This window comes from Moschus berezovskii, chromosome 11 (genome assembly GCF_049115385.1).
Source record: "Moschus berezovskii isolate FMDL1 chromosome 11, NW_MosBer_1.0, whole genome shotgun sequence".
Lineage (NCBI taxonomy): Eukaryota > Metazoa > Chordata > Mammalia > Artiodactyla > Moschidae > Moschus > Moschus berezovskii.
Window position 1 is genome coordinate 61,752,962 of NC_142470.1, and position 144,179 is coordinate 61,897,140.

Sequence of the window (144,179 nt, forward strand, 5' to 3'; positions counted from 1 at the left end):
AGTTATCAGGGTCTCCTAATAAGTCAGGTGAAAATAGGGCTAATATTATTAATATCAGAACTAGTAACAAGGCACCTAAAATAGCTTGAATTGTATAATATGGGTGAAATGGATTCTTGTCTATGCCAGACGAAATTCCTTTTGGATTATTGGATCCTGTTTCATGGAGGGATAGTTAAGTGGATGGCAGCTAGTGCTGCAATAACAAATGGAAAAATAAAGTGAAAGGCAAAGGAAGAATTGTGCGAGAGTTGCTTTCTCTACTGAAAACTCAGATTCCCTCAACAAGATCTGTGCCAATACATGGGATTGCTGAAAGGAGATTAGCAATTACTATTGCTCCTCAGAATGATGTTTTTACTCAAGGTGGTACATAGCTTATAAATGCTGTGGCTATGACTGTGACTAGTATTAATAGAATAGCCCCGATGTTTCACATTTCTAAGAAGGCATAGTATAGGCCATCTTACCTGGATGAACAGGCAGATAAAGAAAATGGGAACCCTGTTTGCATGTATATATCAGATAATTCATCTGTAATTTACGTTTCCATCTATTTCCCATGAAGTGATGGGACCAGATGCCATGATCTTTGTTTTCTGAATGTTGAGCTTCAAGCCAACCTTTTCACTCTCTTCTTTCACTTTCATCAAGAGGCTTTTGAGTTCCTCTTCACTTTCTGCCATAAGGGTAGTGTCATCTGCATATCTGAGGTTATTGATATTTCTCCCAGCAATCTTGATTCCAGCTTGTGCTTCCTCCAGCCCAGCGTTCCTCATGATGTACTCTGCATATAAGTTAAATAAGCAAGGTGACAATATACAACCTTGACGTACACCTTTTCCTATTTGGAACCAGTCTGTTGTTCCATGTCCAGTGGAAACAGTGTCAGACTTTGTTTTTTTGGGCTCCAAAATCACTGCAGATGCTGATTGCAGCCATGAAATTAAAAGACGCTTGCTCCTTGGAAGGAAAGTTATGACCAACCTTGATAGAATATTAAAAAGCAGAGACATTACTTTGCCAACCAAGGTCCGTCTAGTCAAGGCAATGGTTTTTCCCGTGGTCATGTATGGATGTGAGAGTTGGACTGTGAAGAAGGCTGATCGCCGAAGAATCGATGCTTTTGACCTGTGGTGTTGGAGAAGACTCTTGAGAGTCCCTTATACTGCAAGGAGATCCAACCAGTCCATTCTAAAAGAGATCAATCCTGGATGTTCATTGGAGGGACTGATGCTAAAGCTGAAACTGCAATACTTTGGCCACCTCATGCGACGAGTTGACTCACTGGAAAAGACTCTGATGCTGGGAAAGGTTGGGGGCGGGAGGAGAAGGGGACGACGGAGAATGAGATGGCTGGATGGCATCACTGACTCTGTGGACATGAGTTTGAGTGTACTCCGGGAGTTGGTGATGGACAGGGAGGCCTGGCGTGCTGTGATTCATGGGGTCGTGGAGAGTCGGACACGACTGAGCGACTGAACTGAACTGAACTGAATTTACGTTTTGGCAACTGTGTGTGATTGATTAGGTGATTATTTTATTTGATGTGTAACGTATTGCTAGGTATAAGCCTGTTAAGATTTATAAAATTAAACAGATATCTAGCAGAGAATCAAAATATCATCATGATGAGATGTTTGATGGAGCTGGGAGGTCAATAAAAGCACTATTAATAATTTTTAGTAGTGGGTGTGATTTTCTGTTTTTTATGATATTTTATTTCCAATTTGTTTTCAAACTGTTCAAGACATTATTATCATTTTATACAACTGATTATGGTTAGATCAATTCACATATTTGCTGATTTATTTGGTCAACTCTTTTCTTTCTTTTTTTGGTCTTATTTGTTCTGTCTGAGTTGAAATTCCTTCTTTCTGGTGTTTATCCTTTAGTAATTTTTCTAGTGAGGTTTAGTTAGTGCTTTACATTGTCTAAGTATGCTCTTTCTATTGAATTATTGTTTACCTGAGCTTAGAATTTGGGTCAACAATCATTTCCTTCACTATTTTGCTATTATTATGCCATTGTCTTTTGCAAGTAAGTAGTGTTAGTTGCTCAGTCATGTCCGACTCTTTGTGACCCCATGGACTATAGTTCACCAGGCTCCTCTGACCATAGGATCCTCCAGGCAAGAATACTGGAGTGGGTAGCCATTCCCTTCTCCAGGGGATCTTCCTGACTCAGGGATTGAACCTGAATCTCTCTGCTTGGTAAAGCAGATTCTTTACGAAGTGAGCAACCAGGGAAGCCCTTATCTTCTTTTGGGTGTGATCTTTGAATGTTGGTCATTAGTGTTCTTGCAGTTGAATAACAATGATGATTTTTCATGTCATTGGTCATAGTTAGATTAGTAAGCGTAACAGATAGTAAGAAGAATGATAACATACATTGTATTTATTTTAGGTACAATTTTTGTGATTGGTTTTGTGGGTTTCTCTTCAAAACTACCTATTTGTCGTGCGCTTGATTTGGTTGTATGTAGTAGTATTGTATTAAATTTTGGCGGGTCATTTTTACATTTAATAGCACTTTTAATTTATTTAGCAGGTATGTTAGTGGTGAGATTTGGGTCTCCAATAAGACTGTACTGGAGGCATTTCTTTCTGGTTTAATTATAGAATTTTCAATAGTTTTCTATGCCTTAAAGGATGAGGAGGTGGAGATTGTGTATAAATTTAGTGATTTAGAGGACTGAGTAATTTATGATATAGGGAATTCTGGATTTTTTAGTGAGGAAGCTATAGGAATGATTGGTGATTGCCACTGGTTGGTCATTGTTAATTGGTGTTGTGGTTATTATGAAAATTACTCATGGAAATAAATTAGAATCATGCTAAGGAGAAGGGTGATGAAGAATGAAAGGAAATATAATTTATTTAAGCCTTTCTGATCCAAACTAACATGGATATTTTTATTAGAATAAGGGAGGTGGCTTTTGGTAAAATATTTTCTAATCAGATTAAATCTAGAAAGGCGAATGCTGATTTTTGGTTGTTGATAGATTTAGATAGCGTGCAAGGCAGTGAATCATGATGGGAAACTATCCTAAGAGATTGAAGAACTCTAATGTATTTGATGGATAACTGATTTAGGTTTTGTATAATGCTATTACTTTCAAGTGCTGAAGTGAAACCTAGAATGGTTACAGCAATGGCAGTTAATTGCAAGTAGTAAGGTATACTTGGAGAAGGAAATGGCAACCCACTCCAGTGTTCTTGCCTGGAGAATCCCAGGGATGGGGAGCCTGGTGGGCTGCCGTCTATGGGGTCGCACAGAGTCGGACACAACTGAAGCGACTTAGCAGCAGCAGCAGCAGCAGCAAGGTATACTTATTTGGAGAATTGTTGGAGGAATGTTGTTGGAAATAATAAAACCAGTGAAAACACTTCCAATCAGTAGGCATCTAATAGAATTTATTAGGAGGGGGTTGTTTTCATTAATGGTAGCTAAGGTAGAGAATCGAGGTTGCCCTAGAGGTTCAAAGAAGATATGTGGGTATTGTAGACGGCCGTGAGGGAGGTAGTGATTAGAGTTATTAAAAGGGGTCAGGCATTAATATAAAACATGCTGGGGGTTTTGATGATTAGGTCTTTGGAATAAAATCCAGTGAGGAAAGGTACTCCTGTTGGTGCTAGGCTGCCAATAATGAGGGCTATTGGGGTAAAAGTGTTAGTCACTCAGTCATGTCTGACTCTTGAAATCCCACGGACTGTAGCCCACCAGGCTCCTCTTTCCTCTGTCCACGGGATTTCCTAGGCAAGAATACTGGAGTGGGTTACGATGCCCTCCTCCAGGGGATCTTCCCGACCCAGGGATTGAACCCAGATCTCCTGCATCATGGTAAATGGTATTGCCTTAAATAGATGTCCTATTTTTCTGATGTCTTATTCATTATCCATTATTCAGTGAGTACAAATGTGAAGAAATGCTAGGTAAAGTTAGTTAATGCCAATTGTTACTATTATAAGGCCTGAATGACCAGAGGTAGAGAAGGCAATGGATTTTGGGGTATCATTTTGGGTAAGAGTACATATTCCTGTAAATAGTGTGGTAATGGCTCCTAAACGTAATATAATTGTTTGAGTAAAGTTACTTTCTGTCAAAGGATAACAGTGAATGCGTAAAAAAGGTGACCTGCGACCACTAGGGTGCTGGAGTGGGGTGGGGCCGAGACTGAGGTAGTGCCTTCTACTGCTGAAGGGAATGGGTGCGGGCTGAATTGTGTGGATTTTCCAGTTGTGGCTAGCAGAGGTAAACTGGAGTTATTTAAGTCAAGCACAAAAATTTATAAATCCCATGAATTTATGCTGAATAGGCATCATGCTACTGCTCTGATAAATTTAATATCTCCAATACAGTTATATAAGATTGCTTGTAGGGCTGCTGTGTTTGCATCTGCTCGTCTTTTTCATCATCTGATAAGTAGGAAAGATAAAATTCCTACTCCTTCTCATCCCATGAAGAGCTGGAAGAGGTTATTAGCAGTAACAAGAATTAATACTGTAATAAGGAGAATATACTTAAAGAGTTGATTGATACTGGAGTCTGAGTGCATATATCATATTAAGAATTCTATGATTGATGATGTGACAAATAGTGCTACTGGTGTGAATATTATTGAAAAATAATCTATTTTGAAGCTGAGTGATAATTTAAGAGTTTGAATGGATAGTAATTCAGTGTCAGTTTGAAATAATTATTTCTTGGCCGGTATGAATAAATATTATTGTTAAGATTATGCTAATAATTAAAGCACATTAAATAGTGGTTTTTACATTTGATTGGTATATGTTAGTTTTATAGATGTTGCTACTTGTCATTATGATTGGTATCAGTTCAGTTCAGGTCAATCGCTTAGCCATGTCCGATTCTTTGTGACCCAATGAATTGAAGCTTGCCAGGCCTCCCTGTCCATCACCAACTCCCGGAGTTTACCCAAACTCATGTCCATTGAGTCGGTGATGCCATCCAGTCATCTCATCCTCTGTTGTCCCCGTCTCCTCCTGTTCCCAATCCCTCCCATCATCAGGGTCTTTTCCAATGAGTCAACTCTTCGCATGAGGTGGCCAGAGTATTGGCGTTTCAGCTTTAGTATCAGTCCTTCCAATGAATACCCAGGAGTGATCTCCTTTAGGATGGACTGGTTGGATCTCCTTGCAGTCCAAAGGACTCTCAAGAGTCTTCTCCAACATCACAGTTCCAAAGCATCTATTCTTCGGCGATCAGCTTTCTTCACAGTCCAACTCTCACATCCATACATGATCACTGGAAATGGAACAACAGACTGGTTCCAAATAGGAAAAGGAGTACGTCAAGGTTGTCTATTGTCACCCTGCTTATTTAACTTATATGCAGAGTACATCATGAGGAACGCTGGGCTGGAAGAAGCACAAGCTGGAATCAAGATTGCCGGGAGAAATATCAGTAACCTCAAATATGCAGATGACACCACCCTTATGGCAGAAAGTGAAGAGGAACTAAAAAGCCTCTTGATGAAAGTGAAAGAGAAGAGTGAAAAAGTTGGCTTAAAGCTCAACATTCAGAAAACAAAGATCATGGCATCTGGTCCCATCACTTCATGGGAAATAGATGGGGAAACAGTAGAAACAGTGTCAGAGTTTATTTTTTGGGAAGCCAAAATCACTGCAGATGCTGATTGCAGCCATGAAATTAAAAGACGCTTACTCCTTGGAAGGAAAGTTATGACCAACCTAGATAGCATATTAAAAAGCAGAGACATTACTTTGCCAACAAAGGTCCGTCTAGTCAAGGCTATGGTTTTTCCCGTGGTCATGTATGGATGTGAGAGCTGGACTGTGAAGAAAGCTGATCGCCGAAGAACTGATGCTTTTGAACTGTGATGTTGGAGAAGACTCTTGAGAGTCCCTTGGACTGCAAGGAGATCCAACCAGTCCATTCTAAAGGAGATCAGTTCTGGGTGCTCATTGGAAGGACTGATGCTAAAGCTGAAACTCCAATACTTTGGCCACCTCATATGAAGAGTTGACTCACTAGAAAAGACTGATGCTGGGAGGGATTAGGGGCAGGAGAAGAAGGGGGTGACAGAGAATGAGAGGGCTGGATGGCATCACCGACTCGATGGACATGAGTTTGAGTGAACTCCGGGAGTTGGTGATGGACAGGGAGGCCTGGCGTGCTGTGATTCATGGGGTCACAAAGAGTTGGACACGACTGAGCAACTGAACTGAACTGAACTGAAGTGTGAAAGAGGAGAGTAAGTTTATCACTTTTATTTGAAGTTGCACCATTTTTGGTTCCTAAGACCAATGGATAACTACTATCCTTTAAAAGTTTGAAAAAGCCGTGTTATTAGACATGGAGGCATGTGTTAGCAGTTCTTGCAGAATTTTTCGGTAAATAAAAAGGGGATAATCTTGTGTTACTAGACTCACAATCTAGCATTTTTTAAAAACTATGTTTACAGTATAGGGACCTAAAACAATTTTGGGATCTAGTGATAGGAGTAGGAAGGGTAAGATGTGGCGTGATATGAGGTCATTTTCTCGTGTAAAGGATGATGAGATATTGTTGGTATGGTGTGTGTATTTAACTTGCTGTGTTATGATTAATATGTATAGAGAGTATAAGGCAGTAATTACTATATTGACTCATATTAGAACAATTGTAATGTTTGATTATGAGAAAGATACTACTATAATTAATTCTCCAATTAAATTAATGGTAGAAGGGTAGGTTTGCCAGGTTTGGTAATAATCACCAGGTTGCTATTAATGAGAGAAATATTTCTAGGTCTTGGACTAGAATTATTGTTTGGCTGTAAATTTGTTCATAATTTGAATTTGCCAAACAGAATAGTATAGATTATGCAAGGCTGTGGGCAGTTATTAGAGTGGTAACCCCTATATAAGGGCTTTCCTGTGGCTCTGATGGTAAAGAATCTGCCTGCAATGCAGGAGACCCAGGTTTGATTCCTTGGTCGGGAAGATCCTCTGGAGAAGGAAATGGCAACCCACTCCAGTATTCTCACGTGGAAATCCCATGGACAGAGGGGCCTGGCAGGCTACAGTCCATGGGGTAGCAAAGAGTGGGACACGACTGTGATTAATGGTTTCATTTTCACACCGTGTATAGCTTCAAGGTATTTAGATAAGGCTAGCTACAATTGGAGAAGGCAATGGCAAGCCACTCCAGTACTCTTGCCTGGAAGATCCCATGGACAGAGGAGCCTGGGGGTCGCTATGAGTCAGACACGACTGAGCGACTTCACTTTCACTTTTCACTTTCACACATTGGAGAAGGAAATGGCAACCCACTCCAGTGTTCTTGCATGGAGAATCCCAGGGACGGGGGAGCCTGGTGGGCTGCCGTCTATGGGGTCACACAGAGTCGGACACGACTGAAGTGACTTAGCAGCAGCAACAGCAGCAGCTACAATTACTAGTGCTATATGGTTGTCAGAAGAATATGCAATGGGTGATTTTAGGTCTGTTTGATGTAAGCAATTTGAACTAGTTACAATTATACCTCAAGAAGATAATATAATAAAAGGATATCCTATGAAGTCTGTTAGTGAATTTAGTATTATTGTAATTCATAATATGCTGTAGCCTCCAAGTTTTACTAGCACGGCTGCAAGAACAGTGGAACCTGAAATTGGGCTTCTACATGTGCTTAGGTAATCAAAGATGAAGACAGTGTACTGTTATTTTTACCATAAAGGCTATGATGCATGCTCATCATACAAAAACGCTGGATCAAGAGTGGGATACTGTTTGGGTTCAGTATTGAAGTATTAAGAAATTCAGGGACCCTGTGGTATTTTGGATAGGTACCAGTGTTACTACAAGGGGGAGGGATCCTACTAGTGTATAAAATATGAAATAGAGGCCTGAGTTAAGATGTTCTGTTTAATTATCTCATCGAGCAATAATAATAAGTGTTGGGACTAGTGGTGCTTCAAATAAGATGTAGAAGAGAATTAATTCTGTAGCAATAAATTTTGTGCATAGTTATGATTAGAAATAATTGTAGGTATAACTAATATAGTGTTAACTATAATTAATGTAATATGTAATTTGGGGGGTTAATGATTTTTTTAATAGGTGATATTGGCTAGTTATTATTGTCAGAGACAATAATTATGCTGTTAAAATTAGTAGTGGTATAGATAAGGAGTCAGAGAAAAAAACTAATGAAATATTAAGAGTATTATCATTGAATTGCTTAAGAAGTAGGCTTGTAAGACTAATAATAAGCTGTGAGTAGTAGTATTGATCCAGATTATACTGTTGTTTGATAATTAAATCAGGGGTATTAATATAATTAATGTTCCTGTGGGAATAATGATTTTTAGCATTGGAGTAAATTGAGATTTTTGTACATAGTCAGTATTTGATACTATTACTAGTAGGGATAACCCAAGTATTGTAATTAGGATTATTAGGGTTCCTATAATGAAATAGGCAGAGGCACCAGAGATCAAATTGCCAACATCCGCTGGATCATGGAGAAAGCAAGAGAGTTCCAGAAAAACATCTATTTCTGCTTCATTGACTATGCCAAAGCCTTTGACTGTGTGGATCACAATAAACTGTGGAACATTCTGAAAGAAATGGGAATACCAGACCACCTGACCTGCCTCTTGAGAAACCTGTATGCAGGTCAGGAAGCAACAGTCAGAACTGTACATGGAACAACAGACTGGTTCCAAATAGGAAAAGGAGTACGTCAAGGTTGTATATTGTCACCCTGCTTATGTAACTTATATGCAGAGTACATCATGAGGAACGCTGGGCTGGAAGAAGCACGAGCTGGAATCAAGATTGCTGGGAGAAACATCAATAACCTCAGATATGCAGATGACACCACCCTTATGGCAGAAAGTGAAGAGGAACTCAAAAGCCTCTTGATGAAAGTGAAAGAGGAGAGTGAAAAGGTTGGCTTGAAGCTCAGCATTCAGAAAACTAAGATCATGGCATCTGGTCCCATCACTTCATGGGAAATAGATGGGGTAACAGTGGAAACAGTGTCAGACTTTATTTTTGGGGGCTCCAAAATCACTGCGGATGCTGACTGCAGCCATGAAATTAAAAGACGCTTACTCCTTGGAGGGAAAGTTATGACCAACCTAGATAGTATATTAAAAAGCAGAGACATTACTTTGCCAACAAAGGTCCGTCTAGTCAAGGCTATGGTTTTTCCCGTGGTCATGTATGGATGTGAGAGTTGGACTGTGAAGAAAGCTGACCACTGAAGAATTGATGCTTTTGAACTGTGGTACTGGAGAAGACTCTTGAGAGTCCCTTGGACTGCAAGGAGATCCAACCAGTCCATTCTAAAGGAGATCAATCCTGGGTGTTCATTGGAAGGACTGACGCTAAAGCTGAAACTCCAATACTTTGGCCACCTCATGTGATGAATTGACTCACTGGAAAAGAGTCTGATGCTGGGAAGGATTGGGGGTGGGAGGAGAAGTGGACAACAGAGAATGAGATGGCTGGATGGCATCATCGACTCTATGGACATGAGTTTGAGTGAACTCTGGGAGTTGATGATGGACAGGGAGGCCTGGCGTGCTGTGATTCATGGGGTCACAGAGAGTCGGACACGACTGAGCGACTGAACTGAACTGGTAATGAAATAGGGATAATATCGTGCCTTCTAAGCATAATAATTATATTAAACAAAATGGATATATTAATAGTCTTATAAGGGATACTGTACTATAATAATATTTACATATAGTAAAGACACTTGGTAATTATCAATTTAACCATAATCTAATGAGTCAGAATAGTTTATTTTAAACTCGATACTGTATTTGGCTCATTCTAGTCCTTTTTGAGTTCATTGGTAGGCTAGGCTTAATTGCTAAGAATAAAATTAGGAAAAGGGCTATATTGAGTATTGTGTTTAAATTATGTTCATGATGCTCATGGGAGTGCTAAGAGGAGTGCAATTTCTAAACCAAAGAAAAGAGATGTAATGGCTACTAAAAAGAATTTTATAGAGAAAGGAAGATGAGCTGATCCTAGGGTCAAAGCTGAGGCAGCAGCTTCGAAGCCAAAGAAGTGGTTGGATGTAAAATGGTATTTTAATTGACGTAAAAATCAGACAATAAGAGAGGTAGATCCAAGAATTACACGAAGCCCATGAAATCCTGTGGCCACAAAGAAGGTTGAGCCATACAATCCATCTGAAATGGTAAATGATGTTTCATAATATTCTGAGGCTTGTAGGAGTGCGAGGTAGAGGCACAAGGCAATTGTAATAAAAGGGGCTTGGAGTATATGTTTCCAGTTTCTTTCCATAAAGCTATGATGAGCTCAGGTGATAGATACCCTGCAGGTTAATAATACACAAGAATTTCGGAGTAGGACTTCTGAGGGATTAAGAAAAAAGATCCCTGTGGGTGGTCAGCAGCCAATCCACCCAGCTTGGGTGTTGGGGCAAGACTTGAGAGTGATAAAAAGCCCAGTACTCAGTTGAGTCCAACTCCTTATGACGCCAGGGACTGTAGCCCTTCAGACTCCTCCGTCCATGGGACTTTTCAAGCAAGAACACTGGAGTGGGTTGTCGTTTCTTCCTCCAGGGGATTTTCCCAACCCAGGGATCGAGCCTGTGTCTCCTGCACTGCCGGAAGATTCCCCACCGCTGAGCCACTGTTGCTTGGTCACTCAGTCAGCTGCAGCACACCAGGCCCCCCTGTCCCTCACCATCTCCTGAGGCGTGCCCGAGCTCACATCCATTGAGTCGGTGATGCCATCCAGCCATTCATCCTCTGTTGCCCCCTCCTCCTCTTGCCCTCAATCTTTCCCAACCTCAGGGTCTTTTCCAGCGAGTCATTGGGAAGCCCCAAAGGAGCTGGTAAGAAAAAGAGGACTTCTGAAATGATGAATAGAACTATTCCATACCAAAGTCCTTTTTGTTCGGTTGGTGTGTGGTGACCTTGAGAAGTACACTCTCAAATGATGTCTTGTCATCATTGATATATCGCGAGGACATTAGTTGGTAGACTGAGTAGTAATAATACTGTTGAATTAAAATGAAATCATATAACTAGGCCAGATGTTATTAAAAGAGCTGAAAGGACTCCTGTGAGGGGTCAGGGGCTGGGGTTTAATATGTATATGATAGGTGTGGGTTTAGTGGGTCATTATGCATTGTGATGTAAGTCAAGTCTTACTAATAAACACATAGGGTTGAATTATGGCAACAGCAAATTCAAGAGTAGTAAGTAAAATGAGAATAATAAATGTAACGAGGGTCATGAGGGTGCTGATGCTCATTAGTGCCAGAATGAATTAGAAAGTGACCTGCTGTGATATTGGCTGTTAGTCACCTGGCTAAAGCCATTGGTTGAATAAATAAGCTAATAGTTTCGATGATAATTAATATAGGAATCAGAGGAGCTAATGTTCCTTGTGGTAAAAAATGAGCTAAACATGCTTTTGTTTTATTGCAAAAACCAGTAATGACATTCCCTACTCATAAGGGAATTGCTATTCCCAAGTTTATTGATAATTATGTAGTTGGTGTGAATGAGTGAAGTAATAATCCTAGTAAGTTTGTTGATCCAATAAATAAATTGAGTAATATCAGTATTGATGCTCAAGTCTGTCCTTTATAATCATGGATACTTATTATCATGAAGTGAATTTTTGTTCATGTGGAGTTAAGAACATATCCTGAGAAGAGTGGAAATAACTGTATGAAGCCTCTGATAATAGCAAATACAGCTCCTGTTGAGAGTACATAGTGGAAATGGGCAACTACGTAATGCATATCCTGAGTACAATATCTAAAGGTGAGTCAGCCAGGACAGTTCCGGTTAGTCCTCCTACTGTAAAAAGAAAAATGAAACCCAGGGCTCATGTCATGGCCAGAGAATGTTTAATATTATCCCCATGAAACATGGCTAGTCAACTGGACACTTACTTGTATAAGAATGGCAGCAATCATAGTGGCTGATGTAAAATATTCTCATGTGTCAGCATCTATTCCTAATGTGACTATATGGTGGGCCCATAAGATAAATCCTAAGAATCCAGTTGATACCATAGCTCATACCATTCCTATATACCCCAAAGGCTCTCTGTTCCCTGCATAATAGGTTACAATATGTGAAATTATTCCAAACCCAAGTAAAAGTAAAACGTACACTTCAGGGTGTCTGAAAAATCGGAATAAATGTTGGTACAGGATTGGGTTACCTCCTCCTGAAGGATCAAAAAAAGTTGTATTTAGGTTTTGGTCTGTTAATTATGTAGTAAGCAGTCAGTTCAGTTCAGTTCAGTCACTCAGTTGTGACTCTGCGACCCCATGGACTGCAGCACGCCAGGCATACCAGCCACTCATATAGGTAGTGATAATAGTATGGCAGTAATTAGGACTGATCATACAAATAATGGTGCTTGATACCATTATTGGTATATGGCAATATGGGATATGACAGGGGTTTCATATTAATGATTGTAGTAATAAAATTGATAGCACCTAAAATTTAAAGAAATGCCTGCTAGATATAGGTAAAAAGTGATAAGGTCTACTGAAGCGCCAGTTAAAACCAGTAAGTTTCCAGCCAAAGGTGGGTAGACAGTTCACCCTGTACCAGTACATGCTTCAACTATTGATGATGTAAGCAGAAATGAGAAAGAGGGTGAAGTTCTCAGAAACATAAATGTTATTTACACGGGGAAAGGCTATATCAGAAGCTCCAATTATCGGAAGAACTAGCCAGTCTCCTAAAAACCCAGTTATCAGAGGCATTACTATAAAGAAAATGATTACAAATGCATGTGCTTTTACAATCACATTATAGATCCGGCCATCTTCAAGCGTGGTTCCAAGTTGGTTTAACTCGGCACAGATTAATAAACTTAGGGCTGTGTCTACTATTCCGGCTCAAGCTCCAAATAATAAATAGAAAGTACCTACATCTTCATGATTAGTTGAGAATAATCAGTGGTTAATGAACATAAGTAGAATGACTGAGTAACCATTAGACTCTAAATCTAAAGACAGGGATCTATTCCCCTTTATACCAAGTCCTATGGTGAATTTTACATGTTGAATTGCAAATTGAAAGAAGGAGCTTTGAATTTGAATTTCCAGTGGCTGGAGTAAATTGAATCCAGTTGACTACAGTATTTAGCTGCTAACTAAAAATTTGTGGGAAAATTAGCCCACAAATCTAGAGAGGATTTAGCTTAATTAAAGTGTTTGATTTGCATTCAATTGATGTAAGATATAATCTTGCAATCCTTATTAAGCAGAAATTAAGCAAATTATTCTTGCTTAGGGCTTTGAAGGCACTTGGTCTATTTAACCTAAATTCCTATTCCAGTACTGAAAGAACTGGTGTTAGGGGTAGGATTATTGTAGATACTACAATTGTTGGTAGAAGAATTATTTATTTTGTGAGATCAAATCATCATTTTATTTTTATGCTGTTTGTGGAAGGAAACGTGGTTAGTGTTGTGGAGTATGTAAGTCACATATAGAAATACAGGTTGATTAGTGCCGTAAAAAAGTGTAGCTAATATAATGTTATTATTCTTTATTATTTCTTGAATGATTATTCACTTAGGTATGAATCCTGATGGTGCAGGGAGACCTCCTATTGATAGTAAAGTAAGGAGAATGTGAGTTGTAATGATGGATATTTTGTTTCATATACGTGATAATGATAATGTGGTAGCAGTTGAGTTGCATATAAGTATTGTGAATATGCGGATTACCTGGTGGCTCAGATGGTAAAGAATCTGCCTGCAATGTAAGAGACTCAGGTTCGATCCCTGGGTCAAGAAGATCCCCTGGAGAAAGTAATGGCAACACACTCCATATTCTTGCCTGGAGAATTCCTTGGACAGAGGAGCCTGGCAGGCTACACTATAGCCCATTGGGTTGCAAATAGTCAGATATGACTGAGCCACCAACACTTACCCTTCTTCATCATGAATATCGTGAAAGTTAAAATATAAATGACTAGGTTTAGTAGTGTGACAGTGGGATTATGAGATAAGATAGCTGTTATTCATCCTATGTGGGCAATTGATGAATAGGCTATGATTTTTCATAGCTGTGTTTGGTTTAGTCCTCCTCAGCCCCCAGTTAGGATAGATAGTTTGGATACAGTTAGTATTAGGCTTAAATTAATGATGGTGAGATTTGAAATAGTATGGATACAAGTGCAAGTTTCTGTCATGTTGATAAAATTTGGCCCAATGCTAATTGTGCTGTGCTAAGTTCATTGGAAGGACTGATGCTAAAGCTGAAACTCCAATACTTTGGCCACCTCATGCAAAGAGTTGACTCACTGGAAAAGAGTCTGATGCTGGGAAGGATTGGGGGCGGGAGGAGAAGTGGACGACAGAGAATGAGATGGCTGGATGGCATCACCGACTCAATGGACATGAGTTTGAGTGAACTCCGGGAGGTGGTGATGGACAGGGAAGCCTGGCGTGCTGTGATTCATGGGGTCGCAAAGAGTCGGACACGACTGAGCGACTGAACTGAACTGAAGTTGCTTCAGTCGTGTGTCTGACTCTATGTGATCTCCTGGACTGTAGCCTGCCAGGCTCCTCTGTCCATGGGGTTCTCCAGGCAAGAATACTGGATACTTGATAATATAATGGGTAATGGAACATGTCATATGCATAGGACTAGTGTTAGGGGTAGAAAATTTTTTCAGAGTAAATGTATTAGTTGGTCACACCAGAGTTGGGGGTAAGATGCTCAAATTTATAGGAAGGAAAATTGTTAATAATAGTGACAACAACAAAATTGTATACAATGCTGGCATATGTGGGTTGTGGAATGCTCATAAGACTGTTGTGAAAATAATATCTGCATATTCTGCTGTAAATGATAAGGCAAATGGGCCTGTTGCGTATTCTACCTTAAAGCCTGGTACGAGTTCAGATTCCCCTTCTGTTAGATCAAATGGGGCTCGGCTGGTTTCTGCTGAAGTGGAGATGGGTCATGTTATGACCAGGGGTCACGATGGAAAAATTAGTCACTGTTGTTCTTGTGTGATGATGAGGGCGTAAAGGGTCAAGGACCCATTTATTAGAAAAACTGACAGGAGAATGATTGCTAGTGTTACTTCATATGAGGCTGTCTGTGTTACTGCTCATAAGGCTCCAGTTGGTGCATATCTGAGTTGGAGGCCCATCCAGATCATACAGTCGAATACACGCCTAAACTTGATGTGGCTGGTATAAATAGGACTTCTAAGTTTATGTCAGAGAGAGAGGCAGGCATCAGTAGGAAGGGGATTCAGAGATCTGGGCTAACTTAAGACTAGAATTGACGCTAAGATGAATATAGAGACTGAGGACGTGGCTGGTGATAATGGTTCTTTAATGAACTGCTTGATTGCATTGGCAATGGGTTAAAGTAAACCATACGGTCCTATGACATTTGGGCCTTTTCAAAATTGAATATAACCTAAAACTTTCTGTTCGACGAGTGTTAAGAATGCTACGGCTAAAAAGACAGGGACTGTAAGTATTAAAATATTAATTATGAACATTTTGTCAAGGAGAGAATTTGAATCTCGGGTTATAAAGGTTTAAGTTTTACACAGTTACCAGGCTCTGTCACCTTAATTAAACCCTGTTCTTGGGTAAGATTTTATGCTTATTAATTAAGATGAGATCATTGATTATTTTTAAGGTGCTTGCTTGAAGTTGGCCTTACTCCTCTTGTCGTTTCCTACTGGGAGAAATGTATAATAGATAGAAACCAACCTGGATTATACCGGTCTGAATTCAGATCACATAGGACTTTAATCATCAAACAAATGAAACTTTAATAGTGGTCACACCATTGGGGTGCCCTGATCCAACACAGAGGATATAAAGCCTATTGTCAGTATGGACTCTAGAATAGGACTGTGCTGTTATACCTAGGGTAACTTGTTCTGCTGATCCGTTTTTGGATCAATAAGTGATAATGTGATTTGACCGGTAGGTCTAGGCTTTAAAATCAGAGGAATTTTTGTTCTCCAAGGTCACCCCAACCAAAATTATTAAGCTGTATAGTTTTATTCTGATCTGACTGGTGTTATTTCATCTGATCTGGTCGGTGTGAGGTGATACCTCATTGCAGGATCAAATGCACTTCCCTAATATTTAGCATTGTTGACATCTTTTCATGTGATTTTTTAAAAATGTGTGAGTTAAAGGTACTTATTAAAATTGGTTTTGTGATTGTCTACCCAGTTATGAATTCTTTTTCAATGACCACCCCTAGGAAAGTCCAGGAGATCAGTTGTTTACTTAGAACCCCTTGGACCTTGTGAATACCCTGTACCTGTGTTGTGAGTACCCTGTCAACAAGATTTTATAGTTGTAGTTACAAAACATGGCCACAAGGTAGCAGCATTTCTTCATGCCCCACTTTTTTTTTTTTTTTTTTTAACCTTTTCCATTCTTCATTGTCATTTTATATTGGAGCAGGGCTTCCCAGGTGGCAAAGACCCTGACTGCCAATGCAGGAGACACAAGAAATGTGGGTTCGATCCCTGGGTTGGGAAGATGCCCTGGAGGAAGGCATGGCAACCCACTCCAGTATTCTTGCCTGGAGAATTCCATGGACAGAGGAAACTGATGGGCTGCAGTCCATGGGGTTGCAGAGTCTGAACACAACTGAAGCGACTTAGCACAGTGCACATAGTTTTAGTATCCCTTGATGGATTAATTTTGTATTTTGGGGTTAATGAATTATAGTTCCATAGGGTCTTCTCATCTTGTTTATTCTTGCATGTTCATGAAAAGATCAATTTCACAAATTAAAAGTAGGAGACGGTAAAACCTTTGTGTGGCCATTATATAAATGGCCATAATTTTTAGAGTCCTTATTTAGAGAACAAATGGTTTTGTTACCTTTGCACAGTCAGGATACTGTGACCATTGAACGACTGTCACTGGGCAGGCAGTGTCTCTAATACTACTTATGCTATTAATAGAGGTCACGTTTTTCAAATAGGTGGGGTTTATGATTGCAGAGCTCCTTTTACTCTTTTTAACCTTTCCTTGCGGAGAAGGCAATGGCAGCCACTCCAGTACTCTTGCCTAGAAAATCCCATGGATGGAGGAGCCTGGTAGGCTGCAGTCCGTGGGGTCGCTAAGGGTCGGACACGACTGAGCGACTTCACTTTCACTTTTCACTTTCACACATTGGAGAAGGAAGTGGCAACCCACTCCAGTGTTCTTGCCTGGAGAATCCCAGGGACGGGGGAGCCTGGTGGGCTGCCGTCTGTGGGGTCACACAGTCGGACACGACTGAAGTGACTTAGCAGCAGCAGCAGCAACCTTTCCTTGGGTGCATACCTGTGTTGGGATAACAGTATGGTTCATAAATAATTTAATGCTGAAGTAGTGAAAGTGTTAAGTTGCTCAGTCACGTATGAATCTTTGGGACCCTGTGGACTGTAGCCCTGAAGCCTCTGTCCATGGAAGTCTCCTGGCAAGAATACTGGAGTGGGTTGCCATTCCCTTCTCCAAGGGAGCTTCCTGACCCAGGGATCAAATCTGGGTCTTCAGGACTGGCAAGGTGGATTCTTAACCATCTGAGACACCACGGAAGCCCAGTGTAATGCTAAGTTACGTTTGCTGCTGCTAAGTCACTTCAGTCGTGTCTGACTCTGTGTGACCCCATAGACGGAAGCCCACCAGGCTCCCCCATCCCTGGGATTCTCCAGGCAAGAACACTGGAGTGGGTTGCCACTTCCTTCTCCAATGTGTGAAAGTGAAAAGTGAAAGTGAAGTCTCTCAGTCGTGTTGGACCCTTAGCGACCCCACGGACTGCAGCCCACCAGGTTCCTCCATCCATGGGATTTTCCAGGCAAGAGTACTGGAGTGGCTTGCCAGTTTATTTACTGTTAAATAATAATAGTTGATGATATAAACTTAGGCAAGGAGAAATACTTCTTGTTAGTCATTAACATTATTGCTTCTATTATTTAAAAGATTAGTCCAGTAATTGAGCAATAGGTTGATTTATTTACTATTGGTGTTAAGAAAATGTTGAACTTTACCGCTTTCTTAATTGATGGTTGCTTTTAGGCCAGCTGTGGTGGTGGTGATTTTTTACTCTCTAGTGAAGACTGTGTCTGTTTCTAAAAGGCTGTGTCTTTTAAGATTAACTCCTAAAAATACATTAAGATTTATGGGGATTTGGGGCTTTTTAAAAGTTGAACTAAAATTCATTTCCTGGACAATCAGCTATCAGCAGGCTCGTCCCCTGTACCTACAAACTTCTATTTTGCCACATGGATGAGTTGGTTCTGATCAACTGTTTGTAAGTAACTCACCTGGTTTCGGATAAGTCAGCTTCTCTCTGTTCTGCTCGTTGAATCAACGTGCAGAAGGTACAGGGGGTGACCTGTGCTTTTGTTACTTTTTTCTTTCATCATTCCTTTGTGGCGCTTCCTCTATAGCACCAAATATTATTCAAATTTCTATCTCCTATACTTTGAATATTTAAGTAAATGTTTTATTTAATTTGGCTGTGCTAGCATCACGGGGAAAGGAGTGGGATAGATTTGGTTCACGGCATTCACAACTTATGGTGCTTTATTTAAGCTCTGCTGTGATTTACCCAAGCGCACTTTCTGGTATGTGACCTTGTTATGACTTGTTTCCTCTCACACAGTTAGCACTTACAAATAATTTTAGGTATTTTTTTATATTATTTGAGGGAGATGACAGGCGGTGTGTGCGTGCTTCATGGCCTTATGCAATTAAGCACTCCTATCACTAAATCCTCCTTTAGTTCTTAGAGTTCACAAGAATTTTCAAATAGAGACCATATTCTTAAAATAGAAAATGTGGCCCATTTCTTTCCATCCCAGAGGTTACATCTTGACCTAATATTTTTATGGATAATGATTATGCTTACTTTTATTCCTTTTTAGGGTTTGTTGAGGAGAAGGCAATGGCACCCCACTCGTGTTCTTGCCTGGAGAATCCCAGGGATGGGGGAGCCTGGTGGGCTGCAGTCCATGGGGTCGCTAAGAGTCAGACATGACTGAGTGACTTCACTTTCACTTTTCACTTTCATGCACTGGAGAAGGAAATGGCAACCCACTCCAGTTTTCTTGCCTGGAGAATCCCAGGGACGGGGGAGCCTGGTGGGCTGCCGTCCATGGGGTCGCATAGAGTTGGACAACACGACTGAAGTGACTTAGCAGCAGCAGCAGCAGGGTTTGTTGAAGAGGATGTTATATGTATATATATATAGTACTAAACACATTATATATTGTTTAACATATACATTATATGTTTAATATTTTAATATATATTTATGTATATGTATTATATATTAATATATAATAAATAATGTATATTATACATAAATATGGACTTCCTTGGCAGCTCAGATGGTAAAAAATCTGCCTGCAATGCAGGAGACCCAGTTCAATCCCTGGGTTGGGAAGATCCCCTGGAGAAGAGAAGGGAATGGCAACCCACTCTAGTATTCTTGCCTGGATATCCCATGGACAGAGGAGCCTACAGTCCATGGGGTAACAAACAGTGACTAACATCATCATCATATATACATAATATACACGTATATATATTATACATACACATAATCTAAAAAGGCATGGAATGCACTCTTTGTGTGGTGAGCATCTGATGCCAACTCAGGGTTGGATTTTTATTGCTTTTAATGAAACTCTTTCATCCTATTTTCTGATTTCTAGCTCTTTCCCTTTTTGCTGAGAAGCAAATTTTGTGAAACCAAGCCAGGACCTGTGGAAGGGAACACGTGGAGTGTCCATTAGTAAAGCCTAGATGCTGCTGGGAACATCACTGAGCTGTACCCCCACACTGACAGCAGACAGACTCCACCTTCTGCCATTGGATCAAGGGAGCCAGGGGTGAATAATGTGATGAACTGCCCCTCACTGACCCTCCTATTAGTCAGCCAGGTGACTCAGACACGGTTCTGTTCTGGGAATAAAGAAATACCACCCTCACCATTTCCTCCTTACATCACTGCAACCTCATCTGGCTTCCCAGGTGGCGCTAGTGGTAAAGAATCCACCTGCCAATGCAGAAGACACAAGAGGCGTGGATTTGATCCCTGGGTTGGGAAGATCCCTGAAGGAGGAAATGACAACACACTCCAGTGTTCCTGCCTGGGAAATTCCATGGGGAGAGGAGCCTGGCAGGCTATAGCCCATGGGATTGCAGAGTCAGACACGACTGGGTGAGCACAAGCTGTGAGCGTTTGTACTTGTCCAAGAGTTGGTCTATTTCATCTGTTGTCAAATCTATGTAAAATCCTTTTGATGTCTGTGTATTCCTTGTTTCATTCCTAATTTTGATTATTCATGGCTTCTGTCATTTTGTAAGAAGTCTGAATTTCATATTTTCAAAGCCCTGTAGATAGCAAGTTGTGAAAGTGAAGTGAAAATCTGAGTTGTTCAGTGATGCCCAATTCTTTTCGACCCCATGGACTGTAGCCCACCAGGCTCCTGTGTCCATGGAATTCTCCAGGGACTCTTCCCAACCCAGGGATCGAACCTGAGTCTCCTACCATCTGAGCTCACTTTCACATTTTAAAAAATTTTATTTTATATTGGAGTTGATTAACAATATTGTTAGTTTCAGGTATACAGCAAGGTGATTCTGTTGTACATATACATGTTTCTATTCTTTTTCAAACACTTTTGCCATTTAGCTTTTTGCAGATTATTGAGCAAAGTTCCCTGTGCTATGCAGTAGGTTCTTGTTGCCTACTTTAAATATAGCAGTGTGTACATGTCGATCTGTCCCTCCTGCCCACCATTTCCTCTTGGTAAGTTTCTGTTTTGTAAATTCACTTGTATCCTTTTTTTTTTTGATGCCCCATATAACCAATAGTATATAATATTTGTCTTTAACTTGCTTCACTTAGTACGAGAATCCAGGTCCATCCATGTTGCTGCAAATGGCATTGTTTCATTCTTTTAATGGCTGAGTAGTATTCCCATGTATATGTGTACCACATCTTCTTTATCCGTTCCTCTATTGATGAATATTTAGGGTGTTTCCATGTCTTGACTATTGTAAACATTGCTGCAACGAACATAGGGTTGCATGTGTCCTTTTGCATCGTGTTTTTCTCTGGGTATTTGCCCAGGAGTGGGCTTTGCTGGATGATATGGTAGCTCTGTTTTTAGTTTCTTAAGGACTCTCCTTACTGTTCTCCATAGCGGTTGCACCTATTTACATTACTAACAACAGTGTGGGAGGGTTCCCTTTTCTCCACATCCTCTCCAGCATTTACTATTTGTAGACTTTTTCTTTGCTCCAAACTTTAAACTTTTTATTTTGTATTGGGGTATAGCTGATTAAGGCTATGGTTTTTCCAGTGGTCATGTATGGATGTAAGAGTTGGACTCTGAAGAATGCTGATCGCCGAAGAACTGATGCTTTTGAACTGTGGTGCTGGAGAAGACTCTTGAGAGTCCCTTGGACTGCAAGGAGATCCAACCAGTCTATTCTGAAGGAGATCGATCCTGGGTGTTCATTGGAAGGACTGATGCTAAAGCTGAAACTCCAATACTTTGGCCACCTCATGTGATGAGTTGACTCACTGGAAAAGACTCTGATGCTGGGAAGGATTGGGGGCGGGAGGAGAAGGGGACAACAGAGAATGAGATGGCTGGATGGCATCACCGACTCGATGGACATGAGTCTGAGTGAACTCTGGGAGTCGGTGATGGACAGGGAGGCCTGGCGTGCTGTGATTCATGGGGTCGCCAAGAGTTGGACACGACTGAGCGACTGAACTGAACTGATAGCTGATTAACAGTGTTGTGATAGCTTCAGGTGAAGAGCGAAGGGACTCAGTCATGCATATACATGTACCCATTCTCCTGCAAACTTCCCCCCAATCCAGGCTGCCACATAACAGTGAGCTGAGTTCCCTGCACTATACAGTAGATCCTTGTCGGTTATCCATTTTAAATATAGCAATGTGCACATGTCCATCTCAAACTCCCTATCTCTTCCCCCACCCTTCCCCCACAGCCACCGAAAGTTCCAAGTCTGTGAGTCTTTCTGTTTCGTAAATAAGTTCATTTGTATCACCTCTTTTTAGGTTCCAAATATAAGAGATGTCACACAATATTCCGCTTCCTCTTACTTCACTCAGTATGACTCTCTCTAGGTCCATCCATGTTGCAAACAGCATTATTTCATTCTTTTAATGGCTGAGTAATATTCCATTGCATATATGTACCACGTCTTGATCCACTCCTCCGTTGATGGACATTTAGGCTGCTTCCATGTCCTGGCTAATGTAAACAGTGCTGTAATGAACATTGGGGTATGTGTATCCTTTAGGGTCATGTTTTTCTCCGGATATATCCCAGGAGTGGAATTGCAGGGTATGTTAGCTCTATTTTTGGTTTTCTACAGAACCGCCATACTATTCTCCAGTGGCTGCACCAATCTGCATTCTCATCAACAGTGTAGGAAGGTTCCCTTCTCCTCCAGCATTTGTCTGTGGATTTTTTGATGATAGCCATTCTGGCTGGTGTGAGGTGCTGTCTTATTGAAGTTATACTTGCATTTCTCCAGTAACTAGAGAGGTCGGACATCTTTCATGTGCCTCACGGCCATCGGTATGTCCTCTCTGGAGAAACGTCTCTTTAGGTTTTCTGCCCATTTTTGAGTGGGTTGTTTTGATGATGTTAAGCATCGTGAGCTGTTTGTAAATTCTGGAGACTAATTCTTTTCCAGTTACATCATTTACAAATGTTTTCTCCCAATCTGTGGACAATTTATTATTTCATTTGCTGGGCAAAAGCATTTAAGTAGGTCCCATTTATGTATTTTTATTTTTCTAAGAGATGGATCAAAAAAGATGTTGCTGTGATTAATGTCAGAATGTTCTGCCTATATTTTCCTTCTAGAAGTTTTATAGTGTTTGGCTCACATTTAGGTCTTTAATAATTCGGAGCTTATTTTTGTCTATGGAGTTCATATTATTTGCAGACTTTTTCATGACAGCCATTCTGACTGATGTGAGGTGATACATTATAGTTTTTATTCACATTTCTCTAATAATTAGCAGTGTTGGGCATCTTTTCATGTGCCCCTTGGCCCTAAGTATGTCTTCTTGGAAAAATGTCTCCTCAGGTCTTCTGCCTCTTTTTTGATGGGGCTTCTCTGGTGGCTCAGACAGTAAAGAATTCACCTACAGTGTGGGAGACTTGGGTTCGATCCCTGGGTTGGGAAGATCCCCTGGAGAAGGAAATGGCAACCCACTCCAGTATTCTGACCTGGAGAATTCCATGGACAGAGGAGGCCGGTGGCTACAGTCCATGGGGTTACAAAGAGTTGGACATGTCTGAGTGACTTTCAAGTCTTTTGCCTAAATTTTTATTTATTTATTTAGAGCCACATGAACTGTTTGTAAATTTTGGAGATTAATCCTTTGTCAGTTACATCATTTGCAAATAGTTTCTGGCATTCTGCTGGATGTCTTTTCCTTTTATGGTTTCCTTTGCTGTGCAGAGCTTTTGAATTTAATTAGGTTCCATTTATTTAGTTTTGTTCTTATTTCCATTACTCTAGGAGAGGGATCAAAAAAGATACTGTTGCAATTTATGTCAGAGTGTTCTATGCTTTCCTCTAAGAGTTTTATCAATACCCAGTGTCACATTTAGATCTTTAATCCATTTTGAGTTTAGTGTTCAAAGAGCATTCTAATTTCAGTTTTTTACATATAGCTGTCCAGTTTTTCCAGCACGGTTTATTGAAGAGACTCTTCATTGTATATTCTTGCCTCATCTGTCATAGATTAATTGACCATAGGTGCAAGGGTTTATTTCTGGGCTTTTTATCCTGTTCCATTGATTTGTACTTCTGCTTTTGTGCCAGTACCATACTGTTTTGATTACTTTGTAGCTTTGTAGTATAGTGTGAAGTCAGAGTGCCTGGTTCCTCCAACTTCATTTTTCTTTCTCAAGATTGCTCTGGCTATTTGGGGTTTTTTGTGTCTCCATACATTGAAAACCACAAAACTGTTACAATTTTTGCTTCAACCATCAAACTTAACTCAAAAAACTTGAGAAGAAAAAGAAAACCTATTCCATTTACCCAAGTTTTTACTTTCCATGCTCTTCCTTTCTGATGTCTCAAGGTTCCATTTTATTGTTTCCTTGTTTAGAGAGCTTTTCTTTAGTCATACTTCTAGAGTAGGTCTGCTGGTGAAAACTCAGCTTTACTTCTGAGGATGTCTCAATTTCCCCTCCCTTTCTGAAGGATATTTTCACCAGAATTCTGGAATGACAGTTCTTTCAGTCCATGAGAAATGTGCCACTCACTCCCAGGCCCCTTGCTTTCTGAGGAACTTGCTGCCATTCTGTTAAGACATCACCACCTGGAGGAAACGAGTCATTTCTCTCTGGCCCATTTTTAGGTTCTTTTTCTATGGCTCTAGTTTTGAGTCTTACTGTGAGGTCTTGTTGTGGACTCCTTTGGTTTTATCTTATGCTCATCAGCATTTTGAATCTGAGCCTTTACGTGGCTTTGCCAAAGTCAGGAAACTGTCAGCCCTTTTTCTTGGAATATTTTTTTCAGTTCCCCCTTTCTGTCCCTTGTTCTTTGAACATATTCCATGAAAATCATGGGAAGATAGTTGAAGGAATTAATCTCCCAGAAGAATTCTAGATCCCAGGGACGGGGGGAGCCTGGTGGGCTGCCGTCTACGGGGTCACACAGAGTCGGACATGACTGAAGTGACTTAGCAGCAGCAGCAGCAGCAATAAACAAGGTGAGAGAATTCTGGAGCCTGGGGCTTTGGGGTTCTCCCAAACGTACTACACAGCCGAGCGCCATGGAGCTCCATGTCTGCATGCTTTCCTTGGTGACCCCGGGCACTACCAGTAGTTTCCCAAAAATGGCGTGTCACTCAGTTCAGGCCAAAACAATGACAACTGAATATAAGAAGCTGTCCTCAGTCCTCTCCCTCTCACACCATAACACTCCTACTCTGTACAACAAATACAACAAAACCACAGCTTCCTTGGTGTGAGCCCAGAGGATTAAAAATACATCACAGGAGATTCTGGAGGACAGACAAGCCTAGGTCACCCTGGTAAGTATGGAAACAAGCACAGTGCCCCCTGCGTCATGCTTTGATCCCTTTGGTGTCTGTGCGGGACATGTCACCACCACGCAGCACCAACTGACTCAAAAATGTGTCGCTTTAAGTCCCTACATGTTCTTCCATTTGTTATAATAGGAACCTAGAAAAACCTAACACTAAACTTTGAACGAATTCTTAGTGAAAGTGGAAATTCTGTTTCTACAGCACAGGTTGGTAATGGCACTTCCTTTCCTCCATCTGGTCTGTGCTCCCAGAGGAGGATACAAAACGATGCTAACCTTGGGTACACACAGCAGAGAACACTGCATGCATAGTTTCAGCCCACATCCATGCATCAAGTTACATATTATACCAACCTGGATGTTTACAGAACTTTCTTTAAAATAAAATTCACCATTATTTTTTGTAGCCATTCAATCTTTAAAATCAAATTCTGTAATATTTTTCTTAACATTCAGAGATGCACCATGCAAAGTAGAAAGCCAACTGTTAAAACTTAAAGTGAGCTTAAATTTCTCTTTTAGCCTTGCAAGAGTAAGGCCTCAAAAAATTGGGTACACATTCAGAATTGTTCCTCTTAGAAAAATTAGTAAAAGGCAGAAGATTTATATGGTCTGAAGAGAAACCTGAGTATGAGTTTCAATATTTTATTAAAATAGCATATTTAACCACTGTTAACCAAGAATATTAATTTTGTCCCACCCACCCCAACCCCATATGCAGCACGACACAGTAGTGATTTCAAATATCCTTGATCGTGATAACCAACAGAAACATTTCAAAGTCAAGTTTGCAACTAAAAACTAGACCTTGGAAAAATTCTGCATTAGAAGAAACATCACAAAGCTCTTGAGCAGAATTCTTTTCTCTGCCTGAGAATTAATGCAGAATGCCACCCACCTGACATTACTGCCGGTCTGCTTTTTCTCCTCTATGCATAGAATAACGTCTCATTGATAAGTACCCACTTCATAAATAAATCGGCATTTTCACCTCATTTAATGTTCCTTTTCAGCTTCACAAAGAAACCAGTAAATAAAACTGTCGACGACAGTCACGACATAGGCTCTCACAGCAAGATAAAAAACTTGAAAATATGCAGAGATGCATCGACGCTATTTTACATAAAAAGATTTTAAAAAGTGCAAGGCAAAATCTGCAGGTTTTTTAGGGGAGTTTTTAGGCACATCCATTTCTTAAAGCAAGCTTCAGTATGAATTCCAGTTTTTTTCTTCATGACACCTGTTTTAGTTAGTCTTTCTTTAAAAAAAAAAACAAAAAATACATCCTGTCAAGTGTGAAATAGGGCATCTACGATCCCAAAAGGCGAGGTTTTCAGTTATGGCGTGTCCGTCCTTTCTTTATCCTTGCCGGCTTTGGTTTGGGGATGTACTGGTTATTTGCCTGGTACTCGAGTTCTTTCCGGAAGTAGTGGATGGCTTTGTTTAACCCTTCCTCCAGTGGGACCTGTTTAAAGAGAGGGTGAGAATGAGGGGCAGCCTCCGCCTGCATGGTGCACTTTAACACCAGGTGCACCCTTCTCCCTCTCTCAGAAGTCTCCACAGAGCAAGATGCTCAGGAAGGCAGCCAGGTAAGATCCACACACCTGACTCTCCTGGGGACACTCACCCTCTGGACCTTCACCCCTGCGGACCTGACACCCTCTGCTCTGTCACTCCCAGGGAATCAAAACCATCTGCACCTTCAACCCCGGGGACTCTTCACCCTCCGCACGGGGACCCAGGACAACTGGGCAGCCTCATAATGTGGAGGCCACCAGAGCAAACACGGAGCAGAAATCACAGCAGGTGCCCATGCCGTGCAGGCACAACAAAGGACAGGAAAGCAGCAGCCCCAGGGCAGTCCACCTGGAGAGCCTGGAGGACAGTCAGCCTGGGGACGGGGGACCTCGCCCCAGGAGGATGGCAGTTTGCTCAAGGGGCAAGGGACCCATCCCCAGGGAGGGGGGCAACCGACCCGGGGTGGACAGAAGAACCCGCGCTCCAGGTGGGGGCAGTGAGCCTGGGGAGAGCCCAGGCCCCAAGGAGAGGACCAGTTAGCCCAGAGAGGACTCACAACCCAGGAGGAGGGCAGTCAACTGGAAGAACAGGGGATGGGGAGGGGGCCCCAGGCCCAGAAAGGAGAGCAGTGAGCCCTGGTAGAACAGTCAGCCTGGGGGATAGAGGGACCACAGCCCTAAGGGGGCCAGTTGGCTCAGGGGGAGCAGGGGACCCACACGCCAGGTGGACTCAGTGAACCCAGGGAGATGAGGAAGAGAGGGGCAGTCACTGTCGGGGGACACAGGGGCCTTCGCCCGAGGAGGGAGGCAGGCAGCCTGGGGGCATGCACACTGCAGAGCGGGGGCACTGAGTCCCGCGGGGACAACCATGTCCCAGGAAGGGGGCAGTCTACCAGGAGGAGACAAGGAGACCTTTGCCCCGGGGCAGGAAGGAGACATTTGCCCAAGAAGGGGAGCAGCCATCCCCAAGAGGGATGGGAAACCCAGGTCCCAGGAGGGGGGCAGTCAATCTCAGGGCTGGGAGACGGGATTCTCGTCCTAGGAGGGGGCAGTCAGCCCAGGGAGGACCCAGGCTACAGGGTGGCCTGCAGCCTTCATCACAGGAAGGGGCCCTTAGCCCACAGGGTAGACATCAGTCCGGTAGGGCCAGTCAGCCAGGGGATAGGGGACCCATGCCCCAGGAGGTAGGCAGTCAGCCTGGGGGACCCTCACCTCAGGGGGACAGTCAGGTTGAGGGGGCCCCATGCCCTGGGGGGCAGGAGTCAGCCTCTGGAACCTGGGGACACTGGGTCCAGGGGACAGCATTCCTGGCTTGGGGAGCCACACTGGGAGGCCGAAGGCCTTTAAGAGGGCAAGAAAAGCCGGGAGGTCTGCAGTTTGCAGGCTTAGGCTTCTCACTCGCCCACCCTGCTTGTCCTGCATGGGGGCCAGTTTGGATGAGGTCAGACAGGTAATGGACACCAAGGCTGGCCCTCCTTACCCATGACACGCTGGCTGAATGGACGGCCAGACCCTGCAGGGCTACTCAGTTCTAAGCCTGCACCGTCGCCCTCTCAGTGCGGCTTTCCAAGTGAAGCCAGGGAAGTGAGACCCTCGATGGCAGATGCCCCAAGAGTCCAGGTCACAACCCATAATGGAGGAGGAAGGACACAGGCCTGGAGAGGACCCTGCCAGGGCCGCCCCATTCGGCAGCGCCTGTGAGGGATAAACATGGGGAAAGGCCTTCTCCAGGGGGCGGCGATAGTCCCGACCCCCTCTTACCACTGGTTCCCACCCCAGCATCAGCTTTGCTTTCTTGATGTCTGGTTTCCTTTTCTGGGGGTCATCCTGGGCTTCAGAAAGAAACTGAATTTCACTCCCACTGCCTGAATTTAAGGAAAAAAAAAAAACAGAATCAGAAACCACTGAGGTGTGATTTTTATACATGAACATGTCCCACCTGCACAGGAACACAGATGCAGACGGTGTGATGTGTCCAAGTCTCCTCGCTCTGGCTCCACAGGCCCGAGCCACCCTGAGGTGGGTGAGTGGGGAGGCCCCACGCTGATCACCACCCTCAGCCAACATGGCTGTGTGTGCCCACAGCCATTGCCCACACCCCAGATGCCCCAGCGAGCCATCCTCCAGGCATGGACACCCTACCAGAGCCCCTCGCTTGCAGTCATGCCACCTAACGAGCAGCATGCAAGGGAGTGAACATGGCCCAGCCCTGGCCAACATCTTACATGGGCCTGGCCACTGACACCCTACAAGAGCCACCCTGAGCCTACACAAAGATGTCCAGCCACCCTGGACAGACCACACGCAGAAGGACAGAAGCCTGGCCGGTCCAGCTTCCTTGATGGGCCCATACCCTGCCGGCCAGCGGAATGAAGCCATTCCAGTGACCGCTGGCCAGGCCTGCAGAGGGAGTCCCCACCCCAGAATCTGGAGTGAATAAAACAGCTGCTGTCTGAAGCCACTGGTGTTGGGGGCTGTGTGTCACACAGCTGTCCTCCTGGGATTTAGACAAACTTCTCCATTTCAGAGTGAGCATGATCCTGAGGATCTGGTCACATGCAGGCTCTGCTCCGGGACATGTGGGCAGGTTTGTGGGTCTGCATTTCTCACAAGATGGTGATGAAGCTGCTGGTCGAAGGGCCTCACTTGGGGTGCCAGTGCCCAGGGTCCAAGGTAAGCTTCCCCACTGGGGAAGGGTGGACAGACCCCCAGTGGAGACACCGGGGAAGAATGTAAACAGAGGCTGCTGAGATTTCTGTCTTAGGAAGACTATCCCCTGTCCTGTCCGACTGTCCAGGCTGGTAGCTGACAGCTCAGTGCCAGGACAGACCACCCAACACTGTAGCCGGCTAAAGTGGGGGTCTGGACGGGCCCACATCTTGCTCACGCAGTTTAGCCAAACCCATTCCAATCTGGTTGTGTCTGAAACTTTGATTTCCTGATCGACCGTGGGAAGCAGACACTCCTGAGCCAGGCTCCTGGGAGTCCCAGGACACCTGTGACAAAGGGCAGAGGCCATGGACACCAGCAGCCCACAGACAGCTGGAAATACACCAACTGCTCGTGGCTTAAGAGCACACCCTCTCTGGAGCCACTCCCAGTGTCCACACCGCCTGCCCCCTCGGCCAGGGCGGCCAGGACTGCACACGGAACCGAAAGCCACCAGACTCCATCAGAAGCACACAGGCCACCGCTGCCCTCCTGCTCCCCGAAGCTCTGTGCTCGTCATGGCCGGCATGTGGCAACAGAGAATGGTCACCTGTGGAGAACTGCTGACCATGTCACATCTCAGGCACCGGGGACAACTGGACGGTCCCGCTACACAAAGACCCGCTGTCACCACAGGGACCCAAGCCAGCCCCTTCCCCTTCATCCTTCCACTACTTAAAGCATCTCAAAACAGTGGGGCGCTCCTGACCCAGTTCTGCTTCCCATCCAATTCAGTCAGCGAGTGTTAACAATGTACTGTCCAGACAAGGTGTTACTAACCGACAGGCCAGCTTCTCTCAGGGAGGCCCCTGTTCTACTCACCAACGAGGTTTTTGATGAGCTGAGCAAATTCTAGGATAGTGTGTTCTTCCGGGTTCCCCTAGGAGGAGAGGGTCTCTGGTCAGCAGTGTCGATCCAACAGGACACCACCACCCACATCCTCCGGGGTGCTTGCAGGCTCACGAGGTCACCAGACTCCCACCTCCATGAGGGTTCCGCAGGAGGCGCAGCACGGCTGGGGGCTGCACCATGCCTGTCCCTGCCTTGGCCTTGGTCGGGAGCATCTAATGGGGACACGTTCCCTGGCCCAGGTACAGGATGGTGTCCAGGTGCAAAGGTTCTGTAACCGCAGTGCTGCTGGGCAGGAAAGCCTGGTTCTGCCAGCGAGCTCCCCCCAGGACACTCGGCCCCGATGGGGCACCATGCTCACCACCTCGGTAGTGAAGACCCCTGAGCTCAGACACGAAGACCAACAGAAATGAAATGTATTCAGAGATGTGGGCTGTGGGCAGCCAGCAGGAGAGACAGGACGTGGTTGAAGGTGAGCTGACTTCTGAGGGGTTTGAGGAAAACCATTTTCTCCTTTTCTTCCTCCCCTCACACCTTCTAGCCCCTTCCCTTCTCAGTCCTGCTCATCCCATCATGAGAGACCACCATGAAGTCTGGCAACTGAATGTCCTAAGTACTCTTCGTTCTCAATCTCCTAGTTTCCTCTGAAGCAAGAAGATGACAGAGGCAGGCAGGGTTATTTTTGTTTAACTGCTAACTCATGTCCAACTCTTTGAGAATCCTGGACTGCAGCCTGCCAGGCTCCCCTGTCCACGGGATTCTGCAGGCAAGAATACTGGAGTGGGTTGTCATTTCCTTCTCTAGGGGACATTCCCGAATCCGGGACTGAACCAGCATCTCCTGCATTAGCAGGCAGGTTCTTTACCACTGAGCCACTGGGGAAGCCCAAGGTTGTACTATAAATATACGGAGAGTTTTCTGCCAGCAAGAACCAAAAACAATGAGCTGCTCTGCAGAGAAGCATGTCCTCCAGCATAAGGGGCGAAAGGCTGGATGAGACAGCAGGATAAACCACCTCGCAACCCTGCCAGAAGTGTCTGGGGCTACAGGAAGCCAGACACAGAGCTGCCCAAGGTGGGTCTGGGCCACCCGCAGCCCTGGCAAGGGAAGGAAACCATCCTAACACTTCACTTTCTATGTCCCTGGAAAGCGAGCTTTTAAACACTAGCTGCAGGAGAAGAAGGGGATGACAGAGGAGGAGATGGCTGGATGACATCACTGACTCAATGGACAAGAGTTTGAGCAAAGTCTGGGAGACAGTGAACGACAGGGAAGCCTGGCATGCACAGTCCACGGGGTCACAAAGAGACACGACTGAACGACTGGACAACAAAACTACACAATACATGATGGAGAAAAGACATACAAACAACCCCACAACCAGCAGAGGCTTTGCGAGCTCCGAGACCCGGCCTCCAGGTGGACAGAGTCAGGTCAGTGTTTATTATGCGGTTCATCCATCCGTTGCGGACACCTTGCATCTTGGCAGACTCCTGTTTCATTCTGTTCTGTGATTTTTCCTCTAGTGCTGGTTAAGCGGCAAACAGGCGCATGCGCTAAGCTTGCTGACAGCAAGTGAACCGCAGCAGGAACTGGGCAGTGGGCGGCGGGGATGGACTCACCAGGTTGACGGGGCTGCTGACGTTGCTGTTCATGAGTGCCACAAGGCCATTCACCAGGTCACTGGAAAAGAGGGGAGGCCATTCAGGTGCCCGCTGACACCCACAGGTGTGGTGCATCAGACATGAGCCACCTCCCGGGAGGAGAGATGGGACGTCAGAGTAAAATCCTGCACGCTAGAGGGCGTGGAGGATGCTCAAGTATTCTAGGAGACAAGGTGGTGTTGGGGAGCTGCCTTCTGTGGGCAGGTGTAGGCAGACGACTGGACAGGATGGGAGCTGAGTTCCCTACGTTGCGTGTTTCTGAAATTGTTTAACAATTAAAAAGTAAAAGTAGACATACATCCAAAAGAGACGGTGCTTATGCAAGTTTCTGAGGAAGGACGATGTTTAACATGAACCCAGGCAGTTGGCCCATACGGAAAAGCAGATGGTTTTTAAAAAAATAAGTTCCCCTGCAAAAAAAAAGAACTCCAGTATGTGAGTCCTATACTGACAAGTCAGATAAAGCAGACAACCCTGAGCAATAAAACGAGTTCCCTCCTCACCTCCCCCCGGAGCCCCCAGCTCCCAGAGGGGACTGTCGGGGTGTCTAGATGCTGCCAATGGACCGTGAGTGACTGGGCAATGATGTGACGATGAGGAGGCAAACTTCCGCTTACCGAGGTTTGGTTCTTATTTACAGAACCATTAAAGGGTGGTTCTGTCAAAAAAAAAAGTGACTTTGTAAAAATGACACCTCAGTGCTACATGAGCACGGGCTAAGTCACTTCCCCCAGCTGTGTTTCTGACGAGGTTCTGGGGGTTCTGCACATGCAGCCGCCTGGAAGCTCTCCTTCCTCCTCCATCACAACCAGCAAGGACCAGGTTACTGTGCTCACCTCCAAAAAAAGATGTTAGTTTTCCCTCTTCTTTTCATTGAGGGTAAAAAAAAAATCGGGGGGGGGGGTGTAGCTATTTAGCCAACATGATTTTCTAGGATCTTGTTTACAACCAGTGGGTGTTTTGGGAACATGCCTGAAGTCCACTCTGCTCTTGCAGATCAAGCACAGATGCAGATAAACACTCGCTGACCCAGGATGTTTCCTCTCTCCTAGAAACGAACACAGGCCCCTCCATCACTGTGGCGGTAATGACCACATCCCAACTCCCCCTCTGATGACACACGTCTCTGCCTGTTTGGAAAGACATTGAAAGCTGCTGTTCAGTAGCATCCATGAGTTTTTAACACTGAAATGGGGGGGGGGGTCCCCATACTAAGCTGGAAGGTGATAGCATCATGTAATCATGATGGAGAGTCGGGGTGGAGATGGGGCATGCACCTTTTATGCAACAAACTGTCCACTTCTAAGGTCAGAGTTGCACAGATCACACCCATTTAACCTGAAGTTCTTTTAAAGTGGCATTTTGACAAAGCTACTTTTTAAGACAACACTGCATTGCCTCTGTGATGGGGTGAGGATGCAATCTGCCTAGGAGAGTACCAGGTACAGACAGGACAGGACATCAGTGCACAGGCCATCCTGAGACCCCAACAGTCACCCAGAGACTGTGCCATGCTGCTTCAGGGCAACCATGGATTTTGGAAATGGGTAACTTAGTTCAGTAATGCAAGGTCCCGACATTGTGCACTTTGATTAGTAAATGTGAAGTAGAACAGTCTCAGTTTCTATAAACTAGCTTATTTAAAACAGCCTACCCCTGGTGAGCTGACCATCTTGGCCAAGCCTTGAACAAGGTAGAACAGAGGCCAGGAAAGCTCGTTCCCCAAGTTTGGGGAGGTCAAGGGAGCCTCATGTCTCAGGGTCCAGTGACCCCAGAGGCAAGATCAGCAGACAGCGCAGCCCCATGAAGAGACATTCTGCCCAGAGGGTCCCCACAACACTCCAGTGACTGCACCAAGGTCTCTCAGGCTGCACGCTGGTGTCTGGTCGGTGAGGGGCACACGGACTGTGCAGGGCGGGCAGCAAGGCACGTCCTGTCCTGGCTGGGACAGAACGCAAGCCATGTATCACGTGATGCTTAAAAGACTTTAACCGTCAGCAAAAAAAAAAACATCTGAGAGGCTACTTTAAATGATTTCATATCTGATTGATGCCTTTGAAATAAGAATGTGTTTTGACTGATGTCTTGTGTACTGCACAGACTCTGGAATATTCCATGAGGTGGTATGACTGGAGGAGTCTGGGGGCCTTGATGAGGCTGTTGGAGGAGATTCAAAGTGACTAAGATGCCAAGATCCCCGAGAAGTGCACAGACGGGGTTGGGGGCGGGATGGGATGGAGACGTGTCACTAAAGCAGGAGGTACCTGATGCAGACATGCCCCTCCCCCCAGCACAGTCCCACACTGACACTGACCTCGCCCATTCCCTCAGCATGCATGGCTCTGGGGTCAAGTGCCCTGACCTGGAAACGGGCTGCTAGGTCGTGCTCAAATCCCTTCTTAGAATATTTGGGCAACAAAGCAGGCCAGTGACAAGACGGTCTCAGGCACTTTGCCCTCCTGGCCAACATACTAACAGGTGTGAGAAAAAAACACTGCTCATTATACGTTTACTCACAACTTTCCTCTGGACTAAATGTGAAAAATCACAAACACTTGCAGGAAAAAAAAACTCTACAGTGGTTACATGTTTAATTTTTTCTTCCTTTTAAGTCAGGCAAAAGTTAGGGTGACTGCCTGGGCCAGGGTGGGGCTGGGGGCCACCCAGACCTGCCAACACTTCCCCTGACAGCACCCCTGGGGTGGCCACAGAGCACCAGGAATGGCGTTTCCTCATGGACAAGGTACCGAAACACACAACTAGCGTTTGCCCAGTGACTCAGGACACCACAGAACGATGCAGGATTCACCACCTCCCGGCACGTGGGAGAACAGTCTGGTAGATTGCTCACACAATAACTCTTAGAACCTAGACTGCACTGTAAAACTTGTCACCGACCAAAATGACTGACAAAAAAGCTAGATTTAGGAGGATGACCAAGAAAATGTAAATACTACCTGTGAGATAATTCAACAGTTATTAAAAATGCTTGTAACTGTGTGTAGTTTTAATACCACATTCCTTGACAATACGACACTTGGCCTTATCTTTCCCTTAATAAGGACAATCTCGTCCACCCAGGAGGCCATGTCCAAGGGGTCTGATTCCAGCATCTGTGAGTCTGCTGGATGCAGAGGCCAGCGCCTCACTGGGCTGACTTGGAGCCCCGGGGTGACCGTCAGGGCCAGTGGGCTGCCGACCAGACACTAGGTGGCAGCAAGGGACCAGCATGCCTAACCTCTGCTCAGAGAGCTCCAAGGCACCCACGGAGGAGCAGAGCGGTCAGTCCCGCCCGAGGCTGAGCAACTCAGATGGGAGCTGCGGCCAGCCTGGGGTCTTACCTGACATACTGGAAGGCCCTCGTCTGCGATCCGGATCCGTACACCTGTGGGGAGATGGCAGTGAGGGTCCTGAAACCGTAGACGGGGACCTCAACCCTGATGCCCTTGGGATCCAGAGGCTGTGGCTCCAGGCCCTGCCAGGTCACATGGGTGAGGGTCCAGCCCCCATGGATGATATCCCAGGGTCCCGCTGCAGGAGGGCCTCCACCAGACCTGGAGCCTCCCCCAGAGGCACCTTGAGGGGCCCTGAGTACAGAGACACCCCTCCCAGGGGGAGGGGCCCTGAGGAGGGAGACGCCCCAGGGCTAAAAGCATGGAGAGAGGGGTCTCCTGCGCCCAAGGCACCAGGGTCTGTGACTGGTGACAGGGTGACCCAAGCCCGTCCTCAGTCACAGCTCCCGTGAGCTCTCTCACTCCCTCCTTCCCTCCGAGGGCAGCGGGGACATGGGAGTCAGGGTTAGCTCCCCCGGATGGGATGCCCTTACCCCAAGTCCCCCAAACAACATCCCCACGCCCGCCCGCTGGCCACGCACTGTGAGCGGCTCCCCCTGCAGTGCCTGCAGGATGAAGTTGCTGACCACCCGGCCGTCGTTCATGTGCATTCGGGGCCCGAAGGTGTTGAAGATCCTGGCCACACGCACTTCCACGCCCTCCTGCAACAGAGAGAACGTGAGCCCCATGCCCCACAGACGAAGGATTCACCACTGCCGTGCCTCGTGGCTGCTCCTTCTGGATGCAGGGGCCTTGCCCTGCACACACGGGATGTGTGTGCTCTTTAATCAAGCCTGGAGTCTGCAGAGTCACCCCAAACTCACAGGAGCCCCGGATCCCAGTGCCAGGAGGCCCTGGCGTGAACACGCTGCAGAAACCCAAGAGGCAGTTAATCCGGGCAAGAAGAAATGATGGGTGTACATTTTTTGCCCCCGTAAATAAGTATCTATTTTCTCAACAAGCATCATGCTATGCATCTTTCCCAATCTCTTTCACATAGTTTTGTGTAAATTGATCACTCAACAGAGATTTAAATGTCAGTGAATGTTTAATAGCTGATTTGAAGGAAAGTAAGGACAGGGAGGCCTGGCATGCTGTGATTCATGGGGTCGCAGAGAGTCGGACACGACTGAGCGACTGAACTGAAGACAACACTGTGTCCTGGGGAAGGACCACATTGTACCTACATCCCCTTCTGTTCTGCTGAAAAACTCATCTGTTTAGGGAAAAACCAGACCACCTAGCACCTGATACAGGCGATTAGCTCAATGCCTGAGGAGATACACACGTAACACTGATCACAGCAACGGGAGGCCCACGTGGTGAGACTGCAGGCCTCCACTCTCTTCTGCACGTGGTTTCCAACGTTTCCATTTTGATTACAATAAACATCTACTACTTCTGTAATTGGGGAAAACACACTTTCAAACACGTAATCAGGAAAGTATGTATTGTTTAAACCACAAAAGCCTTCTGCAAACTATTAATTTCACAGTCTGCTTTGTCAGTGATAACTGTTCCTATCACCTACTCTGAATCAGTGAACTCTTAGAGCAATCCATCATCCATAGACAACAGATGTGTGTCTCCTGGACCGAATGGCCCCCCACCGGGAGCAGGTGAGGACTGTGGAGAGTGGGGACCCATACATGCCCCCAAGTCCACAGAGCAGGCCTTGCAGGGGGGCATTTCCAGACAGCTGGGACACTGCTCACCTGGGCAGACACAAATCCTGGGGCAGGTGTGCTGACAAGAACCCACAGGTTACTTAGCACTGTTGGCCCAGACCCCAGTGTCACAAAAACTGCTGAGCCTGTGTCCACTGGCAACTCCTAGACCGGACACCATGACAGGGATCAGTCTGTACACTGTCCCCAGGGGGATGACCACTGGCACCCTGACCACCACGCGACTTCTGCACACAGGCAACCTCATCTGCTGGGGTTCCCGGTGGGCAGCCCCGGCAGGTGGCACCTGCAGCAGACGCGTTGGGCAGTGAGTGACACCTCCTGAGGGCCACCACCCAAAGGACTCCCAGTGGGTACATTACTGTACAGATTTTCAGGAGACTGTGACTCTCTCAAGACCTGTGTGTGGGCCACTGGTCCTGGCATACAGTCAGTGCTCAATAAATGCTGGCTATGCTGCTACTAAATACCCGTAGTTATTATGAACTCATACCTTAATATGTACACTTACAACATTAAGTTACGCTACCAATTTTTTAACAAAAACTGAAAGTTCAACAAAAATGTCCTATTTGTGCACCATCTTTATTTAGCTCCGTAAAAGCCAAGAAATACTCCCATAGACTGAACGCAAAAGAAAACAATCTACAGTCTATAAACTTGTCACACAATAAAGTGTAATTATGTCCCCTCACGCGGCTCGAGTTAGTGTTCTTAGACACCAACATACACAGAGGCTGTTCCTGGGAGACCATTTTAACTTTGGCTGTCAAAATATTCTGGGCTCAAAGATGACACAGGTAGCAGTGACCTAACTACACTGCCATGTGTAAACAGATGGCCAGTGGGAAGCTGCTGTACAGCACGGGGAGCTCAGCTTAGTGCTCTGTGATGACCTAGAGGGGTGGGATGGGGTGGTGAGGTGAGAGAGAGGCTCAAGAGGGAGGGGATATATGTATACATATGGCTGATTCACGTTACTGTACAGCAGAAACTAACACAAGATCGTAAAGCAATTATACTCCAATTTAAAAAAAAGATGATATAGGTATGTCTTTTCTAAAACTGATTAAAATAAATGACTAATACAAGTCAATTCAATAATACAAGTCATTTGCCCCCAGAAAAACTTTGAAAGTGATTAGTTCTGCCAAGAAATATGAAATATGCAGAAAAATGTAAATACCTACATCAGCACAAGGTTGTTCTGTGGGTCTTCAACACTTGTAAACGTTAAAAATATAAGGGAGAAAAGTCTCTGGTAACTGCACCCCTCCTCCCAAAAAAAGAAACAAAGTGTTCAGGGCCTCCCAGCCCAGCCCTGAGTTCTTGGCACTGGGTACCCAGGAAGCACCCACCCGACCGTGCACAAAGCCCATGGGCAACTGAGGTCCGACTGGGCCAGGATGATGAACCCTCAATCCAAGGCTGCTCCCAGGATGGATGCCTACTAGTCTCTCAGTCCTCAGAGCTCTCATCTCTCAGTCTAAGAGAGAGAGGCCTCTCTGTCACAGAGTCCTGCCCTGAAAACACCTGGCCACAGTCACCTACCTACATGTCCCTCCAGTAAAGAGTATGTCAGTGAGGACCCCAGAACTGATCAAGCACAACAGATGTCCTGGGCATCTCATTGTTATCTGCACAGCCTTCAGGTGGGCGGGACTGGGCCTGTGAGCAACAGCTCACGGCCCAGGGCAGACAGCGGGAACCCAGACCCCCACCCCTCAGCTGAAAGTGAGCAAATCCTTAACATGGAAAGATCCATGGGCAGGCTGCAGCACAGGGTGACTAAGGAGGCAGGGACTCAGAGGGTGGGTAACAATCCCTGAAGACACCCATGTAAAAGCAAAAATGAAGTATACCCACTAGAAAACAGAAAGAGAAATAAAAAGTTTTAAAAAAAGTGTCCATCGACCCGGAGGCCTTGGGAAAACTGAAGCACTTATTATTAACTGCTGGTGGGCGGTTAGTCATAAAGCTGATCCTGCCACGCTGGGATCTTCAAAACCCAAGGCTTCATCCCCAGAAATCATTTTTTAAAAAAGAGACATGGGAAAGGCTGCCGACAGCACCATTAATTTATGACAGTGGAGAACCGGGGAACCCGTCCCTGGACAGGGTCAACCATGGTCAACTGTACTCGATCCAGCACAGTGACCTGTCTGTACCACCAGCCCCCGATACCTGCTTCATGTAGGCATAGCACATGGTCTCGGCGACTCGCTTCCCTTCGTCATAGCAGGCTCGGGGTCCTATGGGATTCACGTGGCCCCAGTAATCCTCGGTTTGTGGGTGGACTTCAGGGTCTGCGGGAGGGCGGGGGGTAGTGGTGGAAGAGGAAGCGCTTTCAGAACCTCCCTTTGTTCAAGTTCACATGTTTTACAGACAATGGATAATGATGATGCAAAAGGGAGTTTGGGAAAGACCAGGATAAGCATCTCACCTGGAAAGACACCTATCAGAGGGGATTCAGGATTTCTGCTAAGGGCGGGGCAGGCTGGACACCCACAGAGAGGCCCTGAATGCCACAGAGGACCAACAGAAAAGGGTGGGCACAGACACCTGCTCCTCAGCTGGCACCGGTGGGGTAGAAATGCCAGAGATTCATGACTCAGCTTCACCCCCTCACAAAGCCACTTTGCTACTATAACAGTGAGGGTGCAGGGGACATCATCTCAAACCCGTTCACCCTTCAGTACGGGGGGCCGGCAGACCAGATGGGGTTGCCTGCAGGCACCACTGTTGGAGCAGACCCGGGGACCCCCGAGAGTCACCCTAAATCACTGACAAGCTGACGCCAGAGGTGAGATGCTAAGTGAGGGTAGTAGGGGGTCATGGAAAAGGCCCGGGGCAGGATAGGGACTATCAGGGCACTAAGACAGCAACAAGGACACGGCCTCGCTGCTTCCGGGACACATTACAAAGGGCCTCCTGGTACCACGTGGGGACCTGCCAAGCTCTGCAGAGTCCAGAGGCGGGAAGCACAGGGACACAAGGTCCCCACCTCTCAATGCCCCTTCCTGGAGCAGGTGGAAGGAGAGCACTGCCTGGACTTCAGAGTTGTGGGGGTGCTCTGCCTTGCCAGTGGAGGCAAGGAGCAGAGCTGCGTCATTAGAACTACAGCTTCTATGATTTTTTTCACTTGGTTCCCTTATTTAATTTTTTAATTAAATTAAAAAAATCTCTTCTCACATTGCCCTCTCACTCCCCGGCCATGACAGCAACGTCTGGAGAAAATCACACTGCATTAGCATCTGGCTTCTGCGGCATCCACTGAGTGGTTCTCCAGAACCCTGCGCCTGCGGGCAGGCTGGGCAAGAGCCCGAGTGGACAGGCCCCCCAGCCCCCTCTGAATGCGCACATCCTCAAGGTCTGGGTTGGGGAGGGCAAAGCAGGCACCAGGGTTTTCCAGCTCCACCTACTTAAGGCTCTCTCAGAATCTACCCTAAACAGCGGAGGCAACCAGCACACATATGTCTCCCCACCATCTGTCTCCTGACCCCTGAGCTTTCAGGGTTTGGACAGTGGAGGGGCTGGGGGAGCTGCTATTACTAAGGAGCAAACCCTCTGGCTAAATCAGTGAAGCCTCCGTGATCTGACTCCTGAGGTGCCTCTGGAGCAGACACTCCTGTGGATTTTTAAGTGGCCGCTGCTCATTGGCAAGGTGACATAACCCAGTTCTGGTGGGGGGAGGTCCTTCAGCAGAAGAAAAACGCTCATCCCACCCAGAGAAGGGAACCCCTTGGCTGCTGCCCGCTGGAGAGGAACAGCCGGGCGGGCCTTTTGGAAACAAGTCTAGACTCACTGGTCCCTTCTCCCCCAACTGCTGTGACAGGAGTCAGCTGTCCAGGGGGCTGGAGTGATACCCACTCACCTCCGTACACCTCTGAGGTGGAGGCCAGGAGTAGACGGGCCCCAACTCGCTTTGCCAGCCCTGAGGAAACATGACAGGACACTGTCAGCTTCAAGGAACAAGGAAAACACAAGCGTACAGCCAATTTAAGGAATGTTTCAGTATAAACGGTATCTGGTCATCCACGCATTGTAAGTTATCCACTCTTACTGCATCTACTTTGGAATCTAAATTCAAACTGTAAGAAAAGCACAAATGAACTCCCAGAAACACGGCAGTTAGCTGGACATGTGTAACTGTAAACAGGGCCAAACGCACAGTTTGTGGGCTTTATTATAAGGTATGACTTGGGGAATTTTATAAAGATTCCTTCACCTGAACGTAGCCACCAGCACTCCATCAGGTAACTACCCCCACCCCCGTAGGCAGAGGGCAAGGTCCTTTGAACCCTGGCTGCCAGTCTCTCCCTTGATGGTCAGCTTCTAGCCTCTGCTCCCCACGTGCCCCGGACACCTCCAACTATGCCCAAGACTGTCTCCTGTTCAGGCACCTCAGCCCCACTCCTTCTTTCCTTTGAGGTCCAGCTTCCGCAGTATCTTCTCCAAAGCAACTGGCCATGTCTGTGTCCAGCTCTGACCCCTTCTCGCATTCACCCCTCCCAGCAAGAAGGGACTAGAGTATTGTCACCAGCCATGCTCAGGTCAAGCTCGAAGACAGCAGTCCCCAACCTTTTTGGCACCAGGAGACGGTTTAATGGAAGACAATTATTCCGAAGACGCTGCGGGGGTGAGGGGATGGTTTGGGGACAATTCGAGCACATTACTGTGCACTTTATTTCTATTATTATTACACTGTGATATACAGTGAAACAATTACACACTTCGCCAGATGCAGCTTAACTGTCACTTGCCACTCACTGGCAGGGTTCTGACATGAGTCTGCAACTGATTTATTCTGGTCTCTGCAGTCAGACCTCTCTGCCAGTGATACTCTGTAACTGCAGCCGCTCCCCAGCACGAGCATCATCGCCTCAGCTCCAACTGAGATCAACAGGCAGTAGAGTCTTTTAAGGGGCTTTCAACCTAGGTTCCTTGCATGCACAGTTCACAGTGGGGTTTGTGCTCTACGAGACTCTAATGCTGTCCCTGACCTGATAGCAGGCAGAGCTCAGGCAGAAATGTGAGTGATGGGGAGCGACTGTCAATAGAGATGAAGCTTCACTTGCTGCTAACCTCCTACTGTGCGGCCCAGTTCCTAACAGGTCATGGACCGGAACCTAGGGCCCCTGCTCTAAGGGTATTTCAGGGCATCAGCTGTGGGAACCTCTCCATCCCCATGGTCGCCAAGTCCCTGAGTGTAACCTCATCTGACCTACCCCCTGTCAGTGGACAGGAGGGAGCATCCTGTAACAGGTGGGAGGAAGGTCATCTTTCTAAACATCACGAGCATGGTAGCTGTTTCTGCACTGCCTCCAGGTCAACATGGAGGCATGCTGGGGGGCTGGAGAGAGTTGGGGGCAGGTGCGTGCAGTGCTAAGAACAGGGGCGTCTCCACCACATGCTCCTGACAGTCAGGACACCAGTGCCCTCTCTGAGTTAGAGAAAGCGTCCTTCACTTCCTGCACAGCCTGCTGCCTTGAAGATTTTATCTAAGAGACCGCGCTCCCCTCCCCGCTGCCCCTTTCTCAAATTGAAATGCAGGGCTGCTTCCCAAACCCAGTTATAGAATCTGTTTAGATAGTCCACAATTAAACCCACTTTTCACCTGACATTTAAAGAAGTGGTTCCTCTCTTCACTTCATACCTAATCAAAACCCTTGGTTTTTAAGCCCACGGGAACAGAAGCGCCTCTGACCTCAACCACCCGTGTGCATGTGGTCCACGTTCTGGATTTGTCTGCAGGCTCAAACATGGCCGCCCGGGGTGGTGCTCATGCTCACCTTCCACGTCCAGGGTGAGGCCTGCAGTCAGTCTGGTGCTCAGTTTCCTCAACCCCACGAGGAGGCTCTCCCATCCCCAACCTGGTGGGCCCAGGCCATGCCCCACCTCACATCAGAACCTACAGTGCCCCTTCCAGCCCCAAGGGACACATGCCATAAGTAGGGGAAGTGCAGGAGGGGCAGGCGGCCACTTGGAAGGCAGGGGATGTCATTGAGGCAATGCAGACCGATTCCCACAGTGATGGACCCCCATGATGAGTTGTGATGGCAAATCCAGTCACCCTGAGAGCATGCATGGGGAAGGGGGGATGAAGAACAGAACTGTCAGGATCCAACGCCTGGTACTGGCACCCTGACGGCCTGCAGGACGAGGGACTGACTCACCCAGCATGTTCAGTGTCCCGATGGTGTTGGTCTTCAGTGTCTTGATGGGGTTGTACATGTAGTTGGGAGGCGAGGCAGGAGAGGCCAGGTGGTAGATCTGGTCCACTATGAGGAGTGGCGGGAGGCAAAATACACCTGTTACTTACAGGGAAAACACCGAAAAACACGGACCTCCCAGAACTGGACCTTGTGAAAATGGTGCTCATGTATCTTTCACTGAAATTCTACTCACCACCTTTCATTCTTCTTAGAAACTAGTTTACATATGTGACTGGAAGAACTTTAAACAGAAACAAAGTCTGATCATCTGGAACAAGAGCGTGCTGGGGTCCCTCATGTGGCCTGTTCCCCTCTACCTAGAATCGATCTGATCGCCGAGTGGACTGCTCCCTGAGAAGATCTATCTGGATGAAGTGCTCAGATTGGAAGGCAGACTAAGTTCTCAGACATGGAGAGAAGCATGAATATCAAAATGAACAACATTTTAAGTTTATAAAAACAAATCTGACACAAAGGGTAGGAAAGTGTGGGAGATGAGAGAGTTTTTGCTCTGTTTCTACTTATCCTGCATATAAACACCAGATCTGGAGGTGGTTTTAGAGCCACAAACAGCAAAAACCTCTGGATCCCACATGACTCCCCTGGCACAGAGGTAACGCTTTAATATCTGTGCCCTCGACCCCAAAAATGAATGAATAAATAAAAATTGAAAACAACATTCATACGGAAACTCAGTTCAGTTCAGTTCAGTTCAGTTCAGTCGCTCAGTAGTGTCCGACTCTCGGGTGTCCAAATAGCCAAGATAACTTTGAAAAAGTGCAAAGTTGAAGGACTCATATTTTCTGATTTCAAAACACAATACAAAGCTACAGTAACAAAAGGGCGTGTTACTGGTATAAAGACACAGAGACCGAAGGATCAGAGTAGACAGCTCACGAATAAACCCGCTGTGCGTGACCACACGGTCTCTGACAAGGGTGCCGAGCCGCACAGCGGAGAAAGCATAGTCTCTTTGACAAAGGGTGTTGCGAAAACTGCACATCCACGTGCAAAAGAATGAGACTGGACCCTGATCTTACACCACACACAAAAACCAACTCGAAACAGACTAAGAGCCTAAACACAAGACTTAAAGGAATAAAACTCCCAGAAGAAAACACAGGGAAAAACCTGCATGACACTGAATTTAGGAAAGATTTCTTGAATTTGACACCAAAAGTAAACAAAGGAAAAATAAACAAATGAGACTATGTCAAACATTCTGCCAGGATCAAAGGACACCATCAACAAAGTAAAGACAGCCTACAGAACGGGAGAAAATACTTGCAAATTGTATGTGATGAGCTAATATTCAGAATATATAAAGAACTCCTAAAATGAACAACAACACAAAATTAACCAACTTAAAAGATGGCAAACACTGACTATATTGAATATATCATCCAAAGATGATACGCAGGGATGACACAGAGGGAGGATAAGGGGAGGAGGGAGGTGGGAGGGGGGTTCGGGAGGGGGAACTCATGTACACCCGGGGCGGATTCATGTCAATGTATGGCAAAACCAACCAATATAATATTGTAAAATAACTAGCCTCCAATAAAAATAAAAATAAAATAAAATAGCAAGCAAAAAAAAAAAAAAAGTATGAAAAAACGCTCAATGTCACTTATCAGAAACACGCAAATCAAGACCACACTGAGGTACTGCCTCACATGGGATCAGGATGTCCATTAGCAAAAAAACCCCAAAAAAGTAACAAACGCTGTCTTCAAGGGTGTGGAGAAACTGGAGCCCTTGAACACTGCTGGTGGGAATGCAAACACTGCAGCCACCGTGGGAGCAGCGGGGCATTCCCTCAGAATACCAGAAATGGAAGCAACACAGGATAAGACAGTTCACGCCTGGGATTACAGCCAAGGGCATGAAAAAGCAGAGTCTCAAAGAGACGCGCGCGCTCCCACGTGCACAGCAGCATTACTTACAGAAGCCACAAGGTGAGAGCCACGCAGTGTTCCTGGACAGATGAGCCAATGAGCAAATGACCGCCCCCCTCGCCCTGCCCGGCAGGGCCAAGGCACGCCCTGTAACAACAGCCCTCACGCTGCTTTAAGCAGTGTCTCCTTCCTCCGGGGACACGTCTTGCCTGTAACAGTGAGGCCCTAGTGCCCTCGCCAGTCACTCACAGTCTCCCGGAAGGAATTACGGGCAGGACAGCGGGGGAAACTTCAGAACCATCATAAAAAATCAGTCACGAGAGGTGCTAGGAAGATAACACGAAGCATTAATAACCAAGGCGAACTCTCACCACCGAGGAAAATATGCTCAGAGCCTGCCCACTCACTGCATGGCACACTGCACCCAAAACAAGCATGATGTTCAAACCCCTGAGCCGGGGGAGGGTGACCGGCGTGGCGTCCATGCTGGCTGCCAGCCACCAAGCGACTCTCCCACCACCCCAACCCGTGAGCAAGGCTGCATGCAGGAACCACAGCTGGGAAAACAGGAGCCTTGAGAAATGAGCCTGAAAAAGATCAAGTTAAAGAGTGATTAAAACAGTGAGTTCTCAAGTTCTCCTTTCTCACATAATTTCCTTAAATAGGTTCAAAGTAGTGTTCTTGGCAGGCGGTGGGCATGTTATTTTTATGCTGGGAGGAAGACGGGCCCAGGGTGGGGTGGCCACAGAGCACTGGCCCTCCTGTAAATTCTGAAAACCCAGGCAGTCTAACACCAAATGAATGAATTCTGCACATGTGACACACAGAAAAAGCACTCAAAACTAACAGCTCTTGAGGTAATTCAAAATTACTGCTCAGAATCCATACCAAAAAAAAAAAAATCAAGTGCTATCTCCTACCAAAGGGGAAATCCACAGAGACAGACAGAATATTTACATCTTCCTGCAGTATTTTTCTTTATACCATGTTTAATTAACCAAGTTCCCTGCGTGACCTGTGTCAAACCTCTGCTGTGTCATGGCCACTCGTGGCGACATGGCACACACGGCCTGACCACTGCTCCCCGACACCAGCATCCGTGATGGATAACAGGGCTTAAGAAGATACAGAACTTTTCAAACTGTAAAGACCAAATTTCTCTTGGCACAGAAGATTAAGAGTGGGATTGTGCCTTGACTTCGTATCAAATAATACTGACTTAATGCCAAGGGGAGGCTGCCTGCTTGAGGTCTGGCCCAGCCCTGGATCAGCCACCAGCTGGCATGCCCGCCACCCCCCCGCCACAATAACAGGAGGCACCCAACGTGCTGGCTTCCCTGGAGGAATTCCACGTTACATGGAGGGTCTCTGAGTTCCACAGCCTCTGTGTTCAATGCTTACACTTGCACCATCGCTGTAAGTGGGAAAATTTCTAAACTATTGAATATAATTCCACAGAAACATTCCAATCTGAGGGGCACTCTTCAAATGCTCAGAGAAACACAGACCCAAAGCTCTCAGCAAATGCCGTTTTCAGTCCCACCTCTTACCATCACCTGGCAGGGTGGCAGGGGGCAGTCAGGAGTTGTACCCCACCCCCACCCCACCCCCCGCCCAGGTCTCCCCTTGGATTCCTCCGCCTGGTACAAGGCACTAACAGAAAGGGCTCGGCACCCAGGGCTAACAGCACCCCCGACACACACGTTCAGAGAACTCAGTGTCCACCACAGAGAGGTGACAGCAGTGCCCAGGACACAGCAGGGCACATCAGGGCCACTACTGCCACCTGCCCACGGCTCTGGGCTCCTGGATGTCCTCCCAGGGCACCGTCAGGGCCAGGACCCAGCTCCCCAGACACGGGGTCCTCTCTGCCTGATTCCTTCTCTGCAGACACACTGCCCATGAAGTGTGGGGACAAGCTCTCAGGGAAGCTCTGGGGAGTCACACGCTTCACACATCAGGAGCCCAGACACATCCCAGGGTGACGACAGCAGTGACCTCACATCCGTTCTGGGCATTTCGCGAGCCACGTCCACCTCCTGGACAGCCAGTTGCAGCAACAAGCCCCTTCCCCAGCAGCGTGGGGTAACGAAGCTGTGCTGTGCTCACACCGTGGGGGATGTGAACAGCGCAGAGTGGGGGGAGACACGCTATGTTCACGCCGTGGGGGATGCGAACAGCGCAGAGTGGGGGGAGACAAGTCTCTGTAAAAAGACCTGGTGCACAACAGAGCACGACTAAGTGCCGAAGAAGAAAACAAGAATGAAGCAGCACCGCGTCAGCGACACAGAAAGATCCCCAGGACAGAAAAAGCGAGGGGGAAAGGTCAGAGCAACACAAAGAATCTACTTTCTCTACCGCGGGGCCTTGTGTTAACTGGGTCACAGACGGAAACTGCAGAGGAGCGAATGTTAAGAGCGGTCTCCTGGAGGGAGGAGGCAGACAGAGGCAAGAGGAAGACTTTTCAAGGCATTTAAAAAAAAAATGTTTTTTAATTGAACCATATAATTTATATTGCTTATTAACCATACATTTAATCTAAAAAGATCACATTTAAAGAAATTATTAGATGTTAAAAAGAACAGAGAGCGTTTTTGGATAAGAGGATTAATTTTCTATTTTCTTTTTTATACTTTTCCAAATGTTCTGTAGCATCTGTGTATTACTTTTATCACTAGGAAAAAATCATCTTTTGAAAGGAGAGAAAAAATTAAGATTCTCTTCTATGTAACTTTTTAAAATTTTGCTTATTTTTAATTTTTTCTGGCCTTTTAGTTATTTAATTATTTCTGGTCTTTGTGGCTGCTCGGACTTGGCTGCTCTGCAGCATGTGGGAACTCCCCAGATCAGGGATCAAACCTGTGTCCCCTGCATAGAAAGCCAGACTCTTAACCCCTTGACCACAACATTCTCTCTCTCAGCCCCATGACCCTCCCATCTCTGCAGACTCCACTTTACCCATCCTCTGCACATGGATCAGAGGTATTTAAGCAGTCCTTCTGGTAACTCCATGTCCCTGCTCTGTCTGCTCCAGGTCTGATGTTGGCTTTGCCTCTTCAGACCAAGTCTGTACCATGGACGTGCACCACGCACCAGGAACAGTGGGGATAAACAGGCTGGACACAAGCTGCGCCCGCTGCCCTGCAGCCCTTGGGGTCAGAGGCTGACCCCCGGGACCTTGCTGTGGTCTCCCTGGTTGTCCCTGGGTTTCCCTAGAGACTCTTCCTTACCCAGGCCCGGTGCCCTGGGACTCCTCTGGTGCACCTGTTGTCCTCGGGGTCACCACTGGGGGGAGGGGGGTCCCAGGATGGGGTCTCCGCGTTGTGAGCCTGGGCTGGGGGCATCCCTCCATGTTGGTTAGGCTGTGGGGGGAGGTCTCCCCTGAGGAGCCTTCAGGGGAGAACTGGGTGCTCTGGGTGGATTTTTAGGAGGGCTCGTTCCCCCTGCCCCCTCGCCCCTTGCTGGAAACCTGTCACTGAGAATCCCCCTCATGGGGCTCCTGGAGGGGAAACTTAACACAAGGGCCCCCGACCCCCAGAGCTGAGGCTGGGACTTACAGCCCATCCACACTGTCCCGGCCCCTGGGCAGCTCCCACTCACTTCCACCCAGTCTGGGTTCTATGTCCAGCACCATCTCGGGATCCCAGGGGGCAGTGTGCCCTGGGCCCTCCGTCCCCTGAAGGAGCGGAGAAGGCTGCCGGCCATCAGTCTGCTCATCTCCCCGCTGTGAGAACAGGAGGGGCTACTCCAGGCTCCCAATTGGTCAGACCAGAAACCTGAAGTCCACCCGCCCATGAAGATAGCTCCTTCCTCTTCCAGCTCATCTTCCGAAGGGCTCCCCCTCCCTTCAGGAGCATCTGATTAGCTCTGACAGCCTGGTCACCACCCGCTGTCCTGTCCCTAGGGCCCTCTCCTGGGACAGACACCTGCCTGCATCCAAGAAGCCATCCCGGGCCACAGCTCAGTGACCACCATCCCGACGGCCTGGCGTCCACCCCACAAACCACACACACCCTCCACTGGCCCTGGCTTCTCAGAAACTTTCCATGTCCTGAATGGGTTGGGGGGGCGGGAATAATTCACTTTACTGCTTCCAGAGCCAGTCTGCAGGGTAGATTCAACATCAGAAACTTAAACGCTGTGGTGGGTAAAATCCAGAATTGTTTTAAAGCCATAGACAATCTGATTAAGTTATTTCAGTGATTACAATTCCTTCCAAAGCAACAACTTTCTTTCTCAATCCTCTAACCCCGACAATGCAGAGGCCTCTGTTGCAACCCCTGTGACAATAAGGCTTCCTGTCTGACCATTTCATAATTCATCACCACAAGGGGGCCCTGAGGCCACTGCGCCCACCCAGACCCGAGCCACCCCAGTTATAATCTCCTCCTCCACACGGACCACCCCGTCCAGAGTCCAGACAACAGCTACTTTCCCACTGGAAATAGGAAATCAGAATAAACCACAGTGGTCACACTTTGAAAATAACAAGATGTGTGCCAAGAAGAAGCTGGCAGAGCTCTGCTGGGGAGATGAAGATCAAGTGGTACCACTGGGACCCTGTTAAAACCCACACAGCATGCCAGCCCGGGAGACAGACCAACAGAGTCCCACAAAATGCTTGTCAAAGCAGGAGAACATTCCTGCCCTGCTGTAAATATCAGATCGACAGCCATTAACAGTGAATCCAGACCATTCCCCAATTCAGTCTCCTTCACAGAGGCCAGGGTAGAGCCTGAGATGTGGTGAGACTGTTTCCAAAACCAGACAGGGACTCGGCATGACCGAGTCAGCCACCCATCCGGGGCCCCACCCATCCGTCGACCTCACCCACCCACCAGACACCAACCAGCCCAGCAGCCCTCGCTCACCTTCGATGTATAGTGGCTCCACCACGTCGTGGTTGATCAGCTCAAAGTTCTCGTGGCCGATCCAGTGCTCCACGTTCCTCTTCCTGCCGGTGAAGAAGTTGTCCACCACGGTCACTTCGTGACCGTCCATCATGAGTTTGTCTGTGAGGTGGGAACCCACAAAGCCTGCACCCCCAGTTACCTGCGTGGGGACAGCAGGGAAGAGCACGGTGATCATTCTGTACAAGGGATGTGCACCAGTGTAGCCTCTACTGAACAGGGGAGGGTGTGTGTGGGCAGGGAAGGTTGTGTGTGGGCAGGGGGTGTGTGTGCGGGCACGGGTGTATGTGTGTGGGCAGAGGGGTGTGTGCGGGCAGGGGAGGGTGTGTGTGTGGGCAGGGGTGTATGTGCAGGCAGGGGCATGTGTGTGCGGGCAGGGGTGTGTGTGCGGGCAGGGGCGTGTGTGTGCGGGCAGGGGAGGGTGCGTGCAGGCAGGGGAGGGTGTATGAGTGCAAGGGATTGTGTGTGCGGGGAGGGGGTTGTGTGTGCAGGGAGGGGGTTGTGTGTGAGGGGAGGGGGTTGTGTGTGGGCAGGGGAGGGTGTATGAGCGCAAGGGGCTGTGTGTGCGGGGAGGGGGTTGTGTGTGCGGGAATGCGGGAAGGGGGTTGTGTGTGCAGGCAGAGGGGTGTGTGTGGGCAGGGGAGGGTGTATGAGTGCAAGGGGTTGTGTGTGCGGGGAGGGGGTTGTGTGTGAGGGCAAGGGGCTGTGTGTGTGGGCAGGGGAGGGTGTGTGAGGGCAAGGGGGTGTCTGTGTGGGTGGCGGAGGATGTGTGCGGGCAGGGGAGGGTGTGTGAGGGCAGGGGAGGGTGTGTGTGGGGAGAGGGTTGTTTGTGTGGGCAGGGGAGGGTGTGTGCGGGCAGGGGAGGGTGTATGCGGGGAGAGGGTTGTGTGTGTGGGCAGGGGAGGGTGTATGAGTGCAAGGGGTTATGTGTGTGGGCAGGGGAGTATGTGTGCGAGCATAGGGGTGTGTGTGGGTAGGGGAGGATGTGTGTGTGGGCAGGGGTGTATGTGGGCAGGGGTGTGTGTGGGCAGGGGTGTGTGTGTGGATAGAAGGGGCTGTGTGTGGGTAGGGGAGGGTGTATGCGAGGAGGGGGTTGTGTGCGGGCAGAGGGGTGCGTGCGGGCAGGGGAGGGTGTATGAGTGCAAGGGGTTGTGTGTGCGAGCAGGGGAGGGTGTGTGAGGGCAAGGGAGTGTGTGTGTGGGCAGGAGAGGGTGTGTGCAGGCAGGCTGTGGAGGTGCGGGTTCTCTGACTCCAGAGCAGGGAGTTGGACCTGTATATGTCCAGGCAGCCTGGAAATCCAAACTGTCGCCAATAAGTGATATGGAAAGTAGCAGCTATGAGTTCAAAGTGCACTCTTCGACGGGGAACCTGACATTACTAAAAGATCCTGTTCTATATGGTGGGACACTGAATATCACCGATGGGATTCTAATTCTTTCAGAATTGCTTTTGTAAAAAGTGACCAGAACATGCATCTATTTGGTGAACTACCAAAAAGAAGGATGTCATGTTTAAACTGGACTCAGAAACCTCATAAAAAGCTGCGATCTTTCAAGCTGCTCAAGAACAAAATAAGCAGCAGCAGACACTGTGCAGACCAAGGCCCTACGTGAGTAAGTCACACTGTCTGGTTATGCGCTGTCAGAGACCCAGCTGAACAGAAGTGGGCAGCTTTGAATGACCACCAGAGGCCGGAGATCACCAGGAACATGCTTCTAAAACAGACACCCAGCAACTGTGAAAAGGCAATTATGACTGAAAAAAATTTTACCTAATAAAAAGACTTGATCCAGATCATGTGAGCAGAGGGGGCTAGATAAAGTGCATTTTGTTTTTGGAGGGTAGGAGCAAAAATAATATAACAGAAGACAGATGTGTGATGGAAACTACATTCTCTACTCATCCTGGCAACCCATCCCACCTTCGCCTCCTTCAAAATTCACATTCCTGTCACCCTCCTGTTCCAAACTGAAAGAATTAACAGTAGAGAAAACATGCACTCTTTTTAACCTCTAGGTCTATGGTTGTAAAACATTTATTTACTCTGCATGAAGTCCTCTGTTCATAGAAAACCTGATGTGTCTTTCCAGTGTTTATCCCAGGTGTGAGCAAAGTTACCTGGGGAGAAAGGGAGAAGGCTGACTGTGGCAGGGGTGGGGAACGACACATCAGCCCAAGAAGAACCACCTGCCCACCACCGGAGGATGTGCTCAGATGAAAATACAAATATGAAGGTTTAGAACATGCACAACCAAGAAGCCCTGATGCCCCTCAGTCTCCTATCAGCTCCATCTGTTCTCTGTTGGGAACCTTGTATTCTACTCCCCTTTGCTTCAGGGATGAGAACCGACATCTGGGGGCTGGAGTTTTGGGCCAGGATCCCTGGATCCCTGAGAAAGACATATCAGCCTGTCCTGATTCCATAGTCTGTCCGCCACCTGTCCACTTGTCTGGGGTGTGTTTTATCTTCACATTTATCTCCCACATTTTCATCTATACACCTGCACAGTGATTTGCAAGAATAATTTTCAGGAAAAATAACTAACTTCCAATCTGGCTCACCCCTAGTGCTTGACTCAGGTGAGATTTCATTGTGTTTTACCTTTGTTTAATTACATTTTCCCACAGTTTCTACATCAATAAAATTACATCTTTTTAGAAGAAATTTCATGTATGGATGTGAGAACTGGACTGTGAAGAAAGCTGATCGCCGAAGAATTGATGCTTTTGAACTGTGTGGTGCTGGAGAAGACTGTTGAGTCCCTTGGACTACAACCAGTCCATTCTAAAGGAGATCAATCCTGGGTGTTCATTGGAAGGACTGATGCTAAAGCTGAAACTCCAATACTTTGGCCACCTCATGCGACGAGTTGACTCACTGGAAAAGACTCTGATGCTGGGAGGGATTGGGGGTGGGAGGAGAAGGGGACGACAGAGGATGAGATGGCTGGATGGCATCACCAACTCGATGGACATTAGTTTGAGTGAACTTTGGGAGCTGGTGATGGACAGGGAGGCCTGGCGTGCTGTGATTCATGGGGTCGCAAAGAGTCGGACACGACTGAGCGACTGAACTGAACTGAATGTAACTCTATATCGATATGCAAACACTTCCTAAAATAAGATGTCCCATAGCATGCCAACTTTATCTCTGCACCTAAAATAACTGGGTGAGACCTGGGCGCCTGCAGAAAAGCAGTGTATTAAGTCATACAGGATCAGTTCAGTTCAGTCGCTCAGTCGTGTCTGACTCTTTGTGACCCCATGAATCGCAGCACGCCAGGCCTCCCTGTCCATCACCAACTCCCGGAGTTTACCCAAACTTATGTCCATTGAGTTAGTGATGCCATCCAGCCATCTCATCCTCTGTCGTCCCCTTCTCCTCCTGCCCCCAATCCCTCCCAGCATCAGGGTCTTTTCCGATGAGTCAACTCTTCGCATGAGGTGGCCAAAGTACTGCAGTTTCAGCTTTAGCATCAGTCCTTCCAATGAACACCCAGGATTGATCTTTAGAATGGACTGGTTGGATCTCCTTGCAGTCCAAGGGACTCTCAAGAGTCTTCTCCAACACTACAGTTCAAAAACATCAATTCTTCGGCACTTAGCTTTCTTCACAGTCCAACTCTCACATCCATATATGACCACTGGACCTTTGTTGGCAAAGTAATGTCTCTGCTTTTTAATATGTTATCTAAGTTGGTCATAACTTTCCTTCCAAGGAGTAAGCGTCTTTTAATTTCATGGCTGCAATCAGCATCTGCAGTGATTTTGGAGCCCAAAAAATAATGTCTGACACTGTTTCCACTGTTTCCCCATCTATTTCCCATGAAGTGATGGGACCAGATGCCATGATCTTAGTTTTCTGAATGTTGAGCTTTAAGCCAACTTTTTCATTCTACTCTTTCACTTTTATCAAGAGGCTCTTTAGTTCCTCTTCACTTTCTGCCATAAGGGTGGTGTCATTTGCATATATGAGGTTATTGATAGGAGTTCTCCCAGCAATCTTGATTCCAGCTTGTGCTTCTGCCAGCCCAGCATTTCTCATGATGTATTTTGCATATAAGTTAAATAAGCAGGGTGACGATATGCAGCCTTGACGTACTCCTTTTCCTATTTGGAACGAGTCTGTTGTTCCATGACATACAGGATAGCCACCAACATTTCACTAGTCTCAGTGGTGACGAAAAACTGCTTGAAGCACCTTTGTTACTGTTTAGTTGCTACGTCATGTCTGACTCTTTGCAACCACATGGACTGTAGCCCACCGGACTCCTCTGTGCATGGGATTTCCCAGGTAAGAATACAGTTACAGTTGCTCAGTCTTGTCTGACGCTTTGCAACCCCATGGACTGTAGCAAGCCAGCAACCCTGTCCATCACCAACTCCCAGAACCTGCTCAAACTCATGTCCATTGAGTCAGTGATGCCATTCAACCATCTCATCCTCTGTCGTCCCCTTCTCCTCCTGCCTTCAGTCTTTCCCAGCATCAAGGTCTTTTCCAGTGAGTTAGTTCTTCACATCAGGTAGCCAAAGTACTGCAGCTTCAGCTTTAGTCCTTCCAATGAAATCAGGACTGATTTCCTTTAGGATTGACTGGTTTGACCTTCTTGCTGTCCAAGGGATTCTCAAGAGTCTTCTCCAACACCACAGGTCAAAACAATCAATTCTTCGGTGCTCAGCTTTCTTTATGGTCCAGCTCTCACATACATACATGACTACTGGAAAAACCATAGCTTTGACTAGACAGACCTTTGTAGGTAATGTTTCTGCTTTTTAATATGCTGTCTAGGTTGGTCATAGCTTTTCTTCCAAGGAGCAAGCGATTTTAATTTCATGGCTTCAGGAGTGGTAAAGAAAATGCCTGCCAAAGAAGGAGATGTAGGTTCAACCCCTGGATCAGGAAGATCCCCTGGAGAAGGAAGTGCCTTAGCCTTTCTTAATATAGGTTAAAGATTTTTTCTGGAATAATTCCTTTCTATCTAAAGTATTTAGGTTTATGTAACACAGCTACATGTGTGCGTGCTAGGTCGCTTCAGTCCTGTCTGACACTTTGTGATCCCATGGACTGTAGCCTGCCATGCTCCTCTGTCCATGGGATTCTCCAGGCAAGAATACTGTAGTGGGTTGCCATTTCCTTCTCCAGGGGATCTTCCTGACCCAGAGGCTAAACCCACTCTTATATCTCCTGAACTGGCAGGCAGATTCTTCGCCACTAGAGCCACCGTGTAACATAGCGGGGTGGTTATAAAACGTTTCTTCTACTCGGCTTCATCCCCTCAGGCAGGCATTTCAAATGGAAACAGAATGGGCAGAAGCTGAGCACTCGGGAAAGCTTCCTCAGGCCTCACACGTGGAATGGATCAGGCCCTGAACAGCTCCGCTTGCCTCTGTGGCCCGTGATCTCAGTCCCACATGCTCCTGTGGGAGCCAGCAGGGTCCAGCTCAGGTCAGCACCCAAACTCATGCCTCACAGTTCATCAGCAAAAAGAAAAAAAAGTCTGTTGGAGCAAATCTCTTCTTTGTGCTGAGGCTTCAACAATTACTGAGAAGGCTTTAAGTTTCAGCAGCAATATTCAGGCCTTGGACACCAAATAACTCTGAAATGTGGCTTAATCAATGAGGTGGTGAAAAGTGAAAAACACTAAGCCTATTAACTGTAATTGTACGGAAAGTGAAATTAATTCCACAGGGCTCAGCGTTGACAGGAAAACCATCCCCCCTGGCAGAGACAGGAACCCACGAGAGGCTACACAGGGCTCATATATTAGCACAGAGTCTCAGATTTTCTGATCACTCTGACGGCTGGTAGCAGGAAGATTAGGAAAATCAGCTTTTCACTGATGTGTGTGTGGCTAAGTCACTTCTGTTATGTCCAACTCTTTGTGACCCCATGGACTGTAGCCCGCCAGGCTCCTGTCTCCATGGGATTCTCCAGGCAAGAACACTGGAGTGGGTCGCCATGCCTTTCTCCAGGGCATCTTCCCGACCCAGGGACTGGACCTGCTTATTGTCTTAGATTGAGCGTCTCTTATGTCTAACCTGCATTGGCACCACTAGTACCACCTGGGAGGCCCTCTTCACTGATGTCTCTCCCGATCTGTGACTGAAGGCTTGCACATTTTTGATACGATAGAAAATACCCAGAACACAAATGTACAAAGGCTTCAGTCTGCTTGTGGTGAGAGTTATGGAGCCACTCGAACAGGCAGGGACCTTCTGTAACTTCTAAAAGAAAAGGGAGGCTGTGTGGGGGAAGTAGTTTAATTCTGAGTCATTGAAACATGTATATTATCATATGTGAAATGAATCACCAGTCCAGGTTCAACACATGATACAGGATGCTCGGGGCTGGTGCATGGGGATGACCCAGAGGGAGGATATGGGGAGAAGGGAGGTGGGAGGGGGGTTCAAAAAGGGGAACACATGTACACCCGGGGTGGATTCATGTCAATGAATGGCAAAACCAACCAATATAATATTGTAAAGTAATTAGCCTCCAATAAAAAAAAATAACAAAATAAAATAAATAAATAAATAATTCCGAGTCATGAGTGTCAACTCTGGTATCCAGGACACATGGTCCCTCAACAGAGATGTTGGCTATGAACAGATTCCCCTGCATCCTAACCTTTCATACGTCAAGGTCACACGTCAATCAGGTGCTCCACATACCTGGTGAAACTAGACAACCACAACTGGTGAAAACTCACTCCAGAACCCAATATTGAAGTCTTTGGATTTTGTCCTAAGGTAAATGGCAGATGAAGAAACTTTTATCCAAGAAAATCCACTAAAGTTCAGTATGGACACAGGAGTCCCAGCCCACTCACTACCTCACCGTCCACCCCCTCAACCCCCGTCTCCACCAGTTCAGAGCAGGTGAGAAGGTGAGATTCTCAGGGATGGCCAAAAGCAGGGGCTCCCATTGACAAAATTCAGCATCTCACCGGGGCGGGCAAATCCTGCCCCCAGCATTTCTCATTTCTGGTCCCCTCTGGCTTGGACTCTGACCCCTGAGCCTGGTGGTGCCCTTTCCCCACCCAGCTCCCACCTGCGCCCTAGAGCAGAAGCTCCTCCCAACCCCCAGGGAAGGCTGTGACTCTGGGGCCCTGGTCACCCCTGCTCAGCCCCCATGTGGCCTAGGGGCGAGGCAAGAAGATCAGGGGCTACTCCTCCTGCCCCACCCCCTGCCTGTAAGCAGGGTTCATTCCCTCCTCCAGCTCCAGAGGTTTCCCATCAGGTGGCTCAGAGACTGCTCCCTGGGGACAGAAGGAGTCAATAAAAAAGGAGAACAAAGCTATCCCTAAGGAGCTGACTTTACTTGGAATAAAGGGGCAAAAGTTCAAGTGTAAGAGGGACTGGGGAGAGCAGCCAAGAGGGGCCGGCACCCCACAAGGACAGCTGGTTCAGCAGACAGACCCGGGAGAGACCCTGGAGCCCCCGAGTGAGGACAAACCTCCACAGCTTGGCTCAAAGCACCCTCTGCAAAGGGGTGAGAATTTAACTGGGTAGGACCAAGGGACAATTTATTATATAAGGTCCTGATGAAAGAAAGGCCACAGCACAGGCCAGTTATAGGAGCCTAACAGTTGCTGTGACCCCACACAAGGGGAATGGCTCAACAGGGCCATCAGGGAAAGAAACAGTGACAAAGACCATGCTGGGACCACCTTCCAGGGTGACTGTGTCCACGTCCGAGGCTGCAGCCTCTGAGGAGCAGCCACCACTCTCACACTCCCGGGGAAACATGTCAGCAACACAGACCAGCCAGGCTACTGAACAAACACAAACACACCAACAAACAAGATACAACAGGCCTGGTGGGGAGGGGTGAACAGGATCCAGAGCTGCCGCAGGTCCCACCTAAAGTGGCCAGTTTTCACCAAAAATGCCGAGATGCACAAAGGAACAGCTGTGTGGGAGTCACGCATAGCACAGCAACCAGGCGACACACAGTGGGACCCAGACATCAGATTCAGGGGTCGCCAAAGTAGCCACCACAAGTATACGCAAAGAACTGGAGGAAGCCAGCTGAAGAAGTGGAGAGAGACTAAAGAGAAGAAAGTTGTAAGACAGAAATGGATGGAGATTCTGTCATCAAGTGCAGTAACCAAGGAGGAAAATGCACCAGAGAGTCAACAATCTGGATCCAGCAGAAGAACGAACATGCAAATGTGAAGCCAGAACCAGAAGGGGTTTATGCAACATGCAGAACAGAGAGAACTTGAAAGGGGATGTGAGCAGAGCTTCTAACAAACAGGAGGTGCCGATGACCACCCAAACATGCAGGTAAGGGGAAAATACTAAGGAAAGAATAGCTGAAACCCCCCAAAACTATGAAACATGGTAATCCACACATTCAAGAAGTTCCACAAGCTCCAAGCAGGAAAACGTAAACACGGGTAGACACGTCACAGGCAGACACGTCATGCTAAAAATGATGATAACCAGAGACAAAGGTGAAGTCTGAAAGCAGCTGCGCTGGGCTGAATACTGTCCAGCGAACTATATGTCCTGGGAGCCTCAGAACGTGACGTGATTTGGAAAACAGGGTCACTGCAGGTGTGATTAGTTAAAGTGAGGTCACTATGGAGTAGGGTGGACCCCAAGTCCAGCATGGGACACAGGGAGAGCACCATGTGACAGTGGAGGCAGAGACTAGGGTGAAGCCCCACAGAGCAGGGGGCTCAGGGACTCCCAGCCAAAGTACAGTGGAGAGAAAGGCCTGGAATGATCCCCACAGAGCCATCAGAGAGGACAGCCCTGCCAACAACGTGGGTGTAGACATCCAGCTTCCAGAACTGGGAGTATCTGCTGGTATAAGTTACAGAGTCAGTGGAACTGTTACTGCAGCCACAGGAAACTGAACAGGAGGAAAAGAAAATGACCCCTGAAGTGCAGGGAACCCCATGACTCACTGCTGATGTTTCATAACAAATGACAGAGGAAGCAGTAGAGAGAAACTGCAGCCAAGAATTACACACACCAAAGATAACTTCTAGAGATAAAAACAAAAATAAGATAAGAAACGAGTGAATTCATTGCTAGCAGACCTGCCATACAAGAAACACTAAATTCTTCAGCTGAAAGCAAATGATTCCAGAAGGCAGGGGGAGAACAAAGTAATTGAGTAACTAACTATAAAAGGCAATAAAATCACATTTTTTCTGTCTCTTCTGAAATGCTTCCAATTTAAAGACCAAACTACTTAGCACAGCATTGTGGACACACTTAAAGCCAAAGAACTATATACTTACTGGTTAAAATAAAAATTTTAAGTTATATGTTTTAGCACTTACAACAAAAAAGAAAAAGCCAACTGAAAACAATATGTATATAATTGTATTATGTATCCCTATAAAAATGTATTATCCTTCAAAAACTGTGTTATTTATCCTTATAAAATATAGAAACATATCTGACAACAATAAAACAAAGAAGGTAGGTGAGAGCAAAGTTGTTTGCAGTAAAGAAATGACACCAAAGTTAATGCAAATCCACAGGAACAAAAAAAGCAAAGTGGACTTGGTGATAAAAAGATTAACATTCTATAAAGAAATGGCAACCCATGCCAGTATTCTTGCCTGGGAAATCCCATGGACAGAGGAGCCTAGTGGACTACAGTTCATGGGATCACAAAGAGTTGGATACAACTAGCAACTGAGTAGCAGCAGCGGCGGCACACATGGTCTAAAGGGGTCACTGTAGACTCAAAACTATAACACACTGAACGTAAAAATGTAAAATACAGTATCACAGAAATAGCAATAAGAAAGATGGAGCAGCTGTAATGCTACCAGACAAATAAAGTTAAAACAAAAAAATGTTCACAGACAAAGAGGGGGCATTTTGTAAGAATAAAAGAGTCAATCTATCAGGTGAATACAACAGGTATAAACATTCACACACCTAACAGCAGATATACAAAATATGTAAAGCAAAGCTGAAAGAACTGAAGAGAGAAACTGAATTCAACAGGAATAACCGGAAACATCAACATCTCCTTCTCAACACTGCACAGAACTACGCAGCAGAAATAAAGGAAATAAACACTCAAAAAGCACAACAAGCCAGCTGGACCTACCAGATACCTCTGGAACACTCCATTCAACAGCAGTATAATACACAGTTCTTCTCACACATTATTGACCAGGGGATCTTTGTAGAAACCAACACCTGTGTCAGGTAATTTGTTATATAAGTGAATATTGATACATCTCAGGTCAATACCATTTGGGTAACAAAACACATATTAATACATCTCTGGTCAGTAAGTTGTTAAGAGAACAGGAAATATTCTCCAGGACAGACCATATTCTAGGACACTAAACAAACCTCAATAAATTTAAAGGGGTTCAAAGCATACAAAGCATGTTCTCTGAGTATAAGGGAATGAAGTTAGACCTCAGTAACAAATCTGAGAAATCAGCAAGTGTTTAGGCTAATGGATCAAACAGTAAATTATAAAGTAAATTAGAAAATACTTTGACATGAATGACAAAGAAGAAAGAGCACTGCCAAAACTTAGGGTATGCAGCCAAAGCAGTAAATTCCTAGAAAGACAGAAACTACCAAAACTAATTCAAGAAAAAACAGAAAACTGCATAGATTTATAACAAGAGATTGAATTACGCACAAGTGCAGATGGCTTCCCTGGTGAACTTCACCAAACATTTAAAGAATTACAGCTGACCCTCAAACAACTCAACATTCAGGGGTGCCAAACCACCACACACTGGGAAATCCAAGGTAACTTTACAGCGGGCCGTCCACATCTGTGGTTCCACATCTGCAGATTCAACTAACCATGGACCGTGTAGTAAGTATTGTTGTTGTTTAGTCACTAAGTCAAGTCCAACTCTGTGACCCCATAGACAGTAGCCTGTAGGAGGAAATGACAACCCACTCCAGTATTCTTGCTTGGAAAATCCCAAGGACAGAGAGGCCTGGTGGGCTACAGTCTTGTATTTGTTGTTTAGTCACTAAGTTGTGTCCAACTCTTTTGCAACTCCTGGACTATAGCCCACCAAGCTCCTCTGTTCATGGGATTTTCCAGGCAAGAATATTGAAGTAGGTTGCCCATTTCCTTCTCCAAGGGATCTTTCCAACTCAGGAATCAAACCCACATCTCCTGCATTGGCTGGAGGATTCTTTACCCCTGAGCCACCTGGTAAGTCAAGTACTGTAGTGTGTATTTACTGAAAAAAATCCAGCAGTGCAGCTCAAACCCATGTTTTTCAAAGGCCAAATTAACATCAAATCTACACAAAGTCTTCCCGAAAAGTAGAAGAGGAAGAAACACTACTCCACTTATCAAACAAGGCCATTATTCCTCTGACACAAAAACTAGGAAGAGACATCACAAGAAGGGAAAATGACAGACCAATAGCTCTTATAAACGTGGACATAAGAATTCTCAAAATACGAGCAAATCAAAGCCAGCAAGATATGAAAAAGGATTATACATGGTAATCAGCCGGGATTTATCCTGGGTTGCATGAATAAACTAGGAAGAGAAGGGAAATCCCTTAGTCTGATAAAGGCACCTCTGAAAACCCACAGGTAACACCGTATTCAACAGCGAAAGGCTGAAACCTCTCCCCTGAGGTCAGGAAGGAGACAAGGAGGTCTGCTCCACTCACTTCTATTCAGCATTAAGTGTTAGAGATTCCAGCAAGGACAATTAGGCAAGAAAGTGAAATACAATGCACCTATATTGAAAGGGCAGAAGCTAAACCACCTGTATTTACAGGTAACATGACCTGCATGAAAATACCAAGGAATCCATTTAAAACTATTAGAACTCATCAGTGAATTCAGCATGGCCGCAAGACATTAAGAAAATACAAAAATTAATTGTGTTTCTATTTACCAAGAGAATTTCTTTTTTGGTTTCTTTAGTCACTAAGTTGTGTCCAACTCTTTGTAAACCAATGGACTGTAGCCCACCAGGCTCCTCTGTCCATGGGCTTTCCCACTCAAAAGTACTGGAGTGAATTGCCATTTCCTTTTCCAGGGGATCTTTCTGACCCAGGAATGGAATCCACGTCCTCTGCATGACAGGTGAATTTTTCACCACTGAGCCACCAGGAAAGCAACAAGAGAATACACAATATAAAAATGAAACTGACAATTCAATTTATACTAGCATCAAAAAGGATAAGACACTTTAGAATAAATTCAATGAAGGAAGTACAAAACTTGTATTCTGAAAACTACAAAAGAAAAAATTAAAAGAAAGTAATGAAGACCTAAATAAATATAAAGACACCCCATGTTCAAGAACTGGAATACCATTAACCTGGCTATGTGCCCCAAACTGGCCTACAGATGCAATTCATCTCTATCAGAATCTCAGCAGGCTTCTTTGGGGAAAATGACAGGCTGATCTGAGAATTCACAAGGAACCATAAAGGGTCCAGAACAGTCAAACCTATCTTGAAAAAGAAGAACAAAGTTGAAGAACTCACAATTCCCAATTTTAAAACTTACTACAAAGCTACAGTGATGAAGACAGTGTGGTCCTGGCACAAAGACAGACATCAATCAATGGATAGAATTGAGAGTTCAGAAATAAACATTTGGGTTTATGGACAGCTCATTTTTTATAAGGGTGGCAAGACAATTTGACGGGCACTGGACCACTGGGCAATCAGATGCAAAAGGATGGGAGACCCTTATCTAAATCCACATATAATAACGAACACAAAATACCTAAATGTAAGAACTAAACCTATAAAAAACTCTTAGGAAAAAACATAGCAAATTGGTGACCTTGGATTAGACTATGTCTGCTTCAATGTGACACCAAAGCACAAGGAACAAAATAAAAAATAAACTTCATCAATATTTAAATCTTTTGAGCTTCGAAGAATACCAACAAAAGACAATGAACAGAATGGTTAAAAAAAAGATATCTGCATATCGTGTATCTGATAAGAAACTTGTATCTAGGGTAAAGAACTCTTATAACACAAAAATGAAAAGAAAAAGAACCCAATTTTGAAACGGGCTAAGGGTCTGAAAAGACATTTCTCCATGGAAATAAAAGAAATGGCTAACAGGCCCATTAAAAGATGTTCAACATCTTCAGCCACTGAGAAACTCAAATCAAAACCACAATGAGAGGGACGTCCCTGGTAGTGTTGTGGTTAAGACTGTGCTCCCAATGCAGGGGCCCTGGTTTGATTCCTGCATGAGGAACTAAGATCTTGCATGCTGCACAGAGAGCCAATATAAATAAATGAAGAGACATTATCTGAAACAGACACACAATTAGACGCCACGAGGAGGCTACCGACAGAGACATATAGTGACAAACGCTGGCAGGGACAAGGAAAAATCGGACCCCGCACACACTAAAGTTTGTAATGGGATGTGAAACGGTGCAGTCACTTCAGGGAAAGGTCTGGCAGTTCCTCCGAAGGTTAAACAGAGCTGCCATGTGACTCCTAGGATAAATGGATAAAGTGTGGCCTATCCATAAAATATTACTTGAAAGAAAAAATATGAGGTACAGATAAATACTGCAACGTGTGCATATGCTCAGTCGTGTCTGACTCTTTGTGGCCCCGTGGACTGTAGCCCACCAGGCTCCTCTGTCCATGGGATTTCCGAGAAAAGAACAATGGAGTGGGTTGCCGTTTCCTTCTCCAGGGGATCTTTTCAATCAACCCAGGGATTGAACCTGTGTCTCCTGCATTGGCAGGCAGAGTCTTTAAAACTGAGCCACCTCGGAAGCCCACTGCAACATTAATAAATCTTAAAAACACACTAAGTGAAAGAAGCCAGTCACAAAAGGCCAAATCGTGTATTATTCCACCTGTATTAAGCACCCAGAGTTGACAAATGTCCACAGACAGAAAGTAACCCCATGGCTGCCTCGGGGTGGCAGGGCTGGGGGAATGGGGAGTGACTGCTCATGGGCTTGGGGTGTCTTTGGGGACAAGATGTTCTGAAGCCAGCGATGGCTGCACAACTGTGGACATGCTAGAGCTACTGAAATACACACCTCGGAGCATCTCACATCTCCCAGCTGGCACTGGCTCAAAACGCAAAGGGGCCAGTCTCTGGGAACACACTGTCCTACACGACACCCACATTGGGGTTCTTTAACTGATGAATTCGTGTTCATGTTTAACAAGGCAACCACTAGCTGGGAAAGCCCCCACCATATTCATCAAGGTGGTCTGTGAACCAGAAAAGGTTTTTTAAGACCACTGTTCTGGGAACCGTTTCACATTTCTTCAAAAAGTTAAACACAGGGTCACCACATGATCCAGTAAGTCCTCTCCCAGGTGTATATATGCTGAGAGGAACAAGAAAGCTATGTCGACAGAGCCTTATAGCTTATGTTCACAGTAACCTCAAAGCAGAAACAACCCTAAATGCCCATCAAATGATGACTGGATGACCAAAACGTGGCCCAGCCTCACAACGGAATACTATTCAACCAGAAAGAGGAATGGAACCTGGATTGTCTACAGCATGGATGAACCCCAGAAACATTACTCAGCGTAAGAAAAAGACCACATATTACAACATTTGAAATACAGAAAACAGGCAAATCCAGAGAGACAGAAGGTCATTCACATGGTTGCTAGGAGCTTTGGGGACAGGGGGGTAGGTTGGGAGATGACTGCTGATGGGTGTGGGGTTTCTCTGGAATCAAGATATGAACAAACCATAAACCACTGAACTGCATACGCTGTACCTGTGATTTTTATGGGTTGCAAATTACACTGCCATTTAAAAATCAAATTCCTTGACACCACAAATATGAATCAGATGTGTAAACTTACCAAAATTCTTTTACGGTCCTTTTCTGATAAAAATTTTACTGGTGGGTATTTCTGGGTGAAGCTGCAGAGCAGAAAGAGATTATAAAAGAAAAAGTCAAACGTCTATTTGAGTATTTTCTCCATCTGGCCCCAAAACAAATGCGGATATGAGAACTGCTACTGTCGGCTCCCCTCTCATCTCCAAACGAGTGCTGTAGGAACCAAGCCCTCACTGGCTAACTTGAGTTCAACATGAATCTGCTCCTTGTCTAGGATCAAACAGGTGTGACAAGAGATGTTATCCCTGGGAGTGGGGGGAGGGAATTGAAGGATGAACCAGCCACTGGCAGCCAGAGCTAAACACAAACCAGAGATCACGGCACTGAGATGCTGGGCCTGGGCCAGGGAGGACGATGCCAGCTGTGTGGGGTCACAGACCCAGCCCTGAGAGTGAGAGAGGAAGGTGCTGACCACAACGCTGTCTGCCTATCCCGACTGGGCAGCTTCACAATTCCAGCCTCCCCTGCCCAGAGGCCCCGGGACCAAGTGACTGGGAATCAGTCCTTCCTACCCTCCGGGGTCCATCTGATCCTGTCTTGAGTCTCGTCTTGTCTTTCAATGTCTCCCACCCCCGTGAAGGCACCACCGGTCCCCCAACCCACACGGATGTCCCAGGACCTGTACAGCACAAAGAGCAGAGAAAGTATCAAATGCAGATCTGAAATATCCCCTTAAAGTGACTCGGTCAGAAACAAAAGTGCTTTAAAGGAACGTGGAGAGACCAGCTCTGGAGTCACTATTTTAACTGGAGAGATGCTGGGCGGGGGCCCAGTCTCCATCCCCTCCACCTCCCCAGCACACCCAAGAGATGGAACACATCTTCTCTGCTGGTGGAACTGGAGAGCAGGACAGGTCCTCGGACAGACCCCGGGGCTGGGAGCTGGGCATGGTGGGGGGGCGCTGTGACAGGGCACATGACTCCCCCATAAGCACTTCTGGACTCTCGAGACGTCAGTTCCCTTTGCAAACACCAAACACAGGCAGGCAGGTGGGAGATGCCCAGGGGGTGGATGAGAATTCCACACTCACTGTTAGTTCTGTGACCTCCCCCCTCAAGTGCTCCAGGCACATGGGCGCTTCCTGCTCCGTGGAGCCAAGGGCAACCCACAGGCCGCCTAAGCTCTGGCTGCCATGTAAGTGCTTGATGTAGTGGAGTTGGGGAGGACAGCAAAGCCAAGCCCAGCACTGGCCAGGGCACCCTCACACCTGCCCGGCCCCCTTCTCCGAGGATTCCATGCCCCTTGCTCAAGTCACAGTCTGAACTCCCAGAAACTTGAGGCACAGGGGACCCGACTCCGTCCCACCTCCAGGCCTGCGCGCCTTCTCCAGGTCCTCCTGATGCCCCCCTCCCCTCCCCCACTGAGGCTCACCCCTGCAGGGTTCACAGTCAGGGCTGCACTTGGGACAGAAGGGGCAAAAGGAACAGAGGGTAAGGTGGGGGTGGGGCCCAAATGTGGACACTGAAATCGACATTCATCCAAGTGATGAGCTTAGAACAGCACCTGAGTGAGAACTTAACATGAAACTGGATACTCTATCTACACATGGTGCTTCCTTGGTGGCTCAGTGGTAAACAAATTTCAAATCCTGCCAATGCAGGAGACACAGAAGACATGGGTTCGATCCCTGGGCTTGGAAGATCCCCTCAAGAGGAAATATCAACCCACTCCAATATTCTTGCCTGGAGAATCCCATGGACAGATGAGCCTGGTGGGCTACAGTCCACAGGGGTAACAAAGAGTCGGACATGACTGAGCACCAATAATTTACACCAGGCAGAAACAGCAAACATTTTCTTGTAGGAAATACACTTAAAAGAAAACTGCTTCAAAGAGTGTGTGCTAAGCCTCTGGTTTACAAAACCCGAAAACACAACACTAGCTGGGTTTCATGCCTTGTTTCTCTTCCATGTGTAGCGACTGAGTTTCAGACTCCACATGTGTGACTGTGTTACTAACTTTGAAAAAATGATCTCACAGCTCTCATTTCTTGCTTTGATGACCCACGGCACAGAGCTCTAGGAGCTAAGCAATGGCCCGCCCAGACCACAGTGACAGAGCTGGGTGACCAAGGTGGCCAGGCCCGGGGCCCCACACTGGGCGGGCAGGGCAAGGGCAAGGCATGGGCTTCTTTTAAGCCTGCTGGTGCTGCTGCTAAGTCGCTTCAGTCGTCTTACTCTGTGTGACCCCGCAGACGGCAGCCCACCAGGCTCCCATCCCTGGGATTCTCCAGGCAAGAACACTGGAGTGGGTCGCCATTTCCTTCTCCAATGCATGAAAGTGAAAAGTGAAAGTGAAGTTGCTCAGTCGTGTCCGACTCTTTGCGACCCCATGGACTGCAGCCCACCAGGGTCCTCCGCCCATGGGATTTTCCAGGCAAGAGTACTGGAGCCCCTTTAAAACTGCTCAGATGTTGGCTCAGCCACATATCTGTGTATTCAAGCACCTTCTCCTGAGCACCTATTCTAGGTCATGCCCTGTTCTGCGGGCACAGTGGCCACAGGCTGGACATGGGAGCCCACCCACCAGAGCCTACATTTCTGAGTGAGAAACAGCAAGAAGACCGGGGGAGTTGTGAATTCAGTAATAATGGACCTTCCCTCACCTCCAAATCAATCTTGCAGTCATCACTTACCTCATTTCAGACTCAAACCTTCCTGTTCATTAGCACAGCCTCAGTACTTAGAATTTTTTTTTTTTTTAAATCAAAGGTTTTATTTTTTGGCTGTGATGCATAGCATGTGGGACCTTAGTTCTCCAACCAGGAATCAAACCCATGCCTCCTGCAGCAGAAGCTCAGAGTTTTAACCACTGTACCACCAGGCAAGTCCCTGGAATTTTAATTAGCATTGAAACTGAAAGTGTTAAGTCGTTCAGCTGTTCTTTGACTCTTTACAACCCTACAGTCTGTAGCCCACCAGGCTCCTCTGTCCATGGGATTTCCCAGGCAAGAACATTGGAGTGGGTTGCCATTTCCTTCTCCAGGGTATCTTACTGACCCAGGGATTGAACCCAGGTCTTCTGCACTATAGATGGATTCTTTATCGTTTGAGCTACCAGGGAAGCCCTAATTAGCTTTATTTTCTGCTATCTATCCAAAGAATATTTCAAGATGGGGAATGGAATCAAGCACATAATCAAGTTATTAGGGTGTGTGATCAGGAAGACAGAAAGACCGTGGAGTCACAACACTATGGATCGACTATACTTCAGTAAAATTTAAAAAAGAAATCAAACTTGCCTGCATATGAGAATGACTTGGGGAAATCTGCAAACCCCCAAAGCCCAGTCTGCATGCCCAGTTACATCATAATTTCAGGGAGTAGGGCCCAGGGAGTCATCCATAGCATCCACAACCCAGGCTTCTAAGATAGCTCTGATCCCTGAGTCTCCCTGTGCAAACTGGCCCTAACCTCTCAAATGTATCCTTTCTTCTTGTGGGCCCAGTGTCCCCATGTAATGAGTTCATGTTCCCTCCAGGGACGTTCTTATGCTGCCATGGTCAGGATGGCTGTATGGACGTTCCTAACACAAAGTCAGGAAACATGAAACTAGACAGAGTTCCGTCGGTTTCCACCACAAGGTCACATCCACATCTGACTTTCTAACTCCAACAATAACCTGGTCAGTCAGATGCCACCTGCCTGGCTCAACTACCTGGGGGACAGAACCCTTCAGGATGAGTCCCCAGGGAAGCAGCCCCAAGTTACAGGTGACTCATGTTTGACAGGAATGAGTTACCAGAAAATTCTTTAGGATGATGGTCATATGTGTGGTACTGAAAGGAGTCATGCAGTTCTCATATTTCAAGAGATCCCGTGTGTAAAGCCACCGTCTTAGAAGAGTTACCCAAATGATTCATTTTCTTTTCAAAACAGTTAATGTGAAAATGATCACTGGTGAGCAGATTTTTTTCTCTTTCCACCAACGTAAAACTTGTGGTGGGTTTCTTCTTAAACTATTTATTTTAAAGCTTCAATTAAAATTGCTCAAGCTACGGCAGTCCTGTCAAAGGCAGAATTTCTGGACCCCATCCACTGAAATGTTATAGGCAGTATAACTTCAGCACAAAATGGTGGCAAGAAAGATTAAACCACAAATAACAGGTACACATACCTCTTTTCCAAATCTCTGATTTTCTCCCTCAGTGGTTCAATGATCTGAAACAAAAATAACCAGAATCAGTTTTGAAGCAGAAACACAGTCCTCCAGCACTTCCACCCGCTCTGACATTCCAGGAGGATGGGACATGACACAAAACAGATTTTCAATTACTTCTACGACCCACCTCCAGCTTGAAATTAAGTCAGAACCCTGAAATCACAATTTCAGAACCAAGATGATGAACTGCATGCTGGAATCTCTGACTCCAGAGACGCCTGAACTCTGAGGAAATTCACCTTCTTCCTTCCAGACCACTCGGGCATCGTTCGAGGTGGTGCAGGCTCACAAAAGCAGGTGAATCTCCACCCCTGCCTCTCTTCATGTGAGACAGAGAACCGCCAGGAGCTGTGTCACCTGCCATTAGTCCAGCACACACGTCCACCAGGTACTGTGTGTCCACCGCACCCACAGTGGACCGGGGCTGCACGGAACGACCAGCATGTGGCTCCAAATCCCAGTGAGCAACTCCCCACCAAGTCCGTGTTACAAGAGTCTGTCTGCACAGACACTGGACTAAAACAGAAGCAATCGTTCTAAACAGGTGTGGAGCAGGCCAGACTTCCAGACTCTCGTCGAGGCCCCCCGCTCCACCCCTGTGTCCCCGCTGCTCTGTGCGCTCCCAGGGTCCCTGCATCTGAGTCCAGCCGTGTTTCCATTTACACTAGCTCAGGTAAGCAGAGGCGGACCCCTGTCTCCATCCAGGTAAAGATCCTCACTGCCCTTTCTCTTTGGAACCCTGGAAAGGCTCTTCTGAAAAGTCACATAAAACCGTGAACCCATCTTGCCTGTGGGGCAGAATTCAACATGTCGCACCATTATAAATGGGCAAAGCTGACACAGAGGTGCATCCACAGCCTCACAGACAGCAAGTCTCTTCAATAAGGTAGCGGATCACGGTTGGCATGATGTGGCCACAATAAAGGTACCAGCACAGACAAAGGAACAAAGTGGAGAGGCAGCAGACAGAGTGGGACAAAACACAGAGGAGACTCACCTCTTCAAGCCTGCTCTCAATTCTGAGCTCCCCGTTTTCCTGGATGGACCTGTCGAGTACAACACTGCAAGGCTGAGACAGACTGAGAGGCTCTGTGACCGCGGGGTCCACTTCTGAACAAATCACCCCAACATGCAGCACACCAGCGCAGACCATCGCCTCCTCCCAAGCAATCAGCCCAGCCCCACCCCCTGAGGGGAGGCCAGGGGACCAGACAACCGGGGGGTGGGTCTCCAGGGATCACAACCACCTCCGGGGTGTTTCTGCTAAACTAAGATCGCCTCACTTTCCCAGGATGCCCAATGTATGATTTTAACTCAGAGGCAGGAAGTGTGTCTACAGGAGCACAAGTTCCTGCTGGGCTGTCCTGGGATTTAAGGCAAAGTGGAATTTTTCCAACTGAAAAGACTGAGCTCCTTTAACGGGACCTGAGTAGCCCTCCAGCCACACACAGAGGCCTCTGTTGGCAGACACACACCAGCCAAGGGGGAGGAGTCGGTGCCCGCAGCCCCACCCGCCCTGCAAACCCCACTGGGCATGCCGAGCGGATGGGGCAGAGCTACCCTCCCCACAGCCCTGCAGCCCCCGCTGTCATCACAATGTGACTGCTGTTCTTTGACTGTCACACAACAAAATACGAAGTGGAGAGGGCTGTTCTTTAAATATGAAATTGTACTCATGGCGCCAAATCTGGTTTTACAGTGAATGCCTATTACTTTGACTGATCCTTTTTTAAGAAACAACAGTTGACACGGGATTTGACTTGTACAAGGGCCCCTCGTTCTCTGTTGAGCAGCACAAATGATGCCTACCCAGAGTGGAAGGTCCTTGGGCCTCCCCTCCCCTGTGATGGAAAGTGGTCTCAGCATCCACTGGTCTGCTCCTGGGGTGGTGGGCAGTCTCTGTTTCCCTAATGGGCTTAGGAAAGGCACCCCAGTACTCGCTCCAACCACCCTGAAATGCTAATTACATCTCAGGAGCCCGAAAGCCAGGAAGGCAGGTGCGGACAACACCAAGGAGCCACCACTGCTGCCCAGAGACCCCTCTTCTCATCTGGGCTGACCTGGGGCAGCCTGAACACTAGCTGCATCCTCCGGAGCACCCAGAAGAGAGATGCACACGGGTGTGTGCAGCAAGGAGCTCAGTTCCACTTTTACACTATCCTAAAATCGGCCTGTGCCACCGAGGTATGTGTGTAACAGTGACGTGTCATTTCAGCCCAAAAGTAACAGCCAAGTTATTAAAAATCAATTACCTTATGTTAACCAAGTTGCCCCAAACAGCTGTAAGAGAAAGAAAAAGGAAAGGTCAATATTTAAGTTTGCAACATTCAAGGACTCCAACTAATACAACATTAATTTTTAACCTATATCTTAAAGCACACTAAGAAAACTATAGCTCACGAAGACAGTAAAATGCACACTTTTAAAATAATAAGCCTCATTAAACTTAAGTGGGAAGATGATCCTATATATCTCCTAATTTAGAATAACATTTTGGGATCTGGAGTGCAATGGTGCACGTGCCTTTTTTTTTAAGGTTCTTTTGGAGGGGGGACAAGGGGGTATCTGGACCATTTTTAAAGTCTTTATTGAAATGTGAACATTATAATATTGGTTCTATTTTGCTTTTTTGGCCACAAGGCATGTGGGATCCTAGCTCCCTGACCAGGAATCAAACCCACAGCCCCTGCATTAGAAGGCGAAGTCCCAACCACTGGACCACCAGGGAAGTCCCAGGGCAGGCGTTGTGATACACAGTATGTCCAGCCTTTGGGGAGGAGCCAGTCACAGAAATCAAAGAACCACATGAATAAAAGAGATGCCAGGGCTCAGTCCCACCGCTTCCATCAAACATCAATGAGACCCAGAGAAGCTACAGGCGGCCTGACTCTGTGGTCAGCCCTCACTCATCTCTCCTGCATCAGTTTCCCCTGCAGGGCTACCTCCTGGATGACAGACACCTGAGTAACTGTGAACCAGTTATAAATATCTCACCAGGGGTGACCACCGACACAGGAGACCGTGGCACCCACTTGAAGCTCCCAATCAGAGGGTTACGTCACAAGGAAACCTTCACAGAGAGTGGTGTGGCTCCCGCTGTGTCCACATCCCGATGCGGGCCCCAGATGGCCACTCCCCCAATGCTGCTCACCTTCAGGGACCAGGTGCCCCTGGTGCTGCCAGGTGCTGGGAGAGGCCCAGAGCAAACACACACGCCCTGGAGGCCAGGACTGGTGATTCTGTGGGTTTGGGCGGGGGGCGAGGTGAGGGGCAACCCCAGGCACGCTCTCACTGCATCCTCAGGTACACAGCAGGGACAACAAATGTTCACTGGATAGCTCTCAGGGTCCAAAATCACACCCCACATCACAGCCCCCACAAGAAATTCCCATTGCTAACAAAGCAGTGTTGAAAGCATAAAAGCACAGCCCTTGTTCAAACAGAAGAAACTATGATAGTAAAAGATAAGCAATAAATAACTAAAAAGTGGCAAGTAAGCATGAAATGGGAGGATTTTAAAATACAGCTGAACTATATTCACTATTTGGGCTTCCCTGGTGGCTCAGATCTGGTAAAGAATCCACCTGCAGTGTGGGAGACCTGAGTTTGATCCCTGAGTCAGGAAGATCCCCTGGAGGAGGTCACGACAACCTACTCCAGTATATTCTTACTTGGAATATTCAATGGACAGAGAAGCCTACAGCCAATGGTGTCGCAAAGAGTCAGACACGACTAAGCGACAGCACACAGCATGTATTTTTCACTATTCACTAAAAAATATATATATATATATATTTATACTTTTGGACCATGTGACCTTACTTTTGAGTATTACCCTCAGGAAATAAGTATATACACAAGAAAGCTATCTTCACAAATGATGGCCTTATTTATAATTTTAAAAATGGCATAAATCAAAGTATCTTACAATTGGAGAACTATCATATAAAGTATGATATCAGTTCATCTTGGTTCAGTCATTCAGTCGTGTACAACTCTTTGTGACCTCATGACTGCAGCACACCAGGCTTCCCTGTCCACCACCAACTCCCGGAGTTTACTCAAACACATGTCCATTGAGTCGGTGATGCCATCCCACCATCTCATCCTCTGTTGTCCCCTTCTCCTCCCATCTTCAATCTTTCCCAGCATCAGGGTCAGTTCTTCACATCAGGTGGCCAAAGTATTGGAGCTTCAGCTTCAACATCAGTCCTTCCAATGAATATTCAGGACTGATTTCCTTTAGGACAGACTGATGGATCTCCCTGAAGTCCAAGGGACTCTCAAGAGTCTTCTCCAGCACCACAGTTCAAAAGCACCAATTCTTCGGCGCTCAGCTTTCTTTATAGTCCAACTCTCACATTCATACATGACTACTGGAAAAACCACACCTTTGACTAGACAGACCTTTGCTGGCACAGTAATGTCTCTGCTTTTTAATATGTTGTCTAGGTTGGGCATAGCTCGTCCAAGGAGCGTTTTATAATTTCATGGCTGCCTTCACCATCTGCAGTGATTTTGGAGTCCAAAAAAATAAAGTCTGTCACTGTTTCCATTGTTCCCCCATCTATTTCCATGAAGTGATGGGACCAGATGCCATGATCTTAGTTTTCTGAATGTTGAGTTTTAAGCCAACTTTTTCATTCTCTTTTTCACTTTCATCAAGAGGCTCTTTAGTTCTTCGCTTTCTGCCATAAGGGTGATGTCATCTGCATATCTGAGGTAACTGATATTTCTCTCAGCAATCTTGATTCCAGCTTGTGCTTCATCCAGTCCAGGATTTCATATGATGTACTCTGCATAAAAGTTAAATAAGCAGGTGACAATATACAGCCTTGACGCACTCCTTTTCCGATTTGGAACCAGTCTGTTGTTCCACATCCAGTTCTGTTGCTTTTAGACCTGTACACAGGTTTCTCAGGAGGCAGGTCAGGTGGTCTGGTATTCCCATCTCTTTCAGAATTTTCCACAGTGTGTTGTGATCCACACAGTCAAGGCTTTGGCACAGTCAATAAGCAGAAGTACATGTTTTTCTGGAACTCTCTTGATTTTTGATGATCCAAGGGATGTTGGCAATTTGATCTCTGGTTCCTCTGCCTTTTATAAATCCAGCTTGAACATCTGGAATTTCACGGTTCACATACTGTCAAAGCCTGGCTTGGAAGATTTTGAGCATTACTTTGTTAGCGTGTGAGATGAGTACAACTGCGCGGTAGTTTTAACATCCTTTGGCATTGCCTTTCTTTGGGACTGGAATGAAAACTGACCTTTTCCAGTCCTGTGGCCACTGCCAAGTTTTCCAAAGTTGCTGGCATATTGAGTGCAGCACTTTCACAGCATCATCTTTTAGGATTTGAAATAGCTCAACTGGAATTCCATCACCTCCGCTAGCTTTGTTCAGAGTGATGCTTCCTAAGGCCCACTTGACTTTGCATTCCAGGATGTCTGGCTCTAGGTGAGTGATCACACCACTGTGGTTATCTGGGTCATGAAGATCTTTTTTGTATACTTCTGTGTATTCTTGCCACCTCTTCTTAGTATCTTCTGCTTCTGTTAGGTCCATACCATTTCTGTCCTTTATTGAGCCCATCTTTGCAGGAAATGTCCCCTTGGTATTTCAGAATGAAATGAAGAGTACAGAATGAAGCAGGGCAAAGGCTAATAGAGTTTTGCCAAGAGAACGCACTGGTCATAGCAAACACCCTCTTCCAACAACACAAGAGAAGACTCTACACATGGACATCACCAGATGGTCAATACCAAAATAAGATGGGGAAGCTCTATACAGTCAGCAAAACAAGACCAGGAGCTGAGTGTGGCTCAGATCATGAACTCCTTATTGCCAAATTCAGACTGAAATAGAAGAAAGTAGGGAAAATCACTAGACAATTCAGGTATGACCTAAATCAAATTCCTTATGATTATACAGTGGAAGTGACTAACAGATTCAAGGGACTAGATCTGACAGAGTGCCTGAAGAACTATGGACAGAGGTTCATGACACTGTACAGGAGGCAGTGATTAAGACCATCCCCAAGAAAAAGAAACACAAAAAGGCAACATGGTTGTCTGAGGCGACCTTACAAATAGCTGAGAATATGATATAGCCATTCATTCAATGAAATCATAAAGTCATTAAGTATGACTGTAACTATTATCAAAAAGATAAGAGATAACAAGTGTTGGCGAGGATCTAGACAAAAGGGAACCCTAGTTCACTCACCAGGGATGGGAATACAAAGTGGTGTACTATGGAAAATAGTATGGAGGTTCCTCAAAAAATTAAATATAGGACTACCATACAACCCAGGAATTCCAATTCTGGGCATTTATCCAAAGGCAATGAAAACACTAATTCAAAAGGATACATGCACCTCCATGCTCTTAGCAGCATATACAACAGCCAGGACACAGAAGCAACTGAAGTGTTCAAGAGATAAGGCTGGATAAAGAAGCTGTGGAAAATACATGCAATGGAATAGGTTTCAGCTGTAATGAGAAGGAAATCCTAACAACTGCAGTAACCCGGATGGATCTTCAGGACACTGCGCTAAGTGAAGTCAGCCAGGGAAAGACAAACGTTGTGCCATCTCACTTATGTGCGTGTACACTAAGTCGCACAGTCATGTGCAACTCTTTGCAACCCCATGGACTGTGGCCTGCCAGACTCCTCTGTTCCTGGGATTCTCCAGGCAATCATACTGGAGAGGGTTGCCTTGCCCTCCTCACTTATATGTAGAATCTAAAGACAAACAACAAAAACCCAAGCTCACAGATACAGAGAACAGACTACTGGTTGCCAGAGATGGAGGTGGGTGAAATAGGTGCATGCAGTTAAAATAAATCCTAGGAACTGACACACACACTACTGTATACAAAACAGAAAACCACTAAGGACTTAGTGCACAGCACAGGGAAGTCTGCTCAATACTTTGTAACGACCTGTATGGGAAGAGAAGGGCAGGGCCTCTGGAAGTGGACCCTCCAGTCCCGCTGTCTGAGTCCCAGCCATCATCCCAGATGACACCAAAAAGAGAACAGACTCTTCAAACTCCCACCCCCACAGAGCTGTGAGCATGGTGAACCACTGCTGCTCCATGCCACCAGGTCCTGAGGTGGTCACTTACGCAGCACGACCACCAGAACCAGAGCACGGACAGGAACCTGGCCTTTAATCCCGTGTCGACCCTGGATCTGGGCTACACTCCTCCCAGCGCCCAGCACCCATGTCGCATGCCCAGGGTGCCTACCTGGGCAGAACACCTGGCTCCAGACTGAAGCTCTGGGGGACCCTGCACCCCAACCACGCAGGCTGCCTGCCTTGTGTGATCAAAGTATTAAACATGCCCAGGACAGTGGTGCCCTGCTCACCCCATGAACCCCGACAACCTTGGCCCCAGAGAAGCTGACACCTGCCCGCCCTGAATAAACTCCATGGTGGCACAAAGCATCGTTGGTGTAACAGGAGAAGCATCGGAAGAGCTGTTTAAACAGATCAGAAGGTTCAAACAGAAGATACTCTTCTGCTAAAATTCTCCAAATACGAAATGAGGTTATCAGAGGGGGGAGCCTCCCTCTCAGTTATCCTGAAAGAATCAGGTGCTCAGGTTCAGACAGCATCACACACAGAAGAGCAAGGAGTTTTTCTGCTCCCTGACCTGGAGAGAGCTGGCCTCAAACCCCACACCTGTGCCTAGCTGGCCAGGCCTGAGTTCACCCGTGTGGTTACACAGGAGGAAGCTGCACAGGTGAGAAGGTGACCTGGGGAGCCCAGCAGGCTGCCAGCTGGCATCCTTCACAGGCCACACGTGGGGGCACTGTTTGTGGGACCCTGTGCCAGCCCCGCATTATCCCCACCCCCAGGCTGAGCCCCAGAACAGGCTCCCCAATTCTCTGCTCTGTAGCCCCAGCAGTCCCCACTGGCAGGTCTGAGCTCCAGCAATAGAACACCTTTGAGTGACTCACAGACTTTCCTAAGAAAACCACACTAACATTCCTATGGGAAATTTTTTTTGCCCCAAGAAGTGAAGTCGCTCAGTCGTGTCTGACTCACAGTGACCCCATGGACTGCAGCCTACCAGGCTCCTCCATCCATGGGATTTTCCAGGCAAGAGTACTGGAGTGGGTTGCTATTTCCTTCTCCAGGGGATCTTCCCGACCCAGGGATCCAATCCAGGTCTCCTGCATTGCAGACAGTGATGTTCCCTTTTTAAAAAATTTTTAAACAAAATGGTTAAAAATGCAAGAAACCATGGGCTGCGTAGATGACACCTGTTCCTTTAAACAGTCTTCCCGTGTAAAATGCCACTGAGTGAGAAGGGAAGCCTCCCAGAAGCCACTTCTGCCGTCACCCGAGACGCACGTTTAAAATGCCGAGTGGGGACAGCTGCTCAGAGGAGGCGGCGGGGGACACAAGGAAGAACTTTCTGGGCTCCAGCATTACTCCAATTCCCATAGCTCACAGTGACAGAGCTCAAAGCTCAAAGGATGGTCCCTTGAGGTCTGCTGAGGAGCCGAGGGGTTCTGTCCATCCAGGTGGGGGAGTGCCTCGCTTGCAAGGTACAGGGTGACCAATGAAATCCCCAACTGGCCAGTTAGCAAGCCCCAAACCCAATGGTCACTTTGAGGAATCCTGCTGGACACCTGGACGTTTCTTAAGGACCATGTGGGGAAACAGGCAAACTGTGCTAAGGTCTGTTTTCACTCCCAGAACACAGCTGACTCCCAGAGTGTGGGTTTTCCACACTACTGACCAGCCCTCCAGCTCTCTGGACACTAGCGACCTGCCCTGAGCGCAGACCCCACAGGTGAGGGGCCCAGGCCCACAGGACACCCCCATTTCAGATGCCTGCCTCCAGGCCCAGGGCCACCTGTGCTTCTGACTAACCAACCAGCTCTAAGTCAGGGCACCCACAACCACCTTCTTGGGTTTGATCGTTTGCTAGAAAGGACTCAGAGAAACAGCTTCCTTACAACGACCAGTTCATCATGAAGAACAGAAGGTCTCGGGGGGAACCCGAGCCTCATCTACTGGGAAGCTATCAGATCTCATTGTTGAGGAGTTTCTTTTATTTTCCACAAAGCTCCACCTCCAGCTCCAACCCCTTCCTGGAGGTGGGTGGATAAGGCTGACAGTGACCTGCCTCCATCCCAGGCCAACCTAGGGCCCACCCTGAGACACCCTCTGGGCAAAAATTCAGAGTGATCAAAGGGGGCCTCTTAGGAACAACAGAAGATGCCCCTACAGCTTGGGAAACCCTGAGGGTTCTGGGAGATCTGTACCACCAAGGGACCGAGACCACAGACATTTTTCCTCTGTTCCACCCAAGGCGTGAGAAAACAGTTGCGATTCACTTCACAGAGGCCAGCTGACATCCCCACTAGATGAAGAGTTCTTAAAAATGAAGCAAAAGGAGAGCCAAAGTTCAACAGAAAAGTGGGCAAAAACGGAACAGTTTTCAGAAGAAGAGGTATTAACAGTCCTTTAACGCTTGCAAAGATGCTCAACATCACTCCTATGAAGAAAGAGACCCCTTGAAGCAGGAGGTGCCATTTCTGCCTGGTATGCCATCCACAAGCTCTGATGGTGTGTGTGTGGGGGTGGGGCACAGCTGTTCTGGGACATGGCTGGGGGACAGCGGGCACAAGCTTGCTCACTGCGGTGGTCATTTCTAAGAGCAGGGCATCTGAAATAAGGAAAGTGTCCTGCACAGGAGGTGGTCATGGCGAGTTCAGGGCATGGACGTGTGAGTGACAGACAGAGCAAGGGTGCGCTCCTTACACTGACGCCAGAGCTTTCCAGGAAATACAAAGCAGGAAAAAAAGAGAACAAAATGATCCAGGTGGTTTGATACCTTCCGGGAATGATGAATAGCACGTGCTTGTACACACGCAGATGAATGCCTGCATTTGCAGAGAAACCTAAGATGCATAAAAGGACTAGTAACAGTGGGAAAGAGGGTGGGGGCCAGCAATTGCAGCAAGACACGTCTGCACATAACTTTTCATTCAGTTTGACTTTTGAACCATGTAAATGGCTTATACATTTTAACAATTGGAAAGAAGAAAGCAAATCCTAAAATAAACGGAACACAAACAAACAAAAAAAGGGAACATGACTTGTATCAGACACAGAAAAACACATTTCACGGAGCTTTTTCAACACAGTGACAGCACACCCTGAACAAGACAGAGTCTAAGGACAAAAGGAATGACAGAGGAATTCTGAATTTTCTTGGTACTAGTCATGATGCAGTAATTCTGAAACTTTTGCCTGGTGGTACGCATCAAATGAGTTTGGACTGATGTCAGAAACAAGATTTTCACTGTGGGAAGAAGGAACTAGCAAGATGGGAAGGAGGAGGAAGAACCTCATCATGACTTAAATTGGGGGTAGCAGCATAAACTCATGGTGGGAAAAAATCTGTACCTGGCTCCATCCACTAAGGGCACCTCAGCCAGTGCTGAGACCCCCAAGTTCTAGTCCACACTCTCCACTGAAAGGAAGCAGAATGCCTTGGAAGAGTGGCTGCTCCATCCACTAAGGGCACCTCAGCCAACGCTGAGACCCTGAGTTCGAGTCCACACTCTTCACTGAAAGTGAGCAGGGCACCTTGGAGGAGTGGCTGACTGCAGGTTTGGGCACGGAAAACACAGGATGAGCATGGAGCATCTGGAGATCAAGGAAGTGCTCAAAGATTGGGAGAAACTCTGAGTCCTCAGTGATTTTTTAAAAGAAGAAAAGAAAAGAGGAGTGTAAATTGATGGTGTCCTCAAAACATGTCCACAACCTAATTCCTAGAACCTGGGGATCTGATTTGGAAAAAGGGTCTTCAGTCCAGTTCAGTCCAGTCGCTCAGTAGCGTCTGACTCTTTGCGACCCCATGAATCACAGCACGCCAAGCCTCCCGGTCCATCACCAACTCCCGGAGTTCACCCCAACTCATGTCCATCAAGTCAGTGATGCCATCCAGCCATCACGTTCTCTGTCGTCCCCTTCTCCTCCCGCCCCCAATCCCTCCCAGCATCAGAGTCTTTTCCAGTGAGTCAACTCGTCGCATGAGGTGGCCAAAGTATTGGAGTTTCAGCTTTGGCATCAGTCCTTCCAATGAACACCCAGGATTGATCTCCTTTAGAATGGATGGGTTGGATCCCCTTGCAGTCCAAGCGACTTTCAAGAGTCTTCTCCAGCACCACAGTTCAAAAGCATCAATTCTTCGGCGATCAGCTTTCTTCACAGTCCAACTCTCACATCCATACATGACCACTGGAAAAACCCAGGTGTAATTAAGCATCTTGAGACCAAAAGATAATCCTAAATTATCCTGTTGGGTCCTTCATCCCTTGACCAGTGTCCTTAAAAGGGACAGAGGAGACAAGACAGGCAGAAGGGGAGGGGCCCTGGGACCAGCACAGAAGAGTGAAGCACCTATAGCCTGTGGAGGGTGAGGAAGAAGCCTGCCTGGTACCCCGGATATGGGGCACCTGCCAGCTGCAGCCCTGCCCAGTCCCATCTCTGCAGAGGGTAGGACGGAGGCTCTGCAGCAGGCGAGCCCCTGTCAGTTGGGGAGATGACTAGGGTACCACTCAGCCCCACAGCTCTCCCTTGGGGCCCCTGAGATGTCCAGGCAAGCTGGCACTGCCCCTAGGGGATGCTGAGTGATCCACCAACAAGGGAGGCAGCTGAGGGTCTGGAGCAGTGGGCGGTCCTCCACTCACCTAGGATCCACTCAAATGGAGCAGATGGCCCAGGGTCCCTCCAGGAAAAGGGAACCCCCAAAAGGGAAGAGACTCTCCATGGGAAGAAAAGGGAGCAAAGGACCACCAAGCAGAAGACTCTAAAACAAAGACTACATGCTTTAGTTTTTTAAATTAAGAGGGGGGGAAAAAAAAACCAAGTCTCATGAGCAAAAAATAACAGCAAAAACAAATGTTTTACATCACTGGAAGCGTTTGGTTATAAAGACGACAAAGTTCCTGAAAGGTTGAGCAGAAGTCTAAAATGACAGACGTGAAGAAACAAGATGGATGAGATCTGGCAAGCCCACACCTGTGGGAGAATGTTCCGGGGAGGGGGCAGCCAAAGGGCAGTTCAGAAGTTTTCAGAACGGCAAAGCAAGGACCCTGGTGGCCAGGGCTTGGAGGTGCCTGGCACAAGTCACCAGCATCCATGGACTGGCAGGTGCCCCTGGTTTCCGCCCCCCACCCCCAGCACAGAGGTCTCACTCTGGGACGGGCTCTGCGTGTGAGCACCGTGGTCCTGAAGGAGGCCAGTGATCTACCGCAGGGACACCGTTCACAAGCACACACTCTGGGCACATGGGCCGAGGGAGGCCACACGAGTGAGGAGGGGCCAAGCCCAAGCCGAGGTGTGCGGTGGGAGGACGGCACCAGGACAGAGGAGCACCTAGCATCTCCCAGGAGAAATCAAGTCGCAGGGAGAGAGAGGGGTGACGGCTAGAGCCTGGACCCAGAAGGGATGGAGACTTGCCTGAGAGGCTCTGAGGGGCCTTTTCTAGAATTCTGCACCACCCGCCCATCACTTAAATGTGAAGACAGAGAAGGCATGGCCAACATCTGCCAACCCTCCTCCCTGACATCAGGTGAGGTAAGTCTGGGGACAGGTGATCTCCAGGCCAACAGAGCCGGGCAGCTGAGGCCAGGGGCCTCTCCTCGGGGAAATCTCGGGGGAGACGACATGGGTGACAAACGCTGGAGTTCAGTGAGTTAACAGAGCAGAGTCATCGGCTCCAGGAAGAATAAAAGGTGACACATGTCCAACGTGGGCTCATGTGGATTACATTTAGTCGTACTGTGAACACCAAATGCTGTACTCAGTCCCTCAGTCATGTCTGACTCTTTGCGAACCCATGGATGTAGCCTGCCAGGCTCCTCTGTCCACAGGATTCTCCAGGCAAAAATACTGGAGTGGGCTGTTATTTCCTCCTCCAACATTTAGTCATACACGTAAACATGAAATGCTGACCTCCTCAAAATCACACTAAGTCTATGTGGGGGTGAGCATGGGTGGGGGACAGTAAGAGAACAGTCACCTTCTAAAGGGGAGAGTCACGAGGTATACAACAGTGTCTACAAACGAAAAACCAGGAAGCATAGCATTCTATGGCACAAACACCAAGATCTTCAGTTCAGAGAAGAGAAGCGCCTGCCCCTGGGTAGAGAAGAGATGCCCCGGGACACCAAGAAACCTGGAAAAGGCAATCAGACTTTCTAAACTGTACTCATGTCAAAAACACTACAGGTAATTCCAGCTGAGTCTCTGCCGAGGGATTCCCAGGAGCAGGTTGGTGTCACTCTCAGACAATCAGGCCTCTGAGCTCCTCCAACCAGTGACCAGCACTGACCTGAGAGCTACAAGGACTGGAACCCCATAGGAGAAAACACCTGCAGGCAAAGAACCCAGGGCAGCACAAGCTGGCTGGGCTCAGGCCCTGGGACCTGGACCGAAGAGTTACGTGCCAGCAGGGAGGAGGATGGGCCTGCATGGGCTCAAGAAACAGAGGAAGGTGGGAGAGAGCCTGAGAGGACCAGGGAGAGCCTTTCCAGAAGGGGCTGTGTGTCATTTGACAGCCAGGACAGTTTTCTCAAACAAGGAGACAAGATTATTACATTAACGAGGAGAGCCAAGACTAGAAATCACCGCTCTCAGACATTGTCAGGAGTCGCCATCTCGCTTTTCCTGTAAAGCGTCTTGGAGTTGCCATCCCATGCCCATTACTGACACTGCCTGCACACCTATTTTAAACCTCACAGCTAAACTCACCCATACAGTCAGCTGGCACAAGGCCCGCCTACCCCAGCCCGTCAGCCAGGGCAGCCTCATCACCGCTCCAACCACACCCCACCCCACCCCCCTGCCCCGTTCTCTGCATTCTTAGAACACGCCCTGCTCTGGATGCCACAGGGCATCCCACTCTTTGCGACCCCATGGACTGTAGCCCGCCAGGCTCCTCTGTCCATGGGTTTCTCCAGGCAAGAATACTGGAGTGGGTTGCCATGGCCTCCTCCAGGCAATCTTCCTGACCCAGGGATGCAAGCCAAGTCTCTAGCACTGGCAGGCGGGTTCTTTACCACTAGCGCCACCTCGGAAGCCCATTAACTCCCACATATGCCTCACTTCTCAGCTCAAGTCTCACTTCTGCGAGAAAACATGCCGGTTGCCCCTGTCAGGAGCCCTCATGCATTCCTTCCCTTCCCTCCTACCAGTTTGTAATTTCACCCTGAATCTAATTCGTGGCCAACTCACCATCTAAGCCAGTGGTTCTCAAGGCGGGGGTCGCCAGAACACACCAACAGTATGTGAGGTGAAACTATTAGCTGAGCCACAGCCCAGACCTACTGAATCAGAAGCTTGAGATGGGAGGCAGCAGCCTGTGTTTGGAAAGCCCTCCAGTTGATTCCGATGCACACAGCAGGTTGAGAACCACTGCCCAGGTGTCCTACATGCCTTGGGGATCCCTGGGACCTAGCACAGGGACAAAGACAAGGGCTTGGCAGACAAAAGTAAGGACACAGGAGGATCTCCTGATCTGCAGAATGGTGAATGACATTCCATGACCTCTGACCTGAAGAAGCCTCAAAATCAACATGGAGCCTGTGGGCAGACCTGGGTTCCAGTCCCAGGTCCCCAGCCCTTCTGGGTTCAAATTCTTGATCCTTGTAGTTTCTCACCTGTGCGATCATCATTCACCTCATTTCTCTTGGTCTTAACAGACTCACCTCTAGAATGGGAATAATGATAGGAACTATTTCTTAGGACTGCTGAGATACTTAAATGAGACAAGGAAATAGACTCACCACACAAGGGGAAACTGGCAAGTTTGAAAATTGTTGCTATAGTCCCAACAGGAATTACACAACTTGAAGCAGTCTTCCCCCTGGGGTCTCCGCTTCCTGACTCAAGACTGGCATACACTTCAGAAGCCATCTTCCTCCTTGGCAAACTACTTGCATCTAACAGCCCTCAGCTGGGCTGCAGACAGGCCAGGTCTCAATGACTGCGCATCTGCCCTGCGCTCAACTGAAGCCACGTCTGGAGGCCCTCTTCAACTCGGGAGTCAGACCTCGGTAACTCAACCGGTGAGCAGGTGTTTCGTCTCAGCGTGGCTCAGCCTCGTGGCTAGGATTCAAACGAGCTCACACTTGGTCCAATTTTGGTACTTGGGGAAATATTTATAGCATCAAGGAAAACACATTCCCATCCAATAGGTTTTGTTTTTTTTAAGGGACGGCTTCTGCCTCTAAGACACAGGATGTACCACCTGCCAGCAAAGTGTCCCCTCCTGCCCTCTGTCCCGCAGCCTCAGCGAGTGATGACAAGAAAACCACACAAAATGAAGCGGCGCCGAGACACCCCCCAACCCCGCGGTGCGCCTCGGCTCTGGGTCGACCCTCACCCTCAGAACATAGGCGCAGACAACCCTTGGGGCGTGCGGAGACCTGGGCTCGGGGACCCCCGCCTTGGTGCCAGTACCCCTGGAGCGGACAACTGGGCGCGCGGACCCCCCTGGGCGCCAGGACCCCCCCCTCCCCAGGTGCAGACACCTGGGGGCAGAGACCCCCCCCGGGCGTACAGACACTTGTGCTCCAGGACCCCTGGGCTCGGCCGCGGGCCGGCGGGGTCGGGTGACACTGGGCTCCCAGCAGCCAAACGCTCAGTAATTTTCCTGGGAGCAGACAGCCGCGATGGGGGCTCTGCCAGCAGACAGCCCTCGCAGCCCCGCGTCCCGCCCGGCGGCGCCGCACGCTCGGGAGCCGTGGACCGCAGCCCGGTGTGCGGCGGGGCCGAGGGCCGAGGGTCTGCTGTTCGGGTGGCGGCCGCGCGCGGAGCCGGAGGGAGCAGGCCGCGGGCGGGAATGAATGGCCGAAGCACTCACAGGCCACGTAGGCGAGCAGAGCGATGCCCAGCAGCAGCTTCATCCTCCTGCGGCTGACGGCGGACGCTAGGCGAAGCAGCGGCTGGCTCAGCATCCCGGGCCGCGCGCTGCGGCCGCCCGACTCCGAGCGCGGCGGCGGGGGCGGCCCGGAGGCCCCGCCCCGCCCCGCGCGCGCTTCCTGCCGGCGGGGCCCGCGCGCATGCTCCGCGTTCGCCCCGCCCCACTCCGCAGGCGCAGTGCGGCGGCCCCAGCGGGCGGCGCCTGCGCATGCGCGAGCGAAAGCGTGGACGCTGCGGTGGGCGGTGCGCCCCAGACCTGGGTACCAGCGCACGAGGCGGTCGCCGGGTTGGTTTGTGCTATATTTGGGCAGGTGTTTGGAGTTCTTTACCCGCTCACTCTGAAAGTTACCTGTTCTCCCGGCTTCTTTAGCTGAAATAGCGGCAACGATTAGTCCCCTACATATCACTGATGTCCAGATTCCGTGCGTTTTCCCCTCTGATCGGCTAGGACGTCTTTCTTTTAAGAATAAGGCGTTTGTTATTATTATTTTAAAAAGTAGTGCTAGTGATGTAGAATGAAGATAGACTAGGAAGGAAAGGGTGGACCGCGCTGTCTGCCTGCAGAAAAACGGATGCCTCGTTGCAGGAGAGTGAGTGCACTAGCCATAGCTATGCGCCGAGAACACACGGATGCACGCGCTGTCCTGGCTCATTTCTTCCATAAGCGGGTATTGCATGCCTGCTCCCAGCGAGGAGCTGTGCCCAAAGACGCACAGATGCCGAAGGAGTCCTGGACCCGCGGGGAGCTGGGCCCCTGGCGGGGTAAGACAGGTTCGCTCGGACCTTAGCCATACCTGGACTGGAGCGACCCGGAGGGAGAACCAAAGTGCGGGGGCTGCAGGCTGACCTTATAGACCTTGCAGAGCGGCCCGCAGCGCCTCTAACCCCGTGAGCGCCGGGCTCTTTTGCTAAACCGAATGCCCTTCTTCAACTTTGTTACAAACCTCCGAGAAAAATAACCATGATGATAAGAAATAAATCAAAGCAGTAATTGGTTACATCTTTCTAGCTACTCAGCACAAATGGCCATGACTCTGTGATTGTAAGACAGCCTTCCCCGTTCCAGGCCTCCCCATTAACCTTGAGAACTGTGAAACAAGAGGAAAATCGTTAAGCCCTTTCCCAGAGGATGACACTCACGTCTGAAGCGGCCTCCTATCAGGACGCCCACTTCTCAACACACTCTCAACCCATTCCAGTATCCAAGAAGGCTGCCAGGTGACCCTTCCTTTGGAGGCAGTCAGAGACCACTGGGTGGGCTTCCAGGTGAACACACCAGCCAAGGACAAGTTTCTTTTTGTCCGGGAGTCTTTTTCCCTTGTTGACTCCATAATATCTGCCAAGTAGAAGATCCCAATTCCGTCCCAGAGTGGGGAAGATCCCCTGGAGAAGGGAATGGCAACCCACTCCAGTGTTCTTGCCCGGGAAATCCCATGGACAGAGGAGCCTGGCAGGCTACAGTCCATGGAGTCAAAACAGTGCAACACAACTTAGTGGCTAAACAACAACAAGAGCAACTTTATTTCCTCATCGTTAACATTTTAAGTTTGGGTTAAACCTCTAATTTTTGAAAAGCTGTATCTAGAGCATGTAGTGCCCTGAGCTCCTCTGATCCTATGACTTCATGATTTTTATTTTACTTTTTTATTTACCATGATCACTTTATTCTTCTAATTTTTTCAATCCTGGGTCAGGAGGATCTCCTGGAGGAGGAAATGGCAACCCACTCCGGTATTCTTGCCTGGAAAATGGCATAGACAGAGAAGCCTGGCAGGGTACAGTCCATGGGGGTCGCAAAGAGTCAGACACAACTAAGTGACTAAACCACCACCAGACATATATCTATTCTTTTTCAGATTCTTTTCCCATTTAGGTTATTTAGAGTATTGAGTAGAGTTCCCTGTCCTAAGCAGTAGGAATTCCATGATTTTTAGTTAAAAGATGAGCAGCAGAGACATGAGAAAAGATTAACATTTGCCCGAAGGCAAAATCAGAGAAGCTGTAAGTGGATTCCAAGCTTTTTGGGTGTAGGTGGTATTTCATTGATATATACTTATCTGTTCAAGCAGGCCAGAAATTGTGAAACACATGCCACCTATGCACAAAAATCCCTAAATCCAGCTTTCCTACCTGAGCCTCCTTTCCACCACCAGACACTGCTGCCAAGGTCTCCTGCCCCAAGGGATGAAGTATATGGGAACACCATCAACAACTACATGTAGATTAGCCACTGCTGTCCTTATGACCCCTCAGGAGGTTGTGGGTGGCCCTGACCCTGATTTTCAGCTCAACCAAAGCCAGAATTTGGGAGTAAGCAGCATTAAGGTCTTGCCCAGCAGAGATGAGAAGTCCCCAGAGAAGGAGGCGACACCTCAGGCCCTGAGCTTCTCTTCCCTCTTCTGGCTGCCCACTCCCTCTGCCCCAGTGAGTTCTATGCTCAGGTCCCCTTCCTGCCTCAACCTTGCTGTCAGCTACTCCTTTTTTTCAGTGGATACATCAACAAGATTTCGACAGTGACTAAGTTACAAGGCACTGTTCTTGATACTTGGGATGATTAAAAAATGAATCATAACAGGACTCCTGTCTTAGAGTGTTAAAGGCCTAAGAAGAGGGGACTTCCCTGGTGGCTCAGTGGTGAAGGATCTGCCTGCCAAAGTAGGGACATGCATTTGATTCCTTTTACAGGAAGATTAAACATGCCTCAGAGCAACTCAGCCCATGCACCACAACTCCTGAGCTTACGTACCTAGAGCTGCTGATGCTCAAAATGAGAAGCCTGTGGACTACAACTAGAGAGTAACCCCTGTTCACTGCAACCAGAGAAAGCAAGGAAGATCCAGTGCAGCCAAAAAAAAAACAAAAAAAAACAAAAAAAACTAAGAAGAGTAGGGCTTCCCTGGTGGCTCAGACAGTAAAGAATCTGCCTGCAATGCAGGAGACCCAGGTTTGATCCCTGAATCGGGAAGAAACCCTGGAGAAGGTAATGGCTACCCACTCTAGTATTCTTGCCTGGGAAATCCATGGACAGAGGAACCTGGCGGGCTGCAGCTCATGGGATCGCAAAGCTGGACAGGACTGAGCAACTAACACTTTTCAAGAAGAGTAGAAAACCTCCGTCTATTCAGTGTCCACCAGGAGCCAGGCAGGGACTGTGATGGGAGATGCTCGCACGTGTCACCTCACCTGAGTTCTGTAACAGCCCTAAGATGCGGGGTTGCTGATGGGACTGTGCTTAATAGAAAACAGGCTCTGAAAGTTGTCGGTGTCCACACAGCTGGGGTGGGAGTGGGCGGGGGGATGCTTTTGGGGAGGAGAGCAAAGGTGTGCAGAAGCCATCATACTTCATGGTAGAAAGTGGTGAGTACCAGGACAGTGCGGATGGATGGCCAAGGCATTCACAAGAAAGAGACAGCACTCCCTGGGAGTGCGGTTTGCCCAATTAGTTTGCTGAACAGCTTCCTGGCTCTGAAAACAGTGTTCACAACTCTTCCTGCGGGGTGCTCCTTCCCATGTGAATGAGCAATTGCAGCAAATTAGGACTTTTTCTGTTTTGTGTTTTATGACCAGCACACCTCCCCTTCCAGGTGAGAACAGCAAGAGGGAGACTGTACAGAGCCAGCACTATGTGGGCTGAATTTGAAATCACGTGTAAGGTTTTTGCTCACACACATCGGGCAAGGGCACTGGGGAGATGACCCTATAGGACATAGTGGAATCTGTTTGGCTGGAGGAGCAGGAAAAAAAGGTGCAGATGTTGGATAAGAAAGCCTCTAGCGATGTATCTGAGAGTGCTGAAGCAAGGCCTCCAACCACTGCGCACTTTACCTACTTCTCTTCCTGATACTTTTCTTATTAAGCCAATGCTTCCCTGATGGCTCAATGAGTGGTGAAGAACCCACATGCCAATGCAGGAGATGCGGGTTCCATCCCCAGGTTGGGAAGATCCCCTGGAGTAGGAAACGGCAACCCACTCCAATCGGTTTTCCACTTACCTGGGAAACTCCATAGACAAAGGAGCCTGGCAGGCTACAGTCCATGGGGTCCCAGAGTCGGACACAACTGAGCTACTGACACTTTTTTTTTCTTTTTATATCCAAAGGGTTGGTTGTTGCAAACAGATACAAAGGTTAAGGTAAAAGGATACAAAGGTTAGGTTAAAAAAAAACAGATCTGATAGGGAGTCAGTTGTGTTCTTCCTGTTACAATGTGACAGCGTTTCCCCTCTGCACCTCCCTGGTCCATCTGGCTTATGTGCCCCAGAGTATCTGAGCAGAGGATTTTACCGGCAGTCAGCCAAGATCAGGTTGAGAAGTAGATCATGCTGCTGGGACTAGTCATTTTTAAAGCGCTTAATTCTAAACTCTGTAGAACTTGAAGGATCTGCTGAAGGACCTATTGAGCTCTTGTTGCTGAGGAGTGGAGGGGAGAAAAAGACACTGCCTTTTGGGTCTCCTTAAGGCTCTCCCTCTGCGTCCTTTGGGAACCGTAAACTGATTTGTATATCTGACTGGTAATATCGTCTCTCTGCTAGAGCCAGGTTTCTGATGAGCAAGTAATAAATTCTGGTTGTTAATGTGCGTGCCAGCTGTAGTGTGAATGCCCAGTGAATACTTAACAACCAATGGACTTGGGGGAAGTGCCAGATACAGGAAAATTACATTTTCAACTTGTTATTTTCTGAAGTTTGCATTAGCTATTAAAGAAGGTGATTTCTCTGGGGTGTGTTGAGTAATTAACTTCCCATCAGCGAAGATAAAAAGCAGTCATCAGACATACATCACAATTCACAAAGTCTGCTTTTGACAATTATTATATGCAGTTGAGAGGCAGATGCCTTGTCTTTTCAACAGGCACCTTATCTACTGTGAATCTGTTCACTATTAGAAGTCCAATTAATTTTTAAGCACTCTGACTACATGGTTATATAGTGATACCAGATGATTTTGAGTGAAAACTCAAAAGCCTTGCAAAAAAAGGGTGGGGTTTAATAACCCATCTTTGTTTTTTTCTTTCCCAGGAGAAGAGGTGAAACCTGTTTGAAATGGAAAGGATATCTCCCTAACTGTTTGGAAAAGATGACCGATTCCCAACTGCTTAATTAGTATTGAAATCGCAAATTAGTATCATGTATCACCCTTTACGGGGGAGGACAGCCTTGTAAAATATGCTTGGTCAAGTGGGTTTGCGTAATATCCACCTCTCTTCATTCCTTTGGCTGAATACCAATGATGTTCTGAGTGGGCTGCTGAAAATGTACCACAGGACGTCACTTTGGCTCACCTAGACATAAGTTTGCTCTCTAAATTATAAACAAGTTTTCAAATAAAAAAGCTGTTGGGAAGTTTACTGTGCATACTGCAATACTTTGAATACTTCCCTCAGGAGTAGGTAGAAAGGACACTGTGGTTTTCTTTAATGATCCTCTCAGCATTTTAAAACAAGACAGAGCACTTTGATGAGCCATCAGAGATCACACATCCCTAAGCAGACTGCTTAAAGTGGCAGATGAACGGTCCCCACTAGCCCATGATCGTGCAGGAACTGGCATCAGAATGGCCTTCCTGTTGTGTCCTACTTAACCCATCCTGGTTGCCCTGGGGTGATGCAGAGAAAGCAGCCTCCTCTCCAGGAAAACCTCCACTCGCTGGGCAGGCCCACTTGGAAAAAGCACAAAACCTCAACATGAGGAAATGTATCCCGGAAACTAGTCATCTGAGAACTGGAGGGGGTCATCCTCAAGTAGCGATTAACCTGGAAGGACCAATCCTATAAGGTTTCTTTAGGAGATGAGTTTTGAGTTGGAATTAAAAAAAAAAATTACACGACACAGTCTGATTGAAAGAACCAGGGGAGGAAAGAAGAGGCACTTTAACTTTTTTGTGTGGTTGGTTAGTTATTTTGGCTGAGTGGTGCTGCTTTCAGGATCCCAGTTCCCCAACCAGCGTTTGAACCTGGACCCTCGGCAGTGAAAGCGTGGAGTCCTAACCACCGGACCCCTAGGAAGTTCCATGGAGGGACTTTAGGGATACAATGCATGCTCTGTATGCATGCATGTTAGGTCGCTTCAGTTGTGTCTGACTCTTTGCGACCCCTGGACTGTAGCCTGCCAGGCTCCTCTGTCCATGGGATTCTCCAGGCAAGAATACTGGAGTGGGTTGCCCTCCTCCAGAGGATCTTCCTGACCCAGGGATCAAACCCGTGCTTCTTTTCTCTCCAGGATTGACAGGAGGGTTCTATACCACTAGCACCACCTGGTAAGCCCAATACAAAGCTACACAGAGCTGGAATGCAGGCTGGCTTTTATTTGCCTAGGACCTCTGTTAAAGAAAATTTGCAAATAATATTATGCCTTTAAACCAAATCCTTTGAAACAATTCTGATCGGGAGTCATCCATCAACTCCCAGGGGGACCCCTTTACTTTTTCTGTCATCTTCTCTATCAGTTCTCCTGCCCGGAGATTTGTATCTTGAGGCATGCAGAGGTACCTTGTTTCCTAGTTTTGTTGTAAATGTTTTCTGTGAGTCTCTCATTTTGATGTCTAGTTGTTCTGTGTCTGGGAGCACCACTGATCTTCCCCCACCCTCCCTACACTTAAGGGATCAGCTCAACACTGCACAGGTACTCCATTTACGGGAGTAGGTAGGGTTAGGGTTAGTTGTTAACTTGTTAGTTGTTTTTGCTCCCTCCTACTGCTCTAGCACAAGTCCCAATAAAGCCTGAATTTCTCATCTGGCCTCAATTTTTATGGATTAAAGAGTCCAAGAACCTATGTAGGTAATACTTGCTTTGTGCTGAGAAATGTAAGTCCTCCTACTTTGTTCTTCTTTTAAAAGATTATTTTGGCTATTCTGGATCCATTGCAATTTCATAAGGATTTTAGAATCAGTTTATCAATTTCTGCAAGGAAGTTGGCCAAGATTCTGATTGTTGTTCAGTCGCTCGTCATGTCTGACTCTTTGGGACCCCATGGACTGCAGCACACCAGCCTTCCCTGTCTTTCACTTTTTCCCTGAGTTAGTTCTAACTCATGTCCATTGAGTCAGTGATGCCATCCAACCAATAGGAATTGACTTAATTTGTAAATCAGTCAGGGGAATATTGCCATCATAACAGTAAATCTTTAGATCCATGGTCATGGGATCCTTCCCCAATTATGTAGATGAAATTATTTGTTTCATAGTTTTGCTGTTTAAGTTTGTACTTCTTTTTAAAAATTCACTCCTAGGTATTCTTTCTGCTACTCTTTTTTGATGTTATTGCAAATGCAAGTGTATTTTAAAATTTTATTTTTGGATTGTCCTAAAAGTTTTCGAAAGTACTTTTTGTTATTGAAAATTTCAAGCATATGCAAAGTTCATTGCCACCAGCTTCATTAATTATCAAGTCACAGCTGATCTGATTTCATTTTTATTCCACCCACTGCTTCCACCCTGAATTTTAGAACAAATTTCAGACACTAGCATTTCACTTATAAATATTTCAGAAATTATCTTCAAAAGACAAAGTTCTTAAAAAATCACTACATGATTTAGGGTTAGGGTTAGGGTTATTATTATTGCATGCATGCTAAGTCAGTTCAATCATGTCTGACTCCTTGTGATCCCATGGACTGTAGCCCACCAGGCTGCTCTGTCTATGGGATTCTCCAGGCAAGAATACTAGAGTGGAGTGCCATGCCCTCCTCCAAGAGATCCTCCCAACCCAGGGATTGAACCCGCATCTCTTTTGTCTCCTGCATTGACAGGTGGGTTCTTTACCACTAGAGCCACCATTATTATTATTATTATAGAGCCACCCATTATTATTATGCTTACCATATTAACATGAATCTATATCATCATAAATCTAAGTTATTTCTCTCTACTCAAGGAAAAGTATTATATGATTAAATGTGTTGATAGAATGCTTTACAGAGTTTTCATCCACTTTTGAAGATTTCTTAGAATTAACCAACAACCAATCAACCATCGCTATTAACAGTGATCATGCTTAGTTGCTCAGTCATGTCCAACTCTTTTGTGACTCCATAGACTATAGCCCCCCAGACACTTCTGTCCATGCGATTTTTCAGGCAAGAATACTGGAGTGGGTTGCCATTTCCTTCTCCAGAGGATCTTCCCATCCCAGGGACTGAACCCATGTCTCCCACATTGCAGTCAGATTCTTAACTGCTGAGCCATCAGGTAAGCCCCCTACTAACAGTAGAAAGGATGAGAGAAAACAGTAATGTGATTGGTAACATCTATTTCAGCCTGAAACATTTTGTGACAAATTCCATCAGATTCACTGTCCAAAATATAAAAGAAAGCATGGCTGTTAATAAATCGGTCTAACCTTTTCAAACAAAACTCTAACATGTTTATTGCTGAAGCAGCCTATAATTGTGGAAGCAGAAGAGCAAAAAAAATCAATAAGATCAAGAAAAACTAATAAAATATGTTCATCTGTTCAAAGAGTAGCCGCTTTTCCAGCTTGCTCTGGGAAGATCCTAGTGACCCATGCATTATAAATGTGCCCTGCCAGTCATAAGATTCTTTATGGACCCAACATGGCTGATTTCCTGATTTCATTACCAGCTTTTATTCAAATCCATTGAAGGTGAATTAAAGTTACCAACTAGTCCTAATATGATAGAATGGAAATATCAATTATCGCAATGATTTGATTGAGGAGCAGAGATGAGCTTATGAAGGTGGCAAGTCTAGATTTTAATGTGACCTCATGCTCCCATTAAATTTCACTTCTGAGGAGAGGAAGGGGCTTCCCTGGTGATCAGCAATAAAGAATCCACCTGCAATGCAGAAGATGCAAGAGGCATGGATTCAGTCCTTGGGTGGGGAAGATCCCCTGGAGGAGGGCATGGCAATGCACTCCAGTATTCTTGCCTGGAGAATCCCATGACAGAGGAGCCTGGCAGCCTACAGTCATGGGGTCGCAAAGAGTTGGACAGGACTGAAGCAATTGAGCATGCAAGGATACCCAGGGTCATAATTAAGGATTCTAAGACCAGATGCTATCAAGTAAGACAGTTTAGGATGCAAATAATCCCAGGTCCATTGATGGAAAGCAGCAGACATCAAATGTCCACTGTCCTGTGAGTCCAGAGAAGGGGCAAGCGTGACACTCCATCCTAACTTTAGGCACCAGGAGCCTTGTCCCTCTGTGCTGCCCTCAGCCTGGCCGCTTCCCACTCTGCTTCACCATGAAGATGGCTGTCTGGGTACCACATCCAGGTAGGACGAGGTCTGCTGAGAGGTGAGATGCTGTCCTGCCTGGCCCCTTGGATGACCGAGGGAAACCTTTCTGAGAGGAACCCACAACCTCCTTCAAGTCCCTCAAGGCTCCTTGGGCCGCCTGGAACGATTCCCGAAGAGAGAATACCTCAGATCAATCAGATTCACCCAAGTGTCAGAGCAAAGCTGGGCTCTGCTATGAGACTTCCCTGGTGGTCCACTGGTTAAAGCTCCTGACTTCCAATGTTCAATCCCTGGCTGGGGGACTGAGGTCCCACATGCTGCTCTTGTGGCCAATAAACACATAATTTAAACAACAACAACAACAACAAACTGGTCTCTGGCATCCAGGGAGGGGAAGTGGCTTTACAGGCAGTAAATCTTCCTGCCTCCATGTTCTGGATTCAGAAGCGAGAGACAGAAAAGTGATATATACGGCAACCTGAGGGTGAGCCCCTGTGCATCTTCCTTGGAGAGAAAATGGCAAATGAGGTGCATTGCTTTTCTCCATCATAAATCTCTACGAGAGGCATTTATCATCGCCTGCGAGCAGCTGGCAGTGGGCTTTTAATGACTCATTTGAATAGATGCCCATCACTTTGCTAGAATCTATTTCTGTTCAAATGAAAATAAAGAGAGGTTAATTAACAGGAACCATGGTCACATTTTCAGTGGTTGTGTTAAAGGCAATTTGTCCCCAGTGGATGTGCTGTATGGGGGATTGGATGAACTCCGGGAGTGATCCAGGTGGTAACAGCATTTATGAGAAGGGGCCACACATTCAGATTCTGACCTTACTTGGTGAAACCGGATAGGTGCCTGGTGGGGTTGTGGGCGGTCATTGGCACTGTCACCCGCCTATCTGAGGTCGGGATGCTGCCCTACCTGTGTGACTCTGGGTTACAGTCAGAGAATGAGGGTATGTGTGAGGTTTGGGAGGGGAAGACCCCACTGTAGGAGGGCTGCTGGTAGGACGGGACTGGTCTGTGGGTCTCTCCCCGGGTGCCTATGTGGGGGGCACACAGCCCTGCAGGAGCTCCTGCCTGATAGAGGCAGTGGATTCCCGTTCTCCCCCTGATGCCTGCCCCTGACACTTTCACTGATGTTTTCACCTTCGTCTTCTCTGACCTTCACTGGCAGCCTCCTGACATGCTCTCCTCCTGCTCTTCCCAGAGTCAGGAGGCCCGGATGATGCTGTGAACACAGACTGTGCAGAGTGGAGACTGTTTCCTCATCAGACCCGGACAGGTCAGGTCCTCGGACATTTCTCTTCCCAAATCCACCTCTACACACACACACACACACACCCCTACATATGTGCATGCACATGTAAACATATACACACACTCATATTCACACACAAACACTATACACATACATCTACACATGTATGTATACACACAAACACACAATATACGTACGCACAGATCTACACAAATGTACGTACACACATAAACACAATATACATACAGGTCTATAGAAATACACATATACACTTAAACATACACATAAACACAATATACATATACACATCTACATATATATACACAGGTAAACACATAAACACACCATACACTACACGTCTATACATCCAGGAAAAGCCTGCTGGGAGATGGGTTGGGATGATATTGAGTCACTAGATCAATTTGGGAAGAATTTTCATTTGAACGGTGCTGACTCTTCCAGCCCCTGAGCATCCTCTGTTTCTTTTTGGAAAGTAGCCTCTGTAGCATTTATTAGTTAAAAGGCAAGTGAGGGCTTTGGCATGTCTACTTCACTACCCTGTTTTTCTTACAGTGCCGGCAACTCTCAGAACAAATGCTACAACCCAATCCATAATCGTCAGGTAGCATAAAGCCATCCTGTCTGGTCTCTGAGTGTCTCCTTGTAGTTCATTAGAAGCACACACCACAGCCTTCTCTGTTGGCTGATTCCTGATTTCTCCCTGGTGATGGCATATAACTGCTACTTCACTTGCTGCAGGCTTCCTTTTAAGGCTCTGGGCTTCAACTCCTGGCCTCCTCTAGCTTTTCTTTGATCCCATTTGAAAAAATGTTTCCTGCAGTCCCATTGTTTCCTGCCTGGCTATGTTTGATCTACTGTGCATGGTGGTATATTCTTACTGATACAGCATCAAAATGTTTGTACCAGCAGGGTCCTGCCGGGTGACTTCCCTTGGAAAATACTGCTTTTGTTGTTTTTGCTATAAATGAGATCTGTCTGCAGCCACTGGACTCAATTCATTGGGGTTGCACTTTGTCCAAGCTGAACATTTCAAAGAAAAGGAAATGGTAGATAACTTAATTAATACTTGTAACAGTCAAATTAGTGATAACAGTCCTGCTTGTAAACCAGTAAATGGAGTCACTTTGAAAAAACTATTAATGATTGATTATTTATCTTTCTAAAAGCTCCCGACAGTCAAAGATATTATAATGCAAGGGAATTTGTTTACTCTTGAAGTGGAAATCTATAATTTAGTCATCAACAGGTAAAGATTCAATGTGGTAGCATGATTATAACGTGCGTCAATTTGCTTGGCTAATCGCTAAGTTTTCCTACAATCAGAACGCATTTTTAAGGGTAATGCAGTTCATCTTAAAGTTGATTGCTAATTGTAACCTTTCAGTGAATTCTTTTTTTAATTTTTTGGTTTATTTTTGGCTGTGCTAGGTCTCCACTGCTGGGCAGGCTTTCTCTAGTCAAGGTGAGAGGGCGCTACTCTAGTTGATCCGCTATCTTCTCGTTGCGGTGGCTTCTCTTGTTGAAAAGCAGGGCTCTGGGGTGGGCAGGCTTCTGTAGTTGCAGTTCACAGGCTTGGTTGCTTGGCAGCATGTGGGATCTTCCCAGACCAGGGATCAAACCCCTGTCTCCTGGATTGGCAGATGATTCTTTACCACTGAGCCACCAGAGAAGCCCTCAGTGAATTCTTAACACCTGTGAAGGGGAAGAGACTATGCCACCCCAAATATGCCATCTTGGCATATTGATTATTTTGAATTAAAGTTACTTAAGAAACAGCTGATACACTCTGACCCCCTCTGTCCCCCTGAACACAGAAAATAAGTCTTCTGGGTGAAGGTGCCCTTACTGGACAGGAGGAAGAAGCCTCCTTACCCCTGGAGACCAGGCTTTAAGGGCTGAGAAGGTTGTACAAACAGACCTTGTTACTTCCTCTCCAATTCACTGCTGCTGCTGCTGCTGCTGCTGCTAAGTCGCTTCAGTCGTGTCCAACTCTGTGCAACCCCATAGACGGCAGCCCACCAGGCTCCCCCGTCCCTGGGATTCTCCAGGCAAGAATACTGGAGTGGGTTGCCATTTCCTTCTCCAATGCAGGAAAGTTAAAAGTGAAAGTGAAGTCGCTCAGTCGTGTCCAACTCTTAGCGACCCCATGGACTACAGCCTACCAGGCTCCTCTGCCCATGGGATTTTCCAGGCAAGAGTACTGTAGTGGGGTGCCATTGCTTTCTCCTTCCAATTCACTAACCTAGCCCAAACCCCTTTTGTTGGGTCAATTCTTCAAAAATGTGCAGTTGCTTTGAAAAGTATCAAAGCTGCCTGCTTTGGTCACTTCTTTGAATCCCCTATTTTATGAGATCTTTTGGAGTAAGAAATGGCAACCCACTCCACTATTCTTGCCTGGAGAATTCCATGGATGGCAGAGCCTGAAGGACTACAGTCCACGGGGGTCACATAAGAGTCAGACAGGGCTGAGCGACTGAGCATGCACGTATGGGCAAAACTGAATTTGTTTTTTGCTCTGTTAGTCTGTCTTCTGTCAATTTCATTATTAGACCAGCCAACGAACCAAGAAGGGAAGAGGGCAAAGTTTTCCATCCCTCTGCCTATGATTAGGGGACCATGTGTTTCATCCTTGGGTTTCCCCGGTGGCTCAGACCGTAAAGAATCCGCCTGTAATGCAAGAGCTGCAGGAGATGTGGGTTCAGTACCTGGATGGGGCAAGATTTCCTGGAGGAGGGCATGGCAACCTGCTCCAGTATTCTTGCCTGGAGAATGCCTTGAACAGAGGAGCCGGGCATGCTACAGTCCATGGGGTTGCAAGGAGTCAGACACGACCGAAGTGACTTAGCACGCATGTGCTTCATCCTTAAAGTCTTGGGTAGTGAAGCAAGTAACTGTTTTCATTTGAAAGGTGGTTGGTTTTCCCTGGAAAGGACGTCAGAGAAGCTGCTCCTGGACGGGTATATGGTGGGCATCAGGGGGAGGGTGTGGGGATGGCAGGGGAGGCTGAGGCGGAGGGAAAGTCTTGTGGATCTGCTGTTATGTCAAGTTTCTGCTGAGGTGCTGGGTCAGCCCCTGTGGAACGACAGTGTTCTTGGTGACAACAGTCAGCTTTGGGGGCATTTAGTTTTTGACCCTTCAGGGTGGCTGATCAAGGACACTGGTTCTGGAGACATCTTTCCCTGGCAGAGTCAGGAGGGGTCAGCTGGCATCTGTGAGCAGACACCAGAGAGGCTACTGAGTCCTCTACAGAGCCCAGGATACCCCCCCATCCCAACACAACAGAGACTTTCTGGTCCTGATGCTGGGAACTTGCCTGGATGCAATGCTTTTTGCTTCTTTGGAGGCTGCGCGGGCCTCTCAGGTCCATGCTGCTCAGCCTCCCTGCAGCCTGGTGATGACAGCACAGCAGCTGGTGTGTGGAGACAGCTGTTCCCACCGGCCTCTGCTTCGCTTCTCCACGCGGCCCCACCTGGACATCCTTACTGGGCTGTGTTCCAGTCTCCAGAAAACCAGGTCAGAAAGCTAAATGCTTTAGGCTTGTTTGCTTTTAATTTGTTCTGAACAGTCAAATATGTATGTATACATGTATAATTTTATTAAAATACATAAAATTAACTTGTATATTAAATTTTAAATAATAAATATATGTAAATGTTATATATAAATATATATTTAAGCTGATTTAAAGTCAAGGAAGTATTTCCTTTGGGAGTTTTAAAAAAATTTCCTGTCCTTTTTTCCTTCTTTTTCTTTTTAAACAAATTTCTCCGTGTCTGCCATTGTCCATTGTGTTATAGATAAAAGAAAGCGGGCTGGGACAGTGGGAAGTCTTTTTCCCAGTAGAGAAACACTTCACTGGGATAAGCCTCCAAAGGAAGTAATAGCTATATAAATGAGCAAACCGAAGGCACAGAGAAACACCCCTCCTCCCCACGCAAGCTCCTCGCCTGTTTGGAGGAAGATGTGAAGAGGGGCAGACCCACTGCCAGGGAGGAGCCCACCAAGGCTGGGCTGTGGGACACAGAGCTGGATCTCTCATTGACTTTGAACAGGTTGGCTTGGCTACTCACCTTTTCTGTCTGCTGCCTTTAAAACTCTGCATCAGAGATGTGAAAATCGATAAGAAGACATTTGCAAAGCACTTTGGGCTCCTCGGAGGAAGTCAAGAGGCAGAAGCTGTACCATTATCTGCATGAGGGTCAGCACAGCCATAAACCAGAGTGATGGACTGAGCCAAGCGCTCTGTACTGATCTCATCTTTTTCAGAGCTTATTAGCAGCTCATATGTGTCCATATGGAGTGCCTGTCAAGCAGCTCATATTACCAGCCTGATGCTTTGTCTGGGCCCCTCTTTGTGAGGCTCCAACAGAAAAAACAGGCAAATAAATTTTTAACAGGCAAGGCATGAGCCTCCAGTAAATGCCAGGCAAATTTTCAGATTGATTCACTTTGCTCAGTGTTCAGCGTTCGTTTCGTCGGTAACACAGGGTTCAGGGTTTGTTTCATCTTAGCAAAGATGTCACTGGCAGTAAAAATGCGTCAGAATACAAAGGCAGATAGAAACCTAGAATGGTAAAGTTTGCCTCAGAAATCATTTAACATCTAATCTTATTTGACAATGTATTAGTTATTAGGAATTTATGAAACACTTTCTTTTGTATAGAAGAAATCAAAACAGACTGTAAGATTCAACACATACGTTAAACCCGAAAAAGACAAGGAAAGTACACAGAGATAGAATAGAGAGGTGCCGATCACATGGAGGCGTGTTAGAGCTAGGAAGGCATTTGACTGTTTGCAATCCAGTGATTGTGTTGGGGGAAGTCTCCTTGAATAAAAATGATTTCTGTGTGGAAAAGAAACATACAGATGCCTCAAAAGGACACTGGGGCTTTGGTCAGAACAGCAGCAGCAGAGTAATTGCCAACTGGCAGGAGCCTGGCCGGAGGTCAGTTGAGGGCAGATGCTGGTCTAGATGGCTTTTGTGGGGCTGAGGGTCACACAGGTGCCTCAGCTAGCTGCTTCAGAGTTATGTGAGCCAAGAAAGTCAAGGGAGACCACTGCAGATCACTGTCTTCCTCAAGAGACTGGGGTATTCAGACAAAACTATTATTTTAAAAGGCACATGCACCCCTATGTTCATAGCAGCACTATTTACAGCAGCCAAGACATGGAAGTAACCTAAGTGTCCACTGACAGATGAAGGGATAAAGCTGTGGCACATATATCCAATGGGATATTACTCAGCCATAAAAGGAATAAAATAATTCCATTTGCTGGAACACAGATGGACCTAGAGATTATCATACTAAGAAAATGTATGCATATTTATATTATCATACTAAGACAGAGAAAGGCAAATATATAATATCACTTATATGTGGAATCTAAAAAAAATGATACAAACAGAAACAGATTCACAGACACAGAGAATAGATCTGTGGTTGCCAAGGGAGAGGGGTGTGGGGGGTAGATTGGGAGTTTGGGATTAGCAGATCCAAACTATTATATATATTAATAGAATGGTCCCACTGCATAACTCAGGGAACTGTATTATCCTGTGATAAGCCATAATAGGAAAGAATATGAAAAATAATATATATGTATAACTGAATCACTTTGCTGCACAACAGAAATTAACACAACATTGTAAATCAACTAAACTTTAGTAAAATTAAAAGAACCTGGGTATTTATCACATGGTCAAGAAAGGGGCATGGACCAATTACTAATCCATCAACAGAGACTGTTTGTGACCATAGGCAGTGTGTGTGTGTTAGGGGGTGAAGTTTTCTTCCAGACTGAAAGTTACTTAATCTCATCATCGGATGCAATCCTCTTATTTCTCTTTTCTTTTTCTGTCAGGAAACCTATTGCATGTCAAATCTCTGATCTTTCATCACTAAATTAAGCATTTCTTACTTTTATAGACAAAGTGACTTGAAAGTTAATGTAAGTTGAACTCACAGTCACCCAGTAGTGAACTACAGGGTCTGAGTTCCAGCCTCAAGGCACCAAGCTTGGTGCATAAATTCTGAGTGTGCCATGTAAACTTAATATTTGAATGACAGCTTGGTTAGAAATACAATAATTAGATTGGGTGTGTCAGATAATAAGAAAGGGTAGCAGGATTTCATGTTTTACTTTATATCTAAGAAACTCAATGTAGTTCAAGTCTGAGAAGACTTTATAAATCACAAGATTTTCAATCTCATTCTTGAAAACAAGGATGGACAGTCACTATAATGAATTAATGAAATGTTGAATCAGACGTTTTTAAATCTCTGTTCCAAAAAAATCTTCTTTTGGTTGATATAGAGATCAATCGAGAGAACTATTGTAAGAAGAGAATTGAAAATTATGTTGTTATTCAATCCAGAAATTCCAATCCTGCTTTTATACCATGGAGAAATGTTCACACATGTGCTAACAAAAGTGTGTGGAAGAATGTTTATTTCGACACTGTTTACAAGAGCTTAACATGTGGAAATGACCTAAGTGGCCATCAGCAGGAGAATAAATAACTGTGGTTCATTCCTATTGTGTGATGCTACGCATCAGTGAAAATAACGAACAACAGAAGAAGCATAAATAAGTCCCAACTACGTGCTGAAGTAAGAAGAAAAGTTGCAGAAGAAGACATGAAGTACAACATTCATGTCAAAGACTGAAAACATGCAGAAAGATAATCTACATTGTCCATGGACACATAGGAAAGTGCTTCAGGGTGAGAGCATTCTGTTATAAACACCTGACCCCGGTCAGCATGAGTGGGAGCTGCAAGGGACCTGGGCAGGAGGCCACGGCAGCGCGGATGGTCCAGAGCCATCTGTGTTTGTGCTGTTTCATTTCATAAACTCAAGTTGCAGGTTTACTCTCTTGGTCCTTTGTGTTTGTACATTGAGTAGAATAGAGATATTTAATATTAACTAAAGAAAGCTGTGTTGTTAAGAAAAATTTAACCTCTGATGATTGAAGTTGACCTCAGTGTTTTTGCTGACTCCGGCAGCTCAGCAGTTCCCAGGACCTGTTTCACACCCAGTGGTTTTCCAACTCCTCCCCACATTTCCCCAGTGCCTTCCACTCCCTTCCTTGCTCCTCCCCGGCCTGCGGTGACCTGAAGATTTGCAAGTATATCCTGTCTCGTCTATCTATCATCTCTACATCCATCGATCGATCGATCCATCCATCCATCCTTTACCTGTCTAGATATCTGTCTATACTGAATGGTAAAAAATAAAATTCAACTAAGTGTCAGTGATCTCATTGGCTTTATTCAACTATTCATGCGTCAGGCAGCATCCCATCAGCAGACAGACAGGAGCCCCAGGAGTTGGACAGAATGAAGGACTGTATGGGCGAAAGGGCGTGGGGAGCAGGTTATGTTGGACAGAGCGGGTCGGTTATTAAGGTCAGTTTCCTGTGGGGGACGGACAGCAGGGGTCTGCCAGGTAGGTGTCCTCACCAGTGCTGGTCCGGGGATGCCTGATGAACCAGGTTCGGATTCTGTTTCTGGGAGAGTGGCAACAGTAGTGAAGTCTCGGTTTGATGATGTGGGGCTTAGGTAAGTGACTCCATTTATGAGAAGTGCTGCTCTCCTTTATTGATTTCAGGTTCTCTTACCTCCCTCTAGTTGTTGGCACTGGTTCTAAAATGCTGTACACGCTGAACTTGGGGAAAACTCCCCAGATGGGGTGGGGAGGGACGTGTGAGCCCAGGAGAGTCCCCGAGTGGCTGAGCGCCAGTCACACCAGCTGCCCAGCGACTTCTGAGCGGGACGAACTGCCAGGCGCCCTGTGAGCTTCTCTGGTTGCCAAGCGAGTCACTGACCGGTCTTTTATGCTGATTTTCTTGGAAGACCTCAGATGCTGTGCACTGTTCCAGCCTCACTCATCGCTGCTGCCCTTAACGGCTGGGAACTCTCCATCCATCTGACATCACTCACTGGATGCCTGGAGTGGGGTAGAGTGGGACCTGGGGACCTGGGAAGAAAAGAAATCCTGCATTTTGCACATGTTGTGCTGTTTTCAGGGTTTGCCCAGAGGGTAGAAACATGTTAAACCCTCTTTAAGGCATTATGAAAGGCAGTTATCTGGGGGAGTGACTCTGCTGCTATTTTGAGAAGACTGAACAAAATATTGTGCTTTTTTTCCCTGTATCTGAACCTATGACGCCATCGGGGTGATTCAGTGACTCTGCAGTTTAGGACACTTTGCAGACTTTGAAGATGGGGTTAGCAGGTTAGGGTGTGGTTGTTGCCAGATGAAAAGCAAGAAGGGTCAAATGGTGACTTTAATGTAGGGCTTCTCAAACTGCCTTCCCCTAGAGCATCCATGCTAGGGAAGATGGTCTGGGAACGACTGAGATTTCCCCAAGACCAGGCTGAGACCTGGGTCCCGCCCCTGCCTCCACCACCGCCCTCTCCTTACCCGGTGTGTGCTCTGACAGCTGGAGTGGAGCTGTCACTGGCTTATAGGAAACTCAGAGTTTCTAGAATATTTCACCTTGAAAAATCTTGCTCTGAAATTTGGTTGGCAGTGACTTAGGGACAGCTGGCATCTTTGCACTATTAATTATTTCCACTAAAGAAATAGGTGTGTATGTCCATTCATTCAGGTTCTCAGTGTCATTCACTAGAGTTCTGCTATGTACAGGTTAGACGTTTAAGTCTGTTGATGGGCAGACAATGGAGATGGCCTAACCACCCTTGCTCCCTCATAGCTTGTTTCTTGCAGAGAATAAGAGGCCGAGAGCCACATTTTCATGCTCCGGTCCCCAGGGTTCTGCAGGGGACTTGAGTTCCATGGAGCAGAAGCAACCATACTTTAGGGTGTGAGTCACAGCTCCCAGACCACTGTGTGCTACTTAGAACAGCCCTCTGATGAAAAGCAGCAGAAAATAACAATATCGATATTTGAATTCTCCAAAGGTGACCCCCTAACAAGATAACTCTTACTGTGGGATTTGGGAAGCCTATACTTTGTTTTCTCACGTGCAGGTGAGTTAAAGTTTTGTCATGTGCATTTAGGGCTGTGATTACTCCCTGGTTTTGGACACACTGAGATCTCTGCATCTGACTCAGTCAGATGGCAGCTCCACGTCCGTCTCTGATGAAAATGAGAACAGTTTGCCTTTAGCCTTCCTCACACATGCTGTCCACTGTGTGCAGATCACCAGAGTCATGTAAAATGTGACACTCTGATACGTAGCAAGTGTTGCTTCATCTTAAATACTGAGCTCCTTTGATTCCGGGGTCTCTATTTCTATTCAGTAATAGAATGATACTAATAAGATAAAACTTCCACAGCGTGATATTCTGACCCCATTCTTCCAGAAGAATTTTAAACATATCCACTCTGGGTGCCTCGGACTGATTCAATTTGAAAGAGTCTCTGTGGGGTATTATTGCCAGATTCAGCCAATAAAATTCAAGACATGTGTTCCCTGGCTGTGTAGTGGTTAGGACTAGGTGTGTTTGCTGCCAGTGGCCCTAGTTCAATCTCTGATCAGGGAATTAAGATCCTGCAAACCTCTCAATGTGGCCAAAAAAAAAAAAAAAAAAAAGGAACATACCTACAGTTAAAAAACGGAAAAGGAAAAGAAAAAGAAAAAACTGTTTACCTGAAATTTCAATTGAACTGAGCGATCTGTGTTTCATCTGGCAACACTTCTTTGGGGTAACAGAAAGTGAATGTTCACGTCATCTGGACCTTTGCCTGCTTGCCTTTGGGGGACATCTGGGTTTTCAGTTCAGTTCAGTAGCTCCGTCGTGTCTGACTGTTTTCAACCCCATGAACCACAGCACGCCAGGCCTCCCTGTCCATCACCAACTCCCGGAGTTCACTCAAACTCACGTCCATCGAATCAGTGATGCCATCCAGCCATCTCATTCTCTGTTGTCCCCTTCTCCTCCCATCCTCAATCTTTCCCAGCATCAGGGTCTTTTCAAATGGGTCAGTTATTCACATCAGGTGGTCAAAGTATTGGAGTTTCAGCTTTAACATCAGTCCTTCCAATGAATACCCAGGACTGATCTCCTTTAGGATGGACTGGTTGTATCTCCTTGCAGTCCAAGGGACTCTCAGGAGTCTTCACCAACACCACAGTTCAAAAGCATCAATTCTTCGGCGCTCAGCTTTCTTTATAGTCCAACCCCTACATCCATACATGACCACTGGAAAAACCATAGCCTTGACTAGATGGACCTTTGTTGGCAAACTAATGTCTCTGCTTTTTAATATGCTGTCTAGGTTGGTCATAACTTTCCTTCCAAGGAGTAAGCGTCTTTTAATTTCATGGCTGCCATTACCATCTGGGTTTTGGGGAGTCCTAAATTATATCTGTGGGGCCTGTAGGACTGTTGCTGGATGGTGAGCAAATTGGAATTTTAATAACACTGGAGACAAATTTAGCTTCTTAAACAGAAGTGGGTTTTTTTGTTTTTGTTTTTTTTTGTATCAGGAAAGAAAGAATATTTCCTTATCAAATTTAGTATACTTCACCCTCAGTGGAGAAGTCATGCCAAACAGGAAAGTCCGTGTCTATGTTCCAGTTTCTGCAGAATAAACAAGAGGAACGCTGGCTTCTGGCTTCTGTGCTGCATAAGCAAGGCTGGGGACCATCAGTGTCACTTCAGCTCTAAATTCTGTGACTTTCTGACCATTTGCCATAAAATGGATATCTGAATTCTTAAGGAGAATGCCTGTAAAATTAGAACAGCACACTTTTGGTTGTAACTAAATGTTTTAACATTTAAATATAAACGTACTTAACTCCATAGACCCATCTGTTGTAGAAAAAACTCTTTACCAAACATTTTCTTTTCAAGATAACAATGCTCTTCTCTTTTGATGTCTGTTTTAGTTTTTTGCTGCAAAACAACCCACCCCAATGCTGAGTGGATTCAAACAACACACAACATGTATTTTGCTCATGAATCTGCAGTTTGAGAAGGGACTGGGGCGGGGTGGGGGGTTCTGACTCCTTTCCGGTTAGCAGCTGGGCAGTGTGGGGGCTGAAACCCCAGCTGGGGCTGCTGCCGGACCTTGGGGCCTCTCCCTGTGGCCTAAGGCTCTCAGGGTGAGGGGGGTGGGCAGGCAGGAGGAAGCCCTATTGCTTTTCATGACCTAATCTCAGAAAACCTGTGAGGTCATTTTGGCCATCTTTTATCCATCCTAAAATGACCAGTAGCTCAGAGGGTCAAGAATCTGACTGAAATGCAGGAGACCTGGGTTTGATCCCTGGATCTGGACAATCCCCTGGAGAAGGGAATGGCAACCCGCTCCAGTATTCTTGCCTGAAGAATTCCATGGACAGAGAAGCCTGGCGGGCTACAGTCCATGGGGTCGCAAAAGTGTCAAACACCACTGAGTGACTAACACATTCCTTTTTGGTAACCAAGATTTTGTTTTCTAAGTCCCCACGGATATGTCTGGTTTTCAGAAAATGATAAACTTTTATCATTTACACTTTCATTTGGAATCATGTAACATTTATACAGTTTATACAGTTGGACTCATTGATTTCTTGCATACCTTACACTTTATGTTATTATACTCCGCACTCTACTAAGATGTTTTTTATCATTTTGGCATCAAGACATTTAAATTCTGGAAGTGTTGCTATCGGGTACATCTCACATGTCACTGCTGTCTGCTTAGGCAGCGCGTTCAGTGATGCTCAAATTGCAAAGTCAGAGGCAGATACTCAAGGTTTGTTTAGGGTCCTACTCATGGCATCTGGTCCCATCACTTCATGGGAAATAGATGGGAAAACAGTGGAAACAGTGTCAGACTTTATTTTTTTGGGCTCCAAAATCACTGCAGATGCTGATTGCAGCCATGAAATTAAAAGACACTTGCTCCTTGGAAGGAAAGTTATGACCAACCTTGATAGAGACATTACTTTGCCAACCAAGGTCCGTCTAGTCAAGGCAATGGTTTTTCCCGTGGTCATGTATGGATGTAAGAGTTGGACTGTGAAGAAAGCTGATCACCGAAGAATCGATGCTTTTGAACTGTGGTGTTGGAGAAGACTCTTGAGAGTCCCTTATACTGCAAGGAGATCCAACCAGTCCATTCTAAAGGAGATCAATCCTGGATGTTCATTGGAGGGACTGATGCTAAAGCTGAAACTGCAATACTTTGGCCACCTCATGCGACGAGTTGACTCACTGGAAAAGACTCTGATGCTGGGAAAGGTTGGGGGCGGGAGGAGAAGGGGACGACAGAGAATGAGATGGCTGGATGGCATCACCGACTCTGTGGACATGAGTTTGAGTGTACTGCGGGAGTTGGTGATGGACAGGGAGGCCTGGCGTGCTGTGATTCATGGGGTCGTAAAGAGTCTGACACGACTGAGCGACTGAACTGAACTGCAGTGAGATGTGGGCCCACTGCTGCCCTCTGCTGCTCCTTGAGGAAACTGCATCCACTTTTTTTTTTTTCTGATGAAAAAGATGGTAAATACTGTCCTTTGCCCACCAGTCTTTCCTGTCCTCCTCTGCTAATAAGGCCCCAATTTTGTAGTGAGCAGGGGATATGGAGGTGTTATTGACATTTGAATAGGAAAACAAAAGTTATTTCCTTTGCAAAATTTCTCTGAAAATTGCCTGAACGGGGATGTATCTTCAGTTCAGTTCAGTCGCTCAGTCGTGTCCGACTCTCCGCGACCCCATGAATCACAGCACGCCAGGCCTCCCTGTTCATCACCAACTCCCGGAGTTCACTCAAACTCATGTCCACAGAGTCGGTGATGCCATCCAGCCATCTCATTCTCTGCCGTCCCCTTCTCCTCCCGCCCCCAACCTTTCCCAGCATCAGAGTCTTTTCCAGTGAGTCAACTCGTCGCATGAGGTGGCCAAAGTATTGGAGTTTCAGCTTTAGCATCAGTCCTTCCAATGAACACCCAGGATTGATCTCACAAGGCAGCAAATCAACAAAATGCATGATTACAGCTGCTACCGTTGTCTTACTGACCTTTAAAAAAATAATTGTATTTATTTATGTATTTAGGCGGCACTGGGTGTTTGTTGCTGTGTGGGCTTTTTTCTGGTTGTGGCGAGTGGGGGCTTCTCACTGAAGTGGCTTCTCTTGCTGTGGAGCACGGGCTCCAGGGGCATGGGCTTTGGAAGCTGCAGCGTGTCGGCTCAGCAGCTGCAGCTCCCGGGCACAGGCTCAGTAGCTGTGGCACATGGATTGAGTTGCCCCACAGCATGAGGGATCTTCCCAGACGAGGGGTGGAACCTGTGTCCTCTGCATTGGCAGGTGGATTCTGATCCACCGCGCCACCATGGATGTCCCACATTGACTTTTTAAGAATGCAGTTTTGAAAATTTCACACCAATTATTTTTTCTATACAAGGGAGTGTCCATCCATGAACTTTATCAATGAGGGGCTCAGATTTTAGCACTTTGACCTCAGGTCTCCTGGGTTTATTTATTCTCCTGCTGTTCCTTCAAGAAGAGAAAATGTGTTTGGGTCTTCAAAACTATATGGACTGCACACATCTCTTACTTCCCAGCGGTTGTCTAGCCCTGGTAGGAACCACAGTTTCCAGTAAGAAACATGACTTTAATTCAATGCAACCACGATTGATTGTGTCTCTTCCATGATGGGCACCATCGCAGGCCCTGGGGGTAGGACGATGGATAAATAGGATAGCTTTCCTCAACAAGTTCATAGCCAGATGTGAGGGGCGGGTCATAGATATTTGACAATAAAAACATCTTAGCTGCAAAGAAAGGGCTCATGTCAGTGCTTGTCTTGCCAGATTCTCTCAGCATGTCCCCTCTCTTCTGCAGATTCTGTTCTAGACGGAGCTCCGAGTGGTGGGGCAGCCTGTGGTACCGGACAGCTCAGGTAGAGACCTGCATCCAGCATCTCCAGGAAAGCTGAGTGCTGAGGGATCCCTACCCACCCCAGTGCCTGTGCCCAGGACCAGGGGGGCCTTGGTCCTCCTCCAGAAGGAGCAGAGAGAAGGTAGGACAACCCCAGGGGGAGGGCGGGCACTGGTGGGGCAGGCTGAGCTGGAGGGGGCCCTGGGGTGTCTGCAGGGCTGTGTGAGGTGCTGAGAGGTTGGGATCAGGCACAGGAAGGCCCCAATCCTGGAAAGGAAACTTTCTCCCAGAGATTCCCACAGGGGAAATTGCCAGTAGACTCTCTTTAGAGGGAGAAGGGGTCATGGTGACAAAGGAGGAAGAAGGGCAGACTGAAGTGGGGGCAGGGACGCAGAGCGGGAAAAGCATCGGCCCCTCCGTCTCTGCAAATCACAGAAGCAGGAGAGACTGGCTCCCTGTTCCTGCCAAAATGTGCAGAGACTCTCTGCTAAGATAACAACAGTGACAATAATAATACCACTACAAGAAACCAAGATGAGTCATGGTTAAATCGCCCCACCCTTGCCGTAAGAAATGGACAGTAGGAGGAAAAAACCATCATTTCAGAGGCCACAATGCCTCCTCCTTGGCAGCTGTACATGCTGATGTTTAGGGACAAAGCACTCCAAGAAGCCAGGGATTTGTGTCCAGGGAATCCGGGAGAGACAGCGGCCAAGCTGCGGCACTCGGATTGATCCCTTCCGGAGGAGGGGTGAGGCTGGATGAGGGCACAGGTTTTCACCCTCACTGGTACATTCTGGCCCCTCCCCAGCCCTGCTCCTCCCCGCCCCACAGGTGGGCACAGGCATCTTCTTCAACCCTCTTTCCCCGGGTCCATGTTGTTTGTTTTTAGTTGCTCAACCTCCTGCATCGGCAGGCAGGTTCTTTACCCCCAGTGCTTTCTGGGAAGCCCCTGTGTCATTTGGAAAGGAGAAAAAATCATAAGTTGTACATCAGATGCATTGTTGGAAACTTTCTAATTTTCTTATGGAAAGGATCCATCAGTGGAGAAGCTGAAATGGTGGAGGACTTTTTATTGGCAGCAAATGAGAAACCGGAATAATTGGCTCTGGATTTATGGACATATTATAAATGATACGACAATAAACACAGCAAAGTGATGGGTTTTTGAAGCAGCAGCGGCTGTGAAACCAAAAAAATGAGATAGATATTTTTAATCTCAAGCTGATTATGTCATAAACTCCGTTTAGAGATGCTCTATGATCGAACTTCAGAAGGCAATCAGAGAAATGAGTCTTGTACCTTCAAAGGTGGGAGAGAGACTTACTCTGATTGGACCACATGACAAAAATTCATCCAGTTACACATGCTGTTGGCCAATTTAGACGTTTAAATATTGTTAGCTCTATGGGGACATGAATGTTGGGGCAGATCTGAAATCAGAGTAAATCAGGAAAGTGAAATGTCTGCAGAAACCACAAACTAAGTTGTCAATGGTCTTTTTTTTTTCATTCTGCACGTCATGTCCAGGGTTTCTTGTCAGCTTGGATGTATGAAAACTCCCAGGCAGCCAGCAAAATAAAGAAGGCACCGCTTCACCTCCCAGGGGTCACCTCCTGCCCAGTGCCCAGGGTCAAAGCCCTCGCTGACCGGCACAGCTGTCCGGGGTGGCTCCCAGAGAACACTTTCCCATCTTCACCTCGGCGCCTGGTGAACTTGGTGAGCCGGGGTCAGAACTGCCCCGGAGGATGTCCGCTGCCCCACGAGCAGAGAGGAATTGTGTGAACAGACCTGACTGGCTGTTCCTGAGACTGAACAGCTGCTCCCCAGGAGCCAGGGGAGGCCGGGCAGTGGGCTGTGTCTCCCAGGGCACTGGCCCCGGGGGCCGTGTCTACAGGCTGCATCACGGCCTGCCGACTGCCTCCCACCTGCATGCACAGAGGATGCTGGTGGTGCCAGAGGCCCCTCAGGCGTGGTCCTCCCCAGCTATTTTGTAAGTTTCTATTGCAAGCACCTGGGGTTCTCCACTGAGCGGTTTCTTTGCCAGGCCTGGCTTGCTCAGAACATTCCAGAAGTACCCAGGAGACGACACCAGCAGGAGCAGCCTTTGGCCATGACATGAGAACTGAGGCTGACGTGTTGGTTCCCTGGTCCCTCAGGAAGAAGGAGGCTGTCCCCCTGGGCTGGTAGAAGCATACCAGGAATCCATCGAGGGACCTGCTCTTGAGCACACATTCTATGGACTCCTTCAAACGGGCTTCATTTTCAGACCTGTTTATAGATTTTCACATAAGAATTCACAAATCAGAAACATACTTTTGTCCAGCCATATATTCATTTTTTTTCCTTAAAAATATGGTACCTGTAATATCAACTTTCAGTTCAGTTCAGTTCAGTCGTTCAGTCGTGTCCGACTCTTTGTGACCCCATGAATCACAGCACACCAGGCCTCCCTGTCCATCACACATATACATAATACACATATTTTATATATACCAGTATGGTATGTATATGCTTATTTTTTATTTAACATATATCATGCATATATATGTATACATATATATTTACACATATGTGTGAAGTTTCCCTGGTGGCTCAGATGGTAGCCATCTGAGCCTGCAATGCAGGAGACCCGGGTTCAATCCCTGGGTCAGGAAGATCCCCTGGAGAAGGGAATGGCAACCCACTCCAGTATTCTTATCCAGTATCCATATCCAGTAAATATGTATATTTGCACATATACATGTATCTATTCTTTTTAAAATTCTTTCCCCAATTAGGTTGTTACCTAACACTGAGCAGAGTTCTCTGTGCTATACAGTAGGTCCTTGCTGGTTATCCATTTTAAATATTGCAGTGTGTACATGTCCATCCGAAACTCCCTAACGATCCCTTCCCCCATCCGTCCCTCCCTTCCCCCCGACAACCATAATTTCATTCTCTAAGTCTGTAAGTCTGTTTCTATTTTATAAATAAGTTCCTTTTTGTCATCTTTTCAAAGGTTCTTCATATAAGCGATGTCATAGGTTTATCCTTTTCTGACTTCCCTCAGTATGATGATCGCTAGGTCCATCCATGTTGCTGCAAATGGCATTGTCTCATCCTTACTCTGCTGAGCGTACAGGTTATATTTAAACATAAATACTTGTAATCCTAGTTCCTGATTTCCCCAAATAGCCAGCTTTTCCAGGACCCCCCACCCCTCTGCCACCGCTCATCTGAGGGTGATGCTGTCTTTTCAGCTCTCCCATCACCTCAGGGACTTCCTTCCCCTTCTCTCTGCTGTTCACCTTGTGGATTCTGACCCGCTGGGTGTTGTCACTTAAACCCAAGGAGCAAGGCTGGCAGAAACTCACTGTCCTGCTCCAGGGCCACGATTGGGGAGGGAGGAAAGAATGGAACAGAACCGAGATTTTCAAGGCCAATGCTCACCCCTCCCAAATTGGCTGCTGAACTCATGCTTCCCTGCTTGTCAACACTTCACTCCAGGGAGGGAATGTTTTGGATCTTCGTCTAATTTCCTTGGTGAGTGGCCTGGAGGTTGCTGTCATCACCAGGGCTCTTTAGATCTCTGCACTGATTTATGTCAACAAAGCTGCTGGGTCTTTTCTGTTCTTTTCTGCATCTTTTTTTCCCCCCAAATGTTCTCTGTTCTTCAACTTTTAACAAAATTTGTTTATTTATTTGTCTGTGCTGGTCTTGCTTGCTGCTTGGGCTTCTCTCTGGTTGCCATAAAAAGGGGCTACACTCTAGCTGTGGTGTGCGGATTTCTCATTGCAGTGGCTTCTCTTGTGAAGCAGGGGCTCTAGAGCACATGAGCTTCAGTAATTGTGGCACATGGGCTTACTTGCCCTGAGGCATGTGAGATCTTCCTGGACGGGGACGGATCTGGTGTCCCCTGCAATGCAGGCTGGATTCTTAACCACTGGACCACCAGGGAAGCCCAGTTTCAATCTCAGTCTGGGTCCCGTGGCAGAGGTCCTGGCTTTTTCAGATGCTTCACGGTTGCCACCTTCAGGTCGACCTGCTCGGGGCACTCTGTGCTGTCTGCCACGTGTCTGCCAGCTGTGGGCTGTGGACTCCTGCAGTGTCTCTTCACCGCCCCCCCCCCGCCCCACCTGTTCTATCAAGTGGAACCACTCGTTCAAAATCCCCCCCACCCCCACCAGCAGAAGCCGGGCCTTCTGTTCCTTCCACTTCCCTAACGAGATGAGAGACTCAAGTGACATATTTGCTGGCGAGACAGGCTGGCAGGGTTTCTTTTAGCCGTTCCTGCCTGTCAGTCTGCCCCGCTCCCATCTCACATCTGTGCGCTCCTCTCATCCAGCTCTCCCTTCCCACATTTTACATGCAGTGTGTATGAAAGACGGAGACAGACAGGACAGAAAGCCACAGAGAGAGCAGGTTCCCTTGCCTCCTCATTTTGGAGCCTCAGCATCCGTGCTTCAGGAAGACGCTGTGCTGCTTGTTTATGTCTTCTGTTTCTGCTCCCTGACTCCTGGGCTGCTCGGCCCTCTCTCATCACTGCTTTCCTTCCCTTTTCATCTGTAAGTGTGTTTTTTAGGCTGTCCTTCCAGGTGAACAGAAAGAGCGGAGGGTCCAGCACTGCAGGTGTGGCCCCTGGTCCTCTGTTCCTCCTGCACAGAACAGCTGGAAGGAGACCTTATGGGCCTTAGCCCGGGTGGTCCCAAGGGGTCTGTGGACACCACACAGGCTGTGCAATCCTGGGACCCAGCTGGACCAGGCACGGTGGAGCAGCTTTGGGGTCACCCCATGAAACGTTAGGGTGGTCCTTGAAGTGAAAATGTTAGTCGCTCAGTCATGTCCAACTCTCTGTGACCCCGTGGACTGTAGCCTGTCAGGTTCCTCAGTCCATGGGACTCTCCAGGCAGGAATACTGGAGTGGGTTGCCATTTCCTTCTCCAGGGATTGAACCCGTTTTCCGTCATTGCAGGAGGGTTCTTTATTAATGGAGCCACCAGGTAAGCCCAGGAATGCCCGTTGGATTGGTGCAAACCCCCTAATCAAACAGACCACAGCTCCCTCTCTGAACTTGAAAGTGCGTTATGACTTGAGTTTGCAGGTATTGAGCGAATGGGCCAGCTGTGTGCAATGAGGAGACCCCCTCTCACTCTGGCCGGCTGTACCCACGCCTACGAGGAGGGCGCGGAACCCCTCACTTGCACCCGCACAGCTGCTGCGTAGGCTCCTTGGCCCGGATAGAGAAAGACGCGGGTTGTGCTGCCACCTGGCGTCCACACGAGGTAAGACAGCCAAATCCAACCACCGAGATCTGAGAGCTGGCTTCCCTCTCATCACTCACCTTGTAATCTGCACTGGCCTGGCAGGAACAGCAGGAGCGCATCAAAGGATCTCAGAGTACCTCTGTCCTCAGCCCTCTGGTTGATATTTATTCACACCTCTGCCCTGCGTGTGACCTTCCCCTTCCAGAAATCCTCTAAATGCAAATAGGGAATAAATATTCTTATATCAATTAAACTGAGACCTATGGAGACCCATCAAATCAATGACTATAAAGGGATGGATTTCTCTGTGAAATAGAATTTAAGAAGGATAATTGCTGGGTCATTGGTTATGTGCATTTAAAATGCCGGCTTCCCCCCGCCCCCCCCCCCAAACTAATACCTGTGACGGCAATGTTTATTTTGGCTGGCCTTAAATTATTTATTTCACTAGCACTTCACAGGTTATTATATTCAAGAGTTACACCTGACACACCAGATTCTTTACCATTTGAGCCACCAGGGATGGCTCAGTTGAGGCTCAGGTGACTCAGATGGGGTTAAATGTTTCTATTTTGCAATCTAATTTTCAAATTTTCTCTTCACAGATATCTCGTAGAATACCACATGCATGCTTTAAAGATTCAAGCACCTCTGAAGTTTCCTCTTTTCTGTCACTAAAGGTTTTTAAGTCTAGTAAATTAAACTTCAGGAAATAAAATGAATGCTAATAAGCTGGCACTTTGTCCACAGAAATGGCTGGAGGCTTTTTTGGTTCCAACATACTTGCTTTATTTCCTGACTTGTCATGCAATTTGGTCAGGTTTAGGAACAGATGGGGTTTAAACTGAGGATGAAAGAGGACGGACATGATGCTCTCACATAAAACAAGAGCATTTACTTGTCATTCCACTGTTACATATTGATGGTTTTAGATTTTTAATTTACCTTTTAGTGTTTGAGTCAGTTAAATACACTGGAGGATGTCATTTAATATAGCTCATGAGTCACTGGCTTCAAGGGAGTTATTGGTAGCTGAGAGAGGGGAGCATTGTGGAATGGGACAGAGTACAGGCTCCTGGGCATATGCATGCATGCATGTGTGTGCACATGTGCGTGTGTGCATGCAGTGTGTATATGTGTGCACACACATGTAACGGAAGGTGTATGTATGTGTTCGTTCATTCATGCATGTGATGTCCAAAAGCATGTAACATGAGTGCATATGTGTGCATGCATGTAATGTAAGCACGCGTGTCTGTGACGCATGTGTACAATGCATGCATGTATGAACGTGTGTATATGTGATGCTCACGTGTAATGGGCATTTAAACTGTTTCAGGTTTTTGCTGTTACACTGTTGTCCTGAACTCGCCATCATCTGCCTCTTTGGACACATGTCAGCGGACTGTTAGAAGTGGGATCCTGGGATGTAAGGTCGTGAGCCTGAATGGAGGTGAATGTGTTTATTTCATTTACAGGCAGTTTGGCTTCCTCTTCTGGGTCACCTCATCTTTTGGCCTATTATTCTCTGGGGATTTCTACTATTTTTTCCTTATTAACATCCGGGAATTTCTTATGTTTTCTGTACCCAAATCTTTTCTCAGGAATGTGCATTGCAAAATATTTTTTCAATCTGTGCCTTACCCTTCAGTTTGTTTTGGTGCCTTTCTTTGAAAAGATGTCTTTAATTTCAGTGTCCTTAGACTTGTAAATGTCTTCCTTCATGGTTTATCCTTTTTGGTTTTGTTGTTTGAGACAAGTCATTTCACTTTGATTTCCTCTCTATTTCAATATCATGGCTGGTAGCAGAGGGAGTGGACCAGAGCATGAATTTATTATTCCATCTAGACCCTCTAAATAACTTTTTTAAAAAAAATTTATTTAATTTTATTTTTTTTGGAGGCTAATTACTTTACAATATTATATTGGTTGGTTTTGCCATACATTGACATGAATCCGCCCCAGGTGTACATGTGTTCCCCTTCCTGAACCCCCCTCCCACCTCCCTCCTCCCCTTATCCTCCCTCTGGGTCATCCCCGTGCACCAGCCCCGAGCATCCTGTATCATGCTTCGAACCTGGACTGGTGATTCGTTTCACATATGATATTATACATGTTTCAATGCCATTCTCCCAAATCATCCCACCCTCGTCCTCTCCCACAGAGTCCCAAAGACTGTTCTATATACCTGTGTCTCTTTTGCTGTCTTGTATACAGGGTTAAGGTTACCATCTTTCTAAATTCCATATATATGCATTAGTATACTGTATTGGTGTTTTTCTTTCTGGTTTACTTCACTCTGTAGACCCTCTAAATAACTTTTAAAGAGACTTATGAGGGTCCAAAAGGACATAGGGTAGCGGCTAAGGTCAAGTGAAGGTCACCCTGTGCTATGCTCAAATAGTGGTGTCTGACTCTTTGCAAACCCATGGACTGTAGCCCGTCAGGTCCCTCCGTCCATGGGATTTCCCAGGCAAGAATACTGGAGTGGGTTGCCATTTTGTCCTCCAGGGGATCTTCCTGACCCAGGGATCGAATCCTTATTTCCTACATCTCTTGCATTGAGGGAGATAGACTCTTTACCAGTAGCACCACCCAGTCATCCCAGTGTGCTTTAAAATACAGGAAGCAGAAACTTACTCAAAAGCAGTGGAAAGGATCTCAGAGTAGGAGGTGGTTAATTTAAAGCCGGTGGACGTGTCTGATTAAAGAGGGTGAATTGCAGCAGAGACAGTTATTACATATACCCACACATGATCGTCCTGTAGAGGACAAGGCCCTGGAGACTGGCTGATGGGGTGAACGGCTTGGGGGGGGTCACTGCTCGCAGGTGGGAAGATGGACAGTATCCTCACTGTCAGCTCAGAGGACAAAGCTGGGGTGTGTGAGGTGCTGCTGTGTTCCTGTCTGAGGAGTCAGGGGTGATGCTGCCATGCCGCAGTGCCATTTTCTCTGTAAGACGAACGGATGGATGCATCACTGTTGAGTGGGAAAGGCACTGGAGCAGCAGCAGATGAGTCATTCTCCTCCTTTTAGGGGAAGTGGAGCAGCCGTGCTCGCTGAGACGCGTGGGAGGAGAAGCTGCTGGGAGGAAGCCAGTAGGGTGGTCGGTAGGTCGGTGGGCACTGAGGACCACAGGAAGGTCTCCCCTCGGATCCCATCCCCTGCATGGCCGCCTGCGGGCTAGGTACAGGCTGCCTCCCAGCCCCTCCCTAGAAGGAAGCTGAACCTGAAATTCCAGCAGCTTCCAGGCTTGCAGATGCTGCTGACTTAGGGCACCTTTGGGGGGCAGGGGTGCCCTTGGGCTGTCACCTGGTGAGGGGAGGGGCAGGAGACCACTTGGAGCCCGAGCTACCTGGTTACCCTGCAGAGAGCTGGCGTCACCTGCTGGGCCTTGCCCCATGGAATAAATACTGTATTTGGTTATCTGGTTGCTGTTCAGACGGGACTTGGTCACCTTTCCAGTATTAAAAGGAAAAATTAATAGACTGGTTTTAAGAGTGGTTTTAAGTTTGTGGAAAATCAGGTAGAAAGTAGAGCTGTTTCCCATAGGTACCATGCACAGTCCCTCAGGGGCCCCAGTTAACACCTGGCACAGGTGCGGTGCGTTTGTTAAAGTGGATGGCCCAGCACATAGTTTACATCAGGGTTCGCTCTCTGTGTTGTACATTCTATAGATTTATGACAACTGCATAATGTCATTTATCGACCATTATAGTATACAGCCTCCGCCCTATTGGAATGATTTTTAAGTTTTATTTAATTTATTAAAAAATCAATGCATAGTTGCTATTCAACATTGTTTAAATTATAGGTGTGCAGTCAGTGGTTCACAGTTCTTAAAGTTTATGTTCTGTTGATAGTTCTTATAATGCTGCCTGTGTTGCCCTGTTCCCTGTGTTGTAGAATATGCCCTTGTAGTATTGCCCACATAGTAGTTTGTATAGATTCTTAAATGTTTGGTAGAATGTACCAGTGAACCCTCCTGGAGCTGGAGCTTTCTATGTTGAAAATTTATTAAATGTTCGGATTATCTATTTTTCCTGTGTGAGTTTGGTAGATTATATCTTTTAAAAACTCAGTCTATGTCATTTAAGCTACCAAATTTGTGGATATAGAGTTATGTACAATGTTCTTGTCATTTTAATGTCCATCAAGTCGGTAGTAATGACATCTCTTTCATTTTTGATACTAGTAACTTATGTCTTCTCTTTTTTCTTGGTTAACTTGGCTAGAAGTCTATTCTTCTTATTCACCTTTACAAAGAGACACCTTCTATTTTTATTGATATCTTCATTATTTTTTTGTTTTCAATTTCATTGATTTCTGCTCCGATTTTAAAAATTTATTTTCTTCCACTTAAATTTGCATTGAATCTCTTCTGATTTGTATTGTTTCCTAAGGTGAAAGCTTCAATTACTGAGTTTAGATCTTTCTTCTCTGCTAATGTACGCATTCAATGTTATAAATTTTCCTCTAAGCACTTCTGTCATTACATCTCACAAATTTTGATAGACTGTGGTTTCAGTCTCATTTAGCTGAAAATGTATTTGAATTTCTGCTGAAATTCTTCTGTTATTTAGAAGTGTGTTGCTTAATTTCCAAATATTTTGGGATTTTCATTCTGTTATTGACTTTTAGTTCCATTATGGTCTGAGAGCACACTTTGTATGATATATATTATTTTAAATCTGTTAAGGTAGGTTTTATGGCCCAGAATGTGGTATGTATTGGTGAATGTCCCTTGAGAAGAATGTTTATGATGCTGTTGTTGGATGAGGTATTTTATAAATGTCAGTTTAGTCCAGTTTATGTATGGTGCCATGCAGATCCTTCCTGATTTTCTGCCTGCTAGCAGGGCGTTACATTCTCTGGCCTATAACAGTGGATTCATCTGTTTCTTCTTGCAGTTCTAGCCTCATGGATTTGGGTGCTTTCTTTTGGATACACACATATTAAATATTGTCAAGGGCTTCCCTAGTGGCTCAGATGGTAAAGAATCTGCCTGCAATACAGGAGACCTGGGTTTGATCCCTGGGTCAGGAAGATCCCCTAGAGAAGGGAATAGCAACCTACTCTAGTATTCTTGCCTGGAAAATTCCATGGACAGAGGAACCTGATGGGCTACAGTCCAAGGGATGGCAAAGAGTCAGACACAAACAAAGGCACCATGTTTGGCTTCAAACAAAACCTTGTGCAAGCCAGGACCCAAAGACCCCACAGAGACTGAGGCAGATCTGTGTTTGAGTCTTCTGTGGAGGTATGGGTCAGCAGTGGCCTGCCGTAGAGGCAGGGGCTCTGGGTGCGGCTACCTGAGTCACACAGCCTATGGCCTAAGCCCTCTTGGATGAGGTTGCTATTAACCCCACCATAGAGCCACCGAGCAGATGGCCCACAAACTGCAGAACAATTATACCAAAGAAATTCTCGCACTGTTAAGAAAGTTCTAGGACCCACAACAGATTTCCCAACCTGGGGATCTGGCAAAGGGACTGAAAACTCCCAGAGAATTTGACTTTGGAGGCCAGTGGGATTTGATTACAGAACTTATAGAACTTACACAGGACTGGGGAAACAGATACTTGGAGGGCACAAATAAAACCTTGTATGCACCAGGTCCCAGGAGAAAGGAGCAGTGATCCCACAAGAGACTGACTCAGACTTGCCTGTGAGTGTCCAGGAGTCTCTGGCAGAGGCATGGGTTGGCGGTGGCCTGCTAAAGGGTGGGGGGCACTGAGAATGGCAGTGCATAGAGGGACCTTTTGAAGGAGGTCACCATTATCTTCATTACCTCCACCATAATTTGGCCTCAGGTCGAACAACAGGGAGGGAACAGAGCCCTGCCCATCAACAGAAAATTTGATTAAAGATTTACTGAGTGTGGCTCTGCCCATCAGAACAAGATCCAGTTTCCCCCACAGTCAGTCTTTCCTATCAGGAAGCTTCCACAAGCCTCTTATCCTTATCTGTCAAAGGGTGGACAGAACGAAAACCACAATTACAGAAGACTATGGTTTTTCCCGTGGTCATGTATGGATGTGAGAGTTGGACTGTGAAGAAAGCTGATCGTCAAAGAATTGATGCTTTTGAACTGTGGTGCTGGAGAAGACTCTTGAGTCCCTTGGACTACAACCAGTCCATTCTAAAGGAGATCAATCCTGGGTGTTCATTGGAAGGACTGATGCTGAAGCTGAAACTCCAATACTTTGACTACCTCATGAGACGAGTTGACTCACTGGAAAAGACTCTGATGCTGGGAGGGATTGGGAGCAGGAGAACAAGGGGACGACAGAGAATGAGATGGCTGGATGGCATCACTGACTCGATGGACATGAGTTTGAGTGAACTCTGGGGGTTGGTGATGGACAGGGAGGTCTGGCGTGCTGTGATTCATGGGGTCGCAGAGAGTCGGACACGACTGAGCGACTGAACTGAACTGAACTGAACTGAATCAAACTGATCACATGGATCACAGCCTTGTCTAACTCAATGAAATTATGAGCCATGCCATGTAGGACCACCAAAGATGGATGGGTCATGGTGGAAAGTTCTGACGAAACATGTCCACTGGAGAAGGAAATGGCAAACCACTTCAGTATTCTTGACTTCAGAACCCCATGAACAATATGAAAAGGCAAAAAGATATGATACTGAAAGATGAACTCCCCAGGTTGGTTCAGTTCAGTTCAGTCGCTCAGTCGTGTCTGACTCTCTGCGACCCCATGAATCACAGCACGCCAGGCCTACCTGTCCATCACCAACTCACGGAGTTCACTCAAACTCATGTCCACAGAGTCGGTGATGCCATCCAGCCATCTCATTCTCGGTTGTCCCCTTCTCCTCCCGCCCCCAACCTTTCCCAGCATCAGAGTCTTTTCCAGTGAGTCAACTCATCGCATGAGGTGGCCAAAGTATTGCAGTTTCAGCTTTAGCATCAGTCCTTCCAATGAACACCCATGATCGATCTCCCTTAGAATGGACTGGTTGGATCTCCTTGCAGTCCAAGGGACTCTCAAGAGTCTTCTCCAACACCACAGTTCAAAAGCATCAATTCTTCGGTGATCAGCTTTCTTCACAGTCCAACTCTCACATCCATACATGACCACGGGAAAAACCATAGCCTTGACTAGACGGACCTTTGTTGGCAAAGTAATGTCTCTGCTTTTTAATATATTATCAAGGTTGGTCATAACTTTCCTTCCAAGGAGCAAGCGTCTTTTAATTTCATGGCTTCAATCATCATCTGCAGTGATTTTGGAGCCCCCAAAAATAAAGTCTGACACTGTTTCCACTGTTTTTCCATCTATTTCCCATGAAGTGATGGGACCAGATGCCATGATCTTTGTTTTCTGAATGTTGAGCTTCAAGCCAACCTTTTCACTCTCCTCTTTCACTTTCATCAAGAGGCTTTTGAGTTCCTCTTCACTTTCTGCCATAAGGGTAGTGTCATCTGCATATCTGAGATTATTGATATTTCTCCCAGCAATCTTGATTCCAGCTTGTGCTTCTTCCAGCCCAGCGTTCCTCATGATGTACTCTGCATATAAGTTAAATAAGCAAGATGACAATATACAGCCTTTACGTACTCCTTTTCCTATTTGGAACCAGTCTGTTGTTCCATGTCCAGTTCTGACTGTTGCTTCCTGACCTGTATACAGGTTTCTCAAGAGGCAGGTCAGGTGGTCTGGGATTCCCATCTTTCAGAATGTTCCACAGTTTATTGTGATCCACACAGTCAAAGGCTTTGGCATAGTCAATGAAGCAGAAATAGATGCTCTTCTGGAACTCTCTCGCTTTCTCCATGATCCAGCAGATGTTGGCAATTTGATCTCTGGTTCCTCTGCCTTTTCTAAAACCTGCTTGAACATCTGGAAGTTCATGGTTCACTTAGAAGTGGTCAAACAGGAGATGTCAAGAGTGAACATGGACAGTTTAGGAATCAGTGAACTGAAATGGACTGGCATGGGTGAATTTAGTTCAGATGACCATTATGCCTACTACTGTGGGCAAGAATCCCTTAGAAGAAATGGAGTAGCCCTCATACTCAACAAGAGTCTGAAATGTAGTACTTGGGTGCAATCTCAAAAATAACAGAATGATCTCTGCTTGTGTCCAAGGCAAATCATTCAATATCACAGTAATCCAAGTCTATACTCCAACCACTAATGCTGAAGAAGCTGAAATTGAACAGTTTTATGAAGACCTACAAGACGTTCTAGAACTAATACCCCAGAAAGATGTCCTTTTCATTATAGGGGACTACAATGCAAAAGTAGGAAGTCAAGAGATACCTGGAGTACCAGGCAAACTTGGCTTTGGAGTACAGAATGAAGTAGGGCAAAGGCTGAGTTTTGCCAAGAGAACACATTGGTCATAGCAAACACCCTCTTCCAACAACACAAGAGAAGACTCTACACATGGACATCACCAGATTGATTAAATATAATCAGGTTGATTATATTCTTTGCAGCCAAAGATGGAGAAGCTCTACACAGTGAGCAAAAACAAGACTGGGAGCTGACTGTGGCTCAGATCCTGAACTCCTTATTGCCAAATTCAGACTTAAATTGAAGAGAGTAGGGAAAACCACTAGACCATTCAGTTCAGTTCAGTTCAGTTCAGTCGCTCAGTCGTATCCGACTATTTGTGACCCCATGAATCACAGCACACCAGGCCTCCCTGTCCATCACCATCTCCCAGAGTTCACTCAAACTCATGTCCATCGAGTCGGTGATGCCATCCAGCCCCCTCTCCTCCCACCCCCAATCCCTCCCAGCATCAGAGACTTTTCCAGTGAGTCAACTCGTCACATGAGGTGGCCAAAGTATTGGAGTTTCAGCTTTAGCATCAGTCCTTCCAATGAACACCCAGGATTGATCTCCTTTAGAATGGACTGGTTGGATCTCCTTGCAGTCCAAGGGACTCTCAGGAGTCTTCTCCAGCACCACAGTTCGAAAGCATCAATTCTTTGGTGATCAGCTTTCTTCACAGTCCAACTCTCACATCCATACATGACCACGGGAAAAACCATAGCCTTGACTAGATGGACCTTGTTGGCAAAGTAATGTCTCTGCTTTTTAATATGCTATCTAGGTTGGTCATAACTTTCCTTCCAAGGTATGACCTAAATCAAATCCCTTACAATTATACAGTGGAAGTGTCAAATAGATCAAGGGATTAGATCTGATAGAGTGCCTGAAGAACTATGGATGGATGTTTGTACATTGTACAGGAGGCAGTGATCAAAACCATCCCCCCGAAAAGAAATGCAGAATGGCAAAAATGGTTGTCTGAGGAGGCCTTCGAAATAGTTGAGAAAAGAAGAGAAGCTAAGGCAAAGGAGAAAAGGAAAGATACATCCATTTGAATGCTGAGTTCCAAAGAATAGCAAGGAGAGATAAGAAAGCCTTCCTCAGTGATCAATGCAAATAAATAGAGGAAAACAATAGAATGGGAAAGACTAGAGATCTCTTCAAGAAAATTAGAGATACCAAGGGAATATTTCATGCAAAGATGGGTTCAATAAAGATCAGAAATGGTGTGGACCTAATAGAAACAGAAGAGATTAGGAAGAGGTGGCAAGAATACACAGAAGAACTATACAAAAAAGATCTTCATGACCAAGATAATCATGATGGTGTGATCACTCACCCGGAGCCAGACATCCTGGAATGTGAAGTCAAGTGGGCCTTAGGAAGCATCACTCTGAACAAAGCTAATTCCAGCTGAGCTGTTTCAAATCCTAAAAGATAATGCTGTGAAAGTATTGCACTCAATATGCCAGCAAATTTGGAAAACTCAGTAGTGGCCATAGGACTGGAAAAAGTTTTCATTCCAATCTCAAAGAAAGGCAATGCTAAAGAATGTTCAAACTACCACACAATTGCACTCAAATCACACACTCGCAAAGTAATGCTCAAAATTCCTGACAGGCTTCAACAGTATGTGAACTATGAACTTCCAGATGTTTGAGCTGGATTTAGAAAAGGTAGAAGAACCAGAGATCAAGTTGACAACATCCCTTGGATCATAGAAAAAGCAAGAGAATTCCAGAAAAAATCTACTTCTGCTTTATTGACTATGCCAAAGCCTTTGACTGTGTGAATCACAACAAACTGTGGAAAATTCCAGAGACGGGAATACCAGACCACCTTAACTGCCTCCTGAGAAATCTGTATGCAGGTCAAGAAGCAAAAGTTAGAACTGGACGTGGAACATCAGACTGTTTCCAAATTGGGAAAGGAGTATGTCAAGGCTGTGTACTGTCACCTTGCTTATTTAACTTATAGGCAGAGTACATCATGAGAAATGCTGGATTGGATGAAGCACAATTAGAATCAAGATTGCTGGGAGAAATATCAATAAACTCAGATAGGCAGATGACACCACTCTCATGGCAGAAAGGGAAGAGGAACTAAAAAGCCACTTGATGGAAGTGAAAGAGGAGAGAGAAGAAGCTGGTTTAAAACTCAACATTCAGAAAACTAAGATCACGGCATCAGTCCCATCACTTCATGGAAAATAGATGGGGAAACAATGGAAACAGAGACAGACTTAATTTTCTTGGGCTCCAAAATCACTGCAGACGGTGACTGCAGCCAGGAAATTAAAAGACGCTTACTCCTTGGAAGAAAAGCTATGACCAACCAGACAGCATATTAAAAAGCAGAGACATTACTTTGCCAACAAATGTTCATCTGGTCAAAGCTATGGTTTCTCCAATAGTCATGTATGGATGTGAGAGTTGGACCATTAAGAAGGCTGAGCGCTGAAGAATCGATGCTTTCAAGTTGTGGTGCCAGAGAAGACTCTTGAGAGTCCCTTGGACTGCAAGGAGGAGATCAAGCCAGTCAATCCTAAAGGAAATCTGTCCTGAATATTCTTTGAAAGGACTGATGCTGAAGCTGAAACTCCAATACTTTGGCCACCTGATGTGAAGAACTGACTCATTGGAAAAGACTCTGATGCTGAGAAAGATTAAAGGAAGGAGAAGGAGAGTACTACAGAGGATGAGATGGTTTGGATGGCATCACCGACTCGATGGACGTGAGTTTGAACAAGCTCTGTTTGTTGGCGATGGACAGGGAGGCCTAGTGTGCTATGATTCATGGGGTCACAAAGAGTCGGACACGACTGAGCGACTGAACTGAACTGAAGTATTGTCATGTCTTCTGGAAGAATTGACCCCTTTTGCCATTGTAATCCCTCTGTCTGAGCTAATAATTTTCTTTCTTCGCTCTGAGGTCCACTCTGTCTTAACCTGAATTACCCGCTCCTCTTTCTTTCACTTAGTGTTACTGTAGCATGTTTTTCTCTGTTCCTTTCCTTTTTTTGGGTGCAAGGGGCAGGTTTAGAAATTGTTTTATTTGGCAAAAGTGCCTCTTACAAAAGGGTAGTTGCAGAATACAAACACCTCTGCAACAATTACTGTTGTTGTTTTCTTCTTAACATGAAAAGAATGAGTGATATCCGAGGCATCAGAGCAGTAGATGGACACATCCGGGGCACCTTCAAGTTATTTTCGGGAAAGAGAGCAACAAAACACAAAGCTAAAATTGCTGATCGAGGGATTCTCCTAACAATTTAACATTAGCTTATCTTGTGGATTACCACCCTCTGTTTTCCCTTTTAGTGGGAAAGCCTGAGTTACTATACTGCCAACCAATGACTCCACTACAGGAAACACCTTAGAACATAGATTTGAATCACACTGTCTAGCAGAAAAGGTTGGGGATGGAATGAGGCAGATATCCACAAAAAAAAGGAACACAAAAACCTGACAAGAAACCCTCAAATGAGGACAAAGGTTTGTCAAAAAGTGCTTGGACTGGGAAGTCTTGGAGATCATACAACATTAAACACAATTGTGGACCCAAGCCTCATACATGGGATAACCAGATAGTTTTACACTTCTATGGCTAAGCCTGTTTCTCTATTTATACAGAGCTAGCTCTGCTCTGTTAACAGCTACCAATAAACCACTTTGTTTTTTAAGATCTATTTGCCCCATGAGGCTGAAACCACTAAACCGAGATTTTTCGCTAAGGTTACAAACACTGCGCCTAGGCAGGAATGGGAAGCTTGTCATGCAGTCACACTCGCACATCCCAAGTCCATCAGCCTTGGAGAGTCAGTTTCCAACTCTGCATTATTTTCTTCCCCTCCCGTCTTTTATACATGTTCTTTTACAATTTTCCTGTCACTTTGCTGCTGCTGCTGCTGCTAAGTCACTTCAGTCGTGTCCGACTCTGTGTGACCCCATAGACGGAAGCCCACCAGGCTCCCCTGTCCCTGGGATTCTCCAGGCAAGAACACTGGAGTGGGTTGCCATTTTCTTCTCCAATGTGTGAAAGTGAAAAGTGAAAGTGAAGTCACTCAGTCGTGTCCGACCCCCAGCGACCCCACGGACTGCAGCCCACCAGGCTCCTCCACCCATGGGATTTTCCAGGCAAGAGTACTGGAGTGGCTTGCCATTGCCTTCTCCGTCCTGTCACTCTAGACATGGTAAAAATCTCAAATACACTCACACCTGGTTCTGGCTACCCAGTAGTATTATTTGCGTGCAATGAAAGAAGAGATCAAAACCACAGGATGAGTGCACAGGGGCGGGGGGTGGAAGACGGGACAGGGACCAGATAGAAAACACAGATGTGCAGATTTCTTCAGAAACCCAGTACCCACCTCCCAAGTTTAGAGCAGAAGGCAGCTTCTTGCTACAGTTCACATCCTTCACCCATCACCCCAATTCCTGGACCCCCAAAGCCGGGGCCAGTGCTTCTGAACCCAGGGTCCTCAACAATGAGTCCTGGAAATCCAGAAACACTCCCCTCGAACTGTGTGGATCTGGTGGAAAACGTGACGGGCCAAACCTACACTAACTGTCTAGACAGTTAAATTCATGTTATAAAAAAAAACTAACTTTCAGATTTATTTTTGTAACTTTTTTAAACAGAGAAAGCAACATACTCCTCGGGGAAAGGTGAGGGGTTGAGAAGACAGGCCTTGGGTAAAAATGACTACTCCAGCACCTGGAGTTGAGATGCCTGCCTAGGAGAGCAGCCCCAGGCACGGCCACCACCCCGGAGGCCTACTACCATCTGAGGCTAGGCAGACCGGTTCACGCACCCGGCTGAGCTGCTATAGATCCAAGTCATAAAACTCTTCCAGCTCATTGTGAAACAAGTCCCACTCATCTTCGGTGTCTGTCAGGTCGTTGTCCCCACCTGCGGTTAAAAGCCTAAGCCACATCTTGCCCAGCTCAAAGGTGACAACCTCCTCTTCGTTGTCAAAAGGGCTGCCGTTCTGTCATTCCTCGATGAGCTCCCAGAACTGGTTCCTTCGTTGGGCCCAGTATCTGCTTGCTGTTCCCACTTTTTGTCTCTGTGACTCCTCTCTACGGCCATCAGGGTACTGCTGCTGCTGCTAAGTTGCTTCAGTCGTGGCCAAGTCTGTTTGACCCCATTGACAGCAGCCCACCAGGCTCCTCTGTCCCTGGGATTCTCCAGGCAAGAATACTGGAATGGGTTGCCATTTCCTTCTCCACATCAGGGTACACAAGCTTGTAAAAACAGTTGCCTCCAAATGGGCAGCTCCCATGGCCTTCATCAGAATACCTGCCCTCCTTGTTGCTCATTGCCTCCTTGCATTTCTGAACGAGTTTCTGCTTCTCTTCTTTCTCCTTCACCCAGTACTCACTTGAAATGACAGATGTGATCCAGCATTCTGGGTAGGACTTGACGATCTTGCTCTCAAATTGCTTAGCACTCCTCCACTTGCAAATACACTTGAGACAGTAGGTATGGTTGCAGTTGGAGAGGACCCCGAAGCGGCGCTCGCAGGGTTGGCTTTCTCGTAGACCACCTCCATGCAGATGCCACACACCATGTCCTTGCTGCGCTGCACGGCGAACAAGAGCGCCATGTCCTTCTCATTGGCCTCGATGCAGGATTTTATATGCTGTGACCTCTGGGCAGCATCCATGGGGTGGAGGACCTGCAGCTCACACTTATCACACGTGTCTCTGTGCAGATACACCCAGTTCTCCCCATAGTGGCAATTCCCCACCGCGGCATAGGGCGAGAGCTGCTTCTTGGTCTCCACTGCACTTTGCAACTTCTCCAAGTCTTCCTTGGTCACTGAGCCCTGCAGAGGGGCTTCAGTGGAGGAAGGGGCAGTCTGGCCACAGTAGGGTTGCCCTGGAACAAATCGATGGTGTTCACTCAGTCTTCTGAACCAGCTCCTACAGTTGCAAGCTTCGAATTTCTTGACTCAGCCTCTCCCATATTCATTTCAACGGTTGGTCCAAATGATGAGAGACTCCAGGAAGCAGCAAGGGATGACTCTACAGTTAGATCTGTAGCAGTTGCTTCTTCCTGTTTCAGTGGCTTGCTATGTTCATATCAGGAGTGGTCTCTGTAAATACAGTACCCTCACTGAAAATGACGGCACACTACCATATGGGCTGTCAGAGAGGTCGTGTGAGTAGGGACAGTTGTCTCCTTCCTTACAAACCCCATGCATGAACTACTATTTGGGTTTCTGGTTTGTTTGTCTTGCCTTTTGTCTCTCAATCTTCACAGTGATATCCCTCCTTGCCAACCCATCTCTACCTCTGCAGGTGGCCTGCTTAGTCCAGCCGTTGTCACTGCCTATCCCTTCACCTTCGATCCAGCTGTGTTTTCATACTCAGCATTGCAGCTTTAGAATTCAGCTGTATGCTCACCTTTACCAGTGGGTTTTACATTTTCACGTTAGTGATTAGCGTCTGTTCATTTCAGCTTGAAGAAGTATTTCTACGCTTCTTGTGAAGCAGGACTAGTGGTGATGAACTCCCTCAGCTTTTGTTTGTCTGGGAAAGTCTTTCTCTTTTTTTTCTGAAGTACATATTTTCTGGGTAAAGTATTCTTGGTTGGACCTTCTTCCCTTTCTGCATTTTGAGTATGTTATTTTGCCGTCTGCAGATTGCAGAGTTTCAGCTGAGAAATCTAATTGAAGCCTTATCACATTTTCCCTACATATGAGGAATTTTTCTTTTGCTGCTTCTAAAATTCTTTCTTTGATTTTTATTAATGCTCTCTTCCCCCTGCCATGCATGCTCAGTCGTGTCTGACTCTTTGTGACTCCATGAACTACAGCCCACCAGGTTCCTCTGTCCATGGGATTTCCCAGACAAGAATACTAGAGTGGATTGCCATTTCCTTCTCCAAGGGATCTTCCCAACCCAGGGATTGAACCTGAGTCTCCTGCATTGGCAGGTGGATTCTTTACCACTGAGCCATCTGGGAATCCAGTGCTATCTTGAAATAGAATTTTTTTGGAAACTATGAATTTCTTGAACTTGGATGTCCGAACCTCTCCATAGCTTTGGGAAGTTCTCAAGAATTAATATTTTAAATAAGCTTCCTCTCTTCTCTTTCTGGGACTTCAGTAACTGTAGATTGTTTCTTTTAGTTGTCTCCCATGGTTCATGTATTCTTTCTTCCCCCTCTGTCCATTCTTTTATTTCCTTTGTTTTCTTCTGAATGGATAATTTCCAGTGACCTGTTTTTGACTTCTCAAGGTCTTTTTCTTCTACTTGATCAAGTCTCCTGTTGCTCCCTAGGGCATTTTTCACTTTATTCCCTGTAGTTTCCAAGCTCCAGAATTTCTGTTTACTTCTTTTTTTATAATTTCTGTCTTTCAGTTAAGTTTCTCATTTTGTGTGTGTATCAATTCCTTGATTTAGGACTGTCTTTTTGTGTTTTCTTGTAGCACACTGAGCTTTCTTAAAACAACTATTTTGAATTATTTATCTGGCAAATCACAGATCTCCGTTTCCTTCGCATTGTGTTTCTTTGGTGGTGTCATGTTTCCTTGTTTTTCCATGCTTCTTGAAGTCTTGCGTTTCTGTCTTTGCATTTAAAGAGTCACCTCCTCCAGTCTTTACTCATTGGCTTCAGAAGACTAACACCTTCCATCAGTTTTGCTCAGGATTCTGAGATTTCTCAGTCTTTTCTATGGATATCCTTGCTTCACACTGCTTTTTTCTTTTGGAGGGAATTCCTAGAATTGTATTCTTTGGGCTTTCCAGGTGACACAGTGGTAAAGAACCTGCCTGCCAGTGCAGGAGACCTGGGTTCAGTCTCTGGGTGGGGATGATCCCTTGGAGAAGGAAATGGCAACCCAATCCAGGATTCTTGCCTGGGAAATCCCATGGACAGAGGAACCTGGTGGGCTACAGTCCACGGAGTTGCAAAGAGTCGGACATCACTGAACGATTTAGCACACATGTATCTTTAGATCCTGCAAATCTGAACTTCGTGCTTCCCCTCTGGTGGTGCCAACTGCTCAAGTGTGTGTATGTTTCTCCCAGTCTTGCAGAACCTGACTGACTTTCTACATGTGCTCACCAGCCATCTGCAGTGGCTCATACTTTCCTCCCCTGGAGGCACGCCCAGGGAGCCAGCCCCAGGGTGTGGCACGTGGAGGTGCGTGTGGGCCAGCGGGGGTGGGGGAAGTTGCAGGCAGGGCGTCCCTCGTGGCTCATGGGAGTCTTCCTGTTGGAGATGATGAGGTGAGGAGCAGGGTCTGCTCCCCTCTGGTGCTCTCTGAGAGCTCTGGCTGCTGTCCTCCCAAGCGCTCCTCACCCTCATCGTGCTGCACACCGTGGTGTTCTGCAAGGGACATGTACGAAATGGGCCTCTCTGGCAGTGCTGTGCGCTGCCCTGGAAGAAAGGCATTCACTCATCTCCTCTCCCTCTTCCCCTGAGAAAGATCGTGGACCTCAGTCCTGGCCCTGAACTGTGACCCTGGGGAAGGGGTGACTTGGTAAAGTGATACTGTTCCTCTTACTAGTGTGCCCAAGGTGCTCAATGTTTGTGCCAATGGCATGTTGGAACCCTTCTGCTGGACTTCCACAAAGGTTCTCTCGCTGGTGGTAATTATTAAAATTGCTGGTCAACCCTTTTATATTTAAAATGGATAACCAACAAGGACCTGCTGTATAGCACATGGAATTCTGCTCAATGTTATGTGGCAGTCTGGAGGGGAGGGGAGTTTGGGGAGAGTGGATACATACACATGTATGTCTAGTCCTTTTGCTGTTCATCTGAAATTATCACAGCATCGTTAATCGGCTATACCCCAATACAAAATAAAAAGTGTGTTTTTTTTAACTGGTATTCTTTGGGGAGAAGGTTTTTAGAAAATAAAACCATTTTGATGATGTCTTTCTCCCATACTTGCTCAGTCATTTCTAATATTCCCCTTAGGATAAAGAATGCTGAGATGAGCCCTATTGTGTCTAGAGCCTTTCCCTACATCCAGGATTATTTCTCTAGATTATTTCTTCAAACAGACATGACTCACTGCAGAGGAAGAGCAGTTATAAGGGTACCCAGACATCCTGCCAAACCATCCTTCTGAAAGGTTCTGCCAATTTTTAGTTCTGCCACCACGAGGCAATCCTGTTTGTTTAATTTCCCTCCTTATCACTGAGAATTACCAGAAAACATCTGCTAATTTTATGGGTAGTTTCCTGTGTTTTCTGGTTTCAAGTTTGCTCATAGTGTCCCACTTGTCCTCAAATACAAGAGGGAAGCGTATCTATACAGCACGGAGAAAGAGTACTTTTCACTTTGCTTTTGTTCAATGATTGTTAACATAAAAAATTTAAAACACACATTGTATTGCTTTCCCTGTGATGTATATAATTATTTGTATGTGTGAGTGCGTGCTAAGTCCCTTCAGTCGTGTATGACTCTGTGTGACCCCATAGACTGTAGCCTGCCAGGCTCCTCTGTCCACAGGATTCTCCAGGCAAGAATACTGGAGTGAGTTGCTATCCTCCAGGGGATCTTCCTGAGCCAGGGATCAAACACAAGTCTCTTATGTCTCTTGCATTGGCAGGCGGGTTCTTTACCACTGGCGCCACTAGGGAAGTCCAAAATTACTTGCATACCCATTTTCAAATCAAAATCACTAGCTGGTTATCTCAAAAATGAACCAGTGTTCAATCAAACATCATTAGTATTCATAGCAGAACCACCATGATCTTCATCATGAAACATCAAGGTGCCCAACCTGCAGAAAGAAATGGAACAGAGACAATAACTAGAAACAAAGAGCACAGCACTTTCAAAGTCCCATAAAAGCACCCATTTCTCTTCCTGCGCATCTGCTTTTACTGGTGCTTTCACATGGAAAGACGTTTATAGCGAGCCCCGGAGCAGGACAGGCCAGACATATGAGACAGTCATTGCCTCAGCCTCTGGCTTGCCTGTAAGAATCGTAGGTGAGAAATGCCATTTACCATCTTCCATGGAGGGAATAGGGCAGCTCTTGTCTTTTGTGTGTCTCTGAGTTGCTTCCATTGCTCCCACGCTTTGGCACTGATATCTACACAAACACAGCAAGATACATCATCTGGGAGACAGGCTCCAGTAAGGATGAGCATATGTTAATGGTTTTAGCCCAAATAGTGTTTTTTTTGTCTTCTGTCTTTGGAAATGGTCTCTGTTCAGCCTTGCCACCAGTCTCTGGGGGTAGAGGGCACCTTGGAGGAGACAGAGTTGAGCCCAGGAGAGCCCGCTGGTTTGTAGTTGGACTTAAACCCAGGATTCTCTTTAAACCCAGGGTTCTCCCCCTTGTGACCCCAGGCAGTCTGTCTCACTTCTCATCTGAGATCCAGGGACAACACCTTATTTCTGCTGCTCTTTTCTTGGTGGCTGGGGTGGTGCTGTGCCTCCAATGGGTTTCTTTAAATTGCATGGATTTACACCTCCATCCAAAGCACCCCTTTTACCCACTCAATGGTGCAGTCCAAGGATGGGGATGAAACGGGTGTGGAGCTTTTCATCTCGTGGGGCTGCATATATTTGACTGGTAAAAATGATGTGATTTTGCAATTCATCTTTTAAAAAAATCATTATATAATGATTTTTTAAAAAATTCTTAATTTTTTTGTGGCACTGCGTAGTAGGTGGGATCTTAGCACCCCGACCAGGGATCAAACTGCACCCCATGCGTTGGAAGCACAGAGTCTTAACTACTGGACTGCCAGGAAAGTCCCTGCAATTCATCTTTGTTTGAGAGAGCAACCTTAGTCAGCATCAGTTGGAAAGCTAGCTGGGCAGGCATCTCTGTTCCCAGGATTCAGATCCGGTTTCCTTCAGCTCTATTTTCAGGTGTGTAGCATCTCCGAGAACGTGGCCAGCCGTGCTCACTGAGGCCTGAGAGGCTCTGGCCACTGGGCCTGCAGAAAGGGAAGGGCGGTTGGAGGCGGCTTCCACTCAGCAGAAGGCTGGCATCGTGGGCACCTGGATCTTATTGTGGGCAGATGGAGAAGACTTCTTTAAGAAAACAACAGAAATTAGTGACAGGAAAAGTCCAGACTATGTCATAACAGATGCTGGTCCTGGCTTCACATTAACTTGCTTTTTGTTCTGAGCAGCCTTCTTAAATGCACTGAAGATTCTCTCAAGGTTTGTCTTCTTATCTGAACAACAGGGATAAGAAGTCTGATATATTGCAAAGTTTTTCTGTATCAAATGAGATAATAAGTGGGAAATGTGTGTGTACTCAGTTGTGTCCAACTCTTTGCAACCCCATGGACTGTAGCCTGCCAGGCTCCTCTGTCCATGGGTTTATCCCACGCAAGAATACTGGAGTGGGTTGCCATTTCTTTCTCCAGGGCATCTTCCTGACCCAAGTATCGAAACTTTCATCTCTTGTGTCTCCTGCATTGGCAGGCAGATTCTTTACCATTGAGCCACCTGGGAAGCCCAATTAGTGGGAAATGCTTGGTAAAATCAAATGGTAACAATGGTAAATATAGTTTTCCACCAACCACCCTTCACCTAAGATAGGCCTGAAGTCCAAAAAGGAAGATTATCATCAGACATAACTTTCACCTGACCTTTCATGTTATCTAGGGTGGCTGATATATAGCCAGATAAATCAGGAATATATACACAAAATTTAGCTTTAATTATAGCACAGGTCCCTCTTTGTACTGAAACTACGGCTAGTCTCAAGATGATACCAGCAAGTCCTTGTAGCAGCAGTTGACTGTAGAGCTTCACCTCTTCTTCTTTGAGATGACCTTGGGTTCACGGGGCTCAGTGGGGTCTTTTGTGTGGTCCACTTGGCGTCTACCTGGTCTGCGTGGTCTGCTCTCCTCCCTCGCGTGTGGTGGACCCAGGGAGTGACGCCTGCAACTTTAACTGCAGCAGGGCTGGTTAGAACAACAGTATATGGACCCTTCCAATGTGCGGCCAAGGAGTCGTGTTTCCAGTCCTTGACCACACCTGATCCCTGGGCACAAATTCCTGAACCTGTTCCTCAAGGGGGAATGGCACCCTTTCTTGTACAAACTTAGTTGCAAGATTCATTACCTTACCCAGATGTTCCATCTGCTGTGAAATCTCATCTCCCCTTACAAGGCAAATTTGTTGACACCTGTTTTATTATGGGAGGGGGCCTCCCATACACAATTTTGTACAGAGAAGAGCCATGGGACTGTGGGGTCATCCTGAGTCTGAGCAGAGCCGTTGGAAACAAGTCCACCCAGGAATAGTCAGTCTCTAAGATCCACTTGGAGAGTGTTTCTTTAAGTGTCCGGTTGGTTCCTTCCACCATCCCAGAACTCTGGGGCCTATATGCTGTATGTAATTTCCACTTGATGTTTAAAGTTTTGCTTACTTGTTATACTAAATCAGTTATGAAAGCCGGGCCATTGTCCGATCCGATGCAGGTTCAGTTCAGTTCAGTTCAGTTCAGTCGCTCAGTCGTGTCCGACTCTCCGCGACCCCATGGATCACAGCACGCCAGACCTCCCTGTCCATCACCAACTCCCGGAGTTCACTCAAACTCTTGTCCACAGAGTCGGTGATGCCATCCAGCCATCTCATTCTCCGTCGTCCCCTTCTCCTCCCGCCCCCAACCTTTCCCAGCATCAGAGTCTTTTCCAGTGAGTCAACTCGTCGCAAATCTGGGAACTATCTCCCTAAGCAGGCACCAGGCTAATTTTGGTGCTCTTTCAGTCCAGGTAGGAAAAGCTTCTACCCATCCCGAGAACGTACATACTATGACCAGCAAGTGATGGTAGTGTCGGTGAGGTTTCATTTCAGTGAAGTCCACTTCCAGGTGTTCAAAGGGCAGCGTGTCTTTTACCTGAATCCCTGGAGGTTTCTGTCTGTGCTGAGAGGCAGCATTGACCTGTGAGCAGGCAGTGCAGTTCTGAGATTTTTGTCCTGCGTAGGAAAGAGAGGCGGGAAACCAAGAAATACTTTCAAATTAGCCCTTCCAGCTCTTTATCATGGCCTAGATGTGTCGCTTGGTGTGTTTGGCTTACCAGAGTGGGTGCCAGCTCCTCCGGTACCAATAATTTGCCACTTGGCAATTCCCACCATCCCTTTTCAGTCTTGATGGCCCCTTCTGCTTTGGCTAGTTGGTTTTGGGCTTCAGTGTATTTTGGAGAGCCTAGTGTTAGCTCAGGTAGCTCCACCAATATGAGAGCTTTAATAGGGGCTTCACTGGTCACCCCCAAGCCCTCAGCTGCTTGTTTAGCGGTCTTATCTGCCAATCTGTTCCCTGAGCCCCTGGGGTATCCTCTTTTTGACGTCCTCAGCAGTGTATGACTACAACCCTTTCTGGTTCCCAGGCAGCATCTAATAAGATATTAATTTCTTCCTTATTTTTAATATCTTTTTCACTAGCTGTCAAAGGCCTCTCTCCTTAAACAGAGCCCTGCAGTGTGGCAAAAGCATACCTGGAGTCTGTGTAAGTGCTTGTCTTCTTACCTTTTGACAGCTGGAGGGCCTGGGTTAGAGCATAGAGTTCGGCCTGTTGAGCAGACCAGTGTGATGGCAGAGAGCCGGCCTCAACGATGGTTTCTTCCGTGACTACTGCATATCCCAACGACCATTGTCCTTGTTTCACCAGGCTGGTGCCATTGGCAGGACCCAATCTGGGTCCGGGATTGGCTGGTCTCTCAAGTCAGGTCTGCTGGCATATTTCCATGCAATCATGTGAGGGCCCACCTTCTCCCACAGGAAGGATAGTGGCTGGATTCAGGGCCTGATAAGGCTCAGTAGTAACATGGGGGTTCTCACATAACAGTCCCTGGTATTGAGTAATCTGGGGTGTTGACAGCTATTTATGGGGGTCTCCTTGCAGGAGAGTGTTAACCTCATGCGGGACTTTTACTAACAAATCTTGGCCCAAAGTCAGCTTGGTTGCCTCCCGGACCAGCAAAGAAACTGCAGCAATTGCCCGTAAGCATCCCGGCCACTCAGTGGCAACGTTGTCCAGTTGATTAGAGATAAGTCACCGGTCTGTCCACTGTCCCCATAGCCTGGGACAACACTCCCACAGCCCTCTTGTCCTGTTCAGTCACATAAAGAGTAAACTGCTTAGCAAGGTCTGGCAGGCCCAAGGCGGGTGCTGACATAATCATAAAGGGTTTGAATTCTATTACCAGTGGGACTTGTTTTGCAAGCCTGGGAGGGTTGTCTTCCGCCCCGACCTCAGACAATTGTTGAGTTAACTCTCTCTCTCTCTCTTGACTGTTTAGCCCGTCCAGTTTCCTTTCTGGGAGATCGTGCAACCTCCATTCATCTTGAGGGGTTACTGAGAGGAAGAGTAAATAGGTGGTTGAGCCCACTCGAACAGTGGGTCTTTTGTGGGGGGAAAGGTCACTTGTGCCCCCAATTTAGACAGCAAGTATCTTCCTAACAAAGGTACTGGGCATTCAGGGATGTATAAAAATTCATGAGTCACTTGCTGTCCCCCATCTGACATTTTCGGGGTAGGCTAGAGACACAAAAACTGCATTTATCACCATCTGAGACCCAGCAGCCTCTGGCTGGGTCTATTGGCGTATAAAGTCTATAGGCCTCGCACAGTCTTTCACAGAACTCAGAGGGTGATTCGCTTTCCCTTTGAATCACTTTGGAGGATTTTGCAATACTCATAGCTTTTCGGGCCCCCCTCTTGAGACCTTGTAAAATAGTCACCCATATCTCTCCAGGTGGCCCCTCCCTTCCTGTGTGTTACAGTCCCAGTTGGGCCTCTCATCGGGGGTGGCTGGTTCTGCCCACCATTGCGGGTTTGCAGTACCCTCAGGTGCCATTTCTCTTAACCATTTTCTGGCCTCAGTTAAAAACCTGTGTCTTTCCTCAGGGCTGAAAAGGGAGACTAGTAGTTGGATTATGTCATCCTGTGTAGGGCAGTGGGATCGAAAAATAGTCTCCATTACCCTCGTCATGGCTTGTGGCTCCCCCAAGTATGGTGGACTGTGTCTCTGCCAGTTTAATATATCTGTAGAGGAAAATGGCTGGTAATAACAGGCTACAGGGGGTGGATGGTAGTGCCCCCTGCGTCCTGAACCGGAGGCTGTTGTAGCTCCCTGAGGGGCATCTGTAGTGGGGTTCTTTCCCCCTGTTCCTTGGCTGAGCGAGCCTCTGTCTAATTCCTGGGTTTTCTTCCCCCTTCCCATCAGTACTCACCGGGAGAGGTGGATACAATCTAGGAGGTCCAGCTGAGGTGGAATTCTGGGGGCATTCACCAGAGGTCTCCGTTGCTGGGATTGGAGCCTGCCGAAACAGCAGCTCTACGAACTCTGGGAAAGCTGGTGGAAGAGCAGTGGCTGCTGCAGGAACTTCACCTGGCCCTGGATCGGGCATTAAGGTGGCCTCCAGTCCTGGTGGAGCACTGGGCGGCGGGCGAGTCATTATCCAGTATGGGGGAGGGGCGGGTCATCCCTGTCCATATCTTGTAGAATTTCCATTTTAATCATCAGTCAGTTTTTGTGCCATTAATATTTTCCCCTTTCCCTTCTGAATACAGAACCTTATCCAAGTAGGAGGGTCTTGAGCTAACCCTAGCCATGAGTCAATATATGGATATTGATCCAGGTGTCCTGGCTCTCCTGTGACTACTGTATAGACTGCTTCCACTGTTTTTAAGTTCATGGTGTTCTCTGGTGGCCATCCTACTCCCACAGGGGGCCATTCGACCTCACAGAGTGTGTGGGAGTGGTTAGGCTTCATCTTCACTCCATAGTCTCCTCCAAATCCCTTCTTTAAATTTTTAATCATGCACTCCAATATAGTTGCCTTAGATTCACTTCTCCCCATCTTGCTAACCTCTCGGACCTTCTTCTACTTTTCATTCTGTCTACGAAGTTCTCAGTACCCTATGTACTTCTGATCTTTCCACTCAACGACACTTAAATTGCCATTCTGCCTCCTTCCTAATTGGGGTGAGAAGAGCCTTACCTGCAAGATCCCAGAGGGAGAAGGGGGATCGGCATGTCTTCACCTGCTGGTCAGCACAGCCGAACCAGAACACCATGTGATCCAAGACTGTTTCTCCCTTAACTTTTAAAGTCCGTTCTGCCTTGGTGGGCTTGATCAGGTGTGGATGAAAGTACAGATGGGTTAAATACCCCACATCCCAGGCCGTCTCCGGAAAAGCCAATTCGTACTCACTTATGTATCCCCGTCCTTCTAGCCTGACAATTCCGAGGGGGGGTCAAGAATTTCATAGCAGATGGAACACCTCCTTCGGGAGGGCAGAATACGAGCACACAAAAACCAAGTTTCTTCTCCGAAAAATCTCCTGGCAATTGCTTGGTAATAATTTTCCCCAAGATGGCGTGGACACCACCTCCTAAATGACCTTCACAAATTTCCTTCCTAAGCCCTAACACACTCATCGACCTGTGTACCAAGCAATCGCTGCCACCTGCCTATTCCAGGCTCCTGTGGGTCTGTGCCCCTTCTAGTCCCTCCTGGGTTGGGGGGATCAGGCCCCCTCTTCCACCCTGCTGGGTGGGCTCCTCCTCACCTGAGTGCTCGGTTCCCTGCTGCCGTCCACTACCTGCTAACATGAAAGGTCCGGGCATTGAGAAGCAGAAGCCTTCCGGAAGGGCGAGGCACCTTCCCCTTCCCCTCCCCCAAGAATATTTGAGCCGCAAGGCCTCGGAGTAGTCCCAAATGGGACTCGTCTCCTCAAAGTGAGGAATTTCCCGGTCCATGCACCAAATGTTGTAGCCATGCGTTCTGGGAAACAAACTCACTCAGAAGGACAATGCAGATGGTGGAGTGCAGTTTATTACACTGGCGGGCCCAAGGCAGAGTCTCCTCTTAGCCAAGGACCCTGACCAATTTTTCTGAGAACCTTATATACCCTAAGTGTACGTGCCCAAACTCACCTCCCCAAACTCACTGAAACTAGTCTGAACAAAAGAAAAGAAAGATACAATCAAAGTTAACCTGTGATTCATATGCCTTCAGCCTAGGTAGTTAACAGTGGACAATTATCAATAGGCCTGTGGTCATACCCCAGTAAGCATAATAGAATTTATGATTCTATTCGGTTACACAGATAATTAGGGTATTCTTTTAGGCGACTAGCGTCTAGGTACGAGCCCTGGGGCTTTTCCATCCAGGGGGCCTGGTTTTCCAGGTGGTTTGTCGTTTCCGTAGATACTGGGCATATAGCTCAAAGTCCACAGTCTGGCCCAAGATGGAGTCCTGCTTTCAAGATGGAGCCTGTTCTGCCTGTTTCCTCCTTCAGAGAGAATTACCTTTGCATTAGTCTCCCCTTCTGGGAGGAAATTGTTGTTTTGTGGTTGGCTAGAATTAGGCAGAAGAAAAGAAGACATTAGTAGCCTGCATGGAAAGCCATAAAATGGGATTTAGTCCCTCAATCTATTGTGAAATTAGGAGACCAATAAAACAGGGAGCAGAGAACACAACTCACAGAAGGGAAAGATGGCTGTGAGCAGGTGGCAATGGCATGACTGGTGGATGCAACAGCCTGAGAGCAGAAATTGTGAGTGTCTCCTAATTCAGGACTCAGACTGTACCTGGAAGCGTGTTTTCTTTAGGACTATGTGGTTCAAGGGCTTCCCTGGTGGCTCAGATGGTAAAGAACCTGTCCGTAATGTGGGATACCTGGGTTGGAAAGATTCCCTTGGAGAAGCGAATGTCTACCCATTCCTGTATTCTTGCCTGGGAAACCTCATGGACAGAGGAAGGGGCCTGGTGGGCTACAGTCCACAGGGCCACAGAAGAGTTGGGCATCACTGAGCAACTAATGCACACACGTGGTTCAAAGTCAAGTCTTCAAGCTAGGTTTGAAGCTGAATCCAGCCTCTGTACCCCAATACAGATTTAATTCTTGGAGACAGAGTTTTGGGTGAAGTCGAAAAGAATAACTTTATTGCTTTGCCAGGCAAAGCGGGCCACAGCTGGCTAAAGCCCTGCAAAACTGTGTCTTGCCCTGGACGGGTAGTGAGGAGTGTCGTAGTCAAGGTTCAGAGGGGGTGATCAGCTCTGGACTGATTGGCGGGTGGTGAGGTAAGTGGGAGTCAGCATCATCAGCCTTCTGGTTCCAACAGGTCTGGGTTCTCCTTGCTTGTGGGCAATGAACAGTTAACTTCTCCCACCTGGTGGGGGTTTCAGTGTCTGCAGAGCAACTCTAAGGTGTTGTTGTTTGTGCCCCTTGATGGGGAACCAGGACCTGCCCCAAGGCTGCACTATAGTTTCTTGACTGCTCCTCCCTTGTCTCTGCATCCCCTCCCTTCTGATTAACAAATGTTTGAACTGGCTCTTTGGAACTCAGGGAAGGTCCTAGAGGCTGAATGCTGCCTATTTTCTATAATCAAGAAAACAGGGTCGGGGCCGGGGGGGGGGGGCGGGGGGGGAAGCGGGGGACTGAGAAAGGCTTTTGTGTCCACAGGATCCTACACAGTACCAGGTTTTAAAATAAACAAAGCAAGAATGACTCTGGAACAGGTACAGGGTCATTTCTTCCAGGTGTTCGCTCAATGGTGCTTGAACTTCCTTTTAAAGAATCTTTAAATTTTGATCTACTTTTAAGCTTGCAGAAAAGGGTTTCTGTACATCCTTTAATCCCACTCCCCTTAATGTGAACATCTTGCCCTACTGTTAGAACAATTATGAAAACTAAGGCATCAATGTAAAAACTAAGCATAATACAGTTAACAAAATAAAGACTTGATTCAAATCTCATCCATTTTGACTCAGTGACCGATCTTGGCAAAAAAGGTTGAAAGCTGAGTGGATGGACACCCCTGAGACAGGGTCAGTGGCCCAAGACCGCCAAGGCTGAAGGTGTGGGTTTACCTGCTGAAAAAGACCCTGATGTTGGGAAAGACTGAAGGCAGGAGGAGAAGGGGGTGGAGAAGGAGTCAACGGACGATGAGATGGTTGGATGGTATCACCAACTCAATGGACTTGAGTTTGAACAAACTCTGGGAGATAGTGAAGGACAGAGGAGCCTGGCATGCTGCAGTCCATGGAGTCGCAAAGAGTAGGAGACGACTAAGTGACTGAATGACAGCAACAACGTCCTGCTGCAACTGAGTGCCCTCATCCATAAAAGTATAAATGGGTGAGCTGTCCTCCAAGGCTCTCCTAAGCTCCACAATGTTACTGTTTCATATTCTACTCTGTGAACATAGGCAGCTTGGACTATTTTTGGAGGGAGCGTGGGCAGGAAGTCTATTTGGGAGGCAATAAGTACATTTGGAAATTTGCAAACCAATCTGCAAAAATGCCATTTGTCGCCTGCAAAGACTTACTGGTTGATTCAGTCTGGCCTACACCTTGATGCTGTAAGTGGCATTACCGTTTGCTGATTTCCTCCTATTTATTTATGTGTACCTGTATTTATTAGAATCTCCCAATGAAGATAGGATTTAAGGTGGAATTTCTGCCAGCCTTCAACTTCCTGATCTTTTCATAATTTTTACCCGGAGCACTAGGTGGCGATGTTGTATTTTAAATTTTCTTTCTTTTTTTTTTAAAAGAGGCAATCAATGATGGGTGAGGTGCTAGTTAAGAATAATAATTAAGTTTTCAATTTTAGCTCATTTTGGAATCATATTTCCTTATCAATTCAGATGTGTTTGTTGTTGTTCTTCCAGATAACAATCCCAATATGGAAATAAATTAATATCTATCCAAAGGTGAAACAGGAATTTGAATTTTCCCTTAAAAGGGAATTGAGAATTTATGCTGACAGTAGTTTGTGAATCAACAGAGAGGTTCTTATTCTCATGGAAGTGTGTGTCAAACCTAGGATTAGCCGTTTGTTTGTTTGTTTTTTAGTATATCTGTTTTCAGTGGAAAAAAATATAAAGGCAATTCTAAGAAGCAAAGATGATTTTGGGTCATTATAGCCTAACGATTTGGGAAAAAGAAGGACATAAATCTATCTGAGAGAGAACTCTTTGCAAAGAGAACAATTACCCAGGGCACTGCTCACTAGAAAGATGGTGAGTGCCAGAAAGAAAGAGAATTATATGAGACCAAGAGTATGATGAGATGGCAGAGGACGAGATGTTTGGCTGGCATCACTGACTCGATGGACATGAGTTTGAACAAATTCTGGGAGATAGTGGAGGACAGAGGAGCTTGGCAGGCTGTGGTCCATGGGGTTGCAGAGAGTCGGAGACGACTGAGCGACTGAACACCACCACCAAGAGAGTATGATGAGTATCCACAGATACAGGCTCTCAAAACTGTTAATTTAGAGAAGTCATTTGTGTGATCATGATCTGAGACTGGTTTTCTGCAAGTTCTATTGTGTTGACACTGGGCAGATGGAAGGAGGGTGGATGAGGTGGTGCTAATCTTTTTTGCTCTGTCATTTAAATCACGAGTCCTCAGTCATTGTTAAACACACAGTAGCCAGAGTTGTGGAAGGACATTGCCTTCAGTCAGTTCAGTTGCTCAGTCTTGTCTTACTCTTTGTGACCCCATGGACTGGAGAATTTTGAACATTATGTGAGATGAGTGCAGTTGTGCTGTAGTTAGAACAGTAGAGTTTGGGAGGACATTTTGGTGTGCCATGATGGCTTCAAAGCTAGGGCCAGCAAGGAGATCCAACCAGTCCATCCTAAAGGAAATCAGTCCTGAATATTCATTGGAAAGGTTGATGCTGAAGTTGAAATTCCAATACTTTGGCCACCTGATTCGAAGAACTGACTCATTTGGAAAGACCCTGATGCTGGGGAAGATTGAAGGTGGGAGGAGAAAGGGATGATAGAGGATGAGATGGTTGGATGGCATCACCAACTCAATGGACATGGGTTTGGGTAGACTTTGGGAGTTGGTGATGGACAGGGAGGCCTGGCATGCTGCAGTCCATGCGGTTGCAAAGAGTCGGATACAACTGAGCGACTGAACTGAAACTGAACTGAACCAGGCCTTTGGTGTTTAGATTTATCTGCTAAAAGGGAGTTCCCATCTCTTAGGATTGCTGTGAGAACTCAGTAAATGAGGATTAAAACAGAGTAAAGTACAGTACTTGGGAACTAGTAGTGACTATCGTTGTTCTGCTTTTTTCCTAAAGGTTGATCAAAAATGACAATAAGTTCACCTAACTTGAATGATTGGGCAAGTTAGGTTTAGATGTCAAAAGCCAACTCAGACCCTAAAAATGATCACAACTGTATTTTAATTTAATGAATGTTTATATCTTTCCCTATATCTTATTGAAAATTCAAAAGTTGTTTTACATTCAAAATGAGTCCTTGTCCTTTAAAAACCGAGTGGATTTCTCCTCCACAAATAAAGAGCAAAAGAAACCAATGAAAACCACCAATTGTGAAGTGCCAATGTGTGACTGTATAAGCGACTTAATCCTATATGTTTCTAAAACTGCTCTGACTTAGATGTTCAGAAATTCTCAAGAGAAAGAATATGAATATAAATGTGAAAATTTGGTTTTTATTTGATTTCCCAGACTTATTTAAGTT

The 144,179-nt window shown here is 46.6% G+C and overlaps 1 protein-coding gene, 1 non-coding gene and 1 pseudogene across 4 annotated transcripts; all 3 read right to left on the minus strand.

Annotated features, from left to right (window-relative positions):
- Positions 1 to 25,626: 25,626 nt before the first annotated feature.
- On the minus strand, positions 25,627 to 25,738 carry LOC129540159 (U5 spliceosomal RNA). The gene has a single exon (XR_008682610.1). It is a non-coding gene; the product is annotated as a U5 spliceosomal RNA (small nuclear RNA).
- Positions 25,739 to 25,827: 89 nt separating this feature from the next.
- On the minus strand, positions 25,828 to 84,957 carry UXS1 (UDP-glucuronate decarboxylase 1). Of its 3 annotated transcripts, none has more exons than XM_055399851.2 (15): positions 84,785 to 84,957; positions 71,141 to 71,168; positions 69,886 to 69,949; positions 68,844 to 68,887; positions 64,690 to 64,750; positions 49,850 to 50,030; positions 43,042 to 43,146; positions 40,740 to 40,799; positions 39,050 to 39,171; positions 35,720 to 35,839; positions 35,187 to 35,230; positions 31,804 to 31,864; positions 30,155 to 30,212; positions 28,385 to 28,488; positions 25,828 to 26,571 (listed from the first exon to the last, which is right to left on the minus strand). In XM_055399851.2, exons 1-15 carry the CDS (start codon positions 84,876 to 84,878, stop codon positions 26,440 to 26,442), a joined length of 1,278 nt encoding a protein of 425 aa, XP_055255826.1. In that variant the 5' UTR covers positions 84,879 to 84,957; the 3' UTR covers positions 25,828 to 26,439. The 3 variants fall into 3 exon arrangements, with proteins under 3 accessions (XP_055255826.1, XP_055255827.1, XP_088697511.1); XM_055399852.2 differs by having other exon boundaries at positions 69,886 to 69,934; positions 84,785 to 84,956; XM_088841385.1 differs by lacking the exons at positions 69,886 to 69,949; positions 71,141 to 71,168; positions 84,785 to 84,957 and adding an exon at positions 59,973 to 60,064 and having other exon boundaries at positions 68,844 to 68,875.
- Positions 84,958 to 127,543: 42,586 nt separating this feature from the next.
- LOC129540045 (E3 ubiquitin-protein ligase makorin-1-like) lies at positions 127,544 to 128,926 on the minus strand (annotated as a pseudogene).
- Between the last annotated feature and the right edge of the window lie 15,253 nt (positions 128,927 to 144,179).

Excerpts from the sequence above, each read along its gene's own strand:
- UXS1 (XM_055399851.2), bottom strand. The coding sequence starts at position 84,878 with ATGCTGAGCCAGCCGCTGCTTCGCCTAGCGTCCGCCGTCAGCCGCAGG. Across the intron at positions 71,169-84,784 it reads TCTGCTCGCCTACGTGGCCT|CTGTTTGGGGCAACTTGGTT; the intron begins GTGAGTGCTTCG and ends TTTCTCTTACAG. Across the intron at positions 69,950-71,140 it reads GGCAACTTGGTTAACATAAG|TGTTGTACTCGACAGGTCCA; the intron begins GTAATTGATTTT and ends TCAGCCTTGCAG.